This window comes from Mytilus edulis, chromosome 6, assembly GCF_963676685.1.
Source record: "Mytilus edulis chromosome 6, xbMytEdul2.2, whole genome shotgun sequence".
In the NCBI taxonomy this organism is placed as follows: domain Eukaryota; kingdom Metazoa; phylum Mollusca; class Bivalvia; order Mytilida; family Mytilidae; genus Mytilus; species Mytilus edulis.
In genome coordinates this window covers 66,103,573-66,247,751 of record NC_092349.1, presented here as the reverse complement: position 1 = coordinate 66,247,751, position 144,179 = coordinate 66,103,573, and the positions used below count along the sequence as shown (strand labels likewise).

Sequence of the window (144,179 nt, the reverse complement as noted above, 5' to 3'; positions counted from 1 at the left end):
TTTATTGAGAAAATTTGTGTAAAAAACAAAGAAAATTACACTTTATGAATTTTATACTTCGGAAGCGCTTTTCTAAAATTACACCCAAATTCACAGAAAAGACAACTATAATGGCTGTATTATTTCAGATGAGATTGTAGTGTTAAGAGTTTTTTGTTGTTGTTTTTTTTGCTCCGTGTTAAAGGCATCTCTGTGACTTTAAAATGAAAACTAGCAATAAAAGCGCTGGTCCTTTTTTTGTTTGTTGCCGTGCTTATACTGGATTGGGGTCATAGAATAATACCCCATATATATAACGGAGTGTCTATTTGTCCAGCTAGCCGGACGAATAGTTAAAAATCTCTATTGTTTCGGCCATTCGTTTGAGCATGCGCAAATATTCAATATCAACAGCAGTGTCATGTGATGCGGAAATAGGCCCGATTGCAAACGCGCGTTTGCCATGTACGTTTTAAGAATTGATGATCGGAATATATATCTTATGATCTCATAAAGAAAGTTAGAGAGAATGTGATTGCTTTGAAACAAAATTCTAAAGGGAAGACTCTAGAACACTGATAGCGTGTGTACACAAACTGAGAGGAATTAAGCGTGAAATCAAACTCATTTTCTGAAATTGCTGATTTATCCCCATCACTCAGTACCTTTACCTGTATCAATGGAGGCAACACGAATAAAATCATTTCAAAGGAAAACGACTAAAACAAATATACCTCGATGCATTATTTCTAAGTTCTACTACAACCGAGATTTTATTTCATTATGTTTTATTTATTTTCTCAATCAACTTTTTTTCCTATCATAAACACAGTCTTTCATTGGGGACAATTTAACATGTGCCTACCCCTTTCTCTTATTTCTTTGTGTTAAACGAACATTTTGAACAAAAAATCATGCAAAATCATTTTACGACTTCATTCATTGGAACCAAACTTCAAGGAAATGATAAATTCAGGATCATCTTTGGGAATATAATACATGCCCATTGAAGACATCAATCAGTGGACTCCTAACCTTGCAGGAAATTCATTGGTAGAATAATAAAAGAGGAGAGGCATTGTTTCCCCCTTTTCCCTTAAATTGAAAAATAAATCACCATAAAAAAAAAATTATTTGCATTTTTATTTGTTTTAGTGAATGGAACGTTTTTGTACAATTAATAGCAAAGTGACCTTAATTCAGAAATTTATTTGTTGCATATCAATTGATGTTGATACTCTTCTTTTGGTCTCATTTGACAAGCTGTTTATATTAACGGGGAATCGCAGGGCGTGTTCCATAGAACATTCAGTAGAAAAATCAATCAAAGTTGGTACTAGAGGAGTTTATTTCCAGGATAATTCTGTTTTTTTGTGTTTTTTTCTCTCTCAATATTACTATTTTCCGCAATGTTTTATCTTGAGTTTATAATCAGTAACGTGCGCGCGGAGAATGTGCAACAAATGAAATATAGTTTCAATGTTAGCATTGAAGGAGACCATTTACCATTACATTCTCCTTTGGATGCTACAATTACCACTTAGCCAACGCATATTCATTATTCTTGGTCATGTATGGCCGGAATAATAACATAAAAGAAGGGAAAAACATTCTTCCTGATGGCCGGACGAATAACCACTGCCTATATATAATTACCAGGTTATTGTTCGCCATAAAAACAATCGATGTAAAATAGAACACCTTATGTGTATGTTTTTAAGTTTTAAAAAATAAAGAAGCTACAAGAATCTTGAATCTTGAATCTTTAAAAAAAAACTTCTTTTATAAAAATTTGTCTATGAATGGAAATGAAGGCCTATCGAATCTATACATGTGGTGTGCTTACGAAGACATATAATGATTGTATATAAAATAACTTGGCTCAGCAAAAATAAAAAGCAATACAAGATGTTTGTCCATACAGCTTTCATTCAACACGAGTATTCTTACTACATTAAATAATTTAACTGATACAATGCACGATGTGTCCTGAAGGTAACTTGGAACATCTTATTTATATGTTACGAAAATATTTGAAGGGAAGAAGGTTATGTTCTTCATGACATTTCGAAATAAACGTTTAACATAGAAATAGGTCAACCTCAGAATGACATTTTAAGTAATCAATAACTCTGCATGTACTTACAATTTTTGACCAAAACAAATAAAAATAAAGTTAAAAAAAAATGTTGCAACTTAAAATATTCAAGGCATACGTAACAAACATTTAAATGAAATAATGTCACGTATGAATTAGGCAAAAGGTACCAGAAAAGAACAATGAATTGTGAAAGTTATATCTCCCTCCCTAAATTGGATGCCGAAACAGATACAAGTGGAAAAATTAACTGATTCATATAAGTAATCAGTCCGTTTCTATGTATGTTGACGTTTGTTTGTGTAGCAGTTCAGTGTTCCTGTTGTTCCGCTTTGTTTCTTCTTATTGTTGATGTGCTTCCCTCGGTTTTGGTTTGTGCCCCGGATTTGTTTCAGCTAAATCGATTTATGACTATGGAACAGCGGTATACTACTATTGCCTTTATTCAGAAACAAAAGATGTAAGGAGCAGATACGATTGCAAAATTAGCAGATACAGCGGTATTTCAATATACTGGAATTTCATGGGTGGTTTGAATGATAAAGTTAAATAAAAAAAATTGAACTTTAAAAGAAGAACACGTTTGCTGCCTTCAATTGTAGGAATAAGATACAGTGCTTTAAAATCAACGACAGCTTGAATTAGTGAATTAGGTTATTCAAACTGAGTTCTAATCATGTAAAAATAATGATGATGCAACATTATCACAAACTGGTTCACTTAATTTTACGGTTAAACCTTATTTGTTCCAAAAAAGAACAGGGCATGTGCAATACTTTACATGGCTAATACACACTATTTTGAACAGTGAGGGAGCTTTCCCTGACTAAAATGCAATCAAAACAATTATATAAATTAGTACCGTTTATGTTATTATAAGAGGTGATTGGGATACATCTCGAGATCATATCAATTTTTTAACAATTTCATCTCCTCAAAATGAAGCCCTTTTAACACGTTGCAGATTTTTTGTAAAAGCAAAAAAAAAAACAACAATGAAGGTGGACAACGATTTGTTTCGTTTCGGGATACCAAAAGAAAGGAAGAAACATACCACGTTTGGTGCTTGCAACATCAAATAAAATATTCTGCCAACTTCACACTCCACTTTTACCATTCAAAACTTATTCTTAAAATAACATAAACGGTACCAATTGTTCTGCACCAGATGTACATTTCGGCAATCAATATGATGCTCGGACCAAAATATTTGAAAATCAAAAGCTTATTAAAAGATGAGCTATAAAAAAAAACCAAAAAAGACAAAAAAATATAGCCGAATCCAGGCAAGGAATTAAAAGCATTGAAAATAAGAAATAATAATATTTGTACAATATTTTGATTTGATGCATTTATTGTATGCTTGCGACACATCATGCTACTGCGGATCTCTGCAATAACCTAAAAACAGAAAAAATGAAGTTTCAATATCAAAAGCGTGGATTCATTTCATAAAAAAAGACCGAAGAAATTATGCTAGTTTATAAGGAAATAGTAAATCACAAAAATACTGAACTTAGAGGAAAATCAATTCGGAGAGTCCATAATAACATGGCAAAATCAAATAACAGAAAATTCACAAACATAAAGTAGTAGATATAGAAAATGATATGCTTATGAAAAACGAAGTTCTAGTTTCACCAAGAACATGGCAAACATAGACCATAGGCGTTTCTTTTTTCCTTGATCAAATTGCCTCACGTTGTATTAAACTTGACTTCGTTTATACTTTGTATGCCTTTGATAGTCCTTTTAAAATTAAACACAGAAAATTACTTTCAACGCAAGGGGATTTATACATTTTGCTTCCGTTTATAAGTATACACACCTAGTTCTCCGAGTGGAATATCATAAACACCCCTTCCTTTACATATTAATGGTGAGCTACATGGGCACCCAAATACCAGTTGGTCAGGTGGCTGTGATGCAGAACCATATCTAACGTAACACCCTAAAGTGACAGGTTTGTAAATGTATACGAATAATTTTTATAAATGTATATTTCTGTTTGTTCATAAACAGTTTTAAATTAAAAAAAGTAAATGAAAAACATTGCTCTTTGTGTTGGTTATTTTCCTCATAAAAGGATAAAGGAAAACTAAATACAATTTTGGGGTGCTTTCGACAATGTTACGATAATCTTTGCAAAAAAAAAAAAGAAAAAAAAAAAGAAGAAACATTGACATTCTATAAACACAGCAATATATAATTACTACTTTTTATGTTTTAATGCAAGTACATTGCAGATTGGTACCAAACTTTTTGTGCTTATAACCGCCTAATTAGTTTTGGGTGTATTCAGTACTTATTGAAAAGAATCGATTCATTTGGTTTCTAAATTCCCTGAATTAAGCTATATAAAACAAGGTTTTCGGGACGATTCTTCAATATAGAACGGTTGAGACATTTTATATATTGTATGAAAATTTACATACTAGTATCCAAAATCAAATATCTATACAGAAATTATTTTCATACATAGCACATTACCTGATTTTTCAGTCCCAAGTGGTTGACAGTATCCTTTGGGTTGGTCAGCATATCTCTTTCCTATAGGTCTAACAATACTGATACAACATTCATTTCCAGAACAGTCTGCTGGTGTATTACAAGGTAGTGGTTCTGCCAGCTATTAAAACATTAAAAAATTATCCATATTAATAAAATATAGTCTACAACATATATTTGCAATTAGGTTTGATTTAAAAACATTCTGTAGTGGAAGCCTTATTATCAAACTCGATTTGATCAAATTCTATTCAATAACTTATTAAAGTATCACGCTATGTACAAAGATGATTACATGTACATAATACATAACATATATTTTATGAATGCGGCCAACCGAATTAGACTATTTACCGCATTTGTTATCACATAAGCAACAGGACGGGTGTCACATGTGGAGCAGGATCTGCTTACCCTTCCGGAGCACCCTAGTGTTTGGTGGGGTTCGTGTTGTTTATTCTTTAGTTTTCTATGTCGTGTCATGTGTACAATGTTTGTCTGTTTGTCTTTTTTCATTTTTAGCCATGGCGTTGTCAGCTTATTTTAGATTTCTGAGTTTGACTGTCCCTATGGTATCTTTCGTCCCTCTTTTACTCTACAATACACAATTCACACAAAAAAGAAACATTATAGCCCTTAAAACTATATAAGATACATAAAATATTTGTCCCACAGTAATAAAACTATCAGGTATATTGATGAATGTGACTTATTAATTATGTTGAAAATACAACCTAGATACTTGAATTTCACTGCTGATATTTTTTGAAAATAGCATACTCACCACTATCATAAAACAAACAGCAAATATGTAAAGACAAGTGTTGAGCTCCATAACAATAAAACGTGACTTTGTCTATAACATAGTTCAACAGATAAGGAAGGTCAGTTGACATAAATAAATGTTCCTGTCTATGGACAAGGCGTTCGTAATTAAGTTCCAACAACAGTAGGAGGAGATGTGTCACGATTGCCAATAAAAAAACTTTCAATAAAAACCAAAGGGTCATCGTGTTCAATAATTAGTAATTTTCACACTGCATAGTGAGCTATAAAAGGTCCCAGAATTACAAATGTGAAACAATTCAAACGAGAAACATGAGAAAACCAGCTGATTAAACGAAATCAAATATGGGACTTTTCAATCAACGAGAAGATATATTTTCAAAGTTCGTAGTGTATCAGCTATTTGCTATCTTGTCACTCGTGTAATGGAAATACAACGGGTCATTCCTAGCCAGATATAGTAGTGTTCACCGATGAAGTCAAAGAATCGAATGCGAAACTAGTTGTAACAAATTGGTTGACCGATATGATGTGAATGTGTCAACTTACAAATGATCTTATATCTTTATAAACTTAAATAATTGTATTTTCTGTAAACGATTTTGAATTGTTTTCGGAGTTCGGTATTTTTGGTATGTTGCTTTTTTTTTTAAATATCTGAGCCAAAACTTTGACTAAATGTGATAAATTAAAGAACCTTGTTTTTTTTCAAAATAGTTTTGATTAGTATACTTTTATTGCAGTTTCAGTCCTCCTTTCGAAATATTTACTACTCCAGGTTGAAACATATTTACTGTGTGGATTAACATGTGCAGATGCATGCATATCAGTGGCATATTTATCTCGTCGATCTACTTAGTCTTGCTCCCTTTAAAGTACATGCAACTCAACTTGATTTGTATCTTCTCTGTGGAATTATAACAATTGAATAACTACTGTTGCCTCGAATTCAGCTTGGGCTTCATATTTCATGTGACTGAGTTTTTTTTAACATATCTTCGTAACATGATGAGCGTCGCTAATAAATATCTAGAAAAAGGACATGTTTGTTCAGTAATAATACAGAAAGGAATTTTCATAAATTGGATTATAATCTGTCTGCTATAAATGCAAGGACTTATTTCCTTAATGTTCCCATATCATGACACACACGTAGTTGTTTCCAAACATGACATAATATTTCAATCTAGAAAGCCTTCAAGATTCTTTTATCAATGACCAACCTACATTTTGTTAGAACATTCCAATACCACCTATTAGTATTTTACAAACACCTCTAACATTGAATAAACCCAACTAACTTTATTACAACGGTAACAAAGGCTACTGTTTGTTAGTTTTACAGTTGTTTAAGATATTCGGAACTGGTGGCGGAAGAACAATAAATTGATTTACATTTTCTACATTAGAGAATGCCTGTACCAAGTCAGGAATATGACAGTTGTTATCCATTCGTTTGATGTGTTTGGACTTTTGATTTTGCCTTTTGATTTTTGATTTTTCTTTTTGAATTTTCCTCGGAGTTCAGTATTTTTGTGTTTTGACTTTTGATTTGTACGCTTCAGAAACAAAAGATTTAAAGAGCAGATAGGATTACAAAATTAGCTGATAAATCGGTAGTTTAATTAACTGGAATTTCATGGCTGGTTTGAATGATAAAGTGGAATCTGAATTTAACCCCCCCCCCCCCCCCCATTAGCACAAATTTGTTCACTTAATTTTGGGGTTAAATCGGTTTTCTTCTCTATAACACAAGAATAGGGATGCACAATACTTAACCTTGCTGGCCAAGACACACAGTTGTTAACAGTGAGAGAGACCTCACAGACCATTATAACAGAAATCTAAAAAAATTATATAAAATAATGGGTGATTTGAAAAAATCCCTCGATAATTTTCAATTTACTAAATTCATCTGACCTAAATGTGTCTTTTAAACACGCAGAGGCCGTTTTGAAAAAAAAAGGTCAAGTGGACAACGATTTATTACGTTACAGGAGACCAACAGGAAGAAACATACCATGTTCGGTGCTTGTAATATCAAACAAACTATTGTGCCAACATCTTTTCATCAAAATAAATTATTCACAAAAAAAAAGATTTAAAAATATGTGTACGAGATGCTGTTTTGAACATTTATTGTATGTTTGCGACACATCATGCTACTGCGGATCTGTACAATAACCTAAAACAGAAAGAAAGATTTATTGCCATGCGTTTTACTTATTTCATAAAACAACCTACAATGAATTACTGTAAACCAACTTATTTTCGCGGATACTTTATTTCGCGTTTTACCCTTTCTAGCCCACTTCGCGGCAATTTAATTTCGCGATTTTGTAATTTACCGAATGTAGTTTAATAATGAAAGATCCAAGCTTTACATATTCGCGACGATTTAAATTCGCGTTATTTTTCTACTCGCGAAAATCGCGAAAATAAATCGCTCGCGAAAATAAGTTGGTTTACAGTATGCTAGTTTATGAGGAAAAATGCACAATGATAAAGTAGTTAATATCGTAAGTAATTTGTTATTGTAAAACATGATCTATTCTTATCTAGAACATGTCACGTATTGACCATATGCTTTTATCATTCCCTAGGTGAAAATGCTTTAACCTTTGCATATATTTGACCATTTGATATATTGACAGTCCTTTGAATATTATCCAGAAACATGTTGTCACCTAATGGTGATCTGTACATTATACTTATAAATATACCTACCCAATTCGCCAAGTGGAACATCATAAAAACCCCTTCCTTTACATATTAATGGTGAGCTACATGGACATCCAAATACTAGTTGATCAGGTGGCTGTGATGCCGAACCATATCTAACATAACATCCTACAGTGACATGAAATATTCGGCTTAATCAACAGTTTAAAATTTAAAAGAAAACAGATACATGTTATTGTATGTATTTGATCGTGTTAAATTTTGGGAAAGTGAAACAAATTGTTACCGGGTACATCAATATTTATATCACGATAATAAAATATCTGAAGCTATTGACTTTAACAAGGCCATGTTGCATTACAGTTAGATGCTATAATTTTCTACTAATAACCCCACGACGCCTACTTGTATACACCAAACTAAATAAAAAAAGTTAAGGAAAAGTCAGAATAGATTTATTGTTATAAAAATTCCCAGAATCAAACTGTTTTTGAGAAATTTCTCTTTAATATACAGTAAAATGACTTGAGCGTGTAGGTGAATGTAATATCTTTGACTGGCTTGCTAGCTATCTGAAACAAAAAGTCATTATTAGGTTCTTCAATAAACGGGGTTTGAAAAAGTTTTTTATTTTGTACTTAAATAGCTTATTCAAAATAAAATATTTTTGTTTGTATAAAAAAATTATATACCAACATAGTATATTACCGGATTTTTCAGTCCCAAGTGCTTGACAGCGTCCTTGAATCCTAAGGTCAAGAAACCTCTTTCCTAAAGGTCTAATTAAATTGATACAACATTCATTGGCAGCACAGTCTTTAGGTGAATTACATGGTGTTGAATCCGCCAGCTGTTATGTTATAATATCAAAATAAGGAGATGAGTTACGATTGCCATTGAGATAATTTTCCACCAAAATTGAAATAAAGTGTATGTATGCACTTATATGTAACCGTAGATCGGTCATTAACAATGAGAAACACCATTACCATAGTCTTTAAAAACAGTTGTTATTATCCTCACTATTTATATATGTAGTTTTACATTGTATCTTTTTAATTTGGAATAACATTTGTATGTGACTCGTCGAAAAATTTATTATAAACTGGGATATTATCAAATTCAATATTTTTCTAAAGTCTCACCTTTTGTGCAAAGATAAATAAATTATTGATTTAATATTTTTTTACAGCAAAACACTAAAGTTAATCAATACAGGAATATGAGTGCCGATAGAAGCAAAACAAAATACATTAAAATATATATGCACAGTAATAAAACTATCAGGTCCTTTTGCAATTGTGACTGATTAATTTTGTGGAATAAATTATATATAACTATGTTTTTACAGTAAAACACAAAAACAAGCATTACAGAGACTACAGAAATACGATGGACGATAAAAGCTATATAAGATACATTAGAATAGATATACACAGTAATAAAACTTGCAGGTCTTTTTACAATTGTGACTGATTAATTTTGTCGGATATAAAATCGTAACATGAACTGTTACCTATGCATTGAATTTTAGTGCTTACTTTATGAAATTTTGAAAATTATACTTACCACTGTCAAAACAAATACAGCAAAAATACAATTAAAAGTTTTAAGCTCCATAACAATAAAAAGAGATTTGGTCTATAACGTAGAAAAGCAGATAAGAAAGATCAGTTGGGACAAATAAATTTTATTGACAATAGACATGGCGTGCACAATTACATGCCAATAATAAGGTTACACGATGTAGTATGTCTATCAATAAAGACCAAAGGACGCCGTTGTGAAGGTGAACCGTACGGCCTTTAACAATGAGCAAAACATATACAACAAAGAACCGGCATTACAAATGTGAAACAATTAATACAATTAACACGTTAAAACCAACTAATTAAATGTTAAAACAATAATCGAAAACCAATATCGGAAACATGAACAAACGAGAAATATATTATCGAAGTTAGAAATGTGTCAGGCATTTCCCACTTTTCATCGCTAATTCATTTTTTTAACGTTTATACCATTAGTATCTTCTATGATTTTCAACGATTATGATTTTGTTTTTTTTACACTCGTGGCTGCAGTATTTTGCCTTGGAGAACGTGAAGCTCGGATCTTTGACATCTTTTGCATACACGATGGTTATCTTTAGCTTAGACAACAATTGTTTGACATGGTGTTCTTAATTTGTACAAGTAAAACACCTATAAATATCGTACATAACATATGTGCAATAGCTAAAGAAGCCTATGAAAAATAAGTAAATAAGATACATGTCTAATTTCCACTTTTTTAGTTTCTTTAACGTAGGTAAATTTTATCAAACTAACCAGACATTGAAATATTTAAAAGCCACAATGCTATTATCCTACTATCCTATTATCAAATATCCACGGTCTCCATGTGGTTGTTTTTAACCTATCATATTCGTAGAAATGTAAAGGAGATAAAAGAAATAGATAAATACGACATATTCATCACACATTATATTTATAATTACTCTAAATAACAGCACAACAATGTTAATTATGCAAAGCGGAAGCGAATTGTTTGCTTTTCCCTCGCCTGGATTCTAGCTATTGTGATATTAGGACAACCCTGTCGACACAATGTCCAGCGCCCTCTACGGTACCACACGGCTACCTAGACTAAACTGCCTGCCTAGTTTTTCTATTCATAGTCAGTTAAAACTAGACCTGTCAAGGTTTTGTCAATTTTATCAAAGTAATCGAACTTTTCAGCGCTAAGCATTATTGTGTTTGTCAATTAAAGGTGATACCTAACACTACAGGGAGATAACATTGCACAATCAGCTGAACGTTTTAATTACGTTGTGTTGTAAAGTGAATATTAAGCATCTTAATGATCAAAATTAGTGTTTGTCAAACTGCTATATAACCAGTGTAACTTTTCCGATAAATTGGTTGGTTCAAATGTTTTGAAATTTTTATTTTTTTGTCGAAGGGTCAAAGTAAACATGGTAAATGCTTTGTCAAAATTTTATGAAAATTAAACGAGTCAAATTGATTTTAGTTAAGGTGTTGGGTACAATCTTAACCTCATTAATTAGCGCTAACTGTATTATACTTCCAGTTCCCCAATTTACAGGACCTATAATATTAATTTGTGTATTTGTTCTCGTCCTTAACGTGCCTGGGATATTTCTCGCTTGACGTAAAACAAACAATCATTTTATCATTCAATATAAAATTGAAAAATGCATTTATATAAAATAGGGTATGATGAATTAGGCAAATCAGAAGAAATAAAAAGGAATAAGAAGAAACTTAATATCTTTAAAGTCATATGAAACGAGTGACTGATGAAAAATAATGTTTATCTAGTTCTTCTGTGTACGATTAAATCAAAAATATCGTATAATCGGATTTTTTTTTCTCTCTGCCTGTTATGAATTGAAAATATGACTGCTCATTAATTGTTGTGTTTTTAAGCCGTAGTTTACCGATTGTCACCCTATTGAAAACAATCAACACAGAAGCATGGATATTGAGAACGTGTATAACATGAACAGTTAGATAATAGTTTATTTCAGTGAAAGATCCATGCGTAATGCGATCACAGGATTTTTACGAGGGGGTCACGCTAAGGGCACTTTGAATGCGGAAAATATGTCGGCGAATTGCTTCCTGGAAGCAAGCAATTAAAAAAAAGTAAACTTCTTCTAATGGGAATAAATGAAAGAATTGTCTTCAGAAAAAAGTATATGTACATAAGTTTAATAATGACATCTATCCATTTTGTTATAAAAAAAAAAAATGCATATTTTTTTAATTTGAGGTTTCAAATGACTTTGATATAAAAACAATAATCTAAAAACCCTGAAACAGATCTCAAATATGGAATAAACTATTCTTCCAACACAATGGTCGACTATACAAATGCAATTCAAAAAATTATACTCTCAAAATTACGAAATAATAAATGTTCAACATGTTGATTTTGTAAATTTATTTCATGTGTGCAACATATCATGCTACTACGGATCTGTACAATAACCTGAAAACAGAAAAAAAAGGAAGTTTTCATATTCAAGGCGTGTACTTATTTTATATTAAAAAAAGACTGAAGGAATAATGCTGGTTATGAGGTAAGGTAAATGTACACAGATAAAGTTGAAATTATCAAAAATAATATGTGCCTGAAAAAAGAAGTTCTAGATTCATCAAGAACATAGCAAACATTGACCGTAGGCTTTTCATTTTTCCCTTGAAAACATTTTATTAAATTTGAATTCGTGTATGCTTTGTATGCCTTTGGCAGTCTTCTTGAAATGTTACCCGAAAATTGCTTTCACCGAAAGGGGATCTATACATTCCACTTCCGTTTATAAGTATACACACCTAGTTCTCCAAGAGGCATATCATAAATACCTCTTCCTTTACATATTAATGGTGAGCTACATGGGCATCCAAATACCAGTTGATCTGGTGGTTGTGATGCTGAACCATATCTAACGTAACATTCTAAAATGACATATTGTAAATGTACACAAAACATTCTAGTAAAATTACATTTTATTAATTTGCACCAACTTTTTTAAATTATAAAGTAAATGAAAAAAAACCTTGCTTTCTGTGTTGGCTTCTTCCTTGTATTTTCAAAAAAGGATAAAAAGGGAAACAAAATTGAATTTTTAATCTTTCGATACTGTTACTGATACTATTTACCGGGTTTGTAATAACATGAGCCACACGACAGGATCTGCTTACACCTGAGATCACCCCCAGTTTTTAATATTTTAAGGAAATGTATTTGCAACTGTTTAATGCAACTCCCAGTGCAATGCAGATTGATGACAAATTTTATCACAACAGCAGCACCGTTGCTTTTGAGTGTGTTCTGAAGAAAATGAAATGTATCGATCTATTTGCTAAATTCTATGAATAAATCTTTCTGTAAAAACGTTTTCCATTACTTCACGTTCAATTGCACCTATATGTCATCTATGTCTTCAATAAAGATTGATTGATTCTTTGGTGTATAACGTCACTTTCAACACGATTGACCTATTTCGTGGCGATCAGTTTTAATTGGTTGAGGAAGTCGGAGTTCCCAGAGAGAACAACTGACATTCCTAGTCAATTACGAATAGATTCGAGAGCCCCAGCCTGTCCAGTGCTGGATCCCAACACACAGCCTCAGTGTTAACTGGTTAGTTGTACAGTTGTTGAAATACTTAGACTACTTGGCAACCGAATCCCCGGGTCTATTCAATAAAGGATTGCTGATATATTTATATATTTTTCGTAAAATTACATATTGAAAATCAAATGTTTTTGTTTGTATAGGTGTTATACCACTAACTCATAGAATTTCACATCCCGTTGCATATGAAAAAGGGTAGAAAAATATTTTTGTTTTGAATTTGATAGTTGTAAGAATTTAATCCTACATTTCGTTGCATTGACAAAGGGGTAAAAAGTTTGATTGGTTATCTTCAAATGATGGTTAAGAGGTTATATACAATGACATATTTTTAAAATTTTGTCTGTTTTACTGAATAGGATAAAACTTTACTCATACCAAGTATGTCTTTTATTACACAAATTAAATATATATATATTTATATAAGTACGTCTGAGTCAGTGACAACTCTACAACAGATGTATCCATCGGATCGCCATCAATGATGGTGATACATGGCTGTGTACATAATGTATATACAACTCGTCTAAACATCAACATATATATATATACAAACATATTATTTTACCTGATATTTCTGTTCCAAGTTGTTGACAGCGTCCTTGCATCCCAAGGTCAACAAATCTCTTTCCATCAGGTTTCATTATATTGATACAGCATTCATTGGCAGCACAGTCTTTTGGAGAATTACATGGCGTTGGAACTGCCAGCTGTTATGAAATAATATTGAAAAAATCACAATAGATCAACGAGGCAAGATCTACTGTTTTGATTTTCACATGCGACCGATTTTTGTGTTGAATTTAGGATCATCACGTCTATTGACACCTACTCGAGGAATTTCACTTCCTTTTTTATAAACATTGTAACACAATACTCACAACTGCCAAAAAGGACACTGCAAATATGCAAAGAGAAGATTTGAGCTCCATAACAAATATGTCTATTATATAGAACAACAGATAAGAAAGGTCTGTTGACACAAATTACTGTTCTTGTCTATAAACATAGCGTTCACAATTACGTTCGAAATAAAGATTAGAAGATGTTGTATGAAGAACAGTGGTAATGATGTAACTATCAATAAAGATCAAAGGTCGTCGATGTGAAGGTCACAGTACGGTCTTCAACAATGAGAAATATCCATACCGCATAGTAAGCCATAAAAGGTCCCGACACTACATATATACTGACTGACCTTAAAAACGCAACCCTCATTTTGTATATATTATTTTTAACAAATCATGTTTGATCCTCATACACCTACTAATATGTGGCCATACTTCTTTCTCTTTAGAAGAAATCAACACCGGACTCACCTGTGAGTATTGAACATACAAGATTATTGAAGTCGAACAAAGGAGTAGGTCCAGTAAGACCCCTTTTTGGCCCCAAAATATAGCAGTTTTATAAAATTGTTAAAATGTAAACTTTAAGTTATTTATTGTACAGTAGAATGCTTCTGCTACATAAATATGGGCTGTTTTTTTTTACAATACAATGCACATATATCGGATACTAGCACCATTAAGTCATGCTTAATTACTGAAATCTTCACAATTCTAGCATTTTAGTTAAATTTTAGACGGTTTTCGTGTGAAACGAAAGTGGCCGCATTCGTGTTCATCCTTAATATTGAAATATAAGTTGTATTTTATGATAATACATAACATATATAAAGATTGAGGATGAACACGGATGCGGCCACTTTCATTTTTGACAAAAACCATCTGAAAAGAGACATTTTTCGGCATATTTGGTAGAATTTTCATATTTGAGCTTAAATCGGGTCGTTTTTAATGAATAAATCAGTTAAAATTTTTCAGATAAACTTATTGATTCAAATGAAATAGACACTTAAGTGTTTAAAAAGTGGTCAAAATCTTTCGTCAGATGAACCTGAAATTTGAGGCCAAAATCGGTCCTTACCGGAGCTACTCCTTTCATTATCACTGAACTAGTATATATACTTGTTTAGGGGCCGGCTGAAGGACGCCTCCGGGTACGGGAATTTCTCGCTGCATTGAAGACCTGTTGGTGACCTTCTGCTGTTGTCTGTTCTATGGTCGGGTTGTTGTCTCGGTGACACATTCCCCATTTCCATTCTCAATTTTATTCTGAAAGCGAAATTTGGAACTTGTAAAAGATTTTGTCAGGTTGGTTTTCTTTGTGAAACAGTTCTTTCAATCCTTGGCCACACTTAAATCAGTTGAAAAATGTTGCATCTCCATATTGCCTGCCATAACTGTTTCCCATAAACCGAACTGCAAAAGAATCGACGGCAGAAAAACCTTTAAAGTCCTAAGGTTTCAACCGCATAATTGCCAAACCCAATTGTAATGGGTGGAACAACGGCAAAATCAGAAGGTGTAAAACAGAACCCAAAACATGCCAAGCAGAATTGGTAGACCTTTCTGACAATGACTTTGGTGTTTATTACTTGCAGTCGTTGCTTTTGACGGTGACACGTTAATTGGTAAGGGGAAAACCAGGGTTTCAGTGTAAACCATATGATATGAACATACATGGTACAATGTATCATTCCTGAATTAGTTCTAGTCCTTAACATATCTGATATATTTGCCATTGGACGTAAAGCAACAAACAATCAATAACTCCATCCAATGTAAAATCAAAATGCGTCTTTATGAGATATGTTATGATAAATAAAGGCACATAAGCTGAAACAAGAAGAAACTTATTTTTTAATATATTTAATATAGAAATTATTAACAAAAAAAATCAAAACAAGAGACTAGGTAACGCAACTTATAATTGCTAATCATAAGCCATTAAAGGCCCATCTGTAATAAGATGGTTAAAAATAATCAAGAAGCCCTAAAACGGATCTCTAGACTGGGATAATGTACCCCGATATCAAACCATTTTTGAAACGATTATTCATATTAAAAAAATATTTACAACAATAATAATTTGTTATTTTAAAAGCAACAGATTATAACGACAAAACATCATATGAAAAAATATAAATAAAATCCCGACACCTCATACGAGGCCTTAAAATAACATAATAAGAAACTCATGTATATATAATTTGGGATTTTGTATTTCAAATGCATGCACCTTTTATTTTGTGAATGATGAATGTAGTCCTCTGTCGTAATATGACAGATTTATGATTTTATTGTCTAAACATTTTAAAGTCATATGAACATTAAACAAAAACAAAAAATGCATATGTGGATAGTTCTTTACTTTATCCACACTTAAAAGAGTTTACTTTATTTTATTTGCTTGCTTCGCCGACATATTTTCCTTATGCAAGTAACCTTAGCGGGACCCTACTCGTAAAAATCCGGTGATCACAATACGCATGAATCTGTCATTAAAATAACCTATTATCTGATTGTACATGTTATACACGTGCACAATATATTAATGTCCATGCTTCTTTGTTGAATATTTACTATAAGGTGACAATCGGTAAACTACGGCTTCAAAACACGGCAATTTTTAGCTGCAATATTTTTACTACATAACAGTCAGAGAGAAAAAAAAAAGACGATTATACGATATGTTTGGGTAAAAAATGATAAAATCGTGCACGGAAAACTAAGTTAATGGTACATACATGCATTGGGTCAAGAATTGAATTAACATTATGTTTCACAAGTCACTCGTTTCATATGACTTTAAATGAAAATGATAAGTTTTTCTGTAATCGTATTGGACACCATTTATTTTGTGGTGTGGTCAAGTTTAACAGATCGGCGAGCTTTAAACCCTCCCCTAACCTGCAGTACAGCTGGTGTTACGGCACGGCATATAAACAAAATATAAACTCACTTAGAAAGGGCAAGACACTAGTACTGTTAGATTAACGTAAAGAACTTTAAATCATCTAACAACAAGAATGTGTCCATAGTACACGCGGATGCCCCACTCGAACGCACAGACCAGAAATGATAGTGCACTTTTTAGATCTACTATCGTAGATGGGGCATACAAATGAACAGAAAGTTGCCAATCTAAGACAATTGGCAGTTACTTAAAGATAGACAAGATCCAATAAGAACTCCTGAATAAACAGTGCATGTTTCCCTTACAATTTACCAATGTTTGCATTGCAATGCTTTGCGATGTGTTCCCTTATATTACAACATTCATGGAATGTCTGTTTTTATCCTTATGTGCAAAATGTCGGCATTGCGACAACAGTGATTGTGACATCAAACTCTACAAATGTTCAACGAAACTTGCCGTTTGTACTCCAATATCACAACAATCGTGGTTTCTTGGAAACTCTTTCCAAAAGACCGATGAATTGTCAGACGTGTCAGAGCTCGAAGTTGAAGCAGACTTGTAGCTACGAGTGCTGTCTGTGAAAGAATCATTCACTTTACGTTTCAAAGAAGATCTGTGTATTTCTTTATGGCTTCGCAAGGAATTAACTGCGTATAGAATTCCTGGATTTTTGCTGAATTTTTTGTTCATGTCTACTTTTCTGAACTTTTCTGCTTTCCGTCTGCATGCATTCCCTCTACAGTTATTGTTATGACTAAATTCATCACTGGTGTATTGTTTTGTAACATTCAATATTCTGTTGTCGATCTTCCTTTGAATTCCCTTCTTAACCGGTTCTTTACCCTGTACATGTTCATATTCGTTTTCTATAACTAGATAAGTAGTGACGTCATAACTGCATCCACGATCATTGAACTTCTGCCAACGAGTTAAACGTGAGTTGACAAATTTAAGTACACATAAACAAACAGCAATAGTAACTGCAACTGTTATTACCAAAATCCATATCCAGTTAGGAATACTTCGATCGATATAGTCATTGTCATATCGAGGTGTCACAGATGAGGTTTGGTCAGTCGAGTTTTGCATTTCATTTAGTCCTTCGATGATGGATACATTTGGTACCATTCTGAAATTAAAGTTGAAAAAGAACCATTTTAATTTTTTCCATACTGCAAGTTCATGAAAAAAAACTTTTTTAACTCTCACATATATGCTGTTTTATACTACTACATGTAATTCCGTAAAACAATAACATGGATGGAAATGAAAACTTTAATGAAACGAACAAAAAATATTTAAAAGGCACAGTAATCATTGAGAGAGACAAATAAATTCATACACCATACATGTACAGAAAAAGAAGATATTGTAAGATTATATTAAAAGGGATAAGATATGAGAACATGGACAGAATTGCATTAAGAACTGAAGATTCTTTGAAAATTTCATAGTTATCTACTAAGCGGTTTAGGATTTCAAAATACTTACCCTGTTTGTAGATATATGCGTTTTAAGTCCATGATAACAATGACAAGGGTCAAGTTTTGCTACTGGAAAACCGAAAAATCATTCGGATCAATAAAGGAAAATATGAAGACGTGGTTCTTTATGCAATATGTAAGAACATCTGGTAGTAAATTAAGAAAATTAGAAACTTGCAGTAAAACGTGCATCAACACGCATTGATATGTTATCCAAAAGTGCAACTCTAACGGTCTATAAAACAAGAAGGCTCATTGCAAATTCAAAGTGAACTCGACAAATATATGCATCTATGATACTGATTGGTAAACCTATTTTTGTGTGTTGCTTCTCCAACTGTCATCAGCATTGACGTTGTTATAATCATTTTATTTTTTAAATACTATGGACAATAATTATTAAAACTAGAAAACCTATGAGCAAGGGTCACAAATGTATTCACCATTGATAAGATATGGCAAAGCCAATGTTTTGTAACGTAAACCCCGTAAATTATTCGTATAGAAAAATAGAATAAGAAAGGCATAATGATAAAAATGTATGAAATTATCATGGAACTTTCAGTGTAATAAAGGCATTTGATCGGTTAATGAGCTGTAGCGGATACAAATCTAAAGGATAACTACTATAGTATCCATTTTGTATCCATTTTGTAGACGGGCAACAGTCTATGCTTTGCTGTCGAAAGGAAACAAAATGAGATTGAGATTAGATACGAAAGATTCTTTGAAAGTTTCATCGAGACTCGACTAAGACGGATAAACAAAAGCTAAAAAAAATAAAAACCAACTAAAAACAAGAGAGTCGGAAGATAGAAAAGGGATAGTCAAACTCATAAGTCGAAAATGAACAAACAATGCCATGAAAATAACAGAAATCAACAAATAGACACATAACTAACAGTCTACAGAACACAACATAGAAAACTAAACAACATCACTAAAAACCGGGAGTGATCTCAGGTGCTCCGGGAGAGAACCCGAAACAATAAACGAATGGTAGAACGGTTTCAATATTCCACAGTTTAAGTAATCGGGGATACATTAAATCAGTAATATATAAGATACTTACATTCAAAGTTACAGAACTGTCTGAAATCCATTTATATAATATGTAAATAAGACGAATGTCTGTCCTTGTAAGAATTAAGTTATATAAACTTGTCTTAAAGAAATAATATAATTATCAATAATCAATTGACATTGATTGGTCTAAATTTGATCAAAGTTTTAAATATACATGAACTATATGCAATTTGTGTTTATTGTAACGTCAATGTGCCAAATCTAGTATAAAAGATTCACAATAGAATAATATTAATCATTGTTCTATCTCTGTGTGGTATTTAATAATGTGAAAATCAGTTACACAAAATAGTTATTAGGCGCTTCTTTACGAACAACAAAGCGATTTGAAAAAAGATTTTTTAATGAAATTTTTGCGCATATACATAATCAAGAAAGACCAGGCTCAAGCTAGCGAACAATAACTAGCGAACAATAATCCAGCGAACAATAATCCAGCGAACAATAAGGCGATATATCTCAAAATCGAAAAAAATGAATTAGATAGCAAAGGCCGTTAAATGAAAAATATTTAAAAAGGCAGAAATTCCGTCCAAATATTGCAATTTCAACTCTATCATAAAATGGTATTTATCCATTGATAAAACAAGTCACATCTCTATTTAGCTCACTTGGCGTCCGTTGCCCGTCGTCCGTCGTCCGTCGTCGTCGTCGTTAACTTTTACAAAAATCTTCTCCTCTGAAACTACTGGGCCAAATTAATCCAAACTTGGCCACAATCATCTTTGGGGTATCTATTTTAAAAATTGTGTGGCGTGACCCGGCCAACCAACCAAGATGGCCGCCATGGCTAGAAATAGAACATAGGGGTAACATGCAGTTTTTGGCTTATAACTCAAAAACCAAAGCATTTAGAGCAAATCTGACATGATTAAAAGTGTTTATCAGGTTAAAATCTATCTGTCCTGAAATTTTCTGATGAATCGGACAAACTGTTGTTGGGTTGCTGCCCCTGAATTGGTATTTTTAAGGAAATTTTGCTGTTTTTGGTTATTATCTTGAATATTATTATAGATAGAGATAAACTGTAAACAGCAATAATGTTCAGCAAAGTAAGATTTACAAATACGTTAACACGAACGAAATGGTCAGTTGATCCCTTTAGGAGTTATTGCTCTTTATAGTCAAATTTTAACCATTTTTCGTAAATCTTAGTAATCTTTTACAAAAATCTTCTCCTCTGAAACTACTGGGCCAAATTAAACCAAACTTGGCCACAATCATCATTGGTGTATCTGGTTTTAAAAATGTGTGGCGTGACCCGGCCAACTAACCAAGATGGCCGCCATGGCTAAAAATAGAACATAGGGGTTTAATGCAGTTTTTGGCTTATAACTCAAAAACCAAAGCATTTAGAGCAAATCTGACAGGATAAAATTGTTTATCAGGTCAAGATCTTTCTGCCCTCAAATTTTCAGATGAATCCGACAACCTGCTGTTTGGTTGCTGCCCCTGAATTGGTAATTTTAGGGAATTTTTGCTGTTTTTGGTTATTTTCTTGAATATTATTATAGATAGAGATAAACTGTAAACAGCAATAATGTTCAGCAAAGTTAGATTTACAAATAAGTTAACTTTACCAAAATGGTCAGTTGACCCCTTTAGGAGTTATTGACCTTTATAGTAAATGTTTAACCATTTTTCTTAAATCTTAGAAATCTTTTACAAAAATCTTCTCCTCTGGAACTACTGGGCCAAATTAATCCAAACTTGGCCACAATCATCTTTGGGGTATTTAATTGAAAAAAAATGTGTCCGGTGACCCAGCCATCTAACCAAAATGACTGCCACGGCTAAAAATAGAACATAGGGGTAAAATGCAGTTTTTGGCTTATAACTTAAAAACCGAAGCATTTAGAGAAAATCTGACAGGGTTAAATTTTCCATCAGGTCAAGATCTATCTGCCCTGATATTTTCAGACAAAACAGACACCCTGTTGTTGGGTTGCTGCCCCAGAATTAGTAATTTTAAGGAAATTTTGCATATTTTGGTTATTATTTTGAATATTATAATAGATAAAGATCAACTGTAAACAGCAATAATGTTCAGCAAAGTAAGATCTACAAATAAGTCAAATGACCAAAATTGTCAATTGACCCCTTAAGGAGTTATTGCCCTTTATAGTTAATTTTTAGCATTTTTCATAAGTTTTTGTAAATATTTAGAAAATATTTTCCACTGTAATTACTGGGCCAAGTTCATTATAGATAGAGATAATTGTATCAACAAGAATGTTCAGTAAAGTAAGATCTACAAACACATCACCATCAACAAAACACAATTATGTCATGAATTTATCTGTGTCCATTGTTTAATATGCACATAGACCAAGGTGAGGGACACAGGCTCTTGAGAGCCTCTAGTTAATGCGTTTATTCAGTACCACAGTAAATCTGCATTTGTCAACGGATTATTTGTAGGTGTAAGACCACCAATGCACCCACTTCAATTTAGAACGTATGTAAAAGAAGTCCTTCCCTGTAAAGATAGCACCTTTGATGTCATTGTTTAATTGAACTAACATAAACATTTGCAGAAATGGGGTTTGGCCTATTCCATCGCTTCTAGAGAAAAATAATGAGGGGTGTCACGGAGTATGACTATATATATGTCTAACTCTTGTAGAAAAGAAACAGGTGCATCTTTTGCACATGGTATCAAGTGGCGCTATCTTAAAAAATCTGAAACTAGTGCTGATTTTTGAAAAAAAATAAGGAAAAAAACAGGGGGGCTGGCCTATTCCATGGCTTCTATTAAAATATAATGAGGGATGTCATGGGTTATGACTATATAGGTCTTGTAGAGGAGAATCATGCACATCTTTTGCACAAGGTATCAAGTGGCGCTATGTTAAAAAAATCTGAAACTAGGGCTCAAAATTTGACAAAAATGAAAAAACAGGGAGGTTGGCCTATTCCATGGCTTCTAGAGATAAATAAGGGGTATGACTATATAGGTCTTGTAGAGGAGAAACGGGCGCATCTTTTGCAAAAGGTATCAAGTGGTGCTATGTTCAAAAATCTGAAACTAGGGCTCAAAATCTGAATTTTTTTTTAGAAAAAACAGGGGGTTGGCCTTTTCCATGGCTTCTAGAGAAAAATAATGAGGGATGTCGCGGGGTATGACTATATAGGTCTTGGCGCATCTGTTGCACGAGGTATCAAGTGGCGCTATGTTCAAGAATCAGAAACTAGGGCTCAAAATTTGAAAAACAAAATGGAAAAAAAACCAGAGGGGTTGGCCTATTCCAAGTCTTCTAGAGAAAGATTATGAGAGGTGTCATGGGTTATGACTTAATGGGCTTGTAGAGGATAAACAGGCGCATCTTTTGCACAAGGTATCAAGTGGCGCTATGTTCAAAAATCCGAAACTAGGGCTCAAAATTTGAAAAAAAAAATGAAAAAAAAAGGGGTGGCCTATTCCATGGCTTCTAGAGAAAAATAATGAGGGATGTCACGGGGTATGACTATATAGGTCTTGTAGAAGAAAAACAGGTGCATCTTTTGCTGAAGGTATCAAGTGCCGCTATGTTCAAGAATCTGAAACTAGGGCTCAAAATTTGAAAAAAAAATGGCAAAAGATGAACCTGTTTTTCCTCTACAAGAACTATATAGCCATACCCCGTGACATCCCTCATTATTTTTCTCTAGAAGCGATGGAATAGTCCAAACCCCATTTCTGCAAATGTATATGTTAGTTAAATTAAACAATGACATCAAAGTTGCTATCTTTACAGGGAAGGTCTACTTTTACATTCGTTCTAAATTGAAGTGGATGCATTTGTGGTCTAACACCTACAAATAATCCGTTGACAGATGCAGATATACTGTGCTACTGAATATAAGCCTAAAAAGAGAAGTGACTTGTTTTATCAATGGATGGGCTAAATACCATTTCATGATATAGTTGACATTTCAATATTTGGACGGAATTTCTGCCTTTTTAAATATTTTTCATTTAACGGCCGTTGCTATCTTATTCGTTTTTTTCTGATTTTAGATATATCGCCTTATTGTTCGCTGACTTATTGCTCGCTAGGTATTGTTCGCTATAGCTTCAGCATGGTTCGAGAAAGGACTAGTTTTGACTTTTATAATCTCACTGATAAATAGATATAGATATAAACAAAATTTGAATGATCTCACGTATGGTTTTTGTCGCACGTTGTACCAGGACAACCTCTGGATATTAACTGTTTGGAATACTGATGTGTTAGTTTCGTCATATGCTACAATAATGTTTTTCTACTTGTTTGTTAATCAATAAAACGAAATGTGTGGTATATGTCATTTATACATACAACAACCAATGATACAAACAGCCAAAAGACATGTTTTGCTAGAAAATTTCATTATAAATTATGACTATAAAGTATAACTAAATTGTACTTTACGTGACATTATCGCTAAACGGTTCCAATTTTACTGCACCAAATGTGCATCTTTGACATATATATTTAAGAATTCTAAACGTTATACAAAAAAAAATAGAATATAGAGTTCAACTTCAAAGAAGTATAAATATAAACGGCAAAAGAGGGAATTGCTAATGATGAGAATGGAAAAATGGCCATTCTTTACATATGCATGTTTCACAAACTTTTACGGTTTAGGTGATGAGTGGACCCAAGTTTCACAATGTGCTTATCTTCCACTTAAATCTATTAGAGAATTAAAATGAATGCCTTTTAGTTGTTCGTTTAACTTAGCGTGAGATAATATCTAAAATAGCAATTATGTTTACCAGTTTCGTCTCTGCATGTACAAGACATAACAACTCACAGTTGCATGAAGTTTTTATGTTTTCTTCTTTATTTTGTCACATCCTACATAAATTTAATGTGTAACCGAGGATCACTTAAAATTTCGATATATGAGGATCTTACAACGAATACATCATTCTGATATATGATATGCATTATTCATTATTTTGCCGAGAAATCTGGTGTTCCAAAAATATAGCTGTTCTAACATTTTGCATTTCTTTTTATCGTATTTCGTTAATCGATAACTTGGTCATTTGGTATGGATTTCTAGCTTAAAATAATCATCAACTGATATTGTCTTGTAAGCATTAACTTTGTATACGTCCGTTTCCAAATCAAACAAATGAGACAACTGTCCACCAAAATTTAAATAAAGTGGATGTAAGCAATAATAGGCAACCGTACGGCCTTCAACAATGAGAAAACCCACTCCTTGTGGTCGGCTATAAAAGGCCCCGACATGAATAATAGCTTACTCAGCAGTATGGATTTTGCTCATTGTTGATGGCTGTGCGGTGAACTATAGTTTCTTACTTCTACGTCCGTCATTTGGTCTCTAGTGCTGTCTCATTTGCAATTATACCACAACTTTTTAAGTTGTTGCAACTGATGCAATCTTAAGGAAACCAGTCTTGAATAACCATCAATTAGTGAATTATACCTCAATTTAGGTGACATGCAGGGCATAGGTAGAAGGGAGCGCTGCTCTAACGAATTGTCTCTTCGTTCCCTCAAAAACGCTACGACTGAAATATATTCCAGTCCTAACTTCACTATCACTTTGGCCAACTAAACTAGACTCAACTCAAATATGCATTTTGCCGTGTAGACAGACTGGACCTAGTATTTAATCATTATTTTTTTTTAAATCTAAGACAACAATACAGTATTCTCATATTATTTAAACATCATATATATCACAATGATAAATAGTATATATCATTCGTCTCAACTCGGCCGATTCCGTACCCTCATCTAACGGATAGAAGTAGAGTAGCGGATTCTACCGAGGATTGCCGAATGTAGTATATATTTAAAGTAAATTACAAACTACTTGGTTAACAACAAAACATATACTTCCGGCAATAATAGAGGTAAATATCTATATATACATCCAAAAACATTCCAAATGATAAATATCATATTAAGAATACCCATCATAAACGGACACTCGCCGCCCCGGAAAAACCCCCCAGATAATTTGGAAACCTGCGTCACGGATCAATGCAAGAACCGTTTATGGGTAATGATGCCGCACCTCATCATAAATATGAAAATAAAAAAATTTATACAAAGAAGGAAGTTTTGACTGTACGATGTCTACGGCTAGAATGACCACCTAGACATTTTTTTCACGTATTCAGTAGTGTGTTTGTTTAAGCCAAATCACGAAAAAATTGTTACCATAACAAAACATTAGATCACCTGACCTAACGAAGCCTACATCATTGACCCATACAAAATATGATTGAAACTTTAATACAGTATTGTTCCACTATACTGCGAAACACTGAAAAATATATCAAGTATGTGAGTTTGGTGATACTATCATCATTCGGGTATCATAGGGAATTCTAGCATCGTTCGGGGATTCTAACTCATGTCTCAATTTAAGTGATTCCAAGGCGTTGTTGAATAATATAAAAGATAAAAAAGAAGATGTGGTATGTGTAAAAATCTTTAATTTTTTTAAAAGAAAATTGTTTCAATTTTGTCATAGAAAATGTTATACCAATATAAGTATATTGAATTATTAAATTAATTAATATTGAATCTTTGTGTAAGTAGATATAATATTTTATGTACTTTGTAATGTAGTTATTATTTGAGGGCCCTCCGGAAGATTAATTTTAAATAATGAGGTTATCATCTTTAAATTAGTGTTATCTATATGCATATATAAATACGATAAATAAATAGATACACCAAGGCTCCGTGTTGAAGGCCGTACCTTGACCTATAATGGTATACTGTTATAAATTAATTTTGTTACTTGGATGGAGAGTTGTCTCATTGGCACTCATATTACATCTTCCTATATCTACATAAATGATAAAACAGATATAAATTGATTTGTTGGTTCCATAAACATTTTCGTTTGAATAAAGAACATTAAGAACATTCAAATGACAGCTGATTATAATATTCATACGTATAATAACGAAATCTAAATAGACAAAGCATCATATCTTTCAGTCAGGGATTTCCATTTATAGTTATAATAATAAAGTCAATTAACATTTTAACAAAGACTTTAAAGTTGCCTATAAATGCTTATGATGTTTTTGCAAGAAGGTTCTTAAACTGCACACTATAGTAATTGTTTTGTAGATTTAATGCTTATGATGTTTTTGCAAGTAGGTTCTTAAACTGCATACTAAAGTAATTGTTTTGTTGATTTTTATACTGGAACTGCATAACAAGTTATCAGTGTGTTTCATCTAAAACATAAGGCACCTTATCTTTTCAAAGGTGTAGGTCCAGTAAGACCCCTTTTTGGCCCAAAAATATAGAAGTTTTACAAAAATTTTTAAATGTAAACTTTAAGCTATTAAGGGGGTTCGCGGGTCTAAATCATTTATATAGGATTTCTCTATATTTTTCTATAAATGAACTTTATCTTATAGTAAATAGAAAATTAAAATAAAAAAGTGGGGTCACCGTTCATTTGCGCTCACAATCTGCCTTCGAAAGAAGCATACATTTTTGTAAAGGTGGTTGAAGTAATAGGAGAAATATAGGTAATATTGAAATAAAAAAAGAAATTTATTACAGAAATCGCTCAAATTTTACAATAATTTAGTTTAAGTACAGCTTATATGGAAATTATATTAAAAAATATATGTCACCGATGAGTTAAAAAAGATATTTCAATTCTAAAGCCAAAAAAGGGCATTTTTCCACCAAAGGGAGATAATTTGGAACTTTTTCAATGATGTACACATTTTAAATGTCATCTGGGGCCAACACGAATTGATTGTTTTGAATGATTTTTGTACCATATGATAAAGTAACAACTACAAAAGGTAATAAATAAAATTTGTAGTGAAAAACAAATGTTTATTTTTTTCTGAAATTTTTATACCCTCGAGCCTCCTTAATTGGAAAGTAGAATACTTCTCTTAAATAGATTTGGGTTGTTTTTGACAATACAATGCACATATATCGGGTACTAGAATCATTAAGTCATGCTAAATGACTGAAATCCTCGAAATGTTTGCATTTTGGTTAATTTTTAGACGGTTTCCATTTGAAATGGAAGTGGCCGCATTTGTGTTCATTCCTAATATTTAAATGTAAGTTGTATTTGGTGATAATACATACCATATATAAAGGTTGAGAATGAACACGGATGCGGCCACTTTCATTTTTGACAAAAAAACATATGAAAAGTGACATATTATGGCATATTTGATAGATTTTTCATATTTATGCTTGAATTGGAGCGTTTTTAGTGACTAAATCAGTTTTAAGATCTTTCTCATATACTAATTGATTCGACTAAAGTAGACACTTAAGTGTTTAAAAAGTGTCCAAAATCTTTCATCAGATGAACCTGAAATTTGAGGCCAAAATCGGCCCTTACCGGACCTACTCCTTTATCAGATGAATAACATAATTGTAACTGAAACGAATGCTTTGTCCACTAATTATAACTAGAGGCTCTCAATAGCCTGTGTCGCTCAACTTGTTCTATGTGCATATTAAACAATGGACACAGATAAATTCATGACAAAATAGATAAATTCATGACAAAATTGTGTTTTGGTGATCATGATGTGTTTGTAGATCTTACTTTACTGGACATTCTTCTTTCTACAATTATCTCTATCTATAATGAACTTGGCCCAGTAATTACAGTGGAAAATATATACTAAAAATTTACAAAAATTTACAAAAGATTTTTTAAAAGAATACTAAAATTTAAGAAAAATGGTTAAAAAATGACTATAAGGGGCAATAACTCCTTAAGGGGTAAACTGACGATTTTGGTCATGTTTGACTTATTTGTAGATCTTACTTTGCTGAACATTATTGCTGTTTACAGTTTATCTCTATCTATTATAATATTCAAGATAATAACCAAAAACTGGCAAATTTCTTTAAAATTACTAATTCTGGGGCAGCAACCCAACAACAGGTTGTCTGTTTTGCCTGAAAATTTCAGGACAAATAGATCTTGCCCTGATAAACAATTTATCCCCTGTCAGATTTGCTCTAAATGCTTTGGTTTCAGAGATATAAGCCAAAATCTACATTTCGCCCCTATGTTCTATTTTTAGCCATGGAGGCCATCTTGGTTGGTTGGCAGGGTCATGCCACACATTTTAAAAACTAGATACCCAAATGATGATGGTGGCCAAGTTTGGTTAAATTTTGACTAGTAGTTTAGGAGGAGAAGATTTTTTAAAAGAATACTAAAATTTAAGAAAAATGGTTAAAAATTGACTATAAAGGGCAATAACTCCTTAAGGGGTAAACTGACGATTTTGGTCATATTGACTTATTTGTAGATCTTACTTTACTGAACATTATTGCTGTTTACAGTTTATCTCTATCTATAATAATAATCAAGATAATAAGCAAAAACTGCAAAATTTCTTTAAAATTACTAATTCAGGGGCAGCAACCCAACAACGGGTTGTCTGATTTGTCTGAAAATTTCAGGGCAGATAGATCTTGACCTAATAGATTATTTAACCCCCATGTCAGATTTGCTCTAAATGCTTTGGTTTTTGAGTTATAAGCCAAAAACTGCATTTTACCCCTATGTTCTATTTTTAGCCATGGCGGCCATCTTGGTTTGTTGGCCGGGTCACCGGACACATTTTTTAAACTAGATACCCCAATGATAATTGTGGCCAAGTTTGGTTTAATTTGGCCCAGTAGTTTCAGGTAGCAATACACAGTTAGAAGTTTAGTTTCGCATTAGGACCCCTGTGAACTTTTTTAAATATGAAAGTTTTTGTACAATAAAATTGATTTTTAGATAATTGAAGAATAATATAGCCTTCTTAGTGGGTTTATATGAACATTAAGATTGTTTTTAACATGTTTTATAGGCCATTTATATGATTGACAGTCCGTATTTTCCTATCCGTACCGTTCATGGGTCCATACATTATTGTAGTGTTTATCAACAAAGATTTTGCGCTCGATCTTTTTAATTCAATTTTATGGAAAAACGAGCAGATAAGCATATGATTTTTTTGGGACCACTTGATAGATATAAACCTATGGATTCAGGAAAGGTATTACTGTAATTGATTGAAATTTTCCTTTAGACCAAATTTTGGAGACTTTTGTGACATGTTCACCCCCCTTTTTTGCTATATTTTGTATCTAAGAAATGCAGATTGTTGCCATGGTTACACCCAAGAGGGATTATATTTCACCCTGACCATTAGAAATCAAATCTATGGAAGATTCTCTTTCTATAGTATATACATGCATAACACACATATAAAGCCTTCTTTGTTAGACAGGAGGGGAACGAGGGTGTTTAAAAATTATGAGTGTCAATTTTAAGTATTTTTCGTAACTGTGTATTGCTACCTCAGAGGAGAAGATTTTTGTAAAAGGTAACGACGGACGACGACGACGACAACGACGGACGCAAAGTGATCGGAAAAGCTCACTTGGCCCTTGGGTGCCAGGTGAGGTAGAAAAGGAGTCTAGTCATTAAAGTCTAGTTATTAAAACAATGCAAAAGGCAAGCATTTAATAAAAGTAAAATTTATAAAAATAAAGAGACGCTCCCTTTCAACAACTCTTTGAAATCTCCGTAATTGACCTGTTGCAAGGCAAATTTATCTCCCTACCCAATATATCCTCATTTTCCAGTGGCAGTATACATTTTTCGAACCTCATCCCGGACGACCATATTATATTTACAGGACCGTTACTATTACCTATTGTAGTTAATGCATTTTGTTTTGCCTTGAACATGCATGAAATATTTGCCACTGGACGTTAAGCAACCAACAATAAATCAATCTTTTCACCTGGTCAATAGTTCACTATTAACAAGGTTAATGTTAGAACTTTTTTTTAAACGAAACTACTGCACCATTCTTAACAAAAATGTATTCCATTACACCACAATGAGACATTGGGATTATCAACCATTTTAAAAAAAAAATCGCATGATTCAGTTTGAGTGTCCAGATTCTATAAACTTGTTAATAGAAATATCAAAGTCTTTGAGTTGTGCTGGTTGTTTTACGACTTTGTTATCCTGTTGGTATTAAGCAGCCACTTCTTTCAAATGCATTTCTTTTGATGATTTCATTTTTCGTATCAATATTCTGAAATGGTATGTTAATTGTGTATCATTTGTTCAAACAGATTTAATCATCAAAAGTTTAAAAAAGAAAATTGAATCGGATACATTTGATATATTTGACCAATGATACATATCTAAATATTTTTAAACAGTTAATTTATGATCTTTTTAACTACCATTAGTCTCAGAGATGACTTTGAAAGCGTTATTTTGTCGTAGTTCTTATGTATTCTCCTTTTTAACCAATTAAAGATTTTATTTCGGACAACCCGTCAGTTGTTCCATTCAAAGAGATATTGCGGATTCATCGGTTCTACAATTTTGGTTTTAAACTTAGCAGATGACGTTTTCCAATATTTTGCTCTTTTCATCATTTTTGTGACTGATCGTCCATTGTTATCTTCGTATTTCAATAAAAAAAAATAAAACTCTCAGAACTAGAGTTGTAGCATTGTTTTCAAACTTGCATTTATTTTGTCAAAAGCTGTGTCTCGTTTTTTTTTTATATCTTGGTGCCCTACATGGCTTTCTGTTCGAAGTGAGACAAGGCTCCTGTTGAAGGCCGGAATTTGACCTTTAAAGCTTTACTTCTAAAAATTGTGACTCGAATGGAAAGTTGTCTCATTGGCACTCACACCACATCTTATAATACCTAGATCAAGGTGATTACATCATAAAAATAATTTTGATTTTACTTACAAACAAAGAATGATGGCTATTACATTGTACCCGGCATTCACAAAGAAAACTGTTCCTTTATAAACCTCTACCGTTGCGCTATATATTGCATTAGCAGTGACCGAACCAGTCATATTCACTATGGCCTCAACTGCAGCCATACTTCCAAATAAGGAACCTGCAAACACATGTAAACACAAATATATATATATACTAGTGGTTAAAGAGATAATAAATGTTTTTGGAAACAGTCCTCGGCGTGTCGATGCTTTGAACAAACATTCATTAATAAAAAAATGTTCACATCTCATAATTGAGTGTTTTAATTGTTGTCTAACTTTCACTGAACTTTTCATTTTCTTATTGATTGATATACCTTTAAACTCAGTTTTACTTAAACATGCGTTTTAGCCTCGATGCATGTTTCAACCTCATCTCAGATATCTCAACTAGAAATATACTTCTATTGATGTGGTCTTATCTGAATTTTTGTTATTGTAACTGCCTCATTCAACTATTAAGTACAGCCGGTGTTTTCATCTTCATATAAAGGAAAACGGAATGGCGCCTAAAAAGAATTTACCGTATTGGTCAGAATGTCAGGGCCGTAACTAGCCTCTTTAAATTGTGAGGCAAAATATATCGCCGATCGGAGCGAGGCAAAAAAAATTTGGCGAGGGCTCAAGGCCCCCAGAAGCTCTGAGAAAAATAACGCAAAATCGTGCATTCTGAGCGTTTCCGACTCTTTCTGACATTGAAACGCAATTAATTTTTTATCTTTTTTTCAACAATATTCTGGTCTGAAAGCAAAAACATAGATTCATTGTATTTTAAGACTTTAAGGTTTTATGGACAACATTAAAAGACCGATATGTAGGACAAAGCAAAATTCGTAATTCTCAAAATCATTAATACCGGATCTGTCTGTCTGTTTTAGTCTTGTATTGTGCTTAGACGTTGGTGATATTTTTATGACTAGAATGAAATATAGTGACAGTGCAGTATTATGCTTTAAATACTAGTACTTTAAGTCGACACTATGAACCATCTTGACCCTGTTTTACGACAAATAAAGACAATCTTTTGTTTAATTTTTTTTTTTTTTTTTTTAATTTCTAACATGAGGCGTTTGCCTCATTTGCCTCAATGTAGTTACGGCCCTGCATGTGTAGTGAGTTGAATGCTTAACCGAGTTCTTAACCGATTGAATGAATATTTCTTGCAGAACTACACATACTGCTATAGAAGAATAACGTTACATATATATAGTGACAATAATGACAGAAAACAGACAGCCACATAATGAAGTCATAACATTCACAGAAATACAACTGTTATATATGCAATTATTAATAATTAATTATCATAGCTTCCATGTCGCATATACGAAAATTAGTAGAAAAAAGTTGAATAGCCAAACTACAGAACTCCGAAGAAAATTATAAACGGAAAGTCCCTAGTAAGCAATAACAAAACCAAAAGCTCAAACTCATCAAACGAACGAATTATAACTGTCATATTCCCGACTTGGTACAGACATTATCTTATGTAGAAAATGGTGGATTGAATAGAAATAAGAAGGAGTGGAATGAGTGCCAATCAGACAACTCTCCATTCAAGTCACAATTTATAAAAGTAAACCATTATAGGTCATAGTACGTTCTTCAACACAAACCTAGTTTTATATCTACCTTAATCTCTCACTTGTATGACAGTCGCATAAAATTCCACTATATTGAAATGATGAGTGAATAAAAAGTTACCTTGCATATCTGGTGGTGTCAGTTTAGACATTGTACCTCTCATCATCGGCATTGCTAAGGTACTACCCACACCAATCAAAGGTACTACAATTTAAATCATAATGAAATCTAATTTGAAAAATAAACAAAACATCTCACTGAAATATTATTTAGACACAAACATTTTCACATCGTATGCTCCAAAACCTTTTGTATTGCTGTTATATTTAAACTTTCGGGTTTTAGCGTACTAAAGTATATTGAAAAAAAAATAACATTATATGAATCAAAATATTTACGCAGATTTAGTAATGTGACAAAATAATGTGGTTAAAAGTAAGAAACAACCGATGAAGGATGAAGAAAGTAGAATGATTAGGAATATGTGGTATACACCTAATCGCTATTTATTCCATTCCGGATAAGTTCTAAAATTACACAACTTTTTCATCCAGTTGAAGCTATCTTTGACCCTGTTTAAACAATTCACCATGCATGATACTTTTTAATGAGACCTGTTTAAACTACCATAAATACTTCAAACAAAATATTTTTTTACTTCAATTTTAATTTCGAAAAAAGTGGATCATACAATATCAAAGTTTCTTGATGATCACTTTTTAAAGTTTTTTCTTCCTCAGCTCACTACTGATGACCTCCATTTTTCGGCCGGTGACCTCAAACAGGAAGTTGTATAAATGACTGTTTTCCCCGGAATGGACTAAATAGCGATAAGGTGTATTGTAATCATTACATATGGTACTGCTATATAAATATCAAAGCTATAACCCTGTAACATAACTTGTACAAACCTAAATACAACATGAAGCTAGTATTGGCAAACCCTTGCCAAATGAGCGACAATGCAGAAGTAATACTACCGACAAGAGCAATAACTTGGTCCGTGGTGCAATAATGAAATAATTTAATCATTAGGATACAGGCCACACATCCAACTAGAGTCTCTATGGTTCCAAAATTTCCTACTTTTACATTACTCCAGCAGAATGGCGAACCTAGCTCGTATAACATGGAAACGTTAACACTGCCGAGTGAGAAATCTGTTAGAATAAAAATACTAATTGCAAGGACAAAAAGCCATTTGTTCGCCATAGAAGATACCTGTGACGTGTAAAAATCTGTCATCTTTTTCATATTATGTATAATTGGAGTGGCGGGTCGTCTCATTGATAGCGGAAGCGTTTCCGGTAGGAGTAGTAAAACGACAACAATTCCTAAAATAGTAACGATCTCCGATAATAACACGGGAAGAAGAAATCCTTTTGTATATTTGATAAGGTATCCAGATAATAGTGACGATAATAATGATCCTACTTCAAAACAAGTCTCCATAACTCCTATAGCAAAAGATCTTTGTTTCCCCCCTTTAGTCAGATCAGATATAAAACAAAGAGTCATAGCAAGTGATGCAATCCAGAGACCACCAAAACCTTCAACCATGAAAAAGGGAATAAACCAGTTTATAGTTAGTTCATAGTATATTCCAATAGAACATAGTAAGCTTTTAAGCATCGTTCCTAGAAGAGGTGGTAGGAAAAATATTTTTCTTCCGTACACATCACTATACGACACGATATTAATGCTTACGAATATGGACGGAATATTTGATGCAAGTGTGCAATATATTGACCATCGTGATTGTAGTTCTTGAACTCTTAGTTGTTGCTTGAAGGCATTTGTACTTGTATTTAACGCACACCCTGTTCCATTACCGGTGTCCTCGTCCATTCCATTCGGATATTGTTCTTTCGTTATAGCTAAGTAAGCATATTCGTTGAGCACATACATATTTAGAATATACGAAAACATATGTATCATTAACACGGCACCGACAATTACAAACGACCATCTTCCACTATTTGTTTTTCCTATGTGACTGCTTCGATCAGAGACGTTTGGAATAAGTGGTTCGTCGTCGGACATCGTCGATTTGTGATTCATCACGTAAATGAAATATTAATTTTAAATTTAAAATCACATTTACGTATGATCATGTATATTTCATACTATGTTTCTGTTATCTTGTTTATGATAGAAAATATCTAATCATTACCTATTTTGTATCTACAAAGGTTATATATAAATTAGACCATTGACTATCTTGTCATTGGGATGTTACCTTTTATTGTTAATTAGGGGTCATTAATTAAAAAATAATTAAATTGAGAAATAAATAATTAGAATGGGAATAACAATAACAAGCAGTTTATCACAAAAAGCAACAATATAGCTTTATATATATACTAGAACACACCCGCGAAATCGCGGTCATTCAGAGCGTAGTTTAAAGTATGTAAAGTGTTGTTGGAAGAATTTTGTAAAATACAGAATGACTGGAGAATTTCAGCAAAAGTATCATAAGTCATAGGTTATTGGGGACAGGGCGAAAATGTTTTTTTACCCTCCACCTTTATTTCCAAAGTTCCCAATTTTTGGTTTTCTATCAATTTCAATATGAACATACATTTAGTATGTTATGAACATTTATTTAAGTAAGGAGCCTGTAATTCAGTGGTTGTCGTTTGTTTATGTGTTACATATTTGTTTTTCGTTCATTTTTTGTACATAAATAAGGCCGGTAGTTTTCTCGTTTGCATTGTTTTACATTGTCATTTCGGGCCCTTTTGAAGCTGAGTATGCGGTATGGGCTTTGCTCTTTGTTGAAGGCCCTACGGTGACCTATAGTTGTTAATATCTGTGTCATTTTGGTCTCTGTGGAGAGTTGTCTTAACATGGCAATCATACCACATCTTTTTTTTTTAATGTAATCAATGAATTTTGTAAAAGATTTAATGACTCGAGAATTTCAGAAAAAGTATCAAAAGTTCACATGAATAATTTTAGCGCTTATCTGTATATTATGAACATTCATTAATTATCATATAAATATTTATAAGCGTATTTACTTTCAATTCTAAGTTTACTAATCGATCCATGGTGATCATTGATATAGTATACAGACCCTCTCTATTTAATAAACTCTGTGACCGCCGTGGATAGTAAACTTGAAAATGATAGCAGATAAAATTCTGAAAATACACTTTATTCGTAGTATATGTATGTTCAAAGTATACAGAAAAACGCAAACCGGAAGTCTAATCTGACTTAAAATTTCGTGCAATGACGGGACAATATCCGGATGTCTTTTTTTCTCGTTTTTCTCCTAAAATATCTCAATCTGAATAATCATATGAATGGATGACAAATGCGACTATGCACTGTACCAAAAATGAGGTCTTCTCGTTTAATAGTATAGATATATACAACTCGTCTAAACATCAACCTAACAATGTTAGATCTGTAAATTTGCTTTCGCAAATTTTTTGTTCTTCCCTCGCCGGGATTCGAACCCATGCTACTGAGATATCGTGACACCAAATCGCCTGCACTGCAGCCGTCCACTAGATCACACGACCACCTGGGCTTCACAAAAATAAAGCTTTCGGTGGCCGTGTGTTACATTTCCTCGTCAGTTTTAATCTAGCGTCGTATTACAGTACATGACATATAAGGCATGGAGATGTTATTGTTACAGATCAGCTTAATTATCTATAGTAAAGGATCCTACAAATTAATGCAAGATACAGTCACAGAAAATATTTATATTTATAAGTACGTCTGAGTCAGTGACAACTCTACAACAGATTTATCCAGATCACAAGATATAACAAAATAGATCTTAATATAAATTTAATACTAAACAGAAAAAAATAACTTGTGACCACGATGTTATGCCACAAACATACGGTGTCAATATTTTTTTAGTGTCTCTTCAGTGATGTTAGGGATCAAAACGGTATTTGGAAGGCCATATAAAAAGTACCCTCATTTTTAGAAAAAGTACCCTCATTTTTTAGATAGACTCTTGAATTTTAAGAGTCAATATAGGATGAACGGATCATATAAACCGGAGGGAAAATATGATACAATCACAAACGAAAAAATATAAACGAGTCTAAATTGGAAACTACGTTCAAACCTATGATTGCGTTGGATAAAAACCGCAATTTTTATACGTGTGCATGTAAAACAAATTTCGTTGTACAAGGGTCTAAAAACAGCACAAACAACAATTTCCAAAAGACCAAAAGTTTTTTGTGCTGTTTTTAGACCCTTATATATATAAAACTCGTCTAAACATCAACCCAACAATGTAAGATTTGTAAATTTGCTTTCTCAAATTTTTGTTCTTCCCTCGCCGGGATTCAAACCCATGCTTCTGTGATATCTTGACACCGAATCGCCTGCACTGCAGCCGTCCCGCTAGACCACACGACCTCCTGGGCTCTACAAAAATAAAGCTTTCAGTGGCCGTGTGTTACCTTTCCTCGTCAGTTTTAATCTAGCGGCGTACTGCAGTACTTGATATATATAAGGCATGTTATTTGTTACAGATCAGCTCAATTGTCTATAGTAAAGGATCTTACAAATTAATGTAAGATACAGTCACAGAAAATAATTACATTTATAAGTACGTCTGAGTCAGTGACAACTCTACAACAGATTTATCCATCGGATCGCCATCAATCTGTAAATTTGCTTTCAATTTACAGATCTAACATTGTTGGGTTGATGTTTAGACGAGTTGTATATACATAATGTACACAGCCATGTATCACTATCATTGTTGGCGATCCGATGGATAAATCTGTTGTAGAGTTGTCACTGACTCAGACGTACTTATATATATAAGTATATATGTATACAATCAAAATCTCTTACTAATGATACTGGGAAGATCCAGAACAACTTTTCAGTTTAAAATGCATTGGATAAACCAAAGTAAGAAATGACAAACTAAAATCAACATAAATAGAACCATTCAAATATTACATGTTTTCAGGTTCTCGGATACCATCTCACATATTAAAATAAAATCATGCAGAAATGCACCTAATTTGTTTCTCTTCTCATTTTGATTCGTTGCTGCTATCCAAAATCTTTTTTTTTTGCGAAGTCATGAGGCAATCCTTGCAATCGTCTGCTGCCTTACGTAAATCTCTCCAGCGTTGTGTGTTAAAAGTTAATTGAGATATATCTTATTTATTGACAGGAATGTACATATTATATACACAAAACACTTATGGTACATTGGCCGATATATAGATTTGATATTCAAAGCAATAATATCTTGCTAAATAAAATCTATGAATGGTCGACGCTGATTTTAAATTCATTTCCTCCATGACAGTCTTGAACACTAAAACTAAATATTTAAAAAAAGACACTGCTATTCTTAGTGTTCGGTACATGTTAGCTGACCCTATTGGAAAAACCAGAGAATTCTTTTTGTCAGAAAACACTGTCAAACATAGTTTTTTTACTATCCACACTGATCTGTGTCCACACTTATTATGTTATTGATATATTTATATATGTGTTACATGCATTTTCAGTCTTTTGTTGAAATGCTTAAGCTTGACAATCATTAAAACTTATTATAATGTCCTTATGTAAAAATGCTAAAAATACCTAGTCATTGCGTAGCACTCCTTAAGTTATGAAACAAAATTCAAGAAATTGCCTCTTCCATTTCATTTGTTTTTTTAGGAAAACGATATAATTGAGATACGTAATATGAAAAACATCAAATATTGTTAAGGAAATATTTGCAGGTTCTAAAAAAATAAGTTAATTCTTCTAGAGCTGGAAAAGTTAGTATGCCTATATTTGTTTTAGCGTGACTACGTTAAGTATGAAACAACTCTGTACTTGGTACATGTATGGTCTTCATGTCATGATTCGTTTATGTTTGCGTTCAGTATCACATATTTCATGCGTATTGAGGACAAGATCAAATGAGTAAGTTCTGCAATAGATTGACCCGTATGAAAGACTGGAATTCGACTGCCGCTTTAAATAAAGATATGTTGGGTAGGGAGAGAAATGGCGCCATCCAACAGGTCTCCAACCTTGTAATACAGGCATCATATTAGACGTCTTCATTGATAAAATGCTAATTTATACATGGCCTGACACGTCCCCTGATTGCAACATACAAGGTCGTGCTGGGTTGTAATATAAACATATGAGTATCTTATCATTGGGTGTTGACAATATTATGAATTAGGGCGACTGTAATTTACCGAGTTTCATTGTTTACGGGAATTTGGTGCTAAAATGAATTAATGTACCGATTATTTAAAAAATCTTTTGTCTTTCACTTTGGACAAACACCTGTACCAATAACATAAAATTTAATGGTACCAATTGTTTTGCTCCAGATGTGCATTTCGAAAATTAATGTCCCTTTTGTGATGCTTTAAGTCAAAATATTATAAACCAAAAAGGACAAAACAGTATAGCCAATTAAAGCTGGGTAATCTGGTACCGTGTAATGTTCTTTCATTGGTTATGATTCAATGTTTTCTGACAGGAGCAACAAATGCCATAAGAAGAGCAGGAATTGTTAATTCTTTGGGATCACACGAGTCCAAATTTATTAAATTGGTTCGTGTTATGCAATCTTTAGTTTTTTGTAATGTTTTGTAAATTTCTGTTTATTTGCCCATCTTTCTTACATTTAGGGTTTTTCCTGAGGCCGTGTTTTAATTCTCCCATGGTATTAGTAGTAGCCCAGTAGTCAGCACATATGTGTAAACATGAATTATCATTGATATGGTTATAATTATGAATTAAATGTTTTAAAAATTTTAAAATTTTGCAAAAACCAATGCTTTCTACTTGAGAAATAGGATGATTTATCCTTGTTGTATTTGGCAAAACTTTTAGGAATATTTGGTCCTCAATGCTCGTCAACTTCGTACTTCATTTGGCCTTTTTTTATCATTCGAGCGTCAATGTAGACGAAAAGCGCGTCTGCCGCGAATTCAAATTTTTAATCCTTGTATCTATGATGATTTTATTTATCCTTTTACAAACAAAACAAAGACTGACAAAAGTTGGGTTTACATTTCAACTTATGTTATTGTAGAACAAGGTTTGTAGTTTACCAGATTAACCTCCTTCTTGATAACTATTATCAAATCATATGCAATGTAATCTGCCTAACGATAAATCAGGACAATAATAAATGTCAAATGTAATTTATGCAAATGATACAGTTATACCTATATATACCAGTCTGCTAACGTATAAGGGACTTATCATTTTTTACCTAGGAGGGGAGTTGGTAATTTTGAAAGCGCACATATATAATATTTTCTTGATCCCCCAATAATGTTTCACCAATTTTATTTGACCCCCCCTGTAAAAAAATTAAAAAATGTGATCCCCCTCGATTAAGCATGCCAAAATTTTAACATGCAAAACACATATCATGTTATTTCAAGGAAATATTGAAACATGAAATATTCTCAGTGTAGTGTCCCAAATGTATTTGAGGAAAATTGCCTTGGCATAGGGCTCTTCCATGGATATTAGTAAGCACAGCAAGCCAGTGCTTTAGGCATCTTTTTCTAACTTTTGTTTGCTAATTTCCTATATTGGGCGTTTAAAGAAAGCTTGATCCTAAGTAACTTTGTAAAAAATATACATTAAAAAGTTAAAATTCTGAAACAGTTACAACACAATTGTTTACTAATTGAATGCTTTCAGCTTGAACAATTCAATACTCAATTATTGTACCATTTCATTTATAATATGTGTGATAGTAATCCCAAAATTTTGATTTATTAGCCTAAAAAGTACAAATTTTGAGGAAATGAGAATATACATGGACCCACAGGGCATAAATTGATGATAATGAAAACAAAAAAAGGTACATTAGTGGTGTTCACCATCTAAGAATAATCTTTTTATCAATATTCATTTGTTTGTACGCAGATTTGATGAATATTTGATCATTAATCGGAGAACTTATTGCTCAACACTATATTCTTTCATGATGCCGTGTGGTTTGGATTTTTTGACAAAATTAAGCACGATTCGTTGTAGATTTTATTTTAATTTATAATTAATTTATCTCAGACTATAAAGCTTATTTTAACAAAACTATGCAGTAATGCTTGCTAATGTAGTGATGGAAGTGAGTGAAATATAACGACTAAATTATTCAGGTTATGAAGCACCTATATAGATGCATTTTATATTGGACAGAATCACACAAAATGGCAACTTCCTACATCACCAACGTCTTACTTAAAATTGTATGTGAATGGTGGTAAACATATATTTCTATTTGACTGTTGTAAAGATCTTCATGACATTTTGTCTTTTGAAGTATCTTTACTACTTATTTCCATGTGCAAAAAATATTGATCCCCCCACTTTGCTTTATAAAAAAAATTGAACCCTTCTTTTCCACATACAGAAAAAAAACTTGACCCCCCCTGTATTTTGATCAGCCCCGCCTACTAGATAAAAAATGATAAGTCCCTAGTGCTCTTTCATTGATTATGATTCCATCTTTTCCAAAGGAGCAGCGCAATTGATGTCTTTAGTATAGCTGCAGACATTGTGAATTCTTCCGGAGCACATGAGTCCGCCCACGTTTTTTTCGGGTTCGAGTTGCGCAATCTTTAGTTTTTCTATGTTTTGCAGATTGTGGTTTATGTGTCCCTCAAGTACACTGATTTTTCTCAGGCCATGTTTTCTCCCCTTCATAAAACTAAAGGATTGGTGATGTAAAGTTAACATTTCAAGTATTGTTATTGTAGAACAAGGTTTGTAGTTTGCCAGATTAACCTCCTTTCTTATAACTGTTATCAAATCATATGCAATGCAATCCGTCTAACGATACTAAGTCAAAACAAAAATAAATGTCAAATGTACTTTATGCAAATGATACAGTTATACATGAAGCTTAGTGACGATGATCCATAACATATAACAATTGCATCATCATGGCAGTTCTCCAATTAGAAGAACATGTGATCTCCTAACAATTAATCTACAATTAAAAGAACGAAGAAAATATAGCTTCTAATTCTGGTATATGTATGTTTTTTCTTGTATCATACATTCATAAGATAACAGTTTAGTGCTTTTTCAATGATTTGATAGTAGAATATATTCGGATACTTATCAATACCGATACATACACATGTATCAAGCTAAGATCGGTAAAAACTACTTTTGGTATTTATTACTGTTCAATGTAGAATTTCAATAATACATGGACAAGATACAAGGATTTTCCAAACTATTAGACAGTACATTAGAACGTACAAAGTACAGACCACTCCTGTTTCCGATAAAATAGAGGTATCTGCGAGCAAAATCTATTAACAATAACCTAAATACTAGTTGCAAACAATGGCTACGATTTGTTTCAAAAGTAGTTTGGATAATAAAAAAAGGTCCACAACAGCAGTGTGTGGTTAAGACTTTGAAAAGGTTAAATACAGTGGTACCCGACACAGTTCAATATTATCTACGGGTAGCCCAAAAAGTACTTTTGAACAAAACAATTATGGATGTGGATAGGCATTAAATAATGAAGATTCTTTGAAAGATTATCAAGTTTGGTTTCGATGACTAAGAGAAAAAGCGAATACAAATACTTATTGAAGCTTAAAAATAAATCAAGACATTTAATGACAAAAAAAACCCCACAAATAATCATTTGGATGAAAAAAATCAAATGAATTGTAGGTGTAAAAATGCTTCAATTCAGTAAATTTTTTCGAAAGTTTCACAAAATTAAATCGCGACGTTCAGGAGCAGTTGCGGCTGCTACAACAGTGGAACAAACAGACGGACAAACGAACAAACAGAAGAACAGACGGACTACCCAGATCAATTTATACCTACCACTTCAGATAGAGGAGATTTTGTAGAATGAAGTACAAAGAACAACACAAATCCGTTTTGATAATGAAGCAAACCCCTTCTTTGACCTACCTATACCATATGTCGTAAAAATAAAACTAATGATAAAAACCCTAAACAGTTCAGATACAAATGTACATGTGTCAACAGGATGACCACTAGTAATTGAACAAGGAAATACAGGTTACATAATCTGGAAGGGGTCGTCAAGTGTGCTTCCTACTACAGGAACCTAAATAAAATTATACGTTTAACCATATGACTTTTTGTGTTGATGAAACATTATTTAAATCTATCGCTTAAAAAAAACCAACAACACAGAAACAACATTCTTCACTTAAAGGTTTCATAAAGTCTTTGTTAAAGGCCAATAGGTATTTAAAATCTTCAAATCATCGACAGAAATAAATAAATTTATATGCATATCACGCTTTTAGCACATGCTGTTAATTAATGCAATGATTTTAAATACTAATATATAATTGTCAATGCTAAAATAATAATATCAAGCTATAAAACTAGGTTTAATCTACATAATGAAATGCCTGCATCGAGTCATCAAGTCTGAAATATGACAGTTGTTTTCCATACATTTGTTAGACGTTTTTGAGTTATTGATTTTATGTTATAAAGGACTTTTCGTTAGGAATTTTCCTTGGAGTTCGTTATATTTGATATTATATGTTTCACAACAGAAGGAGGTATGAACTGAGGGAAAAATAAATTTTCAGACTACTATGTAATGGAGGTAGCTTCCGAGTAACAAAGTGACCGTACTGCAAGAGGAAAACGTAACTATATTACATCGGGCAAAAATGAAGAAAAAAAAACAGATGTAAAAAATTGAGACAAAAACCGCAAATAAATACAAAGACATATAAACAACTAACATTTATACACACATATAACTAGAACATTAGAATGATATTTGAATATTTCAATGTAATTCATGAACAAGGAACAATTTCAAATCTCAATGACCAATGCAGCTGCGATGACAAAAAAAAAATGTAAGCATTTGGTTTTCACTAATTCAATAATTCATATGAAACTTTGCATATTTGTGGAGTCAATTGAAATATAAATTGTTGATTCAAATTCAAGCCATTACCCATCGCCTTGTTAAAGCGATGTACAGACTCGACAGCAAAACGTTTTATATCATATACTGACAGTTTTTGGTGTGTTCAGGTTTTCTTAGCTTTTTGTTTTTTTTATGTTGTGTTTTATGTAATGTTGTTTGTTTGACGTTTTGTCAGCCATTGCGTTGACAGTGAATTTTCGGATTTTGAATTTGAATGTGACTTCTGGATATTTCGTCTGTCTTGTAGAAAAGACAAAAAGAATTGAATTACGAAAACTGCACATATTCGTTGTCATCTATGACGTCCATCTAAGATTATATGATGGTGCGGCTAAAACTTACTATGAATTGATTTCAAATTTTATTATTACGAACCGTTGGTTTAGAATTTTTTTTCGTACAAACAAACATTTGCAAAATTACTCTAGAAAGCAAAGAAAACCCGGGGATTTTTTAAAATAGATGTATACTCAATATCAAATTCAGCGCTATTGGTATATTGCTACATGCAAAAAAAGAATGAAAGGAAATTGAAGTCCTTTCTTTAGTCGTTAAGGTTTGTTAATAGAAAAATCACAGTAATAACATCTTTTGAATGCCACCTTATACATTAATGAAACAAATGTTTAAAAAAGAGGAGAATTAAACCAAAGGGACATTAAAACTCAATTTGAAAATAAACTGACAACGCCATGTCAAAAAGAAAAAAAAAATAATAAAAAGACCAAAAAATAATCAACAGTGTACAAAACACAACATAGAAAACCTGAAACTGAACAAGTTGAACTCAATCAACTAACCAGGGTAATCTCAGATGCCCCGGAAGGGTTAAGAGAACCTGATCTACATGTATCACCCGTCGAATTGTTCATGTGTGTACCATTCCAGTGATAAGTCCAACTCGGTAGGTCACATTCAGGGAAAACTGTTTTCTTTTGAAAACTGTCTATACCAATCTATCCAATCGAACTGGAGATAAAGGATACTACAGATACAGTTAAGTCGGCTTCATATCTTGACTTACATCTAGAAATTGACAATGAGGGTCGGTTGAAAACAAAACTTTACGACAAAAGAGATGATTTCAGCTTTCCAATTGTGAACTTTCCATTTCTAAGTAGCAACATTCCAGCAGCACCTGCATTCGGGGTATATATCTCCCAATTGATACGATATTCCCGTGCTTGCATTTCCTATCATGATTTTCTTGATAGAGGTTTGCTGCTCACAAGGAAGCTATTAAACCAAGAGTTCCAAATGGTGAAGTTGAAATCATCCCTTCGTAAATTTTACGGACGCCATCACGAGTTGGTTGACCGTTATGGAATAACCGTTTCACAAATGATATCGGATATGTTCCTTACATCGTAACTACAATCCCCTTCCCTTTCATGAATATGACCTACCGAATTAGACTATTTACCGGATTTGTAATCACATAAGCAACACGACGGGTGCCACATGTGGAGCAGGATCTGCTTACCCTTCCGGAGCACCTGCGATCACCCCTAGTTTTTGGTGGGGTTCGTGTTGTTTATTCTTTGGTTTTCTGTGTTGTGTCGTGTGTGCTGTTGTTTTTCTGTTTGTCTTTTTCATTTTTAGCCATGGCGTTGTCGGTTTGTTCTAGATTTATGAGTTTGACTGTCCCTTTGGCGTCTTTCGTCCCTCTTTTAGGCATATGACAATTTTTGTCCATCTATTCCGTTGGTTGACATATAGTCTTACACTTGATTTTTTTCAGGCATTTTGGACTCCACTTTCTTGAATCTACATTTGTCCTGAGTATACATAAGATAATTGCATTGTAGATGTTAGGCAAATAACTTTAGTATCAATCAAATATGAACGTTTGCTTCATAAAAGATCTTAGCTTGTTCTACTCAGATCTACGTAGTTGGTTTGAATTAAATATTTTTGTCCAGAACGATAAACAATATAAGCAACTGGAAAAAACTCATCATAGATACCAGGATTGAAATTTTGTAATGGCGACAGACGCGCATTTCATCTACAAAAGACTCATTAGTGACTCTCGAATCAAAAAATTTAAAAATGCCAAAATAAAGTACGTAGTTGAAGAGCAGTGGGGACCAAAAATTTCATAAAAAATTTGCCAAATACGGATAAGGCAATCTCTTCATGATGAAGAAAATCCTTAGAATTTTAAAATATTCAAAGTGTTTTAAACAGTTAATATATAATTATGACCATGTTAATGATAATTCATGTCAACACAGAAGTGCTGACTATTAGGCTGGTGATACCTTCGGGGAATTAAAACTCCACAACATTACTAAATTAAAAACTTAACTTTGATCTTGAAGTTTGATTTTGCTTATTAATACTATCATTATTCATCACGGTTTGGCGGTCACAAATTTCTTTTAAATCTTCAGTATCATTAAGTATGTATACATCTCTCACGTTTGGATTTAACAGATACATATGATTTTTTTTTCGATATGATTTTTGTTGGAATTTTCTTGTCGTATAATAAAATAACTTGTTTGTTCTTACATTAGTAAACATGACAGGTTTCACATGTGGAGCACGATCTGCTTTCCCCTGCGGAGCTCCGCAGATCAACCCCAACTTTTGGCTGGGTTCCGATTGCTCAGTCTAAAGTTTTCTATGTTGTGTTTTGTGTATTTTTGTTTGTCTGTTCGTTTAATCCTTTGTTAGCAATAGCGTTGGCAGTTTGTTTTCGACTTATGATCGAGTTTTAATTTTCTTCTATTATATAAGAACAGAAATGTTTTGTAATTTTGAAAAAAAAACTATAGGCCAACATTTCTATGACCTTTGGTAAGATGAACCGAAATTATCAGTAATTTGAAAATTAGATATGCAAATGATAATTTCACAATCATTAAAATGTTTATTTGCATGAACATGAATTATTTTGGAATGTAGATGAAAGTGTATGATTCGTTATCTTTGAGCATTCATCACAAATATAGTTATTTGTCTGAACGGAACTTTGTTTATGCATAACAAATTCGTCATTGCGATTACAATCTTCTTTTAATATATGTCCTGATGAAGATTGTTGCTTTTGTAAATCGTCAGTGGTATAAAGTTCGGAAGACGTATGCGAACAATTTTCACAAATAACACGTGAGTGCCTATTGTCGTTCTTTAAACATAATAAACAATGCACATGTTCACGATCACTGAGTTTTGCAATAGAGTTTTTACATTTGGAAGACAATTCTGCATTTGAGGTATATATTTGTTCGTTTCGGTGGTTATTATTAACTTTAATACTGCAATCATTTGAATTTCCTTCATTTTCTTTGCATGTTTTGCACTTTTGTCCATTTTTAAATGGAATGTTTTCATTATATTTATCAAGGTCATTGGAAAGCGTCAAACTTGGTATTACGTTATCATTATCCTTCACCTTTGCTCGAGATTCTAATGTTTTATGTGATTCTTTCACAGATATGTTGCTATTTTGATTTATTTCTTCTTCGTTAGATACACAATTAGCATGTATCATAGCCGTTGTATATAACTTATTATTATTCATCACGGTTGGGCGGTCACAAATTTCATTTAAATCTTTAATATCATTAAGTATGTATACGTCTCCCACGTTTGGATTTAAAGACGTACATTTAATAGGACTTTTATTTGAACTTTCTTCTCGTGAAACAGCTGATCCGAATGTCAATTTACTGACACTTTTTTTCACTTGAATTGAAACATTCCGTCTGTTTGTTTTATTAATTCCTGAACCTGCTGAAAACAATCGGCTGTCCGACAGTGAACGACGAGGGGATCGTTTCGGTTGTCTGTTTTCATACGACATTGATGCACTGAAATCTGAAATATCCCTCAAATGAAAACTAGGCTGTTTAAGAGAAGGTTTCAACCTTTTTGAGTTCATTGTATTTTTTAAGCGTACATAATTATCAATTACTGGTGCAATATAAAATCGGCCATTTTTATGAACAGTTTCTTTTAAACCCTCCGGTTTTTGTATGTCTGGTGTCGGACTCCTCCGCGCATTCATAGCTGTGTTATATTTCACTAACGAAGCATACGAGGTCACCGTATCATACATTTTATTATCGATTCGGTTTTGTAAACCTTTCTTCGAAGTCACAGTATCACATACCAGATGCGAGGTCGATAAATTCAATTCGTTAAAATCTTGATCTTCCTGCGTCACTATAACATACGATGTGACGTCATAACTACATCCTCTTTCGTGGAATTTAGAGTCTTCTCTCATCCACTTGCAAGCGCGCAGACAAATAATCCACAAGAAAGCAATTATAGCTAGTACCGGTATAATTGTTATACTTTGAAAAGTTTTTCCTTTTGATACTTGGTTAGCAAGCCATTGGTCAAGGTTATAATAAACTGGTTTTGAACTATTTCGTGAATCGATAACACCTGTTTTCGTTGTATTTGCAAGTCTGTTTAATATAACTGAAGGTTTTGTAACATGAATCAAATAAAATATAATCCATATCTGAATGAGGGATAAAACTAATACTTTCATTTGATGTTCAACGAAAACCGAACAAGCTAACGTCTTCACTCATCGAACTAAAGTGATATTTTGGAGGGTATGTAGCAGTTTCATCGGCGCCTGATTATTGTAAAAACCTCTCATCAAAATAATTGTAATACCAAGTTATCTCTCAACTGAAAAAAAAAAGTATTTAAAAATTCAGATCATTGACAACCTTTTCATACAACGTAACACAATCTTGATAAACAATATTGAATGCAGTTGGTTTTACTTTCAATATACTTTGAATAGACTGAATTTTGTGAAAAGGAAAAGGATCGCATTCTCACATACTAATTAGGCATAATTTTAATAGATTTTATTCATTCATGAAATATCAAAGGAATAAATTGACGTCTATTCATATAGTTCTTAAATCGAGATTTATTTTATTCGCATCTATCTATATTTGTATACATATTTATTTTGAGTACATACGGCATTGATATAACAGAAAACAAAAGTGAGACAACTCAAACACTTAAGTCTGACACTTTCAAATCAATGACATTTTTTTTTTTATCAATACGCTTCTTTTTAAACTTTTAACTTACCAACTGGGAAAATTAATATTACACAATATCCGGACGGAGAAAAATACGCCATGATTGTCGACAATGACACATCTGTTTCTCAAGTGATTTACATGTACCAACACGTGGGTTTAGCACAATAGATTTACTTGTTGTTTGTTTATTATATAGTTAATCAAGGGAAAAGACGATACAAAAATAAACGGAAATACTACTGAGGCTCCTGAACCACACTACTTATCCGTCTTTGTCTCCAATGACGATTGGAAAAAGGGTCAGATATTAAATCAAGTTCGCATAATCAATACAAACATTACTGTAAGATTTAATTTATTCGAACTGTATTTTAAATGAAGTGAATGTATTTAAGGTTAATAGGTAATCGGATATTAAGGAAGTTATTATAGAAAGCTCATTAAATTAAGTAAATATGTAAATACGTGACAGTCTTAAAGCTTTTACATTTAAATGATATGTAACAACATATTATTTTACAGTCTAGTTAAATGGCTACTCATTTTCTCTTTACTTTGAAATTAACGTTCTACTTTTTAAACTCGTGCAAATCATTTCAACTTTCAAAAGTGTCTAAATAAAAAAGAGTTGATAAAACAATCTGTTTTTAAAAAGGAGACGAGCGATAACAAATAAATTGACAACGACAAGGCTTAAAAAGAAAAATACAAACAGAAAAACAACAGTACACAAAATAAAACATAGAACACTAAACACCGAGCAACATGAACCCAACCAAAACTAGGGTTGACGTTTTTGATACGGAATCAAAATGAATTGCAATCTGTGAGTGTGCTTACTCTTACACAGATAAAAAAGACATATTAGATGCTACGTTATAAAATTTCATGAAAACCAAACATACATTAGAAAAACCGACATGCGACATGCAAGATCAACTTCGGACTGCAGAGTGCTATACGATGGACTATAAAAGTCAACTTCTATACTAGTACAAAAAATTGAAACTTGATCCACAAACGGAGTGACTGTTACAAGAGTAGAACCCTTCTTCAAATTAAGTTAAAACAAATGTCTACTTTTAACATGTTTAATCGATAGAACATTCAAAGAAGAGCCAAGAAATGTCTTTTTAATATTAAAAAAGTTTACACAATATCCATTTCATACATGGGAAAGCAGAACACAAGTAAGACACTAAGAACCAAAAATTTAAATGAACGCAGTCAAATATTAACGACTAAAACACTAGGATTGACATAACCAATGGGTTCAACTCCAGTCAGTTAAAGAAGGCATTGACTGACAATAAAAGCAAAATATAAGACTGTACGCAAGCTTTCATTACCTTAAGTAAGGATTATAATTTGCTCTAAATGTATTGCTGACTAAAAAAAAAGAAGAATTATGAAATGTTAATACAAAAGTTCAAAGTGCATGTATAGTTATAGAAGTATGACCAGACTAGAAAGAAAGTAGAAAGAATGAAAACATTATCTATTCAAACCAAAAGGGGGTAGTAATTCGGATAAGAAAATCAAAGAGAGGTGCACAATGGAATTAAATGTTGAGAGTTCTCATCAGTTGGTCGACTATTATGAAATAAGTGGGAGTCAGATATCCACTGGTATGTCCCAACTGTCATGGTTGGTCGTTTGTCGGTATTTCACATGATAGTTTTTTCTTCAACTTGTCAATTTTTAATTTCCCTTCTTTATCTCCCATCTTGTTTTCTGAATTCTGATTAAAGGTTTAAGAGAAATGGGTTTAAATTCGTATCGTGATTTGTAACTCATTCCAAAGTTATGAACCCTTGAAACATTATTTGAATGAAGATATGGACTACACATGAATAAAGAAAATTTGAATGTGCACAAGTACGCGAGGACGATTCTTTCAAATTATAAAAGCATTGTCGAAACAGTCAAAGAAATGTCAAGGGGAAGTAACTGATGTATTTGAAGGACAAAACGGACGAACGAATCAACATTGCTGTCATTATTTACAGCCCGATTAAAAAATAAGAAATAAATAGAGAACACAGATCTAATAAAAAGGAAAATAAACAAATAGAAAATTGTGTATTAAACGAACCTAACTGGCTGTCAACATTAGATTAACACAAGATAAATTATTCCAACATTTAAAAAAAATTATATGAAATTAATTGGGTAGGTAATGTGAATCTGTTGATTGTCTTACTTGTATCTAATTGATCCAAAATAATTTCTAAACAATAGACGTTTGCTAATGTTATGTTCAGGATATATAATTCTTAGTAAACTATTGTTTACAGAAGCGTGTACCTAATAGCTTACTAAACATTTGTATTAGATGAAACAATAAGTAAGTGTACAATCACGTTCATGTGTTTCTTCTTGTGTCTGTTGACTTTGGCATATGATGCATTTATTACTGAAAACGCTTACCCTGACAACGCCACCGGTTTTGTTTCTGTTTGGAATTTACGTGATTTCCTCATTTTACGTTTTTAACTTGTTGTGTCTCTACCAAATCGAAATTTGAACATCGGTAAAATGAAAGTAAAATAACAAAAATACCGAACCCCGAGGAAAATTCAAAACTGAAAGTCCGTGATGAAATGGCAAAATCAAAAGTTCAAATACATCAAACAAATGGATAACAGCTCTCATATTCTAGACTTGGTACAGACATTTTCGTATGTAGAAAATGGGGGTTAAAACTTGTTTTATAGCTAGCTAAACCTCTCACTTGTATGACAGTCACACAAAACTTCATTATATTGACAATGATGTGAGAACAAAACAAACAGACAAAATAGGTAAAAATTCAAAAATAGAAGAACAGCAGTCAACATTGTGTTATAATATTAACCTCTATAAAAACAAACAAAATGTCAACAAAGAAACATAAAAACTATTGTCGCTTTTATTTGGATTATAGCCAGCAGATACAAAACGGGGATGGTTCTTTTAAATCTACATTGCCAGATATGAAAGAGAGATAAAAGACACGTATAAAAAGTTTTAAATTGTAATTAAGATATCATTCACATTTCTAATTGAGCCGCTAATAAAAAATATTTCTCAGAATTATTAAAAATATACAGAATTTGTCTAGTAATAGAACTTGTATAAAGCGGAAACAAATGACGATTACAGAACAGAAGTTTGATATCCTATTTCTAAACTCTAAAAACTTTTATTTGCAGACGTCATCGAAGTAAATGTTGCCAGGTATATAAAAAGGATTTCCCCCGTGTGTTGAATACGCAATGGTGGCCTATGAATGTTGTGTGCTCTATTGTCGGTTTTCTCTTTGACACATTCCCTATGTTCATTCTTAATTTTATATAGGGAATAAGACCAGATAAACCTGCCAAATTGCAAAGGTTGTTTTAAAGTTGTGATTTTTAAGATGAACATCCTCGTCTGCCTTGGAAGTGATATTAATCTAATTTTGTAAAGTTTATTCAGTCGACATAAAACATTTTGTACACTAGTACTAAAACATCATAGACATAAACTTATAAAAGTAAAATACAAATTTAAATCATATTTCCATTACATTTGTCTCTTTAATTTACTCGTTTACTGTCCATTAAGTTAAAGGGAACCAAGATTCGAATTTCGACAATTGAATGTCTCGTCAGTGTTATGTATATACCAATGTATACAATGACTTAATTATGTATATTATTCGAAAAGAAACGTTGAAGATATTATATAACCGAAAAGGATCAAAGTACATCCAAACAGGAATGTTAACTATACACGAGGTAGAGCAATCAATTAATTTCAAAAGATTTTACAAATTTTACAACAGCACATCTGAATAAGATAACATTCGTATTGTCATGCAAGTACCGAAGTACTGCATGGTATTAAGGTAGATGACAAATATTATGGACCCATTGGTAGAAACAAGATTGAACTGAACGATTTTATGTGCACCTGATGTTAACGTGTCTAACATTACTTCAATAGAATAGAAACGATATTTTATGATAAAAGAAATGCTAATATTTCTTAGAATCTAAATCTTATATAGCTTTAAAAGAATAATACGTGCAAATAAACACGAGAAAGAAGTTTAACAAAAGAAACACTCATACAGAAAACGATTCATATGTATCAACAATATCAATTATCTTGTACTTAATGCCTAAATTTAGTTAATACATATGTACTCTGCATCTGGATCAAACGGTTTTATACAGAGTAATTCGTGGACAACACGAGATGCTTACTCTACGGACACACTTGGTATACAGCCGGTTACATTTAGTGTGTAGATAAATGTAATATCTTTTATTAGCTTGATTGCTAGCTGAACCGTGAAGTCATTATTAGATTAGGTAAACTACCCTCCCTTAAGAGTAGACTAGTCCGACAGTTAAACAACCAATCTGTCTATATGACTAGACTACTCGAAAGGAGGGTAGTATACCTTACCTAATAATGACTGCTAGCAAACAAGCCAACCAAAGATATTAGATATACCTACATACTCAATGCAATTGGCTGTAAATGTGTTTGTAAGTTATATGGTTAATTCCGAGGCAACAGTAGTTTAACGATGTTCAATTCTCATAAATGCATTAAGATAATACAAGTATAGGTAACAAACAAAATCTGAAGGAATCACGTGAACTCCAAAGGAGTTTAAATTCGTATAAGAACAGCGTATCAATTGAGGCATGTAAACGCCATACGATGGATTAGAGGGGTTATAATACGGCCGAGAAATTAGATGTTGACAATTGGAGTTGGAATCATCTACCAGTAGACAATAAGACAATAACAATCAAAACCAAGGAGTAAACAAAGACTCACAAAACCAAAGGACATTTACATCAACAGTTATAAATAATAATTAAGAAACAACACGAACTCCACTAAAAACCGGGAGTGAAATCAGGTGCTCCGGAAGGATAAGCATTTCCTGCACCGTATACCGCACCCGTCGTGTTATTTCTTTGTTCAGTTCGATATTTCGGTAAAATACAGTCTGTCTGTTGAAATACCTAACCCACAAATATGTTGTCTATCAGAAAGTCGGGCATTTTGATTATAACAATTCTTGTGCATTTGTGTTTGAATCAGTGCGTTTCTTTACTAAGTAAGATTGTTTGCATTTTTTTTTGTGACTTTTATTGCAAGTATTCATACGAATTAAGTACATCATCTTTAATCTAATATGATTTAAGATACAGTTCTTATTCCTTGACTTTTGACATGTAACTGACCATTTGTACACTACCTTAATTTATATTCCGTACATTACCTTCACTAGAGTACTAAGTACACTTTCATCGGAGCCTGTTATTCCTGTCTTCACAGTTACTGGCGTCTACTATTAGAGTATATTTCATGAAACAAGGATGTATAATTGAATAAAAACTACCGGTATCCTCATCAACAGATAAAACTTTGCTCGACAGGAAGAACAAAATCTGTATAACAAAATATTTCTATTTCCTTTTATTATCAGCAAATTCAACGAAATCGTGTTTTAACGCACCAGTAATATGTTTTTATAAAAAAATAAAATGAACATTTATAATCTCTTAAAGTAGTTGAAGCATTTCAGTCATTTAAAAAAGACGTCAGTAATTCGAAACTGTATTTATATCTCTTTTGATCTTGTCAAAAAGTAACGATAAGATCAAGGTTTTAAATTAAAAAGTAAATCCGTGATCAGATTAGTAAAATAAAAAAACACATTACATTTAAAATCAGTGATTATGTTGTAGACCTACTTTAAAGATTTCATGTATGATGAAATGTAAAACAAATTACAGGTTTTTATGTCAAATCTCTATTCCCGTCATGGACTATGACATAAGAGGAATTACAGCAGTCAAATATTTTGAACAAGTATCACATAATGCATCATTTGTGTCATTATTATGTCATTTTTAGTTTGAAATGCTTCAACATTGTATAAAATATTTTGGCATCGATCATCACGTAAGAGACATTAATGATTGAAATGCGCATCTGGTCCATAATAATTTGTACCGTTTGTGATATAAATATAATTTCATTAGTATTAGACTGCAATTGTATAATACTGTTAAAAGGAGATGTGGGTGATTGCCAATGAGGCATCTACCATCCAGAGAACATATGACGAGAATGTACGCAACTATAGGGGACTGTACGACCTTTACCAATGAGCAAACCCTATATCGTGGCTAATTAAGTCACTAGCATGGCAAAACTAAACATTTTGCGGCCAAGTTCATGTTACAACAATAAACAAATAACAAAAGACAGACAGCAACTAGAGACAACCACTGAATCACAGGCGTTTTGACTTTGGACATGGAATATTTTTTAACGCCTATCCCGTATTTATATTGGACGGGAGTAAAACAGCACGACACGACAAAAAAGAATAATAGTGAAAATGCTGAAAAAGTCATCGTATACTAGTATTAAGAAATATAAAGGCGTGAAAGTTTCACCCTTCTTAAAACAGGACACAAGAATCATTGATATGCTAATTTTTGCGGTATATTTAAGAAATAATTTATGCAAGCTATACTTTATTGTAGTTTTAACATGGGTAGGCATTATAATCGTGATTATTTTTGCCCGAGCGATAGTGAGGGCTAAAATAACTCGAATATAATGCCTACCCATGTTAACACGTACACTAAAGTAAAGCTTGCATCAATTATTTCGATTCTGATTAGGACAATTAAGGTTATTTCTATGTCCGATGTGTATATGGGTAGAACGTTTGTGTAGGCTCATCCATGAACCTCCCTCATTATTTTGTAAATAAACATATGACTGGCAATGTGATTTTCAGAGGGAGGAGTTTTGAACAGCGAGCATGAACGGTTTTCGTGTCTAGGTCAAATATGTTAATTTCGAATTGCAGCACGTTACAGTCATAATAAATGAATTAATAACAACGTGTATATCATTTAAGAGGTTGGAAGTGTTTTTAAGTGAATCAAATATATTAAATGCATGCTAATGCTGCAGTAGTCAATTTACGCATGTGCAAACTAATTTTATTGGATTTAGAGCACGAGTTTATTCATAAAGCGAATGAAGCACATCATAATTAGAATAATGATTTAAAAATCGTATCCCACCGAGTACACGTGTTTATCAATGCCTTGTGCAATAATTTTTTCACCAGAAAAAAATGTATTTTCAAATGTCACATATTAAATGTTTTATATTGAATTATGAGCTAATTTGCTGACTGCTTGATTACACTGGTCTAGCTCAGACAATGAGAAAAAATGAACGTTTTTGCTGTCTTATAGTAATTTGCGGCAACACTTTATTTTCTAATATAGATTGTGTATTTGGATAAATTAAATGAATTAAATTGTGTTAATATTAAATGATGCCATATTTAAATTGAAAGCCTGCTGTATAGGATTTGGTCTGTATTTTCAGTCTTTTCCGGTATTGAACTTAACGGACCAACTGGTGTCAATGTGCACTATATGTTTTTACAAACACTGATATTATTTTCAACATGGTTCGAAACAAAATCATTTACAATACACCAATAACATTCAACATTCGTAATTTAGACGAAAGGTAAATATTTGGTCTTTAAAATGATATTACGTTTTGAAACTTTTCTCTTTTTTAACATTTTAAAAAATCATATTACATTGCCATATTAAACATTGTTACATGAAATGTTTTGTAAGAATAATGAAATGCAATACTAAAATTTAAGTAATACTGTCAATATATAATTAAATTATAATTAAATTCAAGAATATATGGTTAAATTCAAATTAACGAAAATAATCTTATTTGAGTGTAAAAACTATTGAATTAATTACAATGTTTAAATTCAACACTGATGAATTTTCCAGTGTATAAGGGTAATTCGAGTTGAGTCTACTCGATTGTTATAATACAACTTATTCAAATCAGATATGCACAACATAAAATAATAAATAACCAAAAAAACAAATCATATATTAAGTGTGTCCAGATGCTACTTTACCATAGTATATTAATGCACATTCGAATATTGACATCAAGTAAGGTATTTACACACTACTGAACTCTCATTAGTGGAAAATTCAGTAGATTAGATATTGATATTATTATTGGGTGGACATCAATAAGCAATAATCGTTTATTAATGACAGACAAAATGTGCATACCTTCTTTGTGAGGACCTCATCATCATTCAAATCTCATATTAGTATAGAAGTAGTGCAGTTAGTCAAAACATTGCACAAGTGTTGTACTGGAGCTTACAAAACTCTGTAATTTAGTCGAACATTCAACTCCATTCATACATCTATCATTAGATTTATCACTTTACTTTAAATGCAAATATCCATTAAACTTAAAATTGTTAAATAAATCTCTAGTGATTCGTCTAACATAGTGAATCAATGAGCTGTATACACTACAAACTCCTCAGAGTCTGAATTGACCAGTTTTTGTGCTCGACCAGTAAAATCGAGCACACATTTTACTCGACTAGTCTCGACATTGTCTCGACTGTACTTAACTGTACTTAAGTGTACTCGACTAGGTCTCGACTTTACTTAATTAGTCTGATTTAGTACTTGATGATCTTTGTGCAGTCTGAAATGGTCTTGACCAAGGCTCGACCTGTCTTGACTAGTCTCGACCTGTCTCGACTAGTCTCGACTCAGTCTCAATCAGTCTCGACCTGTCTCGACTAGTCTTGACCTTCAAATTTAGTTTTGACTGGTGTAAATCAGCCCATCTAACTAAATTAAATATTGATCTTACAAAATTAAAGCTTATTAGGTAGTTTGATTTATTGCTGTGAAATGAAAGAATTTTATTTTACAATATGTAAAAAAAAAAATTATTATATAAAAATTCAAATAGGCATCTTTAATTTTTTTTATAACTTTTTCAAATCAACTTGGATTTTCATAAAATTATGCAGATATCTTAGATATATATCAAGCTTATTGAATCCCATTTCATTTAGTTTTTTGTTGTATTGCTGTAAAATTTAAGAATTAAAGTAATTTTGGTAAAAAAAGGCTAGGATTTGCAATTCGGACAAAATAGAGATAGTACACTTTAATTTTTTTAATAACTTTTTCAAATCAACTTGGATTTTCATCAAACTATGCAGCTATCTTACATATATATCAAGCTTACTGAATCCCATTTCATTTAGTTTTTTGTTGTATTGCTGTAAAATTTAAGAATTAAAGTAATTTTGGTAAAAAAAGGCTAGGATTTGCAATTTCGGACAAAATAGAGATAGTACACTTTAATTTTTTTTATAACTTTTTCAAATCAACTTGGATTTGCATCAAACTATGCAGTTATCTTACATATATATCAAGCTTACTAAATCCAATTTTATTTAGTTTTTTGTTGTATTGCTGTAAAATTTAAGAATTAAAGTATTCTTGGTATAAAAAGCGAGGATTTGCAATTCGGACAAAATAGAGATAGTACACTTTAATTTTTTTAATAACTTTTTCAAATCAACTTGGATTTGCATCAAACTATGCAGTTATCTTACATATATATCAAGCTTACTGAATCCCATTTTATTTAGTTTTTTGTTGTATTGCTGTAAAATTTAAGAATTAAAGTAATCTTGGTATAAAAAGCTAGGATTTGCAATTTGGACAAAATAGAGATAGTACACTTTAATTTTTTTAATAACTTTTTCAAATCAACTTGGATTTGCATCAAACTATGCAGCTATATCTTACATATATATCAAGCTTACTGAATCCCATTTCATTTAGTTTTTTGTTGTATTGCTGTCAAATTTAAGAATTAAATTAATCTAGGTCAAAAAAGCTAGAATTTGCAGTTTGAACAAAATAGAGATAGTAGCTTTTAATAACTTCTTAAATTCAACTTGGATTTTATGAAAACTATATAGCTACCTTGGTGATCTTACTAAATTTCAGGTTGTTATGAAGTTTTAAAATATTTTTTTGTCAAATTTAATGACATGTCACTATACATGATTTAATTACATCAGTACACGTGAGTTTTACAGGTAAAAAGAAAGCCCTACTTTTCTTAAACTCGTGTATTACTTATCTAGTGAATTAAAAGCCCTGCGATTTAGATTTAACAGGATGTTGCAACTTTGAATAAATGTTATTTAGAATTTAAAACTCTCTGGTAGATGTGATCTTTTTAATAAATTTGCCCCAAGCAGAAGGTATTGCTTTATAAATCACCACAAATCAGAAGAACTATTTTAATAATTTCTAATGTTTCATCCCTTTTTGATATATTTATATAGTGTATATCAAAAGGAATAAAACATTAAAGGAATTATATTAATATTTTATATATACTTTTTCCCAAATTATGAGAAAAGATATATTTCTAATATCGTAGCTTTTTGACCTAGGTTAATTAAATTCTTAAATTTGACAGAAATACACCAAACAAAATAACAACCTATGATTCAGTAAGATCAATATATTGCAAAGATATTTGTAGAGTTTGATGAAAATCTAAGTTGATTTAAAAAAGTTATGAAAAGATTAAAGTGTACCATCTCTATTTTGTCAAAACTGCAAATTCTAGCTTTTTTACCTAGATTAAATTAATTCTTAAATTTGACAGCAATGCAACAAACTTTATAACAACCTGGGATTCAGTAAGAAGATAACATCACCAAGATAGCTATATAGTTTCAATAAAATCCAAGTTGAATTTAAAAAGTTATAAAAAAAATTAAAGTGTACTATCTCTATTTTGTTCGAACTGCAAATTCTAGCTTTTTTGACCTAGATTAATTTAATTCTTAAATTTGACAGCAATACAACAAAAAACAAAATGACCTGGGATCTAGTAAGCTTGGTATATATGTAAGATAGCTGCATAGTTTGATGCAAATCCAAGTTGATTTGAAAAAGTTATTAAAAAAATTAAAGTGTACTATCCCTATTTTGTCCGAAATTGCAAATCCTAGCTTTTTATACCAAGATTACTTTAATTCTTAAATTTTACAGCAATACAACAAAAAACTAAATGAAATGGGATTCAGTAAGCTTGATATATATGTAAGATAACTGCATAGTTTGATGCAAATCCAAGTTGATTTGAAAAAATTATTAAAAAAATTAAAGTGTACTATCTCTATTTTGTCCGAATTGCAAATCCTAGCCTTTTTTTACCAAAATTACTTTAATTCTTAAATTTTACAGCAATACAACAAAAAACTAAATAAAATGGGATTCAGTTAGCTTGATATATATGTAAGATAGCTGCATAGTTTGATGCAAATCCCAGTTGATTTGAAAAAGTTATAAAAAAAATTAAAGATGCCTATCTGAATTTTTATATAATAATTTTTTTTTTACATATTGTAAAATTAAATTCTTTCATTTCACAGCAATAAATCAAACTACCTAATAAGCTTTAATTTTGTAAGATCAATATTTAATTTAGTTAGATGGGCTGATTTACACAAGTCAAAACTAAATTTGAAGGTCAAGACTAGTCGAGACAGGTCGAGACTGGTTGAGACTAAGTCGAGACTAGTCGAGACAGGTCGAGACTAGTCAAGACAGGTCGAGACAGGTCGAGCCTTGGTCAAGACCATTTCAGACTACACAAAGATCATCAAGTACTGAATCAGACTAATTAAGTAAAGTCGAGACCTAGTCGAGTACACTTAAGTACAGTTAAGTACAGTCGAGACAATGTCGAGACTAGTCGAGTAAAATGTGTGCTCGATTTTACTGGTCGAGCACAAAAACTGGTCAATTCAGACTCTGAGGAGTTTGTAGTGATAGCTATGAGGGATAAGATCGCCATCTATTTACCTTGGTAATCTTTCTCAGAAATGTTTCAACTGCTTATTTTATAAATCCTGTCATTGTTGTTGTGGTATGGTAAATGTGCTAATGAGTTGGTTTTTTTGGGGGTTTTTCTTTGTTGACATATTTGTTTATTTTTATTGATTCAGATTATTACACAATGTTGACTACTGTACCCCCCTTTTTTTGACATTTCTACCTATTATGTCTGTTTGTTTTGTTCATACATTGTTGTCAGGATAATGAAAATGTATGAGACCATCATACATGTGGGAGGTTTAGCTAGCTCATTAGAAAATACGTGTACAAAGTCAGGAATAATACAGTTGTGTTCCATTAATTTGATGTGTATGAGATTTTGATTTTGCAATTTGATGTGGGATTTTCCATTTTGAATTAAAAAAAAGTTCTCTTACTTTTTAATGCATTTGCATTTTTGATTCAATCTTAATATAGATTTTCATCTCTAAAAAAAATGCCAATCTCTCTTGTAAATATATTTGCAAATGAATAACATAATTGATTGTGTTCATTTGCCTCATTCTTGGAAAGAAGGATGTATATTAGATTTATTTGAATTATGTTAGTTATACATCCTTGTTGGAAATAAAAAAAAATCATAAATATTTCTCTTGACTTGGTGTCAAACATTTATTTGTACAAGGCTAACAAATAAACCAGGGAACCCTGCTATTCATTTGGCTTTAGGGTCATATGGCAACCAATATTACAAGTGGCAGAACTCTTTAAAAAATGCTGAAATTTAAATGACTTTAAAATATAATTTAAAGTGAGAGTTTAATAAAAATGAACATAAATAATGTTTACAATGTTCGAAATATTTTTGGGAAGGCCTACATAATTCAGTTACTTCTTTGACACAGACAAAAATATTTTTTCAATGAGACCTATGTGGAAGGGATGAATAAAACTTATCTTCAAACAAATATACCTGTCAACTGTTGGAATTAACTATTATGGGTTTATTTGGCAGCATTTTTGCACATTTAATTTATTTTAGAATGAGGGTCATAAATTGTGTCCTTTCTTTTTTTTTTGGAGGGGGGGGGGGGGGGGGGGGGGGGTTGAACTTAGGAGTCAATCTTCCATTTTAATAAAATTTCCATGTATTTTCAATTTTGCCTAATCCCAATTTCTTCATAAGCAATGATCAAATTAAGGTGATTAATTGATAGGCAAGAATAAAACTGGTATCCTAGTTAACTTATGACAAAATGATAAATAGACAAGAATGTGTCCAAAGTACAAGGATGCCCCACTCGCACTATCCTTTTCCAAGTTCCATGGACCGTGAAATTGGGTAATAATCTAAATTGGCATTAAAATTATAAAGATTATACTTTATTATTATAGGTTTAAGTTGATTGGACTTCAATTTCATCAAAAACTACCTTGACCAAAAACTTTAACCTGAAACTGCCATGTTCATTTTCTATGTTTAGTGGACAGTGAAATTGGGGCCAAAAGTCTAATTTGGCTTTAAAATCAGAAAGATCATATCATAAGCTACAAGCGTACTAAGTTTTAAGTTGATTGGACTTCAGCTTCATCAAAAACTACCTTGACCGAAAACTTTAACCTGAAACTCCCACTTTCATTTTCTATGTTCAGTGGACTGTAAAATTGAGGTCAAAAGTCTAATTTGGCTTCAAAATTAGAAAGATCATATCACAAGCAACAAGTGTACTGAGTTTCAAGTTGATTGGACTTCAGCTTCATCAAAAACTACCTTGACCACAAACTTTAACCTGAACGGACGCACAGACGAACGGATGGACGAACGAACGAAGCCACAGACCAGAAAACATAATGCCCCTCTACTATCGTAGGTGGAAGATCATATCACAAGCAACAAGTGCACTAAGTTTTAAGTTAATTGGACTTCAGCTTCATCAAAAACTACCTTGACAAAAAACTTTAACCTGAACGGACGCCCAGACGGACAAACGGAGCCACAGACCAGAAAACATAATGCCCCTCTACTATCGTAGGTGGGGCTACTATCGTAGGTGGGGCATAAAAAAGACAATTGGCCAGGAACAGAAGCAACTACAAGAATATATAATGGCACTCAATGTGTGTCATTAGATGGCAATAAAGGCAGAAACTACCTTTTAATAAAACTAAATAAACCGAGTCTTTTTAATAGTATATATCATCTCAAGAAAAGATAAGAGGTATAAAAAGATTTTCAACAGATATTGAAAATAATAATCAGTCATCAACAAAATATTTCATTTGCACTGAAAACCTTTCATAAACTGATAATTGTACTTTATATTCTGAAAACAGTACAACTATTTTGAATATACTTTCCATACAATTGTTTAAAGAAGCAGTAGTAAACCCTCATTACAAGCAGCGAAATATTAACAGGAATGAAATAAAAAAAAGGTTTTATTCTTCAGAACAGACAACTAAATTAAAGCACTTATATCATAATTAAGCTAAATTGTGTGAAGCAATGACTGGTATACATGTATATTGACAAATACATCCAGCCAAATTTTAAGAGGAATGATATTTAAACAAAAAATGTTAAAGCTTTAATCTCTTAGACAGAGTCTTTGCATGAGATCAACTAAATGCTAACAACATGTAACAAATTAAATCTCAATTTGCAATTATATACATGTATATATATATTTAGACGAGTTGCATGTATATATATATATATTTAATTCAGCAGTAGACATAAAATTAAATATTAAAACATATATTAACAAAATATCATATCTTATTGTAGTGTCTTATCACATCAACAGAAAAAGTCACAACTTAGAATAAGAACAACATTCCTGATACCTGAACATGCTAAATAGAATTCAATTTTGTCATGTTTAAATAATTGATAAATAAAGTTTTCGAATTCATAGTTATAATCTTCAAATTTGTTCATGATTAAAATACAGAACATTCAAAATACAATGAAACATAACTATATGCAGTAAAATGACAAAATCACTAGTTTCGAGACAGAAAATGATTAGTATGTGACATATAGTCATACACCTGAAAAAATCAGATCTCATAGACCTAAGGGTGATCTCAACATAAATATAGCAAAATAATACGTTTGGTATAGATATCATTTGTTTAGGAAATTTTTACAAGTTACAATAAAAAACTAGCAGTTTATACAGCAACCCTTTTTATAACTGTCATTTGTTCATTGAATTAAAAAAATACATACTTAGGGAAAACTCCATACAGAAGATTCATCACTATTTATTGGATACCAATTGCAATTTTAATTGATTTCCTTGGAACAGGAAAATTACTAATGCAAATATACAAAGAATAACTTATTGTTTATGGGCTTATATGGAGATTTTGGCAAAGCCATGAATTCAAATATTCCTACCAATGTAAACATACAAAGAATAACTTATTGTCTATAGGCTTATATGGTTTGGTCATGAAATCAAATATCCATGAAAATATAAATTGTCCTCAATCCACAAAATAAATCCAGTCTATGTTAAATAAAGGAATGTTTAATGAGTTACGATATAGAATTTGATTGGTTGAGTTTGAATTATCCTTTTATCAAACGATACCTGTTGCTATGGCAGCACCTTAAGGTAAAGTTGTCATGCAGGATAAACATACAATTATTAAGATACACTCCTAATACACATCCTCTGATAACAATAAATCAACAAGGTATACAAAATATTATTATTACAAAATATAAAATGACTACACAAGAATCCTGTTCTGCAGAATCATTGAAAGAAAAGTAGTCTTTTAATATACAAAAATCAGTTTATGTCTACTTTTTATCACCCACAATGACATGCATGCATATGTTCTCAATTACTAAGTGGATTTTCAGATTTATCCAATCGAGATAGTTAAATTATCAATTTTAAAGTCCAAGCATCAGCGTGGACTTTAAAATTTATAATTTAACTACCGAGATTGGATAAATCCGATAATCCACGCGGTACTATGTAATAATCTGTTTCTCTAATGATTAAAAGATAAATCTTCTTCTTTCCTTAACCAAAAACCCCTTCGAGTGCCTTCCACTTTCCACGAAGTTGTCAATTTCATTAACACCGGTTAGAACATTTTGATCAATTCAGGTAGCTGAGAAAGGTTATGGCCCTTTGACTCAGCCAATCATCTTCTGAGATCACCAGCAACCACATGTTGATTAAATTTTTTTATACAATTGGTTTGGAAAGGGATAAATTTCAATAGAATTAGAGAAATACACACAAAAAACTGCATCTCAGCAACAAAATTGTACCTCTACAGTGGTTTACTTACAATGAATATTTCAATGGTTTTTTTTGGCAAAAAATTCTAAAGTCACTACTCCTTGACTATACACAGTCAAACTTTTACATTAAACATAATTATATAACAGTATATAAATGTGACTCACATGTTCAGTGTAAAAGAGAACACACACAACAAAATTTATTGTACACACAAATTTTTGCACTATTTTATCTTTTTAATTTAATACATGATCACTTTTGCTCAAATAAAGGTCATTTTCAGATCATATAAAAGCTATAAACAAAGTGAAAGATCTTGTTCTAATCAGATTGCTTCATCTTCAATGATTGAAATAAAATAAAATAAAATAAACCAGTAACAGATGGCAGTCAACCGTCCATTGCTCTGTCTGACATGACTACAGGCTTTGGAGCAATTTACATAAAAATATGGTAATTACTCTGTCTTACATACATTACATTACATGCATCATCAATTTTATACTTTTAAATTAGATTCATATAAAATGTCCCTTTTAAATTCTCGTTCATGCACATATATTGAAACATTTGCATTCCTCATACATAAATAATTACAACATAAACCTCACAATACATACTTAGGAGATTCTAACATTATCAGAGGATAGTAAATAGTAAAAGGAGTGAACTTTAACCTCAGCAACCAGTGACGGTAGGGTCAAGGCCTGACCTTTTATTGATAGTCATTTTGACCACTTCCTCAGCACTAGTTGGATGAATTGCTACAGTTCTGGACAAGTCGTGCCAAGAAATTCCACACCTGAAAACATAAAACTGATTTTACAGGTAGTTGAAAAGATAAAAGTTATCTTACAAAGTTGAAGCACGACTTTTTAAAAGTTCTAATACTCATCAATTTTACTTCAATTTTGTTTTCTCTCTTTTTGTTGTTGTCCTTATTATTGGAATGTATTGGAATGAAAAGTGGTCAAGTTTAAACATACTTTATTGATCAATTATGGGAACCAGAAAAACTGTATATGAATGTTTTTAATAGGATTTTGGCTGCAAAATATGCATGTGGAACCACACTTTTGTTGTTGGCCAGTGATTTACAATTATTTTTCGACTCAACGGCATGACATAGAAATCAGAAAATACCTGGACTGTCCCAATTTTTCAACCTATAGTTCTATGGTTCTTGTTTATGTCTTATTGTTACATATAGCCTATTATCTATAATACTAAAATTACGAGGTCCAATTTGTCAGCCGTCATCACGTAAAAACGATGAATCAAAGAATTCAGCTTTATATATATAACTAATATAGTACAAAGGTGTAGATTCAAAATTACACCACTCCAGGCCCTTTTGTTTTCCATGTAATTAATATTGCCAATAATTAAGAAGTTCCGGGTCGAGTCCGATACCGATACTAATAGTATATTCACCTGTTACCTATTACCTTATCTGTACGTTCCGCATCTAACAGGTGAGGTGCACCACCAAACGGTGTATTTAGGATTATTTAGGACTCTGCACCTTGTAATTGTTAGTTAAAATGAGTCAAACAGATACTTTTTTATAATTAACTCATATGTTACCAAGACATTTATAGAAGACAACTTTAAGTATAACAAAACATCTATAATATTTTACTTGCCTTACTGCTGCAGCAAAGCCTTGTATAACCTCTCCAGCATTAGGCCCCAGAAAATGTATACCTAAAACTTTTCCTCCATCTCTCATGCATATTACCTGAAATAGTAAGACATAAAAGCAGCTGATAAAACCTTAAAATTGTCAACTGCTATTTAAAAACAAAATGATATTTAAAGGGAACTTCTTCATGAACCAACAATGGCCATTAGATTCACATCAATAATATATCTTGTGTTCATTTGTATTCCATTACCTTGTATAATGTTATATAGAAATGTTTCAAAATCTACAGTTAATTCATCAATTTATATAACATACCTTGATATAACACTGTGACATATCTCTCCCAACTGGAGCAAATTCAAGTGGTTTGTAAAATGCATGATATACCTAGAATTAAAAGAATTGCATGGAAAAATTGATGATCTTTATTCATTTACTGACTATGTATCATATTAGATAACTGATGGGCTGTGTAATAATTGCATCTTACTGATTATAAGATACTTTCAACAAACATATTGTATATTGCCAACTTTTTTATATATACCACTGCAGGTTCAAATTAAAGAATTGGTAGTTGCTTCTCCACTAAACACATAGCATTTAGGAGTAAGATCAAATAAGCACTGTGCTTAAACGGCTGTGGGTAACTTAAGTTACCCACAGCCCAAGATGGAGCCGCCTTGCGTCGGTTAGATACTTTTCTTCTATAGAATACCAATACCACGAATGCATCAATTAAACAATTGAATTTAAAAGTTGTATTAATCGTTTAGGGAAACCCCTAAACTGGAAAGGTGATTAAATTCTACAAAATAAACGATCACAGCACGATTTTAAAAAACACTTAGGCTGTCCGTAACTTCAAAACAACTTGTCCGTAACTTTTTTCATCATACCAATAGTGATGTCCGTAACTTTCAAAGAATCGACATACGCGGATGTAATGTTTAATCTGATGATAGTGATTGCATCGAATATATATTCACAAAACGAAGTAGATGTCTAGGGTGATATAATTCATTGTATCAATGGAAGACAAAATTGGGAAAAATATGAAAAAAATCACGATAAATCCGCAAAACTCGGGTCTCATTTTGTATAACGTCGGGGTACCCGAATCGCCTAGTTCGGAGGGTTGTTTCCGATCATAGCAGATAAACTGTTGAAACATCATTGTTCGTTTTTATTTTTGAACAAGTAGACTACACAAGTATTTTTTACACATACATGTAGCATGTATACACTTACTGATTATCTGCCAGCAACGACAAGGGTAGCGTGAATCCAGGATTTTGGAGGGGAACCCAAATTGCCCAGGCATGCAGTGGATAGACTATACGAGACTTAAGTGCACAAACATTTCCCGTCTTTTTGAAAAAGCCAAAAACACTTTTCTCTCATCCCCACAAAAACAAATCCCATCAGCATTGACAGTAAAATAAAAGGGGTGTCAATCTGGACACACTGGGACGTTGCGCACGGTGATATTGCGGCACCCTGGCCAAGCTTTACAGTAAATGGGAAAACTTTAAAAAAAAAAGGACATTTTGTATAAATGAATAAACCTAGTTTTACAGCTAGCTGCATATTTCATTTGTATGCAAGTTGCATTAAATATCATTAAACTGAATAAAACTAAAAGACACAATAGGTAAAAGTCAGTGACAATAAAAGGAAAAGAGCAGTCAACATAGTGTAACAATTCGACATCTATAATACTAAAATTACGAGGTCCAATTTGTCAGCCGTCATCGGGTAAAAACGACAAATCAAAGAATTCAACTCATTATATAGCCAATATAGGACAATGGTGTAGATTAAAAATTACACCACTCCAGACCCTTTTGTTTTCCACATAATTAATATTGCCAATAATTAACAAGTTCCGGGTCAAAACCAATACCGATACCAATAATATATTCACCTGTTACCTATTACCTTATCTGTATGTTCCGCATTTGACAGGCGCACCACCAAACGGTGTATTTAGGATTTTGCTATTTACACGGGTCATAATCAAAGGGTACGTTCCACATTTGACAGGCGCACCACGAAACGGTGTATTTAGGATTTTGCTATATACAGAGGTCATAATCAAAGGGCCGACACTACTAAATTCAATCTTTGTCAAATTTTCCCTATTGTAGTTTTATTCAGCAATCAGCAAGACTTTCTAAGATAACTAATATGGGACAATGATGTTGATTAAAAAATACTCCATTCCTGGATAGCCAGGACCTTTTGTTTTCCAAATAATTTAATATTACCAATAATTGACAAGTTCCAGGTCGACGGGTTCAAACAGAAAGATTTGAAAGCAGAGAAAACTGTGTATCTTATAATCGACATGACTTTATCAGATGACAATACCAATTACTAAAATAAGGCTTAGGCATAGTTGTATACTTTAATTCAGTTACGGACCAGTGATATCACGGGTGTGTACTTGTAGTATATAAAAATATAAATAACTACGTAGGACAAAAGAGTAATTTAATAGTCTAACAACCCCTGATAACATACAAAGAGAGAAAAAAACATACTAGGAAACATATTCAAAAAATCATAACACTATAACTAACTGGTGGGATGTATAAATACCGAGCCGCGTCAAAGAGTATTCATCAAAATACACATAGAAAGAAACAGAGGTGAAGGTAAACCGCAAACATATAATTAAACTCAAAACATTAAAGAGTATGGAAAAACCTTGGTCTGACAAGCGAAAAACGTCGATAAGACGCACATCAGTAAATAAAAGTTCAAACCATAACCAGGATGGAGTACCACAAACCCCACATAAAACTTCTGTGGTGTAAGTATGATGCGTTAATAAAATCACATTTGGTGGTGAATGAGTAGTATAAACGGCCGCGAAGGTTACAAATACAGTCGACTCTCGTTATCTCGAAGTCAGCCGGACCAGAGAAATATTTCGAGATACACGTAGTTCGACTCAAACGAAAACCGGAAGTTTGACAAAACAAGGGACACAACTCTTGCTTGGCTTGGTAACGCTAAAATAAATCCGGGTAAATATGGGAAGGGGATCGATGTATTTGTATGTCATGGTCTTTCATCATTATAATAACATTATTTTTACTTAATCAATTGTTTCAGTTACATTTTTTTCCTATGGCTTTTATCCGAGAGAGTAATTTCCAATCGATAGTTTCGTTATTCAGGTCGTTTATAGTTGACAAAATTGTTTATTCTCGGAAACAAGAGACTTTAGAAAATTTATATTTCTCTTCATTTTGTTTTATCTCACTCTTTCTTTTCAAAAGAAAATACAAGAAGATTAAAGACGCCGATTGAGTAGTTTTTAGGTGATCATCAACAGAAGTCATAATCCTTGCTTTATACACACCCAAGCTCATTAGTGTATACACAATTAATTGTTTTGTAAACATCACTAATTATTTACAAAAATTCTATAAAAGATAATCTTAGGTAAACACTCGTGGAAATAGCATGTCATAAATCAATACAGTGGTCGGTGACTGGAAATTTAATTACACGTGTATTGTCAGATTAGCCGGAGGTTATGTTTTGACATATGTGTATTAGTTCGAGATAAATAATGAATTTTGAATGCTTTTGTTAACCTTGGGATCGTCAATTTAGTTCTACTCAACCGAAATTTCGACTCATCCAATTTCGACTCATCAGGAGTCGAATTACGTACATTTATATGGAACAAAGTCCGGGACCACGTGAAAACTTCGACTCATCCGAAATTTCGAGTCAACCGAGTTCGAGACAACGAGAGTTAACTGTATGATGTTAATTGTCTTCTAATTGTTGAAATTATAATTCTTAAAATTTTAAATCAAAAGTTACCCACATCTAAAAATAAAGTTACGGACAGTCTGCTTAGTTTCGATCAAAAAGTTACGGACATCTTATGCATTTTTTAAAGTTGACCTTGTGCTTTAGTGAACTCTATATTAACAAATTTATGGTAATTGTTAGTCATTTCTTTATTCAATAATCCTATAAATATTTACATTCTGCATGAAAAACGTCGCAAAAGGTACATTTTGTATGAATTAAATATCAACGAGTTTAGAGTCCGCCATCTTGGGCTGTGGGTAACTTAAGTTACCCACAGCCGTTTAAGCACAGTGATAAGGGTCTAAAATGCAAAAATAATGTACAGTTAAAAGTCTTTCTGCAGACTTTTTCTTTTGTGTACAAGCATTTTAAAAATCTAGATAAGCATGTCCATCTAGTGCAAAACAAGGTTAATATTCATATCTCATTATTATGTTCCCATCCTGAATATGGATAATGCATTTAATTGTCACTAGACCTTATACAGCTTATTTAAAGCAATTTCAGAACAATAAGTCTTGTAAAAGCGGTGTTTTGAATATATATGGTCAGCCATAAATCGATAATACCAAACGACCAATTGAATTCTCTGAACTTTTGTAGGATATATATATTCCTGATTTTGGTTCTTCTTTTTCATAAATCTCCAAGAGCATCTAGGACTAACAAAACATAGTTTTCACTTTTGTCAAAAGTATTTTGATTTTAGATTTACCTCAATACTATCTTCATCAAACTTCTGTATAGCTTCATCCTCAGATAAGCCAACAACTCCATATTCTAATGGTGTGAACACAGTGGTAGGAATCTAAAAAAGTAGCTTGGTGTTAACACTTAGTTTGTTTTAAAATAAAAGCATGCAATTCTAGTTGAATTTAATTTTTACAATTAAAACAAAAATAATAGCTAAAACGAGATATACTGTTCTTCTGTGCACTTATTATCTTAGCTAAAAACATTAAAGTTAAGGAAGGATGTCTCATGGTTTGGCATATTTGATAGAGATAAGTCCTGATGCAATCCATCACCTATAAAAGGATGCAGACCTGACTAAAAAAAAAAATTATACACCTCCTTATTGGGGACTATAACAACTGTTCTTAGTTTAGAAATTTTTGCAATTTGTTTTTAATGTGACCAATTATCTTCCATGAAGAAATTTTTAATGTATTCCTCAACAAGATCACTAGTAAAAGAAACTGCTAGGATATTTGATATGACAGATGATTGCTGAATATTTAAACTTTAAATAATTTTTTTAAAATTTGACTGACATTGGTAAAGTCAAATATATTTTCTATTTTAAGTATTAAAATAAAGTTGGCATGTCTAACGACAGTCATAGCTAACTTAGCTTTCAATATTGTTAACAAACCCAAATTAAGCATTTCAAGATTAAATTTGGTATAATTTGGTCATTTACTTGGTAAATCTGACACTTTTATAAAGCATTTATATTTAGGGGCAACAAGGCTGGTTGATGGTCACAATGTTTCTTTTCTTTATTGTTTGCAAGGGAGACAAGAATAAATTTATACTTTATCATAATCCATTTTCACTTTTGATCCATTAAACAGTCTCTCAGCCAACAATCTTCCAGCTTTTATGGCCACTGGAGTCAGTTCTGGTCTGTCCTGCAAATGTATTTTCACTATCAAATATTTCAAACCCAAATATAATGCTATTTTTCTTCATATATACAAATTGTTATCATTTCTGTTATTTTATATTTGATTATGATTTTGTGGTATTTAGAGAAAACAAACATATTCAAACTCAGATCTATTCTTATTGATTACTTTCCATAACCAGGTGTTTTGATTATTCTGAAACTAAATCAAGTTTCTGTGCTGATAGTAAAAATGTAGCTGTTGCGAAAAGGGGCCATACATGTTTGATGAAATCACAAATATAAAGATATTTTAAAACATTTTCATTTCAATGCCTCAACTTTTTTAATTGAGGTTAAATTACGCACAAACCATTCATCTTTATGCAAGTGCATGGTGTAATTTTTCTCTTTGAATAAGTTTTATTTTCAATAAATCACTCAAACTTACATGTAAGACATCTCCAATAGCATAAATATTTGGCACAGAACTTCTTTCATGGTCATGGTCATAGTTTCCTATTATTTTATTGGTTTCAGGATCTGTTTTAACACCAACTGATTCTAAGTTTATCCCTGATGTTTCTGGTTTCCTGCCTACAATAAAAACAGTCTAATGATAGTTTTCTTTGCAAAGTGAAATTACAAACAGCTTATGGGTTAAAAATGTCATATCTATTTTCTCAAAATGAATTGAAGTCCATTCTAGGTGTCATTCTTTTTATGATGCTAATCCTCAATGTAAACTTTATTTCCTTTTTATCTCTTTCCATTTTGATCAGGTTTATATATCAAGTTGTTTACTTATTAATTAAAAATTAAGATTTTAGATTGGATTTCATCCTTTCACTTTTATTAGGCAACACGATTGTTAAATGTAAAGTCATTACTGGTCAAAACCTTCCTTTACTGTATCAAAAAGATATACTTCACTGAATGCCATTGGCCTTATTGAATTAAAGCAAACCCTACTTGACCTTAGAATATGTCTAACAAGAATGTGTCCCCAGTACAGGAATGCCCCACTCGCACTATCATTTTCTATGTTCAGTGGACCGTGAAATTGGGGTAAACCTTCTAATTTGGCATTAAAATTAAAAAGATCATATCATAGGGAACATGTATACTAAGTTTGAAGTCAATTGGACTTCAACTTCATCAAAAACTACCTTGACCAAAAACTTTAACCTGAAGCGGGACAGACGGACGGACGGACGGACAGACGAACGAACGGACGCACAGACCAGAAAACATAATGCCCCTCTACTATCGTAGGTGGGGCATAAAAATAACTGAAGGATTCCACTGTTTACATGTGAGGAAAAGAATACGAAGGATATATAGTTGATAGTTGTTATTGGCATTTGTTTTAAGTATCATAGTTTTGTCATGTTTTTTTATACCAATATTGCCGCAGGAAAGGTAAACCTACCTGCAGCCATTAATACTGTGTCATATATATCAGAACTTGTGTTTCCTTTCTTATCTGTGTAAGATACTTCTAATCTACCATCACTTAATTTTTCTATTTTTTGTGGACGACACTTTTTCAGAAATTTTGTTCCATGATTTTCCATATAGTCTGCTATAAGCTTTGCCATTTGCTACAATAAACATAAAATATTCAGATGCATATTTTCACACATTTCACAATTTTCACAGAAAGCAAAGCTAACAAACAGAAATAGAAAGCTGATTCTCCTTGAGAATACTAAATGTACATTAACATTATAATGAACCAAGGATCCGGAAATTTTTTAACCTAATTTCGGTCATTTTCATATAACTTAAAAGTTGGTGCCCCTTTTCAAAAAAATATTGTCAAAATCTTGTTACTGGATGAGTATGCTCATATTCGTAGCATCAACGAACTTGTTTCACTGTTGCATCACATTTACTTCATGACTTATCCTACCATTATCCTAAAATCGATCAAGAGCAATTAAAGGGTTCAACAGTTCAAAAATAAAATGTTTTTAATGACTCAAAATGATAATTTTCTCAGTCATCGCTTACGTTTCCTTTCTATTCTGAAGTCGAAATTCAAACCTGATGTAATGCGACTATACTAAAACGAACAATTCCGGACTCATTTCCGGGCTTAGTTTGTTTATCAAATTCACAGGAAATCATTGGCTTTTTAATATATTACCTTTAATAGCGTAAAAATATTAATGAAAATAGTTGCACTTGCTTTATTTAGCATGAAATCATTTTAAATTTACAATTTAGTGTCTAATCTGCGGAAGAGAATTTGTGGCATGCGTATTACATAGTAAACAAAGCATGTGTATTAGTAGTGAAAAAATACTTTTTTTCTACGTAGATTAAATCAAGTTTAAATTTAATTTTAAATCATAATTGACAACTGTCTTAGTTGAAAAGTAATTAAACAATGAAGACAGTTGGTATGGAATTTTATTTTCTTTGTAAGATTAGTTCAGAGCTTGTGATTAATAGCCAGGTGTTAATTAAAAACCACAGGTAAAGAGAGTAGTGATCATTAGCCAATAGCTCCCCGAGGCTTTGATATAGTTATTAGGAGGGCCCTCAGGATTATAACACTTTACTGGAGTGGCAGTTTAATTACATAAAATCGATAACAAAACAAAAATATGTTCAAAATGGCGATTTTGAAACTCGATCTCAACGAAATGACCAAAATTATTTCTGTTGAAAAATAAAATTTGATCTAAATCCAAATAAATCATTTAGGACTTTTTGAGTTTCCGAATCGGTCATGTCTGGCATATATGACCGTTTCCAGACCCTTGTATTGAACAATATAATGCCTTGATCTAAATACTTTTCTTTTTTGTAAAGCAAAGGCTCCACAGAAACTGTCTTTATCAATTCCTCAAACTTTCATAGCAATTGGGTGTGAAGTTTCATGAGAAGATTTCATCACCACCTGGTATACTAGAGGCATTGTAAACATTGACTTGTGCTCCAGCATGATTTTCAAATTTTAATATATACATAAACAAGACATCTATAGTACATAGATGCCCAAATCTCTCTATCATTTTCTATGTTCAGTGAATCGTGAAATTAGGTCAAAACTCCAAAACTAGTTCAATAAACTGATATAAAAAAATATACACACCTGGTCAAAATGTCGAAGACATATAGATCTGACCATTACAGTTGTATCAAAACCCATTCCAGTCAGAAATCCACCACACTCCAAGGCAATATCTGTTTTAAAGTCAAGGTATTTGCAGAAAAGTGAAGACTTACAATTTGAAGAAAAAAGTTATGAAATAGGGCAAAAATGCAATAATATTTCTCAGATACTTTAAAAATAATCTTTTAAAGATCAGTTTACAAATCATTCTCAGAAAGGATACACAAAATCTGAAAAAAAATTTAAGCAGTGCAAAATGTATAAATATTTTTCAATAATATTTGTCCACCAATGAAAATCAACAGCAACCTTTCACCTATTCGCCAGACACATTTAACAAGACATAGCTTTGATTTTTTTCTTTTGCTGGTCAGTGCTTTGGTAAATGAAAGAGCAATGCTAAAATTAAACAAGAGAGCAAAGTGACAGTTCATCCAATTATAAATATGACGCTTTGTTCATTACAAGAATTAACCAATGTAATGATATCTAACCAGAGCCTATGTTATATAATCAGCATTTGGATTTATAATAAACTCAAAAAATTGTAAATCATATGGTCACAATATCTTCCACATTTTTACAATTTACTATCAAAATAAAAGGATACAACTTCCACCAATTACTAATCTGCAAAATAAAAATACTAGAAATGTAATGCTGGATAACTGTTTGACACAGTTGCAACTTTAGAAGAAAAAAAATCTTAAAAAAAAGATACATTGAGAAAGGTTAGATTTGGTCCATATATAGTTTCAATTTGGGTGTGATGTGTTTGAGCAAATTCATAATATAATGAACTATGAAATTGTATAAAAAAGAAATTTGTAAAAATAAACATAGTGGGTTCATTCTATTAAGGGTACCACTTTTATATATACTTGATTAAATGGATTTGTCAAATATTATATACATATTGTACCTACGTCTTTCCTGGTGGTTTTGTTAACCAAAATATATCATCACTGGTAATACTGTATTCTAATGCTCCTGGAATCTACAGAAAACAAGAATGTGTTCATAGTACACGGATGCCCCACTCGCACTATCATTTTCTATGTTCAGTGGACCGTGAAATTGGGTAAAAACTTTAATTTGGAATAAAAATTAGAAATATCATATCATAGGGAACATGTGTACTAAGTTTCAAGTTGATGTAACTTTAACTCCATCAAAAACTACCTTGACCAAAAACTTTAACTTGAATTTCGCACTATCATTTTCTATGTTCAGTGGACCATGAAATTGGGGTCAAAACTATAATTTGGCATTAAAATTAGAAAGATTATATCATGGGGAACATGTGTACTAAGTTTGAAGTTGATTGGACTTCAACTTGATCAAAAACTACCTTGACCAAAAACTTTAACCTGAAGCGAACGGACGCACAGACGGACGGACGAACGAACGAACAGACGCACAGACCAGAAAACATAATGCCCCTCTACTATCGTAGGTGGGGCATAAAAATGTACACTATTAATCAATGACTTGTTATGGCAAAGGGATCTATATTAGTAATTTATCTGAACAATATAAAGATGAATGTTTTTGAAAACAAATGTTTAATTTCTAAAGCCTTGGTCACACCTTACCAGACATTTTATCTGTTGGACGTCCATTCAATGTTTTGAACATGCTCAACATTTTCCAACAGATAAAATGGACGCTAAACGGACATGGACGGACGCCTAACGAACATTATTCGTCCGTTCAAGCTATCTGGTAAGATGTGACCGAAGCTTAACAAATTTCTAACTTCAATGCAACTTATTCATACATGTCATCTCAAAACAATTTTATTCTTTGATGTATGAAATTAAGTGTATTCCTCATAGAAAGAATGATAATTCAAGTTTTATATTAGCACCTATTGAGGCTATAAATAGAAGTTGAAAGTGAAAGTAAAGGCAAAACCTACAAGAAACTTGAACTTGTTTAGAAAAACAATGTGCATTTATTACATGAATGAAAGATATTCTACATCTGTGAGGCAAATATACTATTAGTATAAAACTTGCATATTTGTTTATCAAACTAAGAAAAACAAAACTAAACTCCTCTTTGTCAAAACTTGTATTTAGCAAGATTTTTTTTGAAAACTACTTGGCATCAATATTTCATATTAATTTTTTGCCCCTTATTTAGAACTTACCTCCTCTGGAATATATGGTCTTCCTCCTGAAGCTATCACAATATTCTTCGCTGTCAACAGCCTCTACAATAATAATAAAACTTGAATATTGATAATAACAAGAAGCTATAGAAATCTGAATTCAGAAATTATTGTGTGCATTTATTATTACGACTTTGTCATTTTGGACTGAAATGTGATTTAATTTTTATGATTTTGAAAAAAATCCTGTTTTAATTAATACATAAAATTTCAAAAGGAGAGTTTAATTTATTGTGATTATAATCCTATATCATTTTTTGCAATAATAAAAACATCGCAATTATTTCAGAATTTACAGTACTCACCTGGTAAATATGTGTAGTAATAAAATAATAAGTAACAGTGGTAGCCATCTTTCACAGATAAGTCTCAAGAGAACTGGTATTTATTTTAAGTTTGATTTTTGACCATTTTAGCTATGTTTTTTTTTTTGTGGATATTATTATGCTGATAACTTTTGCAAAAATCAGCTTCTCTAAGACCTCTATTTTTATTTTTTTCAAGAAAATTACAAATAAATAAAAACACAATCACCAGTTATATCATTTGAGGGATATAATTTTCATATAAAGGAATCAATTGACAATTCTATTTATGTTGATCTTTTTTTGTTGATTATTTTAATATGCTGTTTACAGTTTCTATTCAACTTTTGTGGTTTAAAAAAAATATGATACAAACACAAAAAAATGGTCTGTCTTTGAATTGCAATATTTAGTATTTTCCTGTTTCCTTTTGCCATAGTGTTTTCTGTTTTTCAAAGACTTCAAGATTATAATTGAAACCACTGAATAGTATCTGTCAGGTATCTGACAAAACAGGTACTTTTAAAAAGATATTGAAGATAAGTTTATACATACCTCTATTCCTTTATTATCTACATATTTAATGGTATTGGCATCTACTAATGTTCCATAAGCATTGATATATTCTACATTTCTGAAATAAAATTAATTTTGATTAAACAGACTATAAATGTACAATGTGAGAACATTGCATATTAAAGACATCTTTAAGAGCTTCTTTTTGCAGTGAGGACATTTTGACCTTTTAAAGAATGAGACCCTTTTCCATAGTTTTAGTGTTCATCCTGTGTAGGTTTTTTATTGTGTGTCTTAGTTATCAATAATAGATATATAGTTATAGATACTATGGTCTAGAAAAGTAAAAAGGGGTTTGTGTCAAGATAAAACTGGTTTAATCCAAACACTTTCTGTGCCTTTACCAAGAAAAGGCTGTTTGTACCTTACGTTGTTCATTGTGTGTAGCAGCTGTTTTCTGCTCTTTGGTTGGGTTGTCTCTTTGAAACATTCCCCATTTCATTTCTCAATTTAATGATAGAAACAAAATATGTTTTGAGATTGTATATATATACAAATTACTTTGTTCTGAATGAACACTACATAATCGTGAAGTCATCAGTTAACACTTAAAGTCCATTCCTCTATATAAATCAATAATCCTTCTATCATTTAACTCCAAGGAGAGTGATATAGTAGATATTCAGAAATTGACTACCTGTTGAAATAAAAAAATTCTACAACAATCTTAGTAATTCAAAAAATTTCAAGATAAAATCCAAACACATCAACAAATGATTATTGAATTATCCAGATTACTGTGTATTCCTTAATTTTTTTTAACCTGGGAAACATTTTGTGGATAGAGGAAAAAACAAATTTTTGTGGATATTTAATTTCATGGATTTGCAAATAATTTGCATACAGGACTATAGAAAAATGTATGCTTCAGTGAACATTTAAAATTTGTGTTTTAGTCTAAAAAGTCAATAAAAAATTGTCCCCCTTGAATTATAATTATAATGAATGCACATTTGATCAGATCTATTAGAGTACCAGTAATAGAGAAAAAGTGTTTGCTGTGAAAAGCTGAAATAATATACTTACTTATCTCTCAACTGTACTCTGTGGCCCCAGTTTAAAGATTTTACATAATTCTGTACAAGTTCAGACATCTTGTTCCTGTGGAAATAGAAAAAGAACTAGAGGCTCTCAAGAGCCTGTGTTGCTCACCTTGGTCTATGTGCATATTAAACAATGGACACAGTGCTAAATTCATGACACAATTGTGTTTTGGTGATCATGATGTGTTTGTAGATCTTACTGTACTGGACATTCTTCTTGCTACAATTATCTCTATCTATAATGAACTTGGCCCAGTAATTACAGTGGAAAATATATTTTAAAAATTTACAAAAATTTACAAAAATTGTTAAAAAATGACTATAAAGGGCAATAACTCCTTAAGGGGTAAACTGACAATTTTGGTCATGTTGACTTATTTGTAGATCTTACTTTGCTGAACATAATTGCTGTTTACAGTTTATCTCTATCTATTATAATATTCAAGATAATAACCAAAAACAGCAAAATTTCCTTAAAATTACTAATTCTGGGGCAGCAACCCAACAACAGCTTGTCTGTTTTGTCTGAAAATTTCAGGGCAGATAAATCTTGACCTGAAAATCAATTTTTCACCTGTCAGATTTGCTCTAAATGCTTTGGTTTCAGAGATATAAGCCAAAATCTACATTTCGCCCCTATGTACTATTTTTAGCCATGGTGGCCATCTTGGTTGGTTGGTAGGGTCACGCCACACATTTTTAAAACTAGATACCGAAATGATGATTGTGGCCAAGTTTGGTTAAATTTGGCCCAGTAGTTTCAGAGGAGAAGATTTTTTAAAAGAATACTAAAATTTTAGAAAAATGGTTAAAAATTGACTATAAAGGGCAATAATTCCTAAAGGGGTCAACTGACCATTTCGGTCATGTTGACTTATTTGTTAATCTTACTTTGCTGAACATTATTGCAGTTTACAGTTTATCTCTATCTATAATAATATTCAAGATAATAACCAAAACTAGAGGCTCTAAAGAGCCTGTGTCGCTCACCTTGGTATATGTGAATATTAAACAAAGGAAGCAGATGGATTCATGACAAAATTGTGCTTTGGTGATGGTGATGTGTTTGTACATCTTACTTTACTGAACATTCTTGCTGCTTACAATTATCTCTATCTATAATGATCTTGCTTGGCCCAGTAGTTTCAGTGGAAGATGTTAGTAAAAATTTACAAATTTTATGAAAATTGTTAAAAATTGACTATAAAGGACAATAACTCCTTAGGGGGTCAACTGACCATTTTGGTCATGTTGACTTATTTTTAGGTCTTACTTTGCTGTAATTATTGCTGTTTACAGTTTATCTCTATAAATAATAATATTCAAGATAATAACAAAAAACGTCAAAATTTCCTGAAAATTACCAATTATGGGGCAGCAACCCAACAACCGGTTGTCGGATCCATCTGAAAATTTCAGGGCAGATAGATCTTGACATGATAAACAATTTCACTCCGTCAGATTTGCTCTATATGCTTTGATTTTTGAGTTATAAGCCAAAAACTGCATTTTACCCCTATGTTCTATATTTAGCCGTGGCGGCCATCTTGGTTGGATGGCCGGGTCACCGGACACATTTTTTAAACTACATACCCCAAAGATGATTGTGGCCAAGTTTGGATTAATTTAGCCCAGTAGTTTCAGAGGAGAAGATTTTTGTAAAAGATTACTAAGATTTACGAAAAATGGTTAAAAATTGACTATAAAGGGCAATAACTCCTTAAGGGGTCAACTGACCATTTCGGTCATGTTGACTTATTTGTAAATCTTACTTTGCTGAACATAATTGCTGTTTACAGTTTATCTCCATCTATAATAATATTCAAGATAATAACCAAAAACAGCAAAATTTCCATAAAATTACCAATTCAGGGGCAGCAACCCATCAACCGGTTGTCTGATTCATCTGAAAATTTCTGGGCAGATAGATCTTGACCTGATAAACAATTTTACCCGTTTCAGATTTGCTCTAAATGCTTTGGTTTTTGAGTTATAAGCCAAAAACTGCATTTTACCCCTATGTTCTATTTTTAGCCATGGCGGCCATCTTGGTTGGTTGGCGGGGTCACCGGACACATTTTTTAAACTAGATACCCCAATGATGATTGTGGCCAAGTTTGATTAAATTTGGCCTAGCAGTTTCAGAGGAGAAGATTTTTGTAAAAGTTAACGACGACAACAGACGCAGGACGCCGGACACAAAGTGATGGGAAAAGCTCACTTGGCCCTTCGGGCCAGGTGAGCTAAAAAGTAAAATTTCCTTAAAATTACCAATTTAGGGGCAGCAACCCAACAACGGGTTGTCCGATTCATCTGAAAATTTCAGGGCAGATAGATCTTGACCTGATAAACAATTTTACCACATGTCAGATTTGCTCTAAATGCTTTGGTTTTTGAGTTATAAGCCAAAAACTGCATTTTACCCCTATGTTCTATTTTTAGCCATGGCGGCCATCTTGGTTGGTTGGCCGGGTCACTGGACACATTTTTTAAACTAGATACCCCAATGATGATTGTGGCCAATTTTGGTTAAATTTGGCCCAGTAGTTTCAGAGGAGAAGATTTTTGTAAAAGTTAACGCCGGACGACGCCGGACGCCAAGTGATGAGAAAAGCTGACTTGGCCCTTTGGGCCAGGTGAGCTAAAAAGCAATGTAAAGAATTATTAAGGTCCTCAGGCACTCCCTTGTCAACTCAAAATCGGCAATGTGGACAATTTCCTTATTGTTTTAAATCAAACAATTTAAAATTTCTTATAAAAATATCTTATGTTCTGATGTGATTTTTGGTGCCTTGTACATGTTGTATCAGCCCATGGAGCACCACCAAATATTGGTAATAGCAGAGGTGAAGTGAGGTTGTAAAATGCAAGCTGCTATATATGTACATATCAAGATATAAGTTGCCATACATTATCTGAACTTTGTCATGGTGTTTTACATAACTTTAAAACCAAATAGGAAAATTAAAGTCTTGTGTATTTACAGTAGGACCAAAGATGTAATAATTGAATAGGAAGAAAGATCCAATTTTTAGAAGCTTTAAATCTACTACTTTTCTAGATGTAAAGTAATGGGTGATTCTTTTTTTATATACACACAAGCATATATATATTGCATAGAGGACCTTGAATTTTTAATGTTGACCCATATTTACACTCACCAATCAAGCTGCACATCTGTTTAAATATTCCATCCAAAATTTTGAGCACTCAGCCATCTTTAATAGACTGCCTGTCAACATTGTTCCCCAATGGACTCCTCCATTTGTATGGTCCTATGTATAAACTTACCAGTCAAGCTGTACATCTGTGGGAACATTCCATCCAAACACACTGGCATCCTGGATAGATTCTCCTAACAAGGCTGCACGGTGCATCAACTTTTTTGGAATACATCCAACATTTACACAGGTTCCTCCCAGGCCCCATTTTGTTCCTTGAAACAGAGATAATGAAATGAGTAAACATGGTGAATGTGTAATATCATTAAACATAAAATAATTAAATATTGAGAATGGAAATGGGGAATGTGTCAAAGAGACAACAACTGGACCAAAGAACAGAAAATAGTAAGACTAGATTTTCAGACAATATCAGTGAACATTTTCATACTAATACATGTATATATGTATGGTCCATTTATTTATGTTGTTATTTTGAATCATTTCCACTCTGCTCAAAGACTTACAACTTAATAAAGAGACCTGTACAAATGTAACTGCATTTTGTATTTCATTTATAGCAGTGAACATTTCAATAACAAGAATATGTCCATAGAACATGGATGCCCTACTTGCACTATCATTTTCTATGTTCAGTGCACAGTGAAATTAGGGTCAAAACTTTAAGTTTAGCAGTGAAATTAGAAATATCATATCATAGGAAATTATGTGTACTAAGTTTCATGTTGATTAGACATCAATTTCATCAAAAACTCCCTTGACAAAAAACTTTAACTTGTAGCAAGATAGACGGACGAACAGTCAACGAACAGACCAAAAAATATAATGCCCCTCTACTATCACATAACCAAGAGCAGCTGACTCTGTGGAAAAATTTCATTTGGTAAAAATGCAATAACTTTATATGAAAATTGTAACAAATCTGCAATAAGCTCCTATAAATATTACCTTGTGAAGATGGTTTTACAAAATCCAATACAGCAACTTTCTTGTTAAAATGGGCAGCTACAAAAATAAAAATAAAGTATATCCTTATAAAGCATTATTACTACTGCTAGTAGAGGTTTCAAAAACTTTCAAATACCAACAAAATAAACTGTTTAAAGTATTTTTTCAATAAAATTGCCTTATAAAAATTTGGAAACTTTGAAAAAATGGCAGCACAATTGCTAGTGACATTCCTATATATATGCATGTGCATGATTTTATCAAAACATTGACAGTTTGTTATTCATTTGAGCGCTGCAAACAATAAAAAACTTAAATGCTATTAATTAATTTTCTCATTTGCTTGCAATCATAAAACAATTCTTATTAACATAGTTGAGAATAACAGAAATAATTTTTTATTGACATCTTTGAATTCCAATCGTAAAATAATTCTAATTAATATAATTAGGATTTGGTTATAAATTATCTCTGATATCATTGGAACCATACCTTCTTTAGAGCATGCTAAACCACCAGATCCTCCACCAATAACAACCAAGTCATAAACATCTCTACCTATAATGTAATAGCATCTAAATCATAAGGTTAAAGGATCTACCAACAGAAATAACAATTTAGTAATACAAAACATACAAAAGTACCATTGAAAGCTCATTATCTGATGTACACAATTTTACATATGGTGTACGTAGCATTCTCCTGTTTTCATAGGATATTACGATTATTTGTTTTAAATAATATTTTATGTATCTGAAGACTTGTTTCTATTTTTAAGTATATTGACACTATGTTTCTATTTAAACGTATATTGAGGGTCAATATTAAAAATCTGTGACGTCACACATAACAATCATGGCGGAAGCGCTGCAGAGTATGAAAAGAAAATTTTCAAGTAGACTGAAATGCGTTTCTTTTGCATTCTCATTTGTTTTTAACAGGAGGAAAATGTTGTGTTTTTGTTTACAATTAAACAAGTTAATCTTATTTATTTATATTTTCAATTGCATGTTAAAAATCTTGCAAATTAAAAAAAAAAAATACACAGAAAGAACATTAAATCATTCTACTTTCTAATATGACATTGATAAGTAATTGAACTGTATTCTTTGAAAATGTGCCGGGCGTATAATGCGCTCATGGAGCAGCTGTTTATTTTGTATTAACAATGATTTCAGTCATTATCCGTATATGCCTCCGAGGGAAATTTATTTCCTTTGATTTGATATTGTGTTTCAGAAAATAGATTCTTCTTTTGATTATCATGCATGACTATTGACATTTTCTTCCTCAGTCATAATAACCTTCCATCATTACCGAACTGAACAAAGATATAACACAACGGGTGCCGTGCCGTATACGGTGCAGGAAATGCTTACCCTTCCGGAGCACCTGATTTCACTCCTGGTTTTTAGTGGAGTTTGTGTTGTTTCTTATTTATTATTTGTAACTGTTGATGTAAATGTCTTTTGGTTTTATGAGTCCTACTTCTTGTATTTATAATCCTCCTTATATAGGAGCACTTAACAAATGCCTTTATTTTTAACAATTATGGAGAAAAAAAAGTAACTGTTAATACCTTCTGCAATGTATGAAGTGTATTATTGCAGCAATATATGATCTCCTGTTCCACCTGTTATATTTTTAAAACTCCTTACTAAGGAGCACTTTGGTGTGCACTTAATCATGATAATACCTAATACTTTTTTGTTTTCTGAATCATACTATAGGTGCCCTTTTGTTAATTTTCCATACACTCTATGTGTCCTTTTTATAGAATTTTGCACGCTCTAGATGCCCTTTTTCAATTAAGTTACCATGCCCTTTTTGTGAGATAGGGAAAACACTAGGGAGCTTACATCAATAGATATAAACAATTCACCAAAGTTTCATGAGAATTGCTGAAAGAATTTTTGAGTTATTGTCTGAAAACTGGAAAAACGCCCCCTTTTTTAATGAATAAAACCCCAGAATTCGGAAATGTAAAATGTAAAATTTATAAGATTCTAAAGGGAGCTTACATCAATAGATATAAACAGTTCACCAAAGTTTCATGAGAATTGCTGAAAGATTTTTTGAGTTATTCAATAACTCAAAAATTCTTTCAGCAATTCTCATGAAACTTTGGTGAAATGTTTATAATCTATCGATGTAAGCTCCCTTTAGAATTTTATAAATTTTAGATTTTACATTTCTGAGTTATGGGGTTTTATTCATTAAAAAAGGGGGGACTTTCCAGTTTTCAACAATACATACATGTCAACCTGTGACGATGAAAATGCAGGTCATGACAATAATTGTTGAAAACTGGAAAATCCCCCCTTTATTAATGAATAAAACCCCATAACTCAGAAATGTAAAATCTAAAATTTATAAAATTCTAAAGGGAACTTACATCGATAGATTATAAACATTTCACCAAAGTTTCATGAGAACTGCTGAAAGCATTTTTGAGTTATTGTCCGAAAACTGGAAAATACCCCATTTTTTATGAATAAAACCCAGTAACTCGAAAACGTAAAATCTAAAATTTATAAAAATCAAAAGGGAGCCCATGTCAAAAGATATAAACAATTCACTAAAATGTCTTGCAAGCTGGTGAAAGCATTCTTGAGTTATTGTCCGAAAACTGGAAAATCCCTGTTTTTTTAATGAATATAAAACCCCACAACTCGGAAAGAAAAATCTAAAATTTATAAAAAAACGAAAGGGAGCTCACGTCAATAGGTAGGCATATTATAAGCTAGTTTTGATCTTTCATATCATTTAAGAAATGAGAACAAAATAATTTTCATTGGTAGGTCAGTAGGTGGCCATGGTGAAATTCAGAAATACACAATGGTTGATTGCTTGGGGTGGCTTACACATGTACTGTATGTATATCGTGTATACATATGTATGATGTAAAAGGCAACATTTTGCCAGAAGACATTGCTGAAATATTATCCTTATATAAGCATAAGTAAATCATGTTATGACTTTAAAAAAAAAAATTTTTTGGAAGTCATTAATTATGTTGATATGCAAAATGATATATGAAACTGGTCTTTCAGGGAAAAGGCTAGTATTTTCTTCAATGTCTACCAAAACAAACCAAAATTCTTATTATATTTGTCAATAAACAGATAAACAAGTTAATGTAATCAAAGCGCTGTAAGCGCTGAAGGCAGTTAACCAAAAACCAAGGCAACCGTAATTATGAAAACTGTGGCAATGTTGCCTCAACATTAAACATTCATATATAGTACATTCATGTTTATCTAATGATTTATTTATTAAGGCAAATAATTTACATGTTATCAAGGTTTCAAAAGCAATGCATATATCAATGTATATTTTTTTATGGTGAGTCTGCAGTGGTACAAGTTCCCAATGATTGCAGTTGTTCTACTTGGTAGTTAACCTTGGTTTTATTTGACTGCTAGAAGTTCAATTTGACTTAGTATGAACATGTAATAGTATGAATGGACTGGTTTCCCTGGAAAGAAAACTGAGTTTGTGTTCTATAGTACAAAAGTTACGAGACACGAATCAGACAAATGTTCACTACAACAGGGATTAAAGGTGAGGTCTGATTGACCTGCCCATAGTAAATGTAAATGATTTGTTATTAATCCCATACATATGAATATATATAATTTAGGGGTGGGGATCTCAACGGTTTTCAAGTTCTCAAAGTAGGCAGAGGATTTAGGGGGGGGGGGGCAGGGGGCCCGTCCCACCCCCCCTTTTTGGGAAAAAAATTGGTTGCTTATATAGGGAACCACTGGAACGGGCCCCACTTAGGTCGGTCAGTGGGCCCCACTTATGAAAATTTCTGGATCCGCCACTGGGGGTAGGGTGACCCTAGGGACTTCCCCTACATTTCATTTTATTTGTTATATTGTCCCATACATAAATATATACACTGTATGGTTTAGGGGTTGGGATCTCATTGGTTTCCAAGTTCTCAAACAGGAGGGGTAGGGTGACCCCAGGGACTCCCCTATATTTCATTTAATTAGTTATATTGGCCCATACATGAATATATATTGTTTTGGTGTGGGGATCTCGACCGTTTCCAAGTTCTCAAACAGGAGGGTTGGTTGACTACAGGGACTTCCCCTATAGTTCATTTGATTTGTTATATTGTCCCATACATGAGTATATATGGTTTAGGGGTAATGATCTTGACCATTTCCAATTTCTCAAACAGGAGGGTGAACAGTGACCTCAGGGACTCCCCCTATCTTTCATTTGAATTGTTATATTGTCCCGTACATGAATATATATGGTTAAGGGGTGGCGATCTCAACAGGTTTCAAATTCTCAAACAGGAGGGGGTGGGGTGACCCAAGGGACTCCCCCTATATTTCATCTGATTTGTTATATTGTCCCATACATGAATATATATGGTTTAGGAGTGGGGATCTCGACCATTTTTAAATTCTAAAAACAGGAGGGGTGGGGTGACCCCCAGAAACTCTTCCTATATTTCATTTGATTTTTCATATTGTCACAAACATGAATATATATGGTTAAGGGGTGTGGATCTCGACCGTTTCCAAGTTCTCAAACAGGAGGGGGTGGGGTAACTCCAGGGACTCCCCCTATATTTCATTATTTATTTATTATATTGTCCTATACTTGAATATATGCAGGGGTTGATTCAGACGAGGGGGAGGGTTGCGGGCTTGCACACCCCTTAAATTTGCAAAGCATGGGTTGTTCTTAGCTTAATAAAGAATATTCCAATAATTTTACCTCAATTTTTTTTAGCCTCACTCTGCTCGGCAAAAATTTAAGTTTGCGCCCCTCCTAACCTAAAATCCTGGATCTGCCCCTCATATGGTTTAGGGGTGGGGAGCTCAACCGTTTCCAAGGTATCAAACAGGAGGGGGTAGAGTGGCCCAAAGAATGCCACCTATATATCATATGATTTACTTACATTAAGGTATATATAATATAGTTGCATTATTTGTGAAAATAAAGAAAGAAACTTTCAGCTACTTTAATTGACCCTTCAAAATTGAGAAAAACAAATAACCCTTCGAAATTGCAGTAATATGTTTACACTTTAAAAGCATCTCACATGCATTATCATCATTTATCATTTATAAAGAAAATTTAGACTGTGGCCATGAACATGTATATTGTTAGATATACTGTTCCAGAGACATATAATACAATGTATTATATGTCTCTGACTGTTCCCAGCTGTCACTGTGTATTGGATTTTTAAATTAAAAATTTGTCAAAAAGTAATTTTGAGTTTCTGAATAAAATATTTTTTCTGATTTTTCTTTCTTTTACATATATCTTTTGGTTTACAATTCTAGTGTTTATATTCATTAATTTACCATGCATAGATGTGTTGTTTCACCTGCTTGGGTTTATTTTGTAAATGATCGCCAAACCCGGAATTACCCTTATCCGCTTCCGGAATCAGATCCGATATTATAAAATTTGGTCTTCACGGCCGCCATTGTTATGTGTTTACATGTTGTTTGTGTCAATCAGATACGATTTTACTCGAATTTATACAATATTTGTCGGCGATTTTCTGTATAAAGCTAGCGGTTGAACAAAATGAACATCGCTGTCATGACAAATAATGATAAAAATAAGTTTTTAGCTCGTTTAATTAAAGACTTTGGTGAACATGGTGAAAAGGTTTGCAAAGTAATTTCTTATTTTCTTTCAAGTGGAAGGTGACTACGTCGGGCGTAGCTAGAAACCAACTATCCTATTCGAAATTCCGCTTGAAAAAGTGGAAGGTCGCGGACCTCGGACCACCGCTAATTTGCACACTTGCCTCCAAATTGAAAAGCTACGAAAGTTTCTTTTTCTAGACTAATTTGAAATTGCCGCCAACAGCATGAACAGTTGAACTTATTATATAATAGACTACTGACGTAGTTGTACTACGTATTGATGACAAACAATATTCCTACGACTTTTGTCATTTGGGAAATCTAAACTACTTGTCTTAAGAGATTTTCGGCGATAAAATATTTCATACAATTGTTCTTTGACATCTTAGCTAAAAGCACAAGTCATAATGAACTACACAAGGATTCTTAATAAGCACTACTTCCTATGTGTAACTTTAAAACTTTTGGATAAATCGACGATCATTTAAGGTTTTTCTGGTCATATTTTTTGTAATCCAGAATAAAAAGTATTAAAAAAGTGTTCAATTAGTTATATATAACATAGTAGCGAGCTAGATAATAACAATGGCAAGTATTTCAGTATTTATTGGGTAGAACACAAATCTAGGGTGCTCGCATAATGCAGCTTAACTGCATAAAAATGGCTACAGGGTGTGATGGCATTTCTTCTAAAATCATAAAGCTAGCACAACCAGCTATTGCAAGTCCATTAAAATTGTTAATTAAATTAATAAATCTTTTGAAAACTCATGCAGTCTTTCCAGAAAAATTTAAATCTGCCCAAGTGGCCCCAATTTTCAATAAACAGCTGCGCCACGAGCGCATGATACGCCCGTCGTCTTGTGTGTGAAGTTTTATGCAATAATCATAAATAGTTTCTGAGATACAGCAAGACATGTGAAAAACCCCCCCTTTTTTTTTTACAAAAAACTCAACAACTCTAAAATAAAATTTTGAATCATCACCAAAAAATATACAGCTAGATCTTTAGATTAATATAACTAAGAAGTGTGTAAAGTTTTAAGCAATAATCATTAATCGTTTTTGAGATACAGCGAGACATGTGAAAATAAACTGCTTCCCTGAGTGCAGCTTGATACGCCCGCAGAGGTCCAACCCTGAACAGTTAGGGCAAAAATGGACACAATATTCAAGCTTGATACAGGTCTGAGTTTGGATTATAATTAAATATTTGACATATTATAGGTTTCTGAATAAATGTAGTCAAAGAACTTGAAATTGGTTATATGAATTGAATTTAAATTCAATTAAAGATTTCTGACTGTTGTGCAATACACTGTGCTGTTGTGCAATACACTGTGCTGTTGTGCAATACACTGTGCTGTTGTGCAAAACACTGTGCTGTTGGGCAATACACTGTGCTTTTGTGCAATACACTGTGCTGTTGTGCAATACACTGTGCTGTTGTGCAATACACTGTGCTGTTGTGCAATACACTGTGCTGTAGGGCAATACACTGTGCTGTTGGGCAATACACTGTGCTGTTGTGCAATACACTGTGCTGTTGTGCAATACACTGTGCTGTTGTGCAATACACTGTGCTGTTGGGCAATACTAAGTAAATCTGTTGTCAGACTATAAAGAAATAAAATCTTATAACTCGGAAACATAAAATAGAAAATGCATAAAAATCAAAAGGAAGCTTAAATAAAAATAGATATAAACAATTTACCAAAGTTTCATAAAAAATGCTGAGCATTGAGTTATTGTCCGAAAAACTGGAAAATCCCCCATTTTGTAATGAATAAAACCCCAGAAATTGGAAACATATAGTCTAAACTTTATAAAAATCAAAAGGGAGCTCATGTTGATAAAAATAAACAATTCACCAGTTTCTTGCAAATTGGGGAAATTGTTTTTGAGTTATTGTCCGAAAACTGGAAAATCCCCCCTTTTGTAATGAATAAAACTCCAAAACTCGGAAACAGTAAATCTGAAATTTATAAAAAAAACCAAAAGGGAGCTCACATCAAAAGATATAAACAATTCACAAAAGTTTCATGCAAATTGGCGAAATTGTTTTCGAGTTATTGTCCGAAAAACTGGAAAATCACCCCTTTTTTAATGAATAAAACCCCCAAAACTCGGAAACAGTAAATCTGAAATTTATAAAAAAGGAAAGGGAGCTCACATCAATAGATATAAACAATTCACCAAAGTTTCAAGCATATTGGTTAAAGTGTTTTTGAATTAATGTCCGACAATTTGACAACGGACGAACAGTCAACGGCATACCATAATACGTCCCGTAAACAGGCGTATAAAAACACCACACTGTTTTAGTTACAAAGTCCTGTAACTCAAAAAGTTTTAATCTTGTTTTCACCAAAAAGTATACAGATTGTTTGACAATCATAAGAAACAACTATGTTAAGTTTCATGAAATTTGGATAAGTTGTTCTCAAGTTACGGTGCGACAGACGGACAGACAGAAGGATGCTTGACATTTGTATACCATAATACGTCCCGTCAAATTTTTGACGGGCGTATAAAAAGAACAACACCCTTGAAAAAGATAATTACCGTCCTGTAAGTGTGCTGCCAGTTATTTCAAAATTTCATGAGCGAGCAATTCACAATCAACTAATGGAATCTGTAAAAAAAACATTTTAATCCCCTTTTGTCAGCTTTTCGTTCTGGTTTTGGTTGTCAAACATCGTTATTAAAAATTATAGAAGATTGGAAAAAATCTCTTAATGAAAATAAATATATTGCTGCCACACTAATGGATCTATCAAAAGCCTTTGACTGTTTGCCCCACAATTTACTTTTATTAAAATTAGAGGCTTATGGCGTTTCTGAAAGCTTGTTAAAATTATATAAAAGTTACCTGGAAAATAGAAGGCAATGTATACAGATTGGCAACACTTACAGTGATTGAGAAATACTGATAAAGGGGGTCACCCAAGGGTCGATTCTTGGACTACTGTTGTTTAATGTCTTTATTAACCATATTTTCTTCTGTATTCAAGACAGTAAAAATTTATAACTATGCAGATGATAATACCCTGTCTTACTGTGATAATAATGTAGATAATTTAGTTAAAACACTTGAAAATGACAGTGAAAAAATGATAAAATGATTTTCACAAAATTTAATGAAAGTGAACCGGACAAGTTCCAGCATTGTCCAGGCCATTGCTATTGGGAAAAAGACAAAAAATAATAATTTAACTTTCTATTTTGAAGGCAATAAAATTTCATGCGATGAAGATGTTAAACTCCTTGGTCATGTTGGTGTAAAGATAGATTTTGAACTAAATTTTGACAAACATATCTCACAAATTTGTAAAAAAGCTTCAAAACAACTTAACATTCTTAAACATATTAGCAAATATCTAAACAGGTTGGGACGTCTAACAGCTCACTACTCTTTCATTCTTTCAAATTTTAATTATTGTCCGGTAATTTGGCATTTCTGTAGTGAAAAAATTTCCCAAAAAATTGAAACAAGAGTGCACACACTGAAATGTCTCGCCTTCTATACTAATCATTGATATTATGTAGATAGTCCTAAGTATAAAGCTTTATTACAACTGTCTCATAAACTTAACATTAACCAAGATAACTAAACAAAGACCATGGAACCATGAAAATGAGGTCAAGGTCAGATGAACCATGCCAGGCAGACATGTACAGCTAACAATGCTTCTATACAACATATATAGTTGACCTATTACTTATAGTTTAAGAAAAATAGACCAAAACACAAAAACTTAACACTGTGCAATGAACCGTGAAAATGAGGTCAGGGTCAAAAGAAACCTGAGCTACTGACATAAAGATCATAAAATATTTCCATACACCAAATATAGTTGACCTATGGCATATAGTATTAGATAAAAAGACCAAAACTCAAAAACTTAACTTTGACCACTGAACCATGAAAATGAGGTCAAGGTCACATGACATCTGCCCGCTAGACATGTACACCTTACAATCATTCCATACAACAAATATAGTAGACCTATTGCATATAGTATGAAAAAAAAAGACCAAAACACAAAAATTTAACTATAACCACTGAACCATGAAAATGAGGTCAAGGTCACATGACATCTGCCCGCTAGACATGTACACCTTACAATCATTCCATATAACAAATATAATAGACCTATTGCATATAGTATGAAAAAAACAGACCAAAACACAAAAATTTAACTATAACCACTGAACCATGAAAATGAGGTCAAGGTCAGATGACACCTGCCAGTTGGACATGTACACCTTACAGTCCTTCCATACACCGAATATACTAGCCCTATTGCTTATAGTATCTGAGATATGGACTTGACCACCAAAACTTAACCTTGTTCACTGATCCATGAAATGAGGACCTTGCAAGGTACGCACATATCAAATATAGTTATCCTATTACTTATAATAAGAGAGAATTCAACATTACAAAAAATTTGAACTTTTTTTTCAAGTGGTCACTGAACCATGAAAATGAGGTCAAGGACATTATACATGTGACTGACGGAAACTTCGTAACATGAGGCATCTATATACAAAGTATGAAGCATCCAGGTCTTCCACCTTCTAAAATATAAAGCTTTTAAGAAGTTAGCTAACACCGCCGCCGCCGTAGCCGCCGCCGGATCACTATCCCTATGTCGAGCTTTCTGCAACAAAAGTTGCAGGCTCGACAAAAATAGAGGAAATCTGAGCTCTCCGCTTCATATATGCAGATATGATTCCTATGAAAATTTACTTTTGACTTCTAAACTTCCATCTTTAAAAATTTGCAGACTTAGAACCATTAGAATTGAAACATTTGAAATTGTACACGAGAAAAGTCCCAGTTATCTTCGTGACCTAATGAATATCAAAACTCAACATTATAATTTTAGATCTAAGGATACAGATGATATACCGAGAGTTAAAAGTACAAGATATGAGCTAAAATCATTTCGTTATAGTGCTGCACAATTATGGAATGAGCTGCAAAACTACATAAGACAGGAAAATTCTCTAACTCAATTTTCCAATCTACTAATACAGATCTGGAATGGCAGCTCATGCCATATTGTAATGCATGCCATTAGTGCATTGTGATTTGAGCTTAGCTTTGCTTTTTGCTGCTTTTATACTAAAATTAGCTCGCTATGATTTTATAATTTATCTGCATGAACAGTATTATTTTATTCGCTTATGTCATGTATGTGCTTGGATGTTTTTATATCCTGCTGTAATCATGGTAATGTACATGTATGTATCAATGTGTATGTTTGTCTTTTAAAATATAATCATGTGTGTTTTGTTTGCATGTTATTTGCTTGTGTGTAATGTATTATAATGTTGATTTTAAAAGCTCACCAGAGCTTGTGTTACTTTCTTTACACTGTATCGATAATAAATAAAACTTTGATTTGATTTGATTTTTTTTTTTTTATAAATAAATCTTTTATTGCACATTTCTCTGCTGTTTACAACTTACTAGACTCACAGCATTCAGTCGGGTATCACTGTAAATTAGTTACTGTTTAATCAGGGAGATTATACAGTAAAAAATATATCTATTAAATATGGTTAGTTATACAATACATTGATTTTGACAATTTGTTTTTAAAGTTTTGCCATATTATGTAATTACGGAATTTGTACTATCTTTTGTCTGATATTGTTTTTAGTTTAATCGTTGACCTTTGATCAAAATAATTTCACGTGAAAGTTGAGGTGATTGGATAATTTAAGAATGCCACGTGTATTGATGTGAACAGAAGGATCGCGTCTAAGTGTCTCTAATGGTGAGTTTTGGAAATATTTCCATTGTTTTATGATAATTTTATAGAAAGAATCATGATTTATTTAAAAATCAAAGAATTTCTAGTCAGTAGATAGAACAGGGTCAATGGTTAGTAAGCATGCTGACTTTACATTGATCATTTGTCACCTTTAAACACACACATGAAGCTTGTTTATATTTCCTATGAGTCATCCTACATGATATGTGTAATAATATTAAAAAAAAAAAAGAACAACATTTATAATATAAACATGGTTATTAGATATTTTTATAAACATCACTCAAAAATCTACTTGATTTTTCATCAAGAACTTTCAGTAACTATCAAAGTATTGTTGAAATTCGAACTTAAAAATTCTGTAGACATCAACATTTTTTTGTTTATACTCTGATGCATATGTAGATTTATGAATAGAGAACATTAATACAGTCAGAAACAGATTGATGTCATATTAGTTTTAATCATATATTTTGTAGCCAAGTATTAGATTTTTTAAAGTGATTATATGTGTCCCCATTTTTATTTTGTCAAGTAGTAATTTGACCTTTTTCCAAAAAATTTGAAAGTATTGGCATGTAATGAAAAAGTGTTCAGTTTCTAATTGGTTGCAAATATGGCACTGGTCATTGCTTTTCAGTTGCCAGATGTACAATAGCTGTTTACAAGGAAGGATATAGTGAAGCAGCTTGGAACACCTGAATATTTTTAATTTGTTAACTTGTAAGCTATAAAATATAAAGTTAAGCATTTTATACAAATAGCTGGACGATTCTAATTTAAATTGCGTTTTCCATTTTAGAAAGCCAATTGGTGTTTCTTCCTCTATATTACATGTATTACATGAATTAATGCTTTTATATATTTCTTTTGATGGAAGGTTTTCAATGCAGATCAATTTTGTGTTGTTTTATGTTTCAAAGTATAGCTTTTTATCTGTTTTAACTTGAGTATAGCACAATTTATCTGATTTCATTTCCATTTGCCACTTTTTTGGTATTGCATTTTTTATTCTAGATAGTACTGATATCCAATTAGATTTAATGGTCAATTTATCTTATACAACCTTTTGTGAAATATTTCCTGCTTTGTCCATTATATCCTTAATAAATAGTATCTATCCCATTTATTATCCAATTTGAAAATATTAAGCATTTGTTTTGAAATTTTATATGCTTATTGCCCCAAATGTATTGTTGTCTTATATTAATAAAAGTTGTATTGTTGTTTTTGTTTGAGATATTTTTTATTTTAAACCAATTTTTTACTATTTCTAAGTAAAAAAGGGGGAGTGTTTTACTAAGGTTTGGGATTGCTTTTATGCTACCTGGATTCATGTTGAATAAAGAAAAGTTTTCTCCAAATATATTAAAAAAGAAAAGGGGAATAACTTTCCAGTTTGTAAAGTGTTTTGATGTTAATCGTTTGACCCAGGATAATTGTATAGCTGATAGGAAATTGTCAATATTAATCATTTTAAGGCTTCCTTCCAAATAATCTTTACATAAAGTTATCCGTTTAACTTTTTCGTTTTCATCACCCCAAATGAAGTTGTAAACCAGTTTTTAAAATTCTTTAAAATTTTTTTTGGATATAGTTGTAACTGATGCCTAGAAAGTTAAATTTGGTAGGATAAGAGATTTAATTACTGTTATTCTACCTATCATTGTAAGATTTCTTCTGTTCCAGCTATTGATTGCATCTTGAGACTTTCTTAAAATTCTTTCTGTATTTTAATCTGTCACATTCATATTTGTTTAAAGTCCAAAATATACCCCTAGGCTTTTAATAGGTTCTTTATTCCAGTTTATATTTTCATATTTATCTTTGCGACTTTTTAGTTGGCCTAACCATATGCCTTCTGTTTTAGATCGGTTAAGTTTAAGACCTGAGAGTGTTCCAAATATTTCAATCAAGTTTAAAGCATAGCTTATTTCCTGCTTGCATTTAAAAAAAAAGAGTCGTGTCATCTGCTAGTTGTGAGATTTTCAGACTATGTGTTTTATTTTTTATGTATTTTGATTTTTCAAGGCCCAGGAAGAATTTAGTGTTTTTCTCTCCTTCTTCTAACCATTGTACTTAAGATCTTATTTGTGCACCTTTAACTTTATTTGAATAGAGGCCTTCAAGTTCGTTTTCAATGGTTTTAATTTCTTATTTCATAATTGGGCTTGCATTTGTCTTTTCATTTATTTTTTTAATTTTATTTCTAAATTCACAATGAAATTTTTTATATCATTTTTATTTTCAGCTGACTTTTATTTGCAGTAAGTTAGAGTTGCGGTTCTTACCTCTGATTTAAACATATCCCAGAGTGTTTTCAAATTTTTGGTGAGTATTTGTTTTTTATAGTTTTCGATTAATTTATTTATGAGATCAATATAATTTTGCTCTTTAAGTATACTATTATTTATTTTAAAGAACCCCCTGCCTCTTTCTTCCGAATTTTGTCTAACTTTTAAAGAAATGGCTTGGTGATCAGTATATGAGATCATTGCAGGTCGAATATATCTGCTTTCATAACATGCAGTCTTATATCAGGACTTATCAAAAAGAAGTCAATTCTACTGGCTATTATTGTATCATTTTTCCTTCTCCATGTGCATTGACTTGTATTTGGATTAAGTTCTCTCCATATATCTGTTAAATTATTTTTCTTTAAATAAGTTTTTTTAAACTATTCACTGGTTTGTAGTTTCTTGGGAGGATATTAGTTCTTCTATCATTAATTGATAGGGTTTCGTTCATGTCACCTTCTAGTATAAGAATACCCAAGCGATTGTTTTCAATTATATTTTGAACCTTTTTGAAAAATTTGTTTCTGTTTTTGTGTTGATTTGGAGCATATATTTTTATTAAAGTAAAAATATTGTCATTTATTTCTAAGTTTATCAAAATTATTCTGCCTTCAGTATCTTTTATCTCGTTTATTGTCTTGCATTTTAAATTATTTTTTACATAGATTGATACCCCTCTTCATTGTGTGTTACCATAACTATGAAACATTTTACCATCAAACTCATTATTTATTGTTTTCTTCATATTTTTCTATAAAATGTGACTCTTGCATGAAAATAATGTTACATTTTTGATTTTTTGTCCATAATTGTAATCTTTCTCTTTTCCCTTTTCGGCTTAAACCTTGACAGTTTACTTTAGTGATATTATATGAAGATTTTCACCCATTGTTAAATTTAGAGTTTAAATGTTTTGTTGACATAAACATGATAAATGCAAAAAGAAGATATATTTGTTTCACCTCATATTTACAACATATTTTCATTAGCATGATTAGTTGTTTGATTTTATGGTTACTATAAAAAACAATGGTACATGATTATGTGTGAAATAAGTGCATACAATATTTATATCATGTATTTTAATTTTATGGTTTTTTATTTTTAGATCTGATGTTCTGACAGAAGTTTGAAATTGTTGGACCATGTACATGAATTGATTTGTTTTTGATATTCTAATTTTGCCATGATCAAACAAATATGAATCATTTAATAAATAAAACAACACTTGAAAATGATAAGTGTGCCTACAGGAAAATTCAAGCAGTTTTTGGACCGTTTCCTATTACAATAATAAACAGGGGGTCAATTTAATTTTTTTTCACATAAAGGGAGATAAACCCCATTGAGGTCTGGTGCCGGCTCTACCAGCCAACAATTTTGTCACACCAGCAGGACCTAAACGAACTATCAAAGCCAAAGTATAGTATAATATTGAACGTCAAAAAATCAATAACACGGTCAAGCCACAGTATAAACATTCATTTTTCAAGGAAACAACTATTCACTGGACAGTCAGGCTCAGGGGACTGATTGAAATAAGTGATTTTTAAATCACTTATTTAAGTAGCAAATTCGAAGATTTGTCACAAATACACTAGTTCAGGGAAAGCTTGTTCGCGACCTATAATTCTGAGTGGGTCAAGCGTTTAATTAAAATTCATGCGAGAATATGCGAGATTTGGATGAACTGGGAACAAAGTCATTTGGTACAAATCAATATTCGATGATCATGTTAAGGACGCCAGCCACTTTCCCGTTTACCTGTGAAGTCGTTGAGTGTCATCTGTTTTTTTGGTTTATGTTTAGGCAAACTAAAAGTAATTGGTAGATTTTCATCCAAATTTTTGAAAAAAATGGGGTGGGTGGGAGGATTTTATATTTTAACTTTTATTTCTTATGAAACCCTCTTGTGACGTTTTCTTCATATATATGCAAGTATAATAATAAGCTTATATCATGTATATACATGTATATGAAATCGTACATAATTTTTCAAATCTTAAATAAAATCTCTGATTGGCAACCTTTTTTGTCTCCATAAAATGAAACAAATATGCATTTGTATGCAACAAAAGAATTACGAGTACAGAATATAATGAAAACTCAAATAGTTTTGAAAAAAATAGGATTGGGACGTGCTTTTACGAATTTCTTCTTAAAGATACAAATACAATTTAATTAATATGTAAAACATGAACTTAACAAAAAGAGAAGAAGTTGTTAAATGATTCTATTGAGAGAAATTGCACAGAAGGTGTTTGCTGTATGTCAAAAAAAAAAAAAAAAAAAAAAAATAGCCATGAGTAATCTAAGTGTATGTTTGCCGAATTTTTTAACTCAATATACTGTCATAAATCAAAGTTCGTGCTTGTGTCAATTTATTTAATCCAGTTATGTTTATGTACCAATGTATTTCACAATTTTTGTTCTTTGGATATAATTCACAGTTCAAGATTCCTGCCACAAAGTGATTTTATCAATAAAAAAATCACCGGTTTTCTAATCACAGAAATTTCTGTCATGCCGCGATTTGCCCTCTTGGACACAGCTTTTTACTTGTAACCGATTATTTCATGCCCTTCTCATAATCATTCTCTATTCTCGGTAAATGATTTTGTTATGAAGAGCTGCAGAATCGTTTAAAATTACTCAAAGAAATATGAAAATCGAAATTTGAAACAAAAGGTTTTTGAAGGAAACAAAATTTTTTGACGGTTACCGGAAACGGAAATGAACAAAATCCGGAAATTGTAAATTTCTAAAAATAAAAAAAATCAGGGCGGGACGATTTCAGAGGGGCGGGCGGGGATGAAAATCTATCAATTAATTTTAATTGGCCTTATGTTTAATAAAGTAAAAAAAAATATTGTGTAAAATTTCGAGACCTAGTGTTTGAAAATTACGGGAGAAAATTGGGAAAGAAATTTGAAGGAAACTTGAAATTTAACTTGCAAATAAACAAAACGAAATGTTTGATAAAGAAGGAACGAGGGCCTACAAGTCACTGGAAGCTTCCAAGAACTTTGAGGAAGTTTATGTGCAGAAATATCATCTTTGGAGATTGAGAATAATTTCCTGATACATGCTAACGAAATGGCATTAATTGCCAAAACAGTATCTCATTCAATGGTGACACTACATAATTTATTCTCTTTGGCTTGTCATGCTTGTGTTGGGCGGGTATAGATAAACAGTTTAAACCATATGATAGTCATGTAAAACGAACCTTTTTGAAAAGTTGTTGCTGGTCATAACACAAGCTGATATCATGAATGATATTATAATGCGAAGTATTCAATAAAATATAACCATGGCTTCATAAATGTAATGTTTTCAATAGTGTATAAACAGTCTGACCATTTAACCTTGGAACAGTATATAACTTCCGTGTTCAAACCATAATAAAAAAGTTCCTATTAAAACAGACAGCTACAGGTCGTCGTTACATTAATGATTATAATGGAATTAAACTCTTAGCAAAAAAGCCACACCCACTAATAAGCTATACAATGTCTTTACTTGGACTATTGCATTTTGAACAAAGAAGTGAAAAGTCCAGCGCAATGTAGAACAAAACAGTTTCAACATTCATATATCATTATATTTATCATGATCTTGGATATTCATTTAACTTGCAACTTGACGATTAAACAAAACGGTTATTGATGACTGCATAAAAAACTTTAACCTCAGACAAAACCGGAATTTAACTGTTAAGAAAAAAACGAAGTCCATTTAGCAGTAAAATACGGAAAAAATGAAAATAATTATTTGCAAAATTTTGCCCTGGATACTGTATTTTGGTTATAAAGAAGCTTCTGTCACAATTTCCTGAAATTCCATTATGTTTGACAAAGATTTTGATGTAAAACAAAACTTTAACCACAGACTGTACCTAAATGTTGACGCAAGCTTGACAAAAAGATGGATGTATGTCAAAAGACCCAGGTAGGCAGTTATTTCACTCATAAATCTTGAAGATCTCCTTGCTTTTGACAAGATGACAATCATTGTTTTTTTTTTTGTCAGGGGGGTACTTTTATCTAAATTAATTGTAATATAACAATATTTTTTTCACATTTGTTTTCATTTTTCTACCTATTAACGTGAATTTGCTGACACAAAAATAAATATACAACAAAACTGTTCATTAAAAGTATGTTATCAAATGCCAAACTATATATATATGTGTGAAAATTTACTTTCTGAAGATATAAAAAAATATACAAAGTATCTTTTATTCTGTTTAAGATCTAATAAAATCTCATTGAAATTAATTAGATATTCTGTATACTATATTATGTATGCTTTACGATAAGTCAAGATAAAATGCTGAATGACCCAGATCCCCCTCCTTTCAAATTTGTCGATATCTGATGCATTTGAATTAAGTGCAATACACCTTTATGTAAATTTAATACACGTATGCAATCAGGGCTAGTATTTTGAACATATGTTTTAACTGTACCTAACTGTCAGAACAGGATTATAATTATTAAGGGTATATTAATTTTTGTCCAACTGTCGCCTGGTGAGATTAATAGTTTATGGTAATAAAATTGAGAATGGAAATGGGGAATGTGTCAAAGAGACAACAACCCGACCAAATAAAAAACAACAGCAGAGGGTCACCAACAGGTCTTCAATGTAGCGAGAAATTCCCGCACCCGGAGGCGTCCCTCAGCTAGCCCCTAAACAAATATATACTAGTCCAGTGATAATGAACGCCATACTAATTTTCAAATTGTACACAAGAAACTAAAATTAAAATAATACAAGACTAACAAAGGCCAGAGGCTCCTGACTTGGGACAGGCGCAAAAATGTGGCGGGGTTAAACATGTTTGTGAGATCTCAACCCTCCCCCTATACCTCTAACCTTATGATACCATATATGGCATAGGTGTTGATTTGACTTTTATTTTTATTACCTAAGATATTGTAATGAAATAGCACCCGTAACTTATTGAATATATCTGCTAAGTGAATGTCACAGCATGAATCTGTCCATTTTTGCGTGAAGGTGACAATCAAAGTCAGGTGATATATCAAACCGTTTCTTTTGTCATGTTTGTTATTAAGATTAATAAACATAACAGTCAAAATAGTCTGTTTTAATCTGTCAGTGTAATTGTGAGCCAAAATTTGTTCCTGTGAAAAAAGTTCCAGTGGAACTAATTTAACAGGAAATATGTTCTGGGAGAACTTTTTTCACAGACAATTTCTATATAATTTGTTCCATCTCTATTAAATAAGTTCCACACTTTACCTGGTGAAATAAGTTCTGGGTTGGTGAATTTTGTTCCTTACCTAGTGAAATAAGTTCCATGTTTGTGAGATTTGTTCCTTACCTGGTGAAATAAGTTCTGGATTTGTGAGATTTTTTTCCTCACCTGGTGAAATTAGTTCCTTGTCTGTGAAATATGTTCCACTGGGTTTAAACAAGTTATCTTATATACTGAGCACTTGTCATCAGTGAGTTTAAAGTCATTATAAAAACATGTATTATATTGATAATGTAATAAATAATAAGTGTAAACATTCAATTTGGATCCTGTGGGGTAAATCAAAAGTTTAATAACATTCTCAATTAATAGTACTTAAAATGACACTTACATGAAAATTATGAACCAGGAAAGAGTAGAATAAGAAATAATAATAAAAGTCATTCCGAAAAAAGTATTATAGTTAAAGTTGAACATCTGTACTTTTTGAAAAGGACAATGTAACTGATCAATTATTTTAAATTTAGACATAAAGAAACAAAAGATACACTCTTTTAAAACTGTGCAATGACCATATAGCTATTAAAGTGCATATATGATTAGAACACCCATGACAGATCAACAGGAAACAACTTGAGGAGGTTGAATACCACATAAATGATAATCATACATTGTAGATACAAATTATGATACATTATCATAGCTTTTTTTCTTATCTTCATCCTACAGTCATGCCTTCAATTGCAAATGTATCCCATGCAAGCATAGTACAGCATCCAGCATGTCCGGCTTGCATTATAATTTTTAAGTGTAACAAGAAAATATTTTGCTGTGCAATATGTTAAAGTTACTTATTTTCTGTGAAATAGGTTCGAGCAGAACATTTTCATTGATTCCTATAAAATACTTTCGTTCAAAACTAATATTACAGGAACTTACTTCATTTTTTTTTTCAAATTTTTATATTGGAACAAAACTCATGGAGCTGTGATTTTTGTTCCGGACCTTATTTTATATTTGGTTAAAAAATTAGTTCCGGAACAAATTTTATAGTGCTGGAACAAATTTTCTGTGATATAAGTTCCAATGGAACATATTTCCTATGATATTTGTTCCAACGGAACAAATGTCATGCCGGAACAAATGTTTTGTTACATAATCAATCACATTTAATAAATAATCTGATTACAGTAATAACGATGTTGATCTGAAAAAATCAATAAAATGATAATGCCCCCAGTTCATCAAATCTCGTATCTAATCAGTCGATAACTCAAAATCGTGATCGATCTTGCACATGCACATTAATTGTTTCCCTGAACTAAAGTATTGTGATTTTGTAGTTTTACCATAATTTTAAACACATAGGTTTAGATAATGTCTTTTCATTAGTAAAATTGAAAAAAAATGAACTTTTTGCTTCTTTTAAGCAGCAAGGTTATGTCTTTGATGCAATCATTTAGCTGCAAATTCTATTTTAGTTGAAAAATGCTACCAGATAGAGTTGTACATGCAGGTTCTGTAGTAGCTGCGGAACCGTAGCTCTTAGGTCCTTATGTTATTTTTTGACTATTTGCGGATCTATGAGGGGCCTGATGGGGGGGGTCTCATCACGATTCACGAGTTGATTTTTTTGTCAATCACGAGTCACAGAAAATAAATTTCCATGATCACGGATCACGAAAATATAAAAAGAGTATAACCAATCAATCTCGATAATAGAGATGCAGAAGCTGGTTGTTTGGTGCAATTAAGCTACAATCAAATACATTACTGGCTCATTACTTGTTTACATGTTGAATTCTCCCAGGTTCTAAATTAAATCGTTAAAAACAGTCACATTCTGAAATCTTTTATTGTATAATAATAATATTTTATAGAAATGTTTTACTGGCGTAAATACCACGGAACCACATCTGTGTTTTATCTTGAGGCTAATCTAAGAGATTATAAAGTATATATATTTATTTTGTCAATAAAATTTACTGCTGAGCCTGATTGTTCTCCCACTCCTGCTGGTTGTCCCTTGAAGAAAACTAAGACATTCTGGGGTGTCAATAACATTGTCCGTTTCTTCAGTGTAGTCCACATCTGATTCTGAATCATATTCAGAAACTTGATCATAGACCGTGTTACCTTCTTCAGCTATTGAAGGAAATGTGATTTTTTCACTTGTGGTACTGTAAGTTGCATTTTTGTACATACAAATGTATTAAGTGGTAATGTGCCAGTGTTGTACATTGTCGTTTGCTGTCGTACTGATCTTTGTCGAACACACTTTCCGAAGTCCTGGGCCCACTCACGCATTTCCTGTTCCTGGTCCTTTGACAGCAGGGCTTTTGGTTTCAAGTGCTCCATAGCACTCAGGGACGACAATGGCATGTCATTTTCAGGAATAGGGTAATAAGAGGAGGGATGCATAACAATCTAATTAAAAACCGATCTCTCATCGCTCCTGTTTCTGATATGTCGCGTGGGAGATCTAACGAAACCGGCTTTGAGGTCACATGTGAGTGAACTAAAAGTCATGAATTTATAAAGATATACAAATGAGTTGACGACCTATTAATAAGCCAATCAAAAAAGTTTATGAATTATTTTGACTGACGATTTCGTCGTAAATGAAATGAGTTGCATCCCTTTGCCTTACGTTAAACTTCCAAGATCGTGGAAGACTCAATTTCATTGGTCGAAAAAGACACACCTACGAGGTCACTCACATGTGACCTCAAAGCGGGTTTCGTTAGATCTCCCACGCGACATATCAGAAACAGGAGCGATGAGAGATCGGTTTTTAATTAGATTGGATGCGTAAAGTAGTAGGCAGCCCACAGGACACTCCTTTTTATTCCCTCATACACCGTATTGCTTAAGTTCCGGGCATGTTCTAACATAGTTGGTAATTGGCATTTCAAATGTCCAAGATCATGTAAGTTTTCAACGCATACAGTGAGACAAGACAACATGTTAATGGGAATTGACGAATTAATTGACGTTATTTGACTTTGCAAATAACTCAGTTCACTATGGATCATGTCTACGGACTTCAAAGTTTTCGATGATATGGTTCCATCTGGCCCATTAAGTTGTATGTCTGTGTCTAGAATAACTTGAACGCTTCGTACAGTTTCATGGAGATAGTCCGATAACCGTCGAACCAGGTCTTTTGCTTCCTCAAGATTAGCCCTTTCGACATTTTGATGTTTGAAATGTACCCCAAAAGCTTGATACAGCAATTTCAAATGTGTCAAAAACCTGACTAACGTGTTTAACCCCGCCATATTATGTATGTATGTGCCTGTCCCAAGTCAGGAGCCTGTTATTCAGTGGTTGTCGTTTGTTGCTGTGTTATATGTTTGTTTTTCATTTATTTATTTGTACATTGATTTGGCCGTTAGTTTTCTCGTCTGAATTGTTTAACATTTGTCATTTCGGGGCCTTTTATAGCTGACTATGCGGTACGGGCTTTGCTCATTATTGAAGGCCGTATGGTGACCTATAGTTGTTAGTCTCATTGGCAATTACACCAAATCTTCTTTTTTATATGTATAATGTATATATGTAGATAATGTGTTAATGAAGCCCGGCAGCACACTATGCATTTTTGCATGGTTATTGCTTAATGCATATAAGACATATAATATTTTTGTAGTTAACATAAATATTATCAATTAATCGAGAAACGGGCGGCTTAAAATTATTTGGGGAGATTAAAAAAATACAATTACTTTTAACGACCAACTTCACGTATTTCAAACACAAGAAATTGTATAATGTTCATTAAAAAAATCATTTTGGGTATAACTGTGCCGAAAGCACTTGCAAAATTATACCCTGTTCTAACAGAAAAAAGTTGAAAAACATACCCTGTTCTAGACATGCTCAGAAAATGTATACCCTGTTCTAGACCCCCTCAGTAAAAATGTATAACCTGTTCTACACAGGCTCAGATAATGAATTTTTCCACAGGAATCTTGAAATTTTATTGAAAAATACTCACACCCATTTTTCACGTTTAAGGGATAAAATTTCAGATTCCTGTGCCTTTTCTAACTAGCTAAAATAGAGGGGGGATAGGAGGGGTCTTGATCCCGAAATCCCGGACTTAAAAAAACGAAATCCCGAGGTCCCGAATTTAAATAAAGCAAATCCCGACATCCCGAAACCCGAAAAAAAGGATTCCCGGATCCCGAAAGGGTCAATCCCGAAATCCTGAGCTTAAAAACACCCGATCCCGGAGTCCCGATAAAGGTCCTATCCCCCCTCAAAATACGTGTCAGGAATATGTGAACCTGTTCTGGACTGTTATGTTAAAAAACAGACCTGGTTCTAACCAGCAGGTCATGAAAAAGGGACCCCGTTTTGCGGCACACTCATACCACTAAAATTATAGGAAATAGCCCCTCCCCCCCCGGGATATATATATGGCATATAACATATATTTATATATTTAATATAGATATTCATAGATGTGGCAGGGTCAGATAAACAGTGGGGTCGGATCAACTGGGGCCGGCGGATGGACTAAGGGCTGAATCGACCTTATAAATAAATACATACATTATTATAGCAGTGACAATTTTTAATACCTTGTAAACTACACCCTTTTTCTATTTTGGGAAGCTCCAACTCCCATGTGGCCTGCGTGGAAATGCCGTATGTTTTGACACCTTCTTTGGTCAAATGTTGGTCTTCTCCAATCTACTTATTTTCACTTCCACTTCTTTGCCCAAACCTCTTTGGAGAGCTTCCTCCACAAGTCCGGTCTGATGATTAAGATGGCCGCCAAGATAGAAAGGAGTTGAACATCAGCTCTGCAGTATTTGGCATTTTTAAGCTGGATTTTGATGAAGAATTCTATTGAAAGTTATATCATTATATTCAGAATTGTATGGACTATATAGAAATCAAGTTATTTTGAAATTTCCTTCTTCAATGGACTTGTATTAGTGTTAAAAACATTTTGGATTCAGTGGAATTTAATATTTTTGTATTTTGAACTGTTGTTTAAAATATAGAAAGTATGCCTGGGGATAGTAATCAGAAAGGTGTTAAAACTGTACAAACAATGTTGGCAGCTAAAAAGCCTGGAGCTAAAGAATCTTCGCAAGAAAAACCACCAAAGCAGAACAAACGAACTCATTCAGATGTAGCAGATGAAAGTTTGGAATGTACTGATAGCATGACTAGTATTCAAACTACTCTTAGTGAAATCAAAAAGGCCCTTCAGGTAACAGTTACTAAAGATGATTTAAGTAGTGCAATTAACTGTTTGGTTCAACAAAAAGACTTAAAAGATATTGTTACCAACATTGTTAAACAGTTATTATTAACTTTTGAAAAGAATTTCTCAGAAAAAATTGAAGCAAAAGTAAGGGAGACAACTGGAAAGTTACAAGATCAAATGGATTCTCTGATGATAGACAATGAAAACCTGAGAGAACGTGTGAGGGCAAAAGATAAATCTATAGAGAAATTAGAAGAACAAGTAAGTGATAACAACAATAGAGCTATTGATGCAATTAAGCTTGGAAATTATAATGAACAGTATAGTAGAAAGCATAACATCAGAATGCTTAACTACCCAGAAAGGCCCCATGAGGTATTGAGAGATGAGTTTGTCAATATGGTAAACAAAGAGTTGAAGGTAGATATTAAACCTGATGATATACAGGCAATACACAGAATTCCAGGGAAAGAGGGACACATAAAACCTATCATTGTTAAAGTGCGCAATACTGAACTGAAAATTAAAATTATGAGACAGAAGAGAGGACTAAAAAATGACATCAAGTTCCATGATGATATTACACAGCGTAACCTAGGACTTATGACAAGATTAAAAAACGGTGAACATTTTGAAAACGTCTGGTTTTATAATTGCAATGTCTATGCCAAGCAGCAGGATGGGAGTAGAATTAGATTTGACTTATTTGACAATATTGAACAAAAACTGAAAAACAAAAAAAAAAAAGGTCATTGAAATTCATTTCCTTATTTGATACATTGCTTAATGTTTCATCACTGTAAAAAATGAAAGATAGTACATGTAATAAGATTAAAACAATCTGGGCTGTGCATATTATCAATTTATTTACTTATAATGCATCTCTCTGAAATTGATTTAAATAATTTGAATTCATATTTGATTCAAAGTACTTTTTTTTTTATATATAATTCTATTTATTTTTGTTTGTGTGAACCCTTCTTAATTTGAAGATAACTGTATATTTATTGAAGGGAGATAACTCAAAAAAAATAATTACAAATCAAAGGGAGATAACGAAAATCTTTTATTATTTTTACTTATCATGAATCTCTCAACTAAATATATATACTAATTAATACATTGTCTTTAGAAAACAACTATCTTTATATTGTAAATAATTAAATGCCATACTGTAAATGAAATTTTGTTGTACAAAAATGACTTTACAGGTATCTATGCCAAAGTGTCATCTTATTGTTGAATGTGTGTATGATTGTATAAACTATGATTGTGTATTGGTTTTTAAGTTAGAATTTATCTGCTCAAGTTTGAAATATTGTTTTGTTTTATATGATAATGGATAATATTGTAACAGTGTTGTCTATGAATGTAAGGGGTCTTTTTTCTAATTCAAAAAAGAGAACAGATGTTTTTGATTGGGCGAAGGGCAAAAATGCTTCAGTAATTTGCTTTCAAGAAACCCATAGTAATAAAGATATTGAAAAAAAATGGGAAGAGGAATGGGGAAATACATGTTTTTTCAGTCATCATAGTAACAAAAGTGCAGGTGTCAGTATTATGTTCAAATTAGGTCTTGATTTTGAAGTGCATAATTCTATTATTGATATAGATGGTCGTTATATTATCTTAGATTTATCCTTGTCAAGTCAACGCATTACTTTTGTTTGTTTGTATGGATTTAATACTGATGAACCTTCATTTTTTAATGACATTTATAAGAAAATGGCATCATTTTCAAATACTAGCTTTTTATTATGTGGGGACTGGAATGTTGTACAAGATACAAACATAGACACTTACAATATTATTCATAATAGAAACCCAAACTCACGAAAAAAGATTGAAGAAATAGTAGAAAGTCTTGAGTTATTAGATCCTTGGCGGACCTGTTATCCAAACGATAGAAAATATACATGGCGTCAATGCTCACCCATAAAACAAAGTCGTCTTGATTTTTTTCTAGTCACAGAGGATCTGTTTTCACTCATGAAAAATACTAACATTATTCCTGGGTATAAGACAGATCACTCTGCTATAACTTTCACCTTTTCTGCCAGTTTAGCAAAGCGGGGAAAGGGATATTGGAAATTTAACTCCCAACTGTTGCGAGATTTAGACTATATCAAAAAAGTTAAAACATGTATAAATGAGAGTATTTTAGAATATTATGAATCAGGCAACATAGATGATCTGTTAAATGTTAAACTCTCATGCAATGATCAAGTATTTTTTGAGTTGATAAAAATGAAAATTAGATCTTTGTCTATTGGTTACAGTATTCAAAAAGCTAGAGAGGAAAAAGCTGCAACACTTTTACTGGAAAATGACATTCAAAGTTTGGAAAATCATATGAACATATCTCCTGATGGTCAAATTCATGCAGCTTTAAACCAGAAAAAGTTAGAATTAGAAAATATAAGAGAAAGAAAAATTGAAGGTGTTTTTTTAAGATCCCACGCTAACTGGCAAGAGAATGGGGAAAAGTGTTCAGAGTTTTTTTGTAAATTGGAAAAGAAAAATTTTATTAAAAAAACGATAACTGAGCTCATAGATGAAAATGGAAAACATATATCAGATCAATCTAGAGTTTTACAAGAAGAAATGAATTTTTATAAAACATTATACTCAAGTAAAAATCTGGAATGTGATGATGATTCCTTTTTCAAGCACAATGTTAAACTCACAGAAGAAGAGAAGGATTTGTGTGAGGGTAATATTTCTTTTAAAGAATGTGCAGAATCTCTAAAATCTATGTCAAATGGAAAGAGTCCAGGCTCAGATGGGTATACTGTAGAATTTTACAAAGTCTTTTGGCGAGATATTGGACCTTTTCTTTTTAGATCATTATATTTTGGCTATGAAAATGGGGAATTTTCTAAATTTCAGTATCAAAGTGTCATTACGTGTATTCCAAAAGAAGATAAAGATAGACGTTATCTAGCTAATTGGCGCCCAATTAGCCTTATGAATACTGACACCAAGATTGTTTCTGCCGTTATTGCTAATAGAATAAAACCTGTTTTACCATCTATTATCAGTGACTGTCAGAAAGGCTTTATTAAAGATAGATTTATGGGTGAGAATACACGTCTATTGTATGATTTGATGCACTATTTGGAAAAGCATAACAAAACTGGTCTTTTACTACTAGTAGATTTTGAAAAGGCTTTTGACTCTATTGAATGGTCTTTTTTGAAAAAAGCATTGAAGAGTTTCAATTTTGGGCCATCTATATGCAGATGGTTTGAAGTATTTTATTTGAAAGCATCAAGTTGTGTTATAAATAATGGCCATCTTTCAAGCTTCTTTAATTTGGAGAGAAGCTGTAGACAAGGTGACCCCCTCTCCCCTTATCTTTTTATTATAGGTGTTGAGTTACTTTCTATGAAAATAAGGTCAAACCCCAAAATAAAGGGAACTTTTGTTCATGAAAATGAATCCCTTTTGAGTCAATATGCTGATGACACTTTCCTTGTTTTGGATGGAACTGAAACGTCTTTGAGGGAGACTTTAAATTGTTTCGACTCATTCCAAAAAGTATCTGGGTTAAAAATTAATTCTTCTAAAACTAAAGCTGTGTGGGTTGGGAATAAAAAGTATTCAGATCTGATTCTCTGTCCTGATTTAAAACTTCAGTGGTGCTATTCAAACTTTAAACTTTTGGGAATTGAATTCTCTTTAGATCTTGATAGTATGCCAGAAATTAATTTCTCCAAAAAGATAAAGGAAGTGTCAGGCATTCTTAAGAGTTGGCAACATAGAAAATTAACCCTAATGGGAAAGATTACTGTTATCAAGACTTTGGCACTTCCAAAATTAATTCACCTGTTGACTGCACTACCCAACTTGCCAGAATCAAAATTAAATGAGTTGAATACTTTATTCTTTCAATTCATATGGAATGGAAAACCTGATCGAATTAGACGAAGTACTTTAATCGGAGATATTCCACAAGGAGGTTTAAATATGATTAATATACATTATTTTAATATATACCTTAAGATTGGCTGGATAAAGAGGTTTTCATCCAATTTATATGGTAGTTGGCAATCATTATTATTAAAAAACCTTGAACAGTATGGTGGAGAAAGGGTATTGCATTTTCAAAAGGAGAAACTCAGAGAAATTTCTGATAGTCTTAGCAATCCTTTTTGGAAGGATGTATTTTTTAGCTTTCATATAGCAAGGCCTGCTACCAATATTTCTGTTCAAGATATTTTGTCATTAGATATTTTAAATTTTGCACCTCTAGTAGATTTTCCGTATTTTATTCAGTGGCATAGACGGGGAGTGCAGTCTTTGTTTGACCTTATTAACTTAGAGACTAAGGACTTTTGTAATTTTGATCAGATAGGACCAAGACTTCAAACAAATAATTTTTTAAAGTATTATGGTCTCATTGCTAACATTCCAAAGTATATGAGAGAATATATTAAAGAAAAGATTGCTCATGTAAATTTTGAAACTTTTAACTGTATTGATATTTTTTTGGAAAGATTATTGTGTAACAAAAAGGCAAAGTTTGTATACAAAGATCTTGTTGACAGAAATGTGCAACTGCCAACAGAAAAGTTCTTACAATGGGAGGAATCACTAGGTATTGAAATTGCAGATTGGTCAGAATATTATGTTATTTTAAGAAAATCATGTAAAGACACTTATTTAAGAACTTTTCAATATAAATTTTTACATAGAATAATTGCAACTAACACTTTCTTATATAAAGTTAAACTTAAAGATTCAAAGCTTTGTACTTTTTGTAAGGTTTCTGATGAAACCATGGAGCATTTATTCTATGAATGTCCAATAACACATTTTATATGGCAAACTTTTTCACAAAAACTGAAAAGATATTTTGTGAACTTTACATTATCTAAGAAGCACATTTTTCTTGGTCTTCAAAATGAGAGTTTACTGTTGAATTTGATTATTATTATTGCAAAAAACTATATATACAAATGTAAATTGTATGAAAAGAAACCAAGTATTATAGGGTTATTAGCAAAAATAAGAAAATATCAGGAAAATGAACATTATATAGCAAAGAAAAATGGTACCACACCTTATTTTCAAAAATTCTGGGCCCCATTAGATTACATTTTTACTGATTAGTCACCATTACTTTTGATTCAAATCATATAAAATAAAAAATGAAACTTACAGTTCATAAAGAGCAGATCTTTACAAAGATAACATTTTTCTTTGCAATACACAAGTTGATTTATGTTATGTTAATGCAAGTGCGAGAGTGTGTGTTTGTGTGTGTGATTGTTTCTTTTCCACTTTTTATTATAATGTTAATATTCAAATAATATATATTCACATTAGAAGAAAAAAATGTAGTCAATTTTTTTGTTGTATATATATATATATCAAACCTCTTAACACCATAGTCAGGTGGTGATGTAAAGGGATTGTAAAAGCCTGACTACTGAAAAACAAATAAAAAAAAAAAAAAAAAAAAAGTCCGGTCTGTTCTTTTAAAATTGAACAAAAAGTTCTGAAAACGTTCACATCCGTTTTTTTAACACTGACCCTCTTTCTCTCTTTTCCTCCAATAAATTTATTTTCCTGTCCAAAACAGGTTGGATCTACATAAAATATCACAACCTCGACAATGTTATTGCTGTGGCTCTCAGCCATGGGGGCTGCCATAGCTTGCACTAATAAATGACCTAATTGCACTTTTAAAACTATCGCGCCACTTCAACTTTTTAAGCCAAGAAAGACAACTCAATGGAACTCTTTATTTCCGTAATGAAAAAAAAATCACGAGAATGAAAAATATGTCTCAATCACGAAGAACGAACATAAAATTCCAATGAAAACGATTTACGAACAATGGTTTCATCACGAATCACGAAAAATAAATCTGTAGAAAAACAGATCACGATAGCAAAAATGCGCCGATCACGAAGAACGGAAATAACCCATCAGCCCCCTCATCTATGGTCTGCAAATACATGTAGTCAAAAAATAACATAAGGACCTAGGAGCTACGGTTCCGCAGCTAGTTCTGTAGAGGCATTTAAGACCGCCCTACAAGAACACCGCCGATAAAAACGGCGCTCTTCTCCACCGTGTATAAAAGCCTAAACAGGATTCTACACGTACCAATACAGATACAGATAAGAACCAGTTAAGGTTCATCAACGTACAAATATGGCTGTATTTTCATGCCAAAAATTACTCTGAGTACAAACTTACCTGTGAAGTTGGACAAGTTTTAATGCCTGGCATCCACTAGATATAATAAAGTTAAATGCATTTTGTGTTTCAGAAAGATAAAATCGCTTTTGGATTTTGATGGGCATTTTTTTTTGCTTCATGCAAAAGGTGTGAAAGTTAACTAAGTTGTGGTACAACTACGAGATGCTCCCTCAGGTAAAAAAACTGGTTTGTACTGTTTTGATTGTTCTTAATTGACATGGACAAGAGTTATCTTCACAACTACCAGTGAGTTTTAAAAAGAGTTTATCTGAGTCAGTGAGTGGACAGTATCAAAGTAAATCAGGTGTTTGTTTATTTTTACAGCTTCTGCAGAAAGGAAAAAAAATGCCCATCAAAAACCAAGAAAGATTTATCTTAATCACAAAATGCATTTAACTTTTATATATCTAGTGGATGCTAGGCATTAAAACTTTCCAAACAGCACAGGTAAGTCTGTACACAGAGTAGTGAAAATTAGGTGAAAATACGGCCATATTTGTCCATTTGTTATGATGAACCTTAATCGACAGGAAAAAGGGAGTTGACCTTGACACAACATCTGCCTTCATAACGCAGTAATTGTTCACCACATTTTTCTGTACTAGTTTACAACATAGTAAATTATTTCATATATACCAGACACGGTGGATGAATATTGCCGTGATTTCGGTATTACAGCTACTCTTATTATTCTGCAACATCGTCTTATGGGCGCAGACATCTTACATGGGAGACAACCCAATGCCACAATGTTAAAAGTCCGCGAAATTCAACTAACAGTTTTGCCCTGGACATAGAGTTCCAACTTCAGAAGACTACCAATATAAAATCCCTCTCGGGGGTCCACACCAATACTTAGTTGATAGGGGGTGCCGGTGGGGTTCTGTTACCCATCCTCTTCATATATATTGGAGGGGATAGGAGGGGTCCTGATATCCCGGGCTTAATAAAAACACCATCTGGATCCCGAAATCCCGGGCTTAAAAACACGAAATCCCGAGGTCCCGAAATTCGAAAAAAGAATTCCCGGATCCCGAAAGGGTCAATCCCGAAATCCTGAGCTTAAAAACAGCCGATCCCGGAGTCCCGATAAAGGTCCTATCCCCCTCCAGGGGGGGGGGGGGGGGGGGGGCACTTCAGTTGAACTTTTTTTTTGGTAGGGGTGAGCAGCTGAGACATCAAGTACCCCACCCTTTTCATATATTTTGTTTATCAAAAATATATACCTTGTCATATATATCAATTAAAAAAACAAAAAAACAAAAAAACCTAAATTGATATATTTGGATATTTAAAAAAACAACTTTTCATTTCAAAAGACAATTAAAATGTTTGGTCAGATAAGTGTAGTAACACTCCAGAGAGAAACACTTTCACCGAGTTTAATATTAATGAAAAATTGATCAAAAGTTACATTGCCGTTCCCTCTCATAGATGATCATAGATGACACTATGGAATTTCTTTAAATAATTGCTTCATGTAAACAAACATTTGAATGTTAATTAGGTGCAAATGTCAAAATGATGAGATTTATAGCACCTATAACTAGCATCAGTGGAAATACCACATTGGATTAAATAGAGTTTAATTGGTTCAAATGACAAATAGCTGATGCATTTACGAATGCATTTACGAGAGTGCGAACGGACCTTGGGTGCGAACGTGCGAGGTGCGAACGTGTAGGGTGCGAAAGTGTATTGGGCGCAAACGGACCTGATACCGATTAACCCCATCACAAGAAAATAAGGACATCTGATTTTTTATGACTTATGACATATTCCAGCGGCTCACCCCTACCACTCATTATATAGTAAGTGCCCCCCCCCCCCCCCCCGAAGCATTTAGATTTTAAAAATGTATACCTTTTCATATATATTGCGTTGGTAAAAATGTTACCTTTTCCCATATTGTTTGGATTTCATCATATCTCTTTTGGCACTTTGGTATTCCACTTAATCATTGGCGGATCCAGGGGGAGGGTTCCGAGGGTTGGACCCCCCTTTTTTTGGACAATCAATGTATTCGAATGGGGACATAAAGTTGGACCCCCCCCTTTTGGCCTGGGTTGGGACCCCCCTTTTTTTAAATGGCTGGATCCGTCCGTCTTTTTACATTACACACCACATTCCACTTTTTACATTACACACCACATGTCATGTGGTGTGTAATGTAAAAGTGGAATACAACCAAAGTGCCAAAAGAGAGAAAATTGCTTGATAAAAAGCCGGGAATACCAAGGATTTGTGAATCCTTAAGAATACAAAAAAAAAAAAAAAAAAATGACAGACAAAATGTTATGGCAACTTTATTGACCTTTTCGTATATTTCTGATAGTTTTCCCCACCTATTATTTTCAAGCTTGAAAAGGTGACCTATTCCAGCGGCACGTCATATGACCTTGTATATAGGAAGTAGTCCCTAGGCTGAACTTTACATCCCCAGCACTGGACCTTTCATCTCCTGCGCTTGCATTTACATCTTCAATATAGAGCTTGGCTTTTATCTACTAACACTGGACCTAATATCTCATGAAACTACGGATGAAGAGAGGAAATTTATATAAGTAATTCACCGAAAAATTATTATTTATTCACAATTAAATGTTAGAAAAAAGAGAGTCAAATACGTCATGAAGTTATGAATGTTCATATGGAATGCACATTCAGAACAATACCATGTTAATGTAATATGAATATGATTTGCTTTGTGGTAGGGAGACTGATGTGTTCGTCAGACGGCTGATGGTATAAAATTAAATAGTTCATCATAACATTATTTTTTATTTACACTTGAATTAAATGTAAAAAAATAATTAATACGTCATGAAGTCATGCATATTCTGAATCATCAGTAAATCATTTTCGACAATGGTCTCGCTAAGTATTTTATCAGAGTGTGGACATAAGTATTGGTCACTTGAGATTTCCCCTATAATATTATATTTCATACAAAACTACATTTTTTCAAAAACATATTTTGGGATCATTTCTTGCTTGATTTTAAGCAACTTCGTACCAATAGAAGCAGAATTGTCACTGGTTTATTTATTAATTTGGTTGTATTTTTGTTGTGGATCATTTTCATTTTCCACGAGATAAACACAAATATTATTTTCTTTTAAAAAATTGCTATATATTTCAACCAAATTAAATTGTAAAATTTTATTTTAACTGTGTTCACATCAAGAGGAAACAAAAACAACTGAAAACAAAACTATGGCCAAATAAACAAATGTTCTTTAGACAATTCTTCGTCTTTTAACGCTTTTTTTATAGATAAAAATCCAACCATAAATGCCTTCAAAGGATATTTAAAAAAAACATTATGTTTTTATATGTAATAAATAACAAAGAAATGAAGGTGACTTCCGCTATGTGTAAAAAGGAAGTCTCTTATACGTCTTAGTAGAACATGAGAAGATGGATATTTGTCAAAGCAGTTTTGTCATTCTTTTTCTATTCATTGCTGAATATACATCAGGTATCGTATGTTTTAATTTCATTCTTTAGATAGTTTGAGAAATCAACGAAGAGATAAAAATAACTTTTTGAATATATTCCTCTGAATATAATTGAGTCAACCTATATAAAATAAAACAAAAATCAAAAATTGAAAACGTAATATCATCTATGTTTGTTTATTCGTTAAAAAAATACATAACTGTTTGTGATGTTCTGTGATGCTGTTATTCTGCGGTTTACAGTTGTAACGACTAGTATACTCTTTTTTGTGCGTTTCTCTTCGCTGAGTGTTCTTGTGTTTGTTTGTGTTGTATTTCTGTCACGTAGTGTTGTCATTTTAGTGATATCTTTTAACATTGCCATATAAGCAGGAGGTTTGTCTAACCATAAAATCAGGTTTCAACCCACCATTTGTTATTAAAATGTCCGATACCAAGTCAGAAATATGACAGTTGTTATCGAATACGATTCTATGTATGTTGACGTTTGTTATTGTTGCACTTCAGATTTCTGTTGTTCCGTTGTTTTCCTCTTATAATTGATGTGCTTCCCTCGGTTTTTGTTTGTTATCCGGATTTGTTTCTTTCTCAATCGAATTATGACTTTTGAACAGCCTTAATTCGAAGCTTTTGTTTGTATATCATGTAGTACGTTTTACGTGAATGAGTCTTTTCTTTGTGCCAAAAAATGTAAATTTTGTCATTCGGGACTTTTTATTTAGACAAATCTTGCTTACAAATCTTATATTTTGGATCGTCAAATACATGATCAAAGCAATTAATACAACTTAAAAAATATAAGACAGTATTTATGGCTTTGAGGTTTGACGAGTGAGTGATAGCAATGTAATGCCCAAATGTCTGAAGATTGTTGACATAAATAAAAAAAATCATTCAGACTTTGAGTGCACAGTTATGATGTAATGGCTAATTGTCGTGATCAATATAGTTTTAATGAGGAAAATGAACTGTTAAAAAAATCATTTATTGAGGAAGAACACTTTCTTTAAAAAAAGAAAGATTAACAGCCAGCAAAACAAGTTACAAAAATTATTGATTGGGGAGCAAAATCTCTACTTAAATAAAATATGAAATAATTTGTCGGAGATTAGTTAGTAGTTCCTATGGCATTAATGATAATATGTTGTTACTTATGTTGAAATATGATGGGTTGCGATTGTAATATGAATAGTAGAAATGATAAAATTACAACTTTCCAAGACAAATGGCATGTATATCTACCAACAATTCACGTGGACAGTTTTTAACTTGTATATAAAAAAGAAGATGTGGTATGATTGCCAATGAGACAACTATCCACAAAAGACCAAAATGACACAGACATTAACAACTATAGGTCACCGTACGGCCTTCAATAATGAGCAAAGCCCATACCGCATAGTCAGCTATTAAAGGCCCCGACAAGACAATGTAAAACAATCCAAACGAGAAAACTAACGGCCTTATTTATGTAAAAAAAAAAAAAATGAACGAAAAACAAATATGTAACACATAAACAAATGACAACCACCGAATTACAGGCTCCTGACTTGGGACAGGCACATACATAAATAATGTGGCGGGGTTAAACATGTTAGCGGGATCCCAACCCTCCCCCTAACCTGGGACAGTGGTATAACAGTACAACATAAGAACGAACTATAAAAATCAGTTGAAAAAGGCCTAACGCATCAGATGGACAAAATACAAGTGGATGTATGACAGTTTGTATCTATTGCAATTAAAAGTGTAAACATGCAACTAATTGAAAACTTTTGCTTGTAGCATATCTGTTGACAACATCATCTGATAGAGCAACTGCTGGGATGGAGTTTAACTTTACATGCTCCAAATTGCAACCAAACTATGATAATGCGGTGAATATATCAAGATATAATGAACCCCAATGTATGGCATATATGACGTACGAAGGAGACTGTTTGTTTATTTTAGATCATACTATTAGCTATACTTGTATTTGTAACGATAGTTCAATCATCTTAATGGTCCCTGGAAGATTTGATAAGGATATCTTAAACGGATCTCGCTGGACATGTGGCAGTCAAAGCAAAGTTTCAAATCCAGTAAAGTTATATGTAGATAGTAACATGAGTAAGTAGAGGAAGAAAATTACATTTGCAATAATTGTCAACAATAGTCAATTGAGATACATTTCTTAACTTAGTTTTAAAGTAAAGTTATTGATAAACCAAACAAGTGTAACAATTGTCCTTCAATTTTTGGTGAAATTTTCCATAAACTTGACTGTCAAGCGTTGAGCTACAACTAAAAATTGAAAAACAATCTTGTAACTTTTATACTGTCTTAAATATTGATACATGCAAATCCGTGAAAAGATTGAACATTTGTATATAATGTACATGCAACTATAAATATCGTAGTTTTTTTTTTATTTTGGTCGGGTTGTTGTCTCTTTGACACAATTCCCCATTTCCATTCTCAATTTTAGTAAAATTTATCTTCAAACACGTTTATCAGGAGCCTTTAATCTTTGTTAATCTTGTATGTTTTTTTTTAAATTTAAGCTCATTTGCTTATTTTGAAGTTAAGTGTGACGTCCATTTCATTGAACTAGTACACATTTTTTTAAGGGATCAGCCAAAGCCCGTCTATTATACTGATAATTGATCTAACTTTTACACTGACAACAGCAATCGCAGGCAATATACACACGTTCTTCATGAACAGGCAATTTTCTGAATTTTGCTTAAAATTTCTTCCATTTTACAAAATGACTAGGTTTGTTAATCATTTCATGATCTCGGTTAGGCATTTTACAAATTGTCTAAATTTAGAAAATGCCTGTAACATATACACATAACGGTTATACAATCTGTTGATATCAATATTTTGGTGTCGCACGATGTCGTGTTTTTTTTTCTGATTGTTAATGACGTCTCTTCCCGAAATCTTTTGGATGATGGATATAAACGCATCGTATATACCAGGATTGAAAATTTGTATTTACGCCAGACGAACGTTTCGTCTACACAATACTCATCAGCGACGCTCGAATATAAAAAGTTAAGAAGGCCAAATAAAATACGAAGTTAAAGATTGATTGATTGATATTCTTCGCTTGAGCCGGTACGTCGAAAGTGAGGAAAGCAATCGAGTTGAAATGACCATTGATAATGACGTGGTTGTTAATTTCATTGACAACCGCTCGTGCTCCCTTAATTTCTAGCGATATTTTTTTTATATCACTCTACTATGCTGTGAAAGGAAATTACAAGTCAGTAAGATCAAAGGCCAATTTCGTAAAATAGCGATACTAATTGATATTTAAGTCTTAGACACGTTATTTTTTTAATATTTTTTTTTAAATTACCAGGCTTCTCACAAAAGAAATCAAAGTTACTCAATTTTATTACGGCACAATATATACACAAGACAAACAGATATATTTCACAGCACAGGACAAACACTCGACTATACCACTGACAGTCACATATAACATGTAAAGTTAATGTTAAAGAGCAAATATAGCGTCTAGCCATTAGAAATGATAAATATATTCATCCAAACAGCTCGAATAAACACATGAGCTAGCCGCCAAGCCAATGGCCCCAAAAAATAAACAAACAACTGTGTTGAACAAAGAATTAAGCAGATTAATTTTAACTATCATATAAACAGTACACAATTTAAGCTTGTTAATCTAGCATGCAAGAAATAATATCAAGCAACAACTAAATAATTAAAGCAAGCAAGGAAGAAACAATATCAACCCTGAACATAAACTTTTCTCCATACAAGAAACAATATCTCATATGAAAAGAAACAGCACCCAATAGTGTGAACAATACTCACTGAAAAGAGTCCCTTACCTGCAATATAAAATAAAAAAATATTAGTACACATTAATATAAATAAACCTAACTACATTTTAACCAAACAATCTTAAATAATACCAATACATATTAAGGAAAATAAAATAAAAATAATCCAAATTTTAGTATGGAAGAAATAATATCAACCATAAACTAAAAAAAAACCAAAGGAAGTATGGTAGAAACATGAAATTCAACCATATCTAATCCTTTAACTCCACTTGAGAAATTCATCTCAAATGACAAGTTAACCTATCTAAATTAAATGAGCAACCCTTCTTTTAAAATATAAACCTAACTGCCTTGTACCTTCACAATTGAGATGTAAACCACCATCTTTATACGCAAATAGCTCCACCTTTGGCTTTCCACATTTCAAAAAATATCTATACGAATGAATGAATTCGACTTCATAATTCAAACATAAATTTAACAAAGCCATATTAACATCCTTTATCTTCTGACCCGTTTCCTCAAAATCAACAGGACGAGGAAGAATACCAGACAAAGCAATAACCATAGAAGGAAACAACAACTTGGCGGTAGAAATTAAATTACAATAGGCAGACTTAAACTGATCAATAGATAAAATATGAATATCATTGGTACCACAATGGATAACTAAACATTTATAACCTTCATTAATACTCCCCTTGTTCTTGTTAAGCTAATAGGTTATTTCTCCAATGGAAGCCCCCCGAAACGCATAAACATCCGCATTCTCAAGCTTCACATATTTTGCGATTGAGTCTGACACTATCAGAAAAGTTCCTGGTTCTACAAAGAAACGATTTAAATTAGTAACCTAACAAGGAAACACTCTTCGACATCATTTGCGAAACTTGCAGTTTCTGTTCCAACGTAAATTCTAAATACTTTTTATAAGCATCACTATGCCAATCTCCATGAAGTTGAATTAATTCCGTAGAAACCTCAGCATCAAAGGCTAATGTTGCCCCCCCTCTTCTAAAACTATGAGTAGAGTAAAATAAAGAGTTACGACCTGTTTTTTGTATTAAATATCGAAGCTTATTTTGATACTCTTTATAAGTAATGGGTAGAATGCGCCCCTTTTTAACTTTACAAAATGCAGGATCCTTTTTAACCGCAGGAATAGCTTTGATCATATTCTTGTATGCATTAACCGGACATAAAATACTCCCCTGAATACTAGAAATGGGAATTCTCAACTTTCTTTGTCCAAACTGAATTGTTTTAGACCATTTCAAAATAATTATTAAAACATCATTCTCAATAATAATATCCCCTCTACATAATTGCTTATTTTCATCAAATTCTTTTTCTGAATTTGGAACAAGATTAGATTTTCTACTCATCATAAAAAAGGCTAACAAAAACAAACTGCAGAAAGTCTTATTCTGGGTGTCATTTAAATCCATAAACTCATAAATTTGTTTTAAAATCAAAGGAGTTATAGGAAGCGCTTTCCTTGGTAAATAAGGATTTAATCTCTGTAAACCTTTCAATGTAAGTTTTAACGAAAAACTTTGTAAATAAGGAAACTCCAAATCATTGTATAAATGCAATAATCTTACTCCATTTAAATAATTTTTAATAGAATTCACCGATTTAAAAGACATGCTCAAAAATTGAGCATACAAACACACAGTATTCAAAGATGCTGGTAAAAATTTAAAACCAAAATAAATACAAAATGTTAAAAAAGTCCTCCACTGAACTTTAATGTTTTCAAAAGTGCCATGAGCAAAGGCTGACTTGCACGATGTCTGTTGATCCACTTTCAACAAATTCAGCTGTAAATCTACAATAAATTACCAATCATGAGTAAACTGAAAAAGACCTGAATAGACAAATTTCTCAAAACATTTACCTAATCTCACAACAGGCAATTCATAAAATAAGTCTTCAAATCTTGAATCAGAATGCCATCTTGACAAAATATCTGCTGTTCTATTTTCAACTCCAGGAAAATGAACAGCCTTAATTTCAAAATTATACTTTGCAGCATAAAACAAAATTTCTCTTAAACAACATTGCATATATGCATCTCAAGTACAACCAGAATTCAAAACCAACACAGTAGATTGATTATCACATCTCACTAAAATCTTTCTATTTACAAAATGTACACTCCATACTTTCACACAAATCATCAAAGCAATCAATTCAAATTGATTTATATGTAAATTCAAATCCATCAAAAAGGAAGGAAATTGAACATGAAAAAACTCTCTTTTTTCAAGAAACCAACCTCCACATCCACTCAAAGTAGCATCCGTCTCCAATATTTCACCTGGCTGAGACCAATCCTCTAACGCCATCATAGAAACACCATTGTAAGACTTTAAAAAATGATACCACCACAATAAATCTTTCCTTATATACAAAGGAATAATATGGTCACATTTGTCATCTGGTAAACTACGAAGCCAAGTAAGCAACCTAGAAACAAAAAGCCTTCCTGGTCTTACACAGTTAGATACAAAATGTAATTTACCTAACAATGACTGTAACTGTTTAACTGTAGCAACCAGTAAATTTAACCAAGTCTTTACCAACAATAAAATCTCTTCCACTCTCTCAGTTGTTACTGAAATTGTAAGTTCCGAAGTGTCAAATTTCACTCCTAAAAATGTCATAACCGTACTTGGAGAGCTCGCCTTCTCCACTGATTCTTCAAGACCACAACTGTCTAAAAGTCTACCTAATAAATCAAATACAACATTTGCATCTTCTGATTTTTCTGCTCCAGCAACATCATCTAAATAATTTAATAATAAATAACCAGACTGCTTCATCATGTAAACTACAGATGAAGTCACTCTCTGGCAAATATGAGCTGATGACCTAAGTCCCATACTTAAAACTCTATCTACAAAAAATGTGATTTTTCCAATGAAATCCAACAAAATTAATATCTCCAGGATCAATTGGAATTTGGCGATAAGCCCGCTTCAAGTCCCTCTTAAAAATACCACAATTTCTACCTTTTAACTTAATAAGATTAACAAAATCATCTACAGATGGATATGTCAAATTAACTGACTCACCCAAATAAATATCTTTATCAATACCTGCATTAATACAATTTTCAGAAGGAAAACTTAAATCTAATATTACCCTCCTTTCACCTGGTGTACTCTTTGGAACTGAATTTAAAGGAGATAACACTAATGAAGAATATATAAAAGGGTTCACTTTAAAAGGCCCAATAACAGCTTTATATTCTAACTCCTTTTTCAAATACTTCAAAGTGAAATCTGGAAAATCTCTGGCCCCGCTTTTTGATATCTACTATATCACCTGCTGTATAACCAATAGGAAAACCAAATTCTAATAAGTCACACAAAATGTGATCATTATAATCAACTAACATAGATCTAAAAAATTCTATTTTTAACTTTGAAAAAACTGGTATTCTACAACCTTGATAATTCGGTAAACCTGACAATTTAATTTCTCTCTGAATATCCACAAAATACTGCAAATCTAAAGAATTAACATTCAAATCACAAATCAAACACTTTTTGTGTTTATGACAAAATTCATCAATTTTTAAATTCAAAGCTGATTGAACTGGTAAAGATTTATTTACCACCCTTTTACTAGAAATTCTATAATTGTCATTATTAACTGTACAAGTATCAAATTTAGAAACCTCCATTAACTTAGAGAATGCACCTTCATCAATCAGCATGTACTGAATTAATAGCGATACTAATTGATATTTAAGTCTTAGACACATTATTTTTTTAAATATTTTTTTTTAACTAGTTTTCAAAACTTCGAGTACTCTAAGATATGTCCTTTTTATATTTGTGTTCTTTATCGCCCTTTTCAACTGATTTTCATAATGTATTCATATGATGTATTGTTACACCTCAAGATTATTGGAGGGTATCGCGCCGGCAAAACATGTTTAACCCGGTAACATTCTGTATGTGTCTGTCCTAAGTCCGGAGCCTGTTATTCAGTGACTGTCGTTTTTTATATTTGTTTTTCGTTTATTGCATTTGTACATTCAACAGGTCGTTTGTTTTCGAGTTTGAATTGTTTTACAGTTATATTTTCATGGTATTTGTTTAGCTTACTATGCATGTTAGCGTTTGGTCTTAATGGTGACATATAGCTGTCATTTTATCTCGGAGGAAGGGGGGGCTGTCTTATTGGCAATCATACCACATCTCATTGTTTTTTTTTTAAAATTCATATGAGTTGTAGCAAAAATATGGTATAGCGATGTTAATTTAGTTTTCGTTTATTCTCAGTTCCTATTACAAAAGTAAATTTATCGTCAACCCTCAGTGATGAGAACCCAATAAAAGTAGTATCCGGTTCAAAGCACAAATTCGTATGTACAACGGACGCCAGTAGGCCGGCGGCAAGGATACAGTGGTATCTGTCTGGTACCAACATTACTGATGAAGCTTCTGCTCAACCTAGTATTTGTAGTGCTGGATGTGAAACAGTAATATCGTCAAGTATTCTATCATATATTGGTAACATTACTGACAACGGAAAGACAATGCATTGCACAGCTGTAAATGTAGAGGGACAAAGTGTAAACTCAACAATGAAAAATATTGATATTTTGTGTAGGTATACTTAATACCGACACCAATTTGAGTATGACATCATTAATTTAGTACAAATGTATATAAACTAAAGCTTCATGCTAAGGGACGACATCAAAAGTTCAATGTAGGATAAAAAAAAAATTTAATTCACATAGTTTTTTCACTGACCCACAACCCCTCTTAACTTAATCTTGGAAAAAATGATTGATAAAAAAATTGATTGACCAAAATGGGCATATGTTATTAGAGTATACCTTTTGAATCATGGGTCCTGTTTTACTCAACAATGTATGTTAATTTGTTTTGTATATTGACTTTGACATCACTTTTATTCATGAAATATTGGAAAAAAGTGATGTTTATTTTTTAGTATGCATAAAAAAGGCACTGTTAAATTATAATTTCATAAACACTACAGTCAGCATGGATTCTGCATTTTTCATCCGCCCACTATTGACATGGATAAATAAGGGGTTTATGGTTTTGATTGCTTTTGTTTTTTTCTATAATGGTGATGACAGGGCAGTGCATTTGTGTCAACTGTGAAGAGATGGAAAAGCATAATCCAAAATGGATGTAGTGAATGTGATATGATCTATGTAATTTCTATTCAATGTCATATTATTCTACAGTATCTGAAAAAATTCTATATAACTTTCAAACTTTTAAATTTATATTTCAGTTTTCATTTTAATAATTAAACCATTAATACAAGAAAGTTTTATGGTTTGTTTTTATAATGCCACTACGCCGTGTGGACCAAAACAGTCCATGTTGATCTGTAAATTGGTTTTCATATCATTTAAAAATTTACAATCGATAAAGCTTTCGAACCATGTAGATACTATATATATACGGTTAATTTCACAACAATACTTTCAGCCAAAAATTGCTTTTCAGTACAATTTGATGGCTTTAATTTGGTTTAAAATTCCAAACATGTTAGGGCTGAACTTAAATCCATATTTTTCAATCCAAAAATCGATGTAGGATAAACAAAACTTGCAGCGATTCTTACAAAAACTATTTGATTTTTTTTTTATCCTACATTGATCTTTTGATGTCTAAACTTTATCTGTGCACCACTGTCTTTTCTACCATGCACACCACAACTAAAATACCAAACCTGTTCAAAACGATTTTTTGTTCTCTAGCTGATGAATGAGCTCCATATTTCTTTGTGTGACGTCATCAACAAATTTCACATTCCCGACCGATTCAACTGATTCATAACACGCACAACACTTCTCTTCATATCACTATTAAAGAAGTGTACAGTATGTGGACGTGGCTCATGTACTGGTAAATTGTGTATTACCACAACAGCCCTTTCTTTTAAACTAACGTCTAGATCTCTTTTAACCACTTCAATGAAATCCTTGTGAAGCTTTTGTATTATATTGTTCGTTATAACTGCTGCTCAAATTAACTAACTTGCCAACATTTGCTGTTTCTGCTAGGCTAGTCTTAATAGGTGGTATGTAAGAGGTAGATTGCATCAAGTCTCTTTTTCATGTGTTCATTTTCAATTTAAAAATTTTATCCTTATTTTTTTTCCCAGCTATATTTTATTTCATCAAGGTCCTTTTGAAAGTTAATAAGACTAGTGTTTCAATCATATATCTTACATTCATTTCAGACGAACCTATGATTGCACACATTCCTGATTATAACATAACAGAAAGACAAACCCTTTCAATATTCTGTACTGTTGTCAGTAATCCAGACCCAATTTCTATATGGTGGACTCGCCAGCATGAACCCAGCTTCAGATTTAACAGTGCAAATCTAACGATCAGCAACATTCACAGAAATGAAAACGGTAGTTATACATGTCATGCAATGAACATTTTAACACCATCAGGAATTTCATCACAGAACAGAACTTCGCAGGAAATGTTTCATTTAAATGTACAGTGTAAGTATTAATATGTCAAAAGAGAAATTGGTTGAAAGTCCCTTCGTGTTATGGACGTCTTGCTATTGTCAAATAACTTAAGCTTATACCATAAATGATACGATTTGTTATATTTGCATTTCGGCAATCAATAAATAATTCTCCAGGACAAATCATTTGAAAAACTAATGCTTTTTTATGATGTATACTAATAAATCAAAGAAGAAAAAGAAGTATAGACACAGACGTTCTAGCAATCAAAGCTTTGTAGGAGGGAAATAAATTCTTTCATTTAAATTTTGTAACAGCTAATTTAAATAGCACAAAATTCGTTTTATCATACTTGTATCGAAGTTCGGTGTACTGGGCTTGTGATACTCTCTACTGGACTAGCAGAATGAATATACATATAATCAATAACAATACATAATTTCTTATAATATCGATTATGCTATTATATACCACTTTAGAGCTATTTGTAGATGCAAATTTAACGAAATATTTTATTATATTTATACTTCTGACATACCACTGTTACGAGTTTTGGAAAAAGTAATGTTTTATTTTGAGTTAAACATGACAAATACGATGGATGTCACAACCATAGATTTCACAAACTCATGTAGTGATAGTTCATCATTTTATTTTCTTCATTTGGTCATGTCGTCGTTGGTCGTTCATGTTGTACATTGAATCGTCATCATACATTGTCATGTGTTGTTTTTCATTTGGAACTTAATTTTTCAATAAATCTTCAAAAGAAAAATCCCAAAAATCTAAGGTGAACTATTTTTACTCTTAAAAGTGTGTTCTGGATTGTTTTTTTTTAACAATTAGACATTTAATCATTTCAGACCAGCCTATAGTCTCAAACATTCAAGATTATAACGTTACAGAAGGAAATACTTTAAGTATATTTCCAATCATTGATGCTAATCCACAACCTACGTTGCTTTGGTGGAGTCGTCGAGATGAAAACAACGTCGTATATAATGGTTGCAATCTTACAATCAGCAACATACAGAGAAATTTCAGTGGCAATTACACCTTTCGTGTAAGGAACACATTGACACCATCAGGAATGCCGTCAGAGGAATGGACGTCAAGGAAGATGTTTCATGTGAATGTACAGTGTAAGTGCAACTATGTCCAAAATGAGATGGTTTTAATATAATATTAATTGTTTGTCCCTATTAAAAAAAAAACTAAAAATAATAAAAGTTTATTTACATGTTAACATATTTTCAAAAATTATATCATGCATATCAATTGATAGATATTGTATTCGTTATCATAGTATTATATTTGAAAAAAAGTGCTCAAGAATGTAAACAAATGATAATTAATTATTGCAGACCAGCCAGTTATCTCAGAGATCCAAGATCATAACGTTACAGAAGGAAATGATCTCAAAATATATCCTGTTATTGATGCTAATCCACATCCTACATTGTTATGGTGGACTAGTCAAAAGGACTTTATATATTACGGCAACAATCTTACAATCACAAATATACAGCGAAACTCAAGCGGAAACTACACCTGTCATGTAATGAACATTTTAACACCATCAGAGAAGTCACCACAGAAGAAGACTTCACAGAAAATATTTTATGTAAATGTCCAGTGTAAGTGTTAAAACGTCCAAAGAAAGAAATTGATCAATGGCCCTTTGTGTTAGGGAATCGAAACTGTTATATTACATTAGATATTAACTAAACGGTACCATTTTTGTTTTTGCACCTAATGCGCAATTCGATAATCAATGTCTCTTTAGTGATGCTCGAGGCAAAACAATACAAAGTTTATTAACAACATAAAGATCTATAAACCAAAAACGGACAAAGAGTATAGACAAAGCCTAACAAGGAATCAGAGCTTGGCTTGAGTGAGAAATATTTTGCCTTATTTGAATTTATTTTCCTTAATCTTGTAACAGAAACTTTAATAACATACAGTTCGCATTTTCATGCTAGTACCGATGTATAACTGGTCCTGGACTGGTGATATCCTCAGAGACTATCAGAATGAACATAAAGATAATCATAGGCTTACAATAAAGAATTACATTTAAGCTACTTATAGTTACGTTACAAATTCTATGAAATATTTTACCATATATGTTAAAATCTTTAAAATGGATTTAACCTTTGATTTCAAACGTATCGCCTGCATTGTTATGGGAAAGAAGTATGATTTTAAATTAACATGATGGAAATGATTGGTGACACAATCTGTTTCATAAATTTGTTTGTTGTGGGTAAGTGCTACTTTAAGTATAAATCTACACATCTGAAATTTAGCCAAACAATTTTAGATCTGCAAATTTGTAATAGCAACTTTTTGTTCTTCCTTCAGCAGGATTTAAATCCGTGTATCTGAGACATCGTTGCAACACCTTCTAGAATATGTCCACTACCCCAAATCACTATTATATATTTATATTTCTTTTCAAATTTTGTTTGAAAGGTTTACAATGAAAAAGATTGTATGGAAATCATCAGTGCTTTTAACTTATCATAATATTGATTTCATTGAAGTGTTCATTAGTATATTTAATCAAAAAGATCATCGTTTTAGACCAGTCAATAATCGCGGAGATCAACGATATCAATATAACAGAAGGGAGTAGTCTAGCAATATATCCTGTTATTAATGCGAATCCACAATCTACGTCTGTATGGTGGAGTCGCCAAAGTGAACCCGATTTTAGATTTTATGACACAAATTTTACCATCAGCAACATACAGAGGAAATCCAGTGGTAGCTACATCTTTAATGCAATAAACATATTAACACCGTCAGGAATGCCGCCACAGAAAAAAACTTCACAGAAAATATGTTATGTCAATGTACAATGTAAGTAAAAATCTTCAATCTAATATACCAAGTAGCTAAATAGTACAAAAGTGTTTACTAGAGATTTTTTTTATTAATAAACAATATTAAGTTATACTAAAATGTATAATATTGATATATCATTTTAGTTTTAAATATCGTATTACACAGTAGAATTTCACTCGCATGAACTGATTTCCTATGAGTTTCTCGTGCATCTAATGTAAAAACGCACGTGAATTTCACGAGCAAATCATATTAATATTTTACCTGTGAAATTTACGTGAACTTGAACAAAAGATATGCAAATAACTCTTAATTTTCAAATGTTATTATTGTAAAGATCATGTGAAATTCACGATTACAATTTTAAACCAGATTCATGTTAATCTCTTTTCATGTGAAATTCATGTGAACAGTTTACGTGATTTTCACGTATAAGTTGATTAAGAAGTAAAATCACAAAAATACTGAACTCAGAGGAAAATCAATTCGGAAAGTCCATAATCACATGGCAAAATCAAATAACAAAACGCATCAAAAATGAAAGGACAAGAACTGTCATATTCCTGACTTGGTACAGGCATTTTCAAATGTAGAAAATGGTGGATTGAACCTGGTTTTATAGCTAGCTAAACCTCTCACTTGTATGACAGTCGCATCAAATTCCATTATATTGTCACCGATGCGTGAACAAAACAAACAGACACAATAGGTAAAAAAATGTCAAAAATAGGGGTACAGCAGTCAACATTGTGTTATCATCTTAATCACTATAAAAACAACAAATGTAACGAAGAAGCACAAAAAGGCATACATCAAATTAACATCCTCATTTTGATTATATTATACGATTTTATTTGTCTATGTAAAATGCACCCATCAAGGAAGGAGGGTTTTGAGTACTGGTGAAAATTGCGCGTTTGAAATTCGCACAGGTAGACATGAAATAATTTTGTCGTTCAAAGTATGACGGGATGCATAAATACAGTCACGCAAAATAGATATAACAAAAAATGGCTTAACAGTTAAAGTAATACTAATAAATAAAATAATAGTGTGGTTCAAAGTATGACGGGATACATAAGTACAGAGGCACGTCAAATGTATATCACAAAAACAGTGGGTTAACAGTAAAAGTAATATTAATAAATAAAATAATTTTGTCATTCAAGGTATGACAAGATACATAGGTACAGAGTCACATCATGAAATAATTTTGTCGTTCAAAGTATGATGGGATACATAAGCACAGAGTTACGTCAAAAGGATATCTAAAAAAAACCAGACTTAACAGTAAAAGTAATATAAATAAAGACAAATAAAAGAATAATATAACACGTTATTAAGATGATAAACAACGTCAGTACGTAAAATCTATACTTCAAGACCATCGTGTATTATTTGTGAAGTTGATACGGAATATTTATCAACAAGTTCTGGGTACCTTCCGATGAACTTTTTTAGAAAAAGGACGAGACGTTCTTTGACATACCCCTGGTTCATCAACTTTCTGCTCAGACACTGGTGACGTTTTACAAAGTCTGAGTAGGAGCTGCAAGCTCTTGAATACCGAATAAGTTGGGAAATATATATTCCATATGCAGGTGAAGTTGGTATATTGCTACTAAGGTGGGGGAAATTGATAATTTCAAAATCAAAATCGTCTCGTTTGTCATAGATTCTGGTACTAAGATGACTGTGTATGTCAAATTCGAGGTATAAGTCTAAAAATGAGGCGGAGGAAGCCGTGTCTGTTGTCTCTTTAATTTCTAGTTCTGGTGGATATATTAATGGAACCCAATCAGAAAAGTTCGGATTGTTAATGGAAAGAACATCATCAATATATCTGAAAGTGAAATTAAATAACCTGGCTTCTTTGATCTTCTTGTTTTTGACAAGTGTCTGAAGGAACTCCGATTCATATGAAAACAAGAAGAGGTCAGCAAGGAGAGGCGCGCAGTTCGTTCCCATAGGAATACCGACAATTTGTTGAAAAAGTCTACCTCCAAACTCAACAAATATGTTGTCGATAAGAAACTCCAGCATACTGACCACTTGTTCTTTTGTGTAGCATGTTTTACCTTTTTGTTTGTCACTATTAACGAAATATGCCTTATGAAATCCCAAAGTAATAAATGTATAGCGTATGCTACCATTTTTATGTTAAAAGGCATTGTGGATTATTTCTTTTAGGCGATTTTTCAATTTCACATGGGGAATGGTGGTATACAGGGTTGAAAAATCAAAAGTTTTGATAGAACTAATTTCAGAAATAGACCGAGATTTAAAATTGTCTAGAAGTTCTTTAGAATTTTTAAGAATCCACATATGGTTAATACCACTACGCGAGTAAACAGTTTCACAGTATTACTGAAGACCCTCTTTCACTGCGGATAAAATTTTAGTCAATCTAATGGACAATTCTTTAGTGGAACATGAAGATGAGCCAGCAATATACCGTTGTTTGTACGGAATTTTATAAAGCTTTGGTATCCAATACAAACAAGGTAAGTCCTCCGATTTGGTGTTCAATGTAATGTTTATTGAAGCCATGAAGGACTTATGATTTGCTAAAATCTCATCCTTGTCAAATGATATGTCTTTGTATGTGGGATTACCCGAGTGCTCATTTATACCCAATTCTTTTACAAGACATTCGTAGTAATACGATTTACATACAAAGACAATATTATTTGAAGCTTTGTCCGCAGGAACAACAACATACTTATCATGAAGAGATGATGGACATTTCATGGCCTCTTTGTCTCTGAAAACGGACTTTGGTCGATCGTTCACACAGTTTTTCAACTTGTGAATGCGACGTTTTATCAGAGACCTGATAGTTTTAACCCATTCTGACAAAGTGTCCAGTTCAACTTCTTCTCGCTTAGCCCATGCTCTGGCGTAATCCTCAATGGAATCCATAATTATTTTGAAGTTATGGTTCCAATTGATGTGTTGGGGTTCTCTAAACTTAGGACCATGAGAAATCACCTTTCGGAGATTTTCATGTTGAATTATGTTTAGATCTCCAGTTATAACATGACCAGAGTGACTGTAATTATAAGGCGAGTGGGAACAGTCACATGTCGGAGGGTTTTGTAAGTATTGTTCTAAGTCAAGGTCCTGCAATGCTTGTTTATAGTTAAATATTTTAGGTGCAATGGTTTTGGTGTAACTGTAGGATACAATAGGAACAGATTGATTTTGAAAATAAATAGGAATTTTAGATGTTACCTCCTTGTGATGTAGAACGTTGCCGATATTGATTGCATCAATTCCTCTATTGGCAAAATCAACAGGAAGGAATTTCCTCTTTTCCTCATGTGAAGGTTCCGATCTTTCATGTGAAATTTTATCGTGAATTACACGTAAAATTCATCTGGAATTTCCGTTAACCAAAATTTGCCTGTGCATAGAAAGTTCAAGCTTTCGATTAAACCCTTTGGTCATAGTTTAACTAGCTGTTTTATTCGAGTGCAGGTTATTACTAACCTTATCCAATCACCTTTGTGCTATTTAAATACCTATTGTATGACCAGTATAAAAAATTGTCTACACAATTTGTCCATTTAAATTGTACAATAGGTATTGTGAGAGCTCATCAACAGGTGGTCAGTCAACCATTGAATAATTTTTAAATCACCTGTTACCTACAAAGTTACTGTGACATAAATTGTATCAGCAACTAAATTTACTGACAAATAATTAATATTGGGCATATAAATAAAGATTAAATTCATTCATACCTTCAGTTTTTCTATTTTTTTCAATAAAAAAGTCATAAATAAATAGCTTAGTAGTTCACTGATAGTTACCTTTTAACCTTCTTCGTATAAAGAAATAAATTTAAAAAAGTACCAATTGTCTCCCTATTCTATAGGTCCATATATGGTCCAATAGTAAAACAACTAAAGTGTCTCCATGGCACAATATTGAATGCTCTAAAAAATTGGTTGATGGTCTACAAAAATTGTGAATAAATATTACTGAAAATTCAGTATGACTGAAAATTCTGTCAGCAAAATTCTCTATTGTATGGAAACATTCAAATTCATCTTTGGAAGACAATCACTGAGACGATTGCTGACTCAGGAAAGGCAACTGACAGATGATCAGATCTTCATAAATACTGTGCAGAATTTTTTTAAAATAAACCAATATCATGATATTATGATCCTGTCCTGATGACTTAATAGCTTATGCATTATAGAAAAAGGTAAAAAAAAATATTTTCTATTTATTTTTCAATAAATATAAGGAGCTATTATATGATTGCTCACCTTCCTTTAAATGTTAATTTACAACACATTATTTATATATAATCATGTATAAGCATTGATGAATAGCACATCTTGTGTACTTTTTTATTTGTAATGGGAGATATTTCTAACAAGTTGCATATTTTTAAAGTGGGTTGGTATAATGTTTTTGTTGTTGGTTTATTTGAAATATTTATTGAAATGATACAAAGGCATCATTTTGAATCTATTTCTTTTATTCAATTAATAAAACAAAATATAAAAGAATGAAATTCATTCTCAAATTCATCATTTGTCTCTTCATTATACACTTAATCACTGATACATGCTCCGTAAGAGATTGATTGAAATAGTTATGTTTAACCTTTTATATCTATCCATTGCTTATCAGTAAGCCACACATATGTTATTCATACGTGTTTAAACATTTTATTCTAACATTTGCTTTAGAGAAGAACGTAGATTTAATAATTCCATAGAAAATATTTTGAAAACAATCACAAATAAATCATTGCTGGTAAATCCCACTTTCATAATAAAGAACAAAGCACTGGAATTTCTATTCACTGAGCCATTTGTACTTTTTTTGATATATTGAAAATAAATTTTTAACAGTAATTCCAATTGAAGTAGATCCTGAATACTAAATGAAGCTTAGCATCACTACTATTCTATTTCAGGAATTGTAATATAACATGAAAATATATCCCATTAGAAAACACCAAGCCACACATAATTCATCTTGTAGAATTATTCACAATTAGATGGGCTATCCAAAAAAATCCATTTCACCAATAGGAAACAGATGTAATCCTTTGTTATGAAAATAACTTCAAACACTTTAATTCCATATCAGGAATCAGAAACTTAAAATGAAAATATATCCCACATTAAAAACACCATAAAACATTATATCTACTTTTTTTATAAACTAAATTCACTGATTGAAATTTCCATCTTGACTGTTTAGAGACATAAAAAGAAATGGCTTAAAATGTCCCATATCTAAATATAATAGTCTATTCAGGACATTGGTCATGATATGGGGCTATCCTTAGTGACACCACACTCCAAGTAACTAGATGCTTTTAGTATTGGAGCGTGAAATTTTAGAGAGCATCCAATTCTTGGAGTGTGATAAAACACAGACAACGAGGAGGGCGGGAAGGAGGGGGGGGGGGGGGTGAAACAAAATAGTAGTCGAGAGTTATTACTCTAACGAACAAGAAGTTTACCAAACCAACAAACAAATGCTATCTCAGAGAGAGGAAGATTCAACCTCCATCCTTAGATCGACCGCATCTCGAAATATGATTTAAATCTAAAGGTCTCGTGACTTCTCGTGAGATGTCGCTTAGGATATGGGGCTCTCCTAAGTGACACCACACTCCAAGTAACTAGATGCTTTTAGTATTGGAGCGTGAAATTTCAGTTCGCATATCCTTACTCTGAAGATTGTTGCCATTGAAGCAAATCCCTATCCGTCCATCATACCTTATCAACTATTAATCCCAAAACTCACAAAAACAAAAACCCTAAACTAACCAAAACTTATTCTTTTAATATATGTGAAAGACAAAACCATGAAATTTATAGTCGTTTTCTTCGTAAACTGGTAATCATTATATGCCGTATTGTCTGATAATGGTCTCATTGCCAATTACTCCACATTCATTGTTATCAGTAAGTAAATAAATACAAAATTAACAAATGCAAATTTATTCATATATATACAAATATTCAGTAAACGTTGTATACAAATACACTGAAAACTATATTCATACAAATAACACTTGAAAAAATGAAAAGTTAGAGAAATGCTGAAGGCAATTTGGTTGTGTCACCCGTTTCGTCAAATACTCTCTCAGCTGTTTGAGGTAAACGAGCAATTTCCTTAAATAGGGAACCTACAGAGTTGTCTACAAAATTGTTTATCCTAGAGCATGTAGAGTATCTATCATAACTTTTTTGGCTAAATCAAAAATACTATTTTCTGCTACTTCTTCTGCGCGGGTAACTGAAAATGGAGGCAGGAGAACGCTTCCTCTGTAATCCACCCAAACTTCTTCGTTTTCTTTGAAATCAATACTGCTAGGGACAAATAATGACTTCATTTCCCATTCAGATAATTCAAATTTCATTCTTTTTGGATTATGACCCTAAAATGAAAAAAATTACAGAGAAAACATTCCCCGACCTCCATTCCGCGTGACTAAAACTAAGCCATTAAGGATTAGATTCCCATGGAATGAAAGTCAGAAAACTTTGAAACTTTACGAAATTTTAACGGAAAAACTTGGGTAATCCAGAAAAAAACTTAATGCAAACATTTTAACTATTCCTTCGTCAACCTCGGGCACGAGTTCACGTGATGACCATTCTCCTTACAGAAGAACCAAGCGCCCTTAGTTCTCCTTTGGAATCTAGGGCGAAAACCTGGGTTTCGCATCATACTTGAATCACCGAAATGTGGAGCAGCGGGACCATGTACCGTGAAAAACCATTACCATAACCTACAGGATTACCATAACATACCGGGAACGGATTATAAGGGAACGCTGGACAAGGATATGGAAAAGCTGATGGACCCGACACACTTTGAATAGGCATTTGGTTACAAACCTTGCATTCAACCTTCTCATCAGTTTTCTCATTTTTCCTAGCATTCTTTTGCCATTCAGCAATAGTAGCTGAAATCTTTATATGTTCTGAACACCTTTAGAAGCAATTTTAAACACAAATTAGAAATGTCATCATGATTTTCAAATTGTCATCAAGCCTGCAAGGCCTTACTTAAGAAATCAGGCTCTGGGTGACTTGCTTTATTAGCACATTCAACCAAAAACTCTAATGCAGCTATTAAAACGCTTGGTGGCGTCAACTTTAGCCTCCCGGCCAAAGCTCTAACACTTTTGAATGCTTCTGTAACTTTATCCGAAATTTGCTAATTTTTCAAATTGTCAAAACTGTTTTCCATTTTCCGAGGTCTTCCCTAAAGATCAGAACTAGTTTAAGTTGAGTTAGAAATACTAACCGGGGTATTTGTAATTTGTGGCCCCTGGTCACCAGCCATTGGTGTAACAGGTCTAGTAGTAGATGCAGCAGATGCAGCAGATGTCGATGCACCTGTAAGATTCATATCAAATTTTACATTCTACTAACTAAGATAACTAATAATTATAAACAATAAAAGCTAATAATCTTACAAATTATTACCTAAGATATTGCATTTCGGCTAAGTGTACTCCATTGACATAAAGATTATTTTTGTGAGCATGAAATTTTTCCAATTTTCTAATCAATTAACTCTGATGAGAATTTACTATTCAAAATATTGATTATCTGCCTACCTTATAAAATAGATTTGCGTACAAACTCAAAATAGCAAGTGCACTACAATGTAGTTTCTCAGTAAACATCTTTCTACAAGTTCGAAATCGTTTAAAAATAGTTAAACATACAATTTGGATAAATTAAGAAGTACACAAAAACGTACTAGACAGAAAAACTTCTGACTTTTTTTCGTCAAATCGATTGCAGGTTTGTCACGTGCACATCTACCCTATATGCCATTATTTTTATAAGTTAATGACATTATATATTCTTATCCAAAATGAATGAGAAAATTGCACCCATGTCACACTCCGACCTATATTATAAATGATATATTCATCAGGATTAAAAATACCTTACCTTGATCAAGAGTAGTTGAGGATGAACCCTTTGGGCCGCCAATCAAATCGGCATAAAGAATGGCTTGGTGCATGAGTTGCAAACCGTTCTCCAAATTTACGTCTTTTCCAGCCAGCATCAGAATATCCTTAAAAGATTCTGCCGTTAATTTCTTAAACTCTGTTGACAGCTCCTGAAGAGAAAAGTTGTTCAGAGGATGATTTTTTTTAAAGACGTGCCATTTTTTCCACTAAAACGTCATCATCAGCGGATTTGAAACCCAAGATCATTGGCAATAGACCTTTCCCAACTAGTGTATGTCTAGGCTTTGAAATTGTTGCTCAGCCATCTACAAAATATAATATATTCCATAAAAACGAATATATATATATATAAAACAGCTAAATACGACAAAATGTCAACTCAGATTAAAAGATAAACCCACATTGCAAACATAATCATTCCAATACCACCCGTCACGTGACACTTGTCAAATTATACCGATAGCACCTATTATCAAAATTGATAATAATTACCTCAAATAAAATAAAATAACATGTTCTATATAGAGCCCACAAATGAGGGGCTGAATTCGCTTTAAAAAAATCAAGAATAGGTGGTAGTTATTCTTCTATCTAAAAACCGCAAAACAAAAATAAAAAAACTCATTCATGAACATCATTAGCTATCGAGCGCACCTTAAATTTAACAACAAACTTGCGTAATTACCTTTACACTTTATAAATGTTTCACAGAAAGTTCACCTGTTCAATCAATGCAATAACATCAATGCTGACCTATCTAGGTCAATCAACTGACGAAACATGTTTATTCATTGTGACTGAAATATGCTAAATAGGTAAACTTCTCAAATTGTACACATCATATAGCTTATCAAATGTTATATTTTCAAATCACATAATAAACTGACTAAATAGGGAATAAATAAAGAGCAAAACCTTAAACGCACGGACGAAGTAAAAGGCGGAAAACCGGCGAAACACGTACCTCATCTCAGTAAAAATTCTGTAAAATTATAAAGGATTTCAACTAAATAAAATCAACCAGCCGATTAAATATAACAAAAAATCACTCCGTGTTTCGAAGAAAATGACGACATCGTCAAAAACAACCAATGTAAATTAGACGATAATCCTTAAATTAAACACGACAAACTCTTAAGTAAAGAGACCACCATCATAAAATTAATCTATAGGACCAGCATCCTATAACCCAAAGACAACACATGTCTGTTCCCAAATAAAAAAGGATCACCATCCTAAATAACAAGACAACAAATGTGCGCTCAAATAAATAGGACAACCGTCCTTAACAAGATCCGACGGACGACACTATCCGTTCCCACAACAGAATAAAACAAATAAAAATGCAGACCATCTGCTAAATAGGACCACCGTCCTTTAAAAGATTCCGACGGACGACACCATCCGTTCCTATAACAGAATAAAATAAATAAGAAATGCAGACAATCAGCTAGGACCACTATCCTTTTAAAAAATTCCGACGGACGACACCATCCGTTCCCATAACAGAATTAAATAAATGAAAATGGAGACGACACCATCTGCCTAAAATTGTATTAACCATACAAATAAAATAAAATATACTTAGATTGAATAACATTAACGGTATCAATTTTCCTGCACCAGATGCGCATTTCGACAATTCATGTCTCTTCAGTGATGCTCGTGGCCAAAATATTTGAAATCCAAAGCTTATATAAGAGATGAAGAGCTATAATCTAAAAGGTCAAAAAAGTATAGCCAAATCCGTGAAAGGAATCATAGCTTTGCATGAGGGAGATACATTCCTTAATTTATAATAATTTCTAACATTTTGTAACAGCAAATTTTAATCAATAAAAAAAATCCGTATTTTCATGCCAGTACCAAAGTACTGGCTACTGGGCTGGTGATACCCTCGGGGACTAACAGTCCACCAGCAGAGGCATCGACCCAGTGGTAGTAATAACATTAACGGTATCTATTTTCCTGCACCAGATGCACATTTCGACAGTTCATGTCTCTTCAGTGATGCTCGTGGCCAAAATATTTGAAATCCAAAGCTTATATGAAAGATGAAGAGCTATAATCCAAAAGGTCAAAAAAGTATAGCCAAATCCGTGAAAAGAATATGAGCTTTGCATGAGGGAGATACATTCCTTAATTTATAATAATTTCTAACATTTGTGAACCGATAAATGAACTCGGATATCTTTCGTTTATAAAATAAAGCACGTTTTGCACGAGCCCGGGAAAAATAGCTTTTGAAGGTCTTGTGACTTCTCGTGAGATGTTGCTTAGGATACACGAGGAAAGCAAGCTAGCTATCAGTCATTTAAATTTTACCTTTAAGTAGGTCATAAACTGTGAAGAATTTTTACTGGGTAGTTAAATGACCACATGTTGATGAGCTCTCACAATACCTATTGTACAATTTAAGTGGACAAATTGTGTTGACAATTTTTTATACTGGTCACACAATAGGTATTTAAATAGCACAAAGGTGATTGGATAAGGACAGTAAAACGAGATATCAATGCATTGTAAATGATGAGATCAACAAGCACGTTTAAATCAGAATAAACAATTTGATATGTCTTCCAGTATAAAGACACCATTAAAAAGCAAAGTTACAAAATTACCGCAATCTACAATTGATGGGAGATTAGTCAAGATGAACTAGTATTATTGTACAGCCTTCAATATTAAGCCAAACATATACCGTAAAAGTAAATTTGTATAACAAAAAACTAACAATTCAAAAGAAAAAAACACTATATTATTTATTCTACCAGAATGTGTTTTACGAGTATCATTTCAGAAAAGAATAACGTCATCAACACATGCAACAGGACAAAATTAAAAAAAACGAAAATAAACAAAACGCGTTAACATTCGCAATACTTGGTAAACTGTTTTGAACATTTCAGATAAGCCTGTTCTTTCTGGTTCTACTGATTATGATATTGAAGAAGGAAGCACACTTACACTCTCGCCAACAATAGATGCTAACCCATCTGCTACATATATATGGTGGACCCGTGAGAATGATACAAGCTTCATTTATAATGAAATACCTCTGATTATTAAGAACATACAACACATCGACAGTGGTAGTTACATTGTTCATGTAATGAACACTTTAACACCATCAGGAAGGCCTGCAACAAATATAACTTCAGAAAAAGGTTACAATATTAATGTTATGTGTAAGTTGAATTTTGTTAAATTACAGGCTGAAATATTTCACAGAACTAATATCATATAAATAATAAGATTACGTATTTTTATGTATTTTTGATATAACCTTTTTGAATTTTGGGCCATCAATGCTCTTCACCTTCGTACTTTGTTTGACCTTTACAGCTTCTTTGATCCAAGCGATACTGATGAGTCTTTTGTGGACGAAACTCGCGTTTACCGTACAAATAAACTCATCATAGATACCATGATTAAAATTTTGTTTTTGCGCCAGACGCGCGTTTTGTCTACAAAAGACTCATCAGTGACTCTCGAATAAAAAAAAACTAAAAAAGCCTAATTTAGTACGAAGTTGAAATGCATTGAAGACCAAAAATCTCTAAAAGTTTTTCCAAATACAGCTAAGGTAATCCAGCTATTCCTGTTGATTAAATGACAACAAGAAGAAACTAATAAAGAGAACAAAATTACGCCACGAAATCGAATCAAACATTTGACATTTCCTTTATTCATTGCAAGATACTGGTATAAAAAAGACTGTCACAATATTTATAACTGTTTTGCCCTGTAGTATTTCAATGGAAGTCTCATCGTTATGTGGTAATGTTTGAATCTAATATTAATTGATAGTATTTGCCATAATATTGATTTAGTTCCGTGGTTTATATTAAAATTTAGTTCCTACAAAGAAGCGGGCATATTATAGGGTTCAGAATCTAAATTGATCGTCATAACGAATTTTTGTCTAGATAATAAGCAATCGCTATCATAAACTGTTGTGAATAACAAGATGTACTACCTAACCGTTAAATGATAACATACTTACTCGAATTCTTTTGAAACTATGTTACAATTTTGCAATTTCTATTTTTTTTTTTCGTTTCTATGTGTTGTCATAAAAGAAAAAGATATTTCTTAGTATACAATATTGACTCATCTCTTTTATCGTTATTTGAATTGAAATATTCCTTTATTTTTCTTTCGAACCGTTGTTTAACACTGACAAACTCTGAAGAATACAATTAAAAGTTTTTAAAAACAAATATTCATCTCTAAATTCATGATTTGACAACTCAGTAGTCAGTGTTCTGGAACCTGTTGGCTTCGTACGCATAAATATTAAATACTTTCTGTTCTTTGTTTATATGAACAATGACCCAGCATCCAAATGTCTGTTAAATCAAAAATCTGTCAGTAATCAGTGTTTTGGGACCTATTAAGTTATATTCACAAAATCTCCGTAGAGACACAAAGAAATGAAGAAACGAAAGTCCCAACTCTTTCAAAGTAACTTAAGATGACTTAGTACTAATCGTTTATATCCCTCTTGGTTATAGAGCTCCACACGTTTCTACGTACTTATACATCCATAGCATTCAAAGCATTCAAATTTTAAGCTTTGAGCTTTGCGGATGAAGTATAGCCAAATAAGCGCATCGGACTCACATAATTTGTTTTTCATTTTCAAATACGCAGCGTTGCATGCCCTTTTTTTAAGTATTGGCTTCTTTTGTTCTTTGTTATGAACAATGACCCAGCATCCAAATGTCTGTTAAATCAAAAATTCTGTCAGTAGTCAGTGTTTTGGGACCTGTTAAGTTATATTCACAAAATCTCCGTAGAGACACAAAGAAATGAAGAAACGAAAGTCCCAACTCTTTCAAAGTAACTTAAGATGACTTAGTACTAATCTTTTATATCCCTCTTGGTTATAGAGCTCCACACGTTTCTACGTACTTATACAACCTAAACGGAAATCTTTTTTCAAAATTGTATGCATTATATTAAAAAGAAGATGTGGTATGATTACTTCTTTATATTGTAGGGTCAACTGGGCCCATTGAACAAGATATATCTGCTACATCTGATAATTCTGTTGTAATTGGTGCTGTGGTTGGAGCAGGGGTTATTTTCATCTCTTTAGTAGTTATCGGAGTTCTGATTTTCATATCAAGAAAGCATCAAATAAACAGCAGAAACGGTAAGTGTATACCTTGAAGCAACACATTTGTAAAAAAAATTGTATTTAATTGAATAAGTATAACCTGTATACTAAAAGCATTGGATATCGTATTTTTCTTGCATCTTATTATAGTGCCTAACAAGATTTTGTGAGGTAGACGAAATTGACCTTAAAACGATCGTATTGACTTTTGATGTCCAGAAATAGGCAGATCGGACATATTTTGACTTTCTTTACTTACTTCTTAAGTTTGAGATTAATTGTAATCGACATATTCCAATGAGACTGAAAAATGCTTTTTTTTGTTATGATAAATAATAATTTTACCTGCCGTAGTCGTGCGTAAAATATATTTCGGCATTTCTATTAAGAAAATGACTTGTTTAATGGAACAAAACGTCTTATTTGTAAACTTTCTCTTTTGTCTCCACAATAGGCTTTTAAAAAATAATCTTTCAACTGTTTATTCCGAAAAATTTGTGAAAATAGAAGAAGTGGCAATTCTTACCTTTCATACCTAAACTTTCATTGATAAAACATAATATTGACTCGTCCAGTGTTCAGTTTGAAGTTCATTTTAATTACCGTACACATTCGTGCACGTTCTAATAAATCAACAGTCATGTATGAAAAGCATAAACAAGTTTGAAGGTAAACTAATAACAACTTAATCCAATCAAATT

The 144,179-nt window shown here is 32.3% G+C and overlaps 6 protein-coding genes across 7 annotated transcripts; all 6 read right to left on the bottom strand.

Moving 5' to 3' along the window:
* Positions 1-3,413: 3,413 nt before the first annotated feature.
* LOC139526552 (uncharacterized) lies at positions 3,414-6,823 on the bottom strand. Its single transcript, XM_071321712.1, has 4 exons — positions 6,767-6,823; positions 4,568-4,706; positions 3,906-4,028; positions 3,414-3,478 (listed from the first exon to the last, which is right to left on the bottom strand). Exons 1-4 carry the CDS (start codon positions 6,821-6,823, stop codon positions 3,456-3,458), a joined length of 342 nt encoding a protein of 113 aa, XP_071177813.1. The 3' UTR covers positions 3,414-3,455.
* A 674-nt stretch (positions 6,824-7,497) lies between these two features.
* LOC139528185 (uncharacterized) lies at positions 7,498-10,035 on the bottom strand. Its single transcript, XM_071324057.1, has 4 exons — positions 9,623-10,035; positions 8,762-8,903; positions 8,099-8,221; positions 7,498-7,556 (listed from the first exon to the last, which is right to left on the bottom strand). Exons 1-4 carry the CDS (start codon positions 9,671-9,673, stop codon positions 7,534-7,536), a joined length of 339 nt encoding a protein of 112 aa, XP_071180158.1. The 5' UTR covers positions 9,674-10,035; the 3' UTR covers positions 7,498-7,533.
* A 1,972-nt stretch (positions 10,036-12,007) lies between these two features.
* On the bottom strand, positions 12,008-14,184 carry LOC139528184 (uncharacterized). The gene is made up of 4 exons (XM_071324056.1): positions 14,101-14,184; positions 13,788-13,929; positions 12,415-12,537; positions 12,008-12,070 (listed from the first exon to the last, which is right to left on the bottom strand). The coding sequence occupies exons 1-4, from the start codon at positions 14,149-14,151 to the stop codon at positions 12,051-12,053; spliced, it is 336 nt and encodes a 111-aa protein (XP_071180157.1). The 5' UTR covers positions 14,152-14,184; the 3' UTR covers positions 12,008-12,050.
* Positions 14,185-30,456: 16,272 nt separating this feature from the next.
* On the bottom strand, positions 30,457-35,055 carry LOC139528182 (lysosomal proton-coupled steroid conjugate and bile acid symporter SLC46A3-like). Its single transcript, XM_071324055.1, has 4 exons — positions 33,839-35,055; positions 33,048-33,131; positions 31,306-31,462; positions 30,457-30,628 (listed from the first exon to the last, which is right to left on the bottom strand). Exons 1-4 carry the CDS (start codon positions 34,986-34,988, stop codon positions 30,568-30,570), a joined length of 1,452 nt encoding a protein of 483 aa, XP_071180156.1. The 5' UTR covers positions 34,989-35,055; the 3' UTR covers positions 30,457-30,567.
* Positions 35,056-46,721: 11,666 nt separating this feature from the next.
* On the bottom strand, positions 46,722-54,661 carry LOC139528181 (uncharacterized). 2 transcript variants are annotated; one of them, XM_071324054.1, is made up of 2 exons: positions 54,166-54,661; positions 46,722-48,522 (listed from the first exon to the last, which is right to left on the bottom strand). In XM_071324054.1, exon 2 carries the CDS (start codon positions 48,374-48,376, stop codon positions 46,742-46,744), a length of 1,635 nt encoding a protein of 544 aa, XP_071180155.1. In that variant the 5' UTR covers positions 48,377-48,522; positions 54,166-54,661; the 3' UTR covers positions 46,722-46,741. The 2 variants fall into 2 exon arrangements, with proteins under 2 accessions (XP_071180155.1, XP_071180154.1); XM_071324053.1 differs by lacking the exon at positions 54,166-54,661 and adding an exon at positions 48,943-49,062.
* An 8,694-nt stretch (positions 54,662-63,355) lies between these two features.
* Positions 63,356-114,511, bottom strand: LOC139528180 (thioredoxin reductase 2, mitochondrial-like). Its single transcript, XM_071324052.1, has 17 exons — positions 114,400-114,511; positions 83,870-83,935; positions 83,378-83,434; positions 82,539-82,683; positions 79,231-79,305; positions 78,184-78,262; positions 77,303-77,365; positions 76,074-76,144; positions 75,758-75,777; positions 75,127-75,218; positions 73,453-73,624; positions 72,472-72,617; positions 71,950-72,045; positions 71,127-71,219; positions 66,887-66,958; positions 66,570-66,664; positions 63,356-65,725 (listed from the first exon to the last, which is right to left on the bottom strand). The coding sequence occupies exons 1-17, from the start codon at positions 114,482-114,484 to the stop codon at positions 65,602-65,604; spliced, it is 1,551 nt and encodes a 516-aa protein (XP_071180153.1). The 5' UTR covers positions 114,485-114,511; the 3' UTR covers positions 63,356-65,601.
* Between the last annotated feature and the right edge of the window lie 29,668 nt (positions 114,512-144,179).

Coding starts and splice junctions, on each gene's coding strand:
- LOC139528181 (XM_071324054.1), bottom strand. CDS start 48,376: ATGAAAGTATTAGTTTTATCCCTCATTCAGATATGGATTATATTTTAT.
- LOC139528182 (XM_071324055.1), bottom strand. CDS start 34,988: ATGAATCACAAATCGACGATGTCCGACGACGAACCACTTATTCCAAAC. Junction 31,463..33,047: donor GACACCACCAGATATGCAAG/GTAACTTTTTAT, acceptor ATGTGTTTGCAG/GTTCCTTATTTGGAAGTATG. Junction 30,629..31,305: donor ATAGCCATCATTCTTTGTTT/GTAAGTAAAATC, acceptor ATACCATTTCAG/AATATTGATACGAAAAATGA.
- LOC139528184 (XM_071324056.1), bottom strand. CDS start 14,151: ATGGAGCTCAAATCTTCTCTTTGCATATTTGCAGTGTCCTTTTTGGCA. Junction 13,930..14,100: donor CAGTGTCCTTTTTGGCAGTT/GTGAGTATTGTG, acceptor ATTTCATAACAG/CTGGCAGTTCCAACGCCATG. Junction 12,071..12,414: donor TATGCCTCTTGGAGAACTAG/GTGTGTATACTT, acceptor TTCTGTTTTCAG/GTTATTGTACAGATCCGTAG.
- LOC139528185 (XM_071324057.1), bottom strand. CDS start 9,673: ATGGAGCTTAAAACTTTTAATTGTATTTTTGCTGTATTTGTTTTGACA. Junction 8,222..8,761: donor ACTTGGGACTGAAAAATCCG/GTAATATACTAT, acceptor ATGTCACTGTAG/GATGTTATGTTAGATATGGT. Junction 7,557..8,098: donor TGTTCCACTTGGCGAATTGG/GTAGGTATATTT, acceptor TTTCTGTTTTAG/GTTATTGTACAGATCCGCAG.
- LOC139526552 (XM_071321712.1), bottom strand. CDS start 6,823: ATGGATAACAACTGTCATATTCCTGACTTGGTACAGGCATTCTCTAAT. Junction 4,029..4,567: donor ACTTGGGACTGAAAAATCAG/GTAATGTGCTAT, acceptor CTGTCACTTTAG/GGTGTTACGTTAGATATGGT. Junction 3,479..3,905: donor TATTCCACTCGGAGAACTAG/GTGTGTATACTT, acceptor TTCTGTTTTTAG/GTTATTGCAGAGATCCGCAG.
- LOC139528180 (XM_071324052.1), bottom strand. CDS start 114,484: ATGTCTGCGCCCATAAGACGATGTTGCAGAATAATAAGAGTAGCTGTA. Junction 76,145..77,302: donor GACCATATATTCCAGAGGAG/GTAAGTTCTAAA, acceptor TGTTTTCTGTAG/ATTCCAGGAGCATTAGAATA. Junction 65,726..66,569: donor GGCTTTGCTGCAGCAGTAAG/GCAAGTAAAATA, acceptor TTATGTTTTCAG/GTGTGGAATTTCTTGGCACG.